We start from the raw sequence: 144,179 nt of genomic DNA on the forward strand, positions 1-144,179 counted from the left end.
AGCAAAAACAAAAGAAGCAGAAACTGTGCAAGAAATCTTTCAAAATATGCAATGAAGTGCCATATTCTTTTATGAGATAATGCATGAGAAATTAGGAGGACTTTTCCCATAAAAAGAGAAATTGGTCCATAACTTCAAATCACTGCACACATCACCTTTGTTTGCTGCCCAGCCATCATAAAGCAGCAGCACATAAAAAGCACGCAAGCAAGGAGGAATACAAGCACAATCAAAGCCAACGTGGATCTCCACAAACGGAAGGGTGATCACACACAACTGGCAGAGTTCTGCCTAAGATTTTATCATGCACCTCATCAAAGAATAAACTGGCATATGGTATCACATAGGAATTATTCTGATATCCACCCTCATCAATAGAGTATGGCTCATACAATCACATTTCATTATTCCTCATGAAATAAAACAAGACCCTTACTAACAGTTACAGATTTTGGCATTCATAAATCTAGACTCGTGTCATTAACAAGAGGGTGTTTACAAAGTGTCTGTACCCGCAGACGAACACTACCCACACTTGTATCTTATTTCAAATAAACTTTTCTTGATGTCTTTATATCCCTCAGCTCTTGTAAGAGAAAACAAATGAAAATCTGAATAGCCTCATTCGAAATGACCCCACAGATAAAACAAAATTCAATTTTTTCTTTTCAAGGTAATAAAGAAGCCTGCATATAACTCATTCTTCTGGGCCTAGACACGGGGGTTATGTGGGTTATTGAGTGGGAGTCTATACCAAAGTTATCCCCAATGTTTTACAAACAGCATCAGTTGCAAAAAGACCATATATTTAATTAATTTACAGTATCGCCATGTAACAGACTTTTGAACTTTTCTTCTTCTTCTTCTTTTGTTAAATGCTTTGATGAGTGAACGCAGCATAAGCAGTGAATTCAAACACCTGCATTCTCTGCACTGAAACTTCACAAGGGTTTAGAGATATTTGTTCCAAAACTCCACCATCGCGTTTTGGAAATTACCACCAGCATAAATTTTTGCAAAGTTTTCTACTGCGTTCCAAGTGGGCTCGTCTTGATACAAAACGTCACGTGAAACATAAAGTTATGAGGTAGGGGTGAAGCAACCACATCCTTTAAAAAAAAAAAAAAAAAAAAAAAAAAAATCAGTAACAATATTTTTCAGTACAACAAAAATGTAATTCATTAACATATGATGACATTACTTGTATGTGAGTTAGACACCTGGTTTTAAATTTCTGAAGCCTATTTTACTGATGGCTTCTCACCAACTCTGATACTTCATGAGATTTTGACTGTAAACTAATTTGTTTAGAATCTGGAATAGTTTCCCCAAGAGTATGTTTTCTTACCCAAAACAGCACTGAAGATGTGAAAGGTAACTCAAGTGCAAGCAATACTAGCATCCTGGTTATTGAAAAAAAAAACACACACCCTAAAACATGTGTTTTTAACATCATAGTTCCTACATGGGCTTAAAAAGAAAAGAAGAAGAAAAATAACTACTAAACTGTACCAGATTGTAGCTGTAATATACGGTGACTGTAAATATCTTTACAAGACTGGGCCCTGGCCTGTTTCAACTATTCCCCCCCCCCCCCCCCCCAAAAAAAAAAAAAAAAAAAAAAAAAAAAAAAAAAATGAATGGATATACCAGTCAATGTCAACCCACACATCAGTAACTGGAATATAGAATATGTCATCTCAGGCTTGTACCAGCATAATGTTCTACGGCAATAAAATAAGCCAGCACTTTGGGCACATCATCAAGGTACACATGTAGTTAAAGTCCTGACAATACCATAGTTTTAAATCACTGCATGGCCACAGAGTACAGAGAGATGATGAAGATTATACTCGGAAAAAACAAACAAACAAACAAACTACTTAAATAAGTTGCACATGAATATCGTAATATATTGATTAAATAATTGCAAATGAACTATAGATAGTAAATAAGAAGAACCTCCAATGTCCCTTCTTGAGAAAGTTTAATATGCATCCTCACAGTAAATATTTGACTGTTGTCAGTAATGGAGCTTCACATAGCCCCATTGCCCACTGTGTCTCTCAGACAGCTAAGCTTCATAACATGACTCTAATTCTGGGGAATGATGATAACCAATAGGTATAAAGTTTGAAAAAGAGGCACAATTCATCCCTTCAGATTTCAAAGAATGTACAATAGAAGAGGGAATGTACTCAAGATGGATAATGGACTCAAACAGGTTTGCTGATAGGCGAAGGGGTAGTTGCATGATACCGAATAAATAGACATACATGTACAGCGGGCTCAAAATCACGGTCCACTCACATGATTTATACAGAAGCATAAACATTAAAAACAGAATACCTCGCCTGAGTGTTATAAGATGTGGATCTAAGACAGATTGCTGTCATTATCCTTTATAAACCAACTTCAAAATGATTTTTCCAATATGTTGATGTTCCAATACAAAATTGAGAGATTAAATGTCACATGAGATTTTATATTCACCACTGCAAACAAATACTTCAGGCTGCAAAAATAAAAACAAGGTGCATGCTAGATACATCAATGCTACCATTTTTACATACTGCGATACCTAGCAGAAGTTTGGTAGGCCTGTCCCATATTTCCCTGTTTGTTTCTTGTTTCATGACATGAACATTAAATAGATGTACGAAGTTAATATATTATGTACACATGCATAGTTCAGATCTGTAACCCATAACAAGTTTGGCATTAAGTACAGTTTATAGAGTGAAGTTTGTGATAAAGCAAACAAAACAAAAGTGTGATTATGCCACTGATGCTATGAAGAATTGTTCTGTTTGTGAAGAAAAAAAAAATTACAAAGAGGATTCATCCTGAATGTCAATATTCCAATTTTCTTCAAAGCATGACATTGCTTTTCATGTGATACAATGTAACATGCAGGATGCTATGGCAGACCTACAACAAAATTACTGAGGAATTTATTCTTCCATGATCAAACACATCATAAAAAAGAGAGGCATCAAAAAGATTGAAAGTGGGTGGATTTGTGACAGCCAAAATACACAAAAAGATTAAAGGTTTAAACAGCACATGAATTTCTGTGATGCGCTACAGCCTTAACCTGCACAGAGCTACAAAACGTAGCTGTTATTGAAAATTTGGGGGCTTGTCCGGAACCAAGACAAAGCACTGATTATTTCAGCCATGGTTTAAAATCTATCACTCAAATGTGGTGAGAACGATTCAAGTTCATATGTATGATCTACAGAGGCATGCTGGCTCAAAACTGCGAGTTCATTACGATGGAAGACACAAATTTGACATCACATACTGGTACATTTTCAACTCTTGAAAACAGAACACACAGCCATTTTGCTTACTTTTCCCTGTCTCCATTAGCAAAAGAAAAAAAAAAGACTTCTTTGACATTTGAATGTTCCACATAGATGCAACACTTTTCTGTATCTTTTTCCATATTTGGTGCACTTCTACTTCACAGGAATGAATAATTTTGTGCCTTGGCAGTTTTGGGAATGATTTGAATCCTGTAGCACATATGTATTGCATTCTGATAAAAAAAAAAAATCGAATTGCCAAATTCATAAATGATACAATGCAGCCAGATTTCTACAATCCATATTCCACAGTCATTTTCAAATTATTCTTTCCTACTCTGCTGTATCCATATACATACTAATTTGCAAACTTTCAGAGTATATCTCTTCATATTGTGGTGCAAAGTTCTGCAAAAGCTTTTGAATCTTTGGTGAAAAAGCACAGCAATATGCAATAGGAGACGAGGTGTGGAAAACATAACTAAGTAGCACAGACAAAACAAGATACAAGCCATGCAATTGACAAAATTCACAACGCAGCGGCAACACTCCAATCGCTTGTGCAGAAAATTCAGGAAGGTACCATTGGTCAAAATAGGGAAGACAGTTTGAGTAACTTTCCACAAGTGACAGGGAAACAAGACGGACATGCAGAGAGAATAGGAGAAGAGGAGAGGGAGAGATAGAAAGAGAGAAAGGGAGGGAGAGAGATTCAAACAACCCCTACAGCAAAATGGCCATTTCCACTTGCAACTATGACTGTGGCTCAGTATCTGATGCACTAAAATGAAATATGCCATGGTGATTTGAGTTTTAAATCTGAATTTAAAAAAGAAAAGAAAATCCTTCTATTTTGCAACACCATACAAATGTCATATAAAATGAGTTCAATGCAGCCCTGGTAATGATTGAATATGTGGCATAAAGTGATAGTGCTTAATCCATAGTCTAAATGCAATATTCATCAGGCATAAAATACACCTTTCTTCCATATTGAGATGTGTGGGGTATACTGTAATTTCTGTTTTCCGTTGAAATTGAAAGAAATTCCTTTAAAAAGTTCCATTTTCACTGCCAGTTATAGGAGCAAGGATAGATATAATTTGACACAATGTATTCTCATAGAAAATGCAATATCCAAACAAAAACCTGATAGATGTGAGTGTCTTATTCTGTGTGTGTGTGTGGGGGGGGGGGGGGGGGGGGGGAGAAGGCAGCACAGAAATTCAGTACCCACAAAATACTTCTGGCAGAGTATTTTTCTTAGAATACCTGTATCAGCAGCAAACAAGCTGTTTCTTTTTATCTCTCTATCAGTGGAATTAACATTTTTATTCTGTCTGTTAACATAACCCCCCTGCCTTTTTGTGCCATTCCTAAGATGAGTGTATTGGTCATTTCTTGTAGACAACAATTATAATTTTGTTGTTGTTGCAGATGAAGACATCATACAGATACAGACAGTGTAGGTTCTTACGTTTCATTTGATTTCTCCATTCTCAGCGATGCTAAACTGAGTAGTAGGCTGATACAGGCAAGATAATTTGAATTTTGTTGAGAATCTCAATACCTTTATGAAGTGAAATACTCGTGACAAACAGGCTCCTGTTAAAAAAGTAATGTGTGATTCATTATAGCCTTGGCATGCTTTTGCCAACAGAGACTGTAAATCAAATTAGACAGCAATGACCTACAATCTGGATATTACCTGTTAATATCTTTTGTAAACTCTAACATATCTGGGAATATGCCTTGCTATTAATAGTGAAATAATTGGCTCTTTGTTTGGGAGGGTTTCTTGAACTGTCTCTTGCTAAATGAAGCTAAATGAACCTACGGAGATTCTCTCTTGTCTTCACCCTTCATAACAAAACTATCAGCTCAGATTTTCTGCACAAATGGGCTATATTTAAACCATCCAGTAAAAATATGTTAATTTATTGCATGCAACAAACATATATCCAAATACAACATCTGTACACACATTATTTGGTCTCGGCTTATTGTTGACACTTTATCTTTCATACACTTCCAATTGTGTGCGCACTATCGGCCTCTATGCATGCACACACGTATACACATAGATGAAAAAGAAAATTGACATTAACTACAAAGTTGTAAGTTGGCAAGGGATACGTCCATATAGGCGCTGAATATTGGACCCTTGCAAAAAAAAAAAAATAATGATAAGAAAAAATTGTAGAACAAATACACCACATCAAGGTACAGTCAAGTTGATGATCCTCGCTTGGTTATAATCAAGATGCCACACATCCCATAGCGAAGTGTTCTTGATATGCAAACAGACCCCCACAGATGGATGGAAATTCTTTATGAGGCGTATCACTGTACGTAGGAAGAGATCCACGCCTCTCCCACACAGCATCTTACTTCCGAAGGCCAAAATAAAAGAAAAGAGAGAAACAGATGTCCCTCATTTCTGAAGCTTTTGCAGTGCCTTGATGATTGTTAACCTGTGGCCCAGCCGCCTGACCCCCAGCTCAGAGAGGTCGTCCTTCCCCAGGGAGGTCAGGTGGTCACCAGAGATGGCGTTCTCCACAAAGTTCTCCCGGTACTCGCCGAGCTGCAGCCCCTCTAGCCAGTTGCCTACCTCCTCCACCGACCACTCGCTCACCGACTTCTCTGTTAGGGTGCGAAAGATGGACATGGGGGATGTGAGAGGGTGTGGTCTGCCACAAGTGATTTCACTCTACACGTAATTGTGGTTTGTTCCATGCACGCTTGAGTAGTGCTCTCATTTCCAGTTGGCTGAGATGTCTAGAATCTCTAATACTGTCAATAAATAGAATTTACCTACCCAGTAAGCAAAGACTCCACACTAACTTTAATCCCTAGTGGCCTACTTGGGCCACTAATATCTTGTATTTTCAAATTTTGATTGTCCTAAAAAGAAATGTGTTGGCTCAAAAAGAAAGGAAAGGTAACAATACATTTTGAATTGCGGGAGCTCAATCAGGCCATCAAAAGATACACTTTGGGGAAATTCGTTTGCCCAACATCAATTATTAGTGGCCCTGGGCCACTGGGCCTCCAGTACTGTCAAGCCTTGCTCAATCCCCCTGATCCCTACCCCATCACTAGGTCAGGAGTTCCTGCTGGATGGAGGCACGTTGCTACACCTGACAGGGCTTGCTAACTTTACAATTGGGTGAAGTTTGGGTGCATACTGAAATGCTGATGAAAAAACTTGTTACAAGTTAAGCAAAGAGCCACGGCACATTTAGGGTTAAAGGTTGCCCTTTTATGAATTGACTATGTCAAAATGAAGGTTTCTGCCAGCAATATCATAGAATTTATTCACAATAGGTATCTGTCTTGTTTTATCCTATGTCAAGTGAACAAATAGGGGGAAACAAACCAAACTTCCTGATAAAGAATGGCATTAATGATGAGCACACTGAATGAAAACATAAATATATGCAAATACCATGGCGATATAATCAAAGAATTTAGCCTTAAATCAGAATTACACAAAATCAAGGTGATGGGCCTCACTATTTCCGTAAAGGAATGTATAAAAAAAAATATTCATGGTGAGATATTGAAACAAGATTTTGAGTAAATTTAAGGTGAAAAATTATGCTCTCACCTTTGACAACTGAGTTATTGTTGACTCCATTGGACATGTTGTTGGCAACCTCGTTGTCATTCCCCACACTCTTTCTGCCGGGCTTGGCAGCAACAGGTGGAGGGGGAGCCCTGGGCCAGTTGTCATTGGTGTCTCCTGTCGACATGGTGGTAAGAGTGGAAGATGAGGACCCAGATGAAGACACATCAGACTTGATGGTGTTGCTGTTGCTCAGGGACTCCTCCCCAATGGGCTCGAAGCCGTCGTTGCTGCTGGGGTCGGTCGACATCGTGCTGTAGCTGGACATTGTGGATATCGAGGAGACGGACGACACCACGCTGGCGGTGTCGAAGGGCTGTTCGCGCCGGAACCGGGCGTGGTCGGGATCCTCCATAAAGCTGGGAGGGGGTGGCACGATCTCGATGTCTGCCACTGCAGGCTCTGACTTCTGGAACTTTTCTATCAGGGATCCCAGTTTTGGCCGCGATTCTTCTGAATCTACTTCCTCTTTCGGCGCTGGGACGGGAGGGTCTGTCTCCACAAATGCAGGAGGCGGTGGAATAGGAGCTTCTGGCATTGCGTCATCCTCTTTCACCGGAGAGAGCGGCGAGATCTTGGAATCTCGCGGTGAAAGTTTCTTGGGCTTCTCAAAACTCTGCTTGATATTTTTGACAGACACTGGAGGGGTGTCGCTGTCTGAACTGTCCGTTGACACATCCTCGTTGCGTCCGCGCGGTGAAATTCTGATCACATTTTTGTGTCGATTGAGACTGGAATCCTCCTTAATGGGAGGCCTGCTAGCTATTTTGTCCTGCATGGCACTGGCAGCCTTGGCAATGTCGCCATCTGTTGGCTTGACATTGCCCGTGTATTTGTTTGCCGTGTTGATTGATGCCGACTTTCCTACAGGAATACGATTCATTGGTGAGTTGGGTGAAGATTCACTCGATGATTCCTCTTCTGAACTTGGGCTCTGTGATTCCACAATGCTGCGTCGCTTGGCAATAGCATCAAGCAGGACAGCTTGGCCTGATTTAGGCCGTGATGCCTTGTCCTGTTTCTTATACTGCTTTATCCTCTCCTCAATATCGTCTGATTTATTCTCATCTGTCTTTTCCATCCTCATTTTGCGTTTGGCGATGGCTGCTTGTAGGAGAGCCTGCGTAGATGAAGGACTCTCCACGTTCTGGTTTTGATTTCGATTCAAATTCTGTCCCTCCTGCGAAGTCTGGGTATACTGCTGCTTGGCAGCCATGGCCATCTGGAACGCTGACATGGAAGCTGGTCTCTCCTCCACCACAGTCTCTTTCTTCTTTTTCTCCATCTTGGCAGCAGCCAGTGCGATGGCGCTGGAAAAGGACCCTGTGCTTGAGGTGTCATCGTCCGACTCATTGCTGTTTGCAGAATTGTGGACCTCAACTTCCACGGGTATCGCAGTAGTGTTCACGGGTGCATTTTCAATGCAATTTTGACTTGGCATCTTCTTCAGTGTGCCGTTGCCCATGGCGAGCAGTGAGGGATTGGTGGCAGAGAGATTCAGGAGCGACTGAGATCGTGTCGGCGGCAAGGGGCTGGGCTTTTTGGTTGTCCCCTGCAGAGTCTTGGGACTTGCACTCTTCATATCGCGTGCCAATGACGGGTCGGAGGACGTGCGATCTGCACGCAGGTGCACTGCACTGTCTGTGAAACTCACGGAGGAAGATGTTGTCAGGGAATGGGATGAAGCCGGTGATGACCTCATGGATGACACCGCGGAGTCAGATCCGCCGGAACTCCTGCGATCAACCGGACTGTGGACCTCCTCCAGACTTTGCTGCCGGGGAGCTCGGGCGTTGGACATCCTGGCCACGGTGTTGAATTTCTGGGAGGGAGGAGGTAGAGGCACGGAAGGTTTCACTGGAGCGTCGTCGGGCGAGGACTGTGTCGTCCCATCGCTCGATGTGCTGCCCTTTCGCTGCAGGAAGAGCCCGTCCAGCTGCGGTTGGCTGGTTTGGTGCCGGACGGGTCGCTTGCGGATTGACGCCACCTTCAGGTCCTCATCCGGTATGCTTGGAGTGCGAGATGACGACGGTGATGTGTATGAGGGCGTTGTGTTCCCACTCTCGATGGCTCTATCCAGCTCATCTACGGTGACATACACACATAATGAACATTGATATCAAAATGGCTTGAGAGATGTGCTGCAAATTTGTACATTTGTGAACATTCCAACTGTGAGAAAATGTTTTTTTCTTGTGTAATTCTTTCCAACAATCACATCTCTTCCCATTTGCATTTATGGTAATGAATCAAATCAGAGTGATTTGCTCACAAGTCTTGGCTAATATGTAGTACCTGCTGAATGAACTTAATCACCGAGGACTTACTATATGAGGAATTTGCTTGCTACAGATTAATTCTTCAATAGTTACATCTTCTACAAGTATCTTTTTACTCTTAAACTAGATCCTGTCTAGGAAATATAAGACTGTCAAAAGATCAATCGCATTTCTCACTGCTGAACCAGAGTGAAATCTGACATCACGGTCAAAACAGATGAAAGTTTGTTAAAACTGGCTTTGTAAAAGAGGGCTACTACTGCTCTATGCTATGTAGTGTGAAGTAAACCCATTCAATGATTTTATACCACCAAATCAAATTTGATAAATCAAAGATTTTTTGTTAATAAACAATCAATATGAGATTTGAGATTTGACAGGGTTTTTTTTGGTATTGAAATCCTTGATATGCATATGGATATGCATAATCATAACATACACATATGCACATACTCATACGCAGAGGAATTACACCAAAAGATGTTTAGACCATTGAACAGCATGATATGCAAGCGATTAATTCAGCTATGATTTCAGCCACATACTCACCTACTGCGTTCTGCTCCTGACTGGAAATGGAAAGTGACCGGGTGGTCGGGGTGTTAACTGGAAGGCTAGGGGCTGAGAGGGCGTAAGAGAGCGAAAGAGTGAGAATGAGAGTGAGAGAGAGAGAGAGGGGACAGGAAGCCGGAGAAAGACAGAGAGAGAGAGAGAGAGATATTCAGATATTAGCCATTGGCAACTACTCAACCCATGCTAGGAGAGAAAACAGCCATATTAGCTAGTACATTGTACATAGAGGCTTAATCTAGTAGCATGGGAAACAGGCTCTTCCAAAATGCATGAAGGCCCCCTGTAGATGCTCCATTCTGTTTTTTGCTAGATATTGCTTCTTGCTCTATTTTTACATGCATTGTACATATTTTATTGCATTTTGAAAAAGCCTTTGCATCATTGGGGATCATCATACTGTCAAAGTGGAAATTTTTGCGGTATGAAAATTATCGCACATTTCTTGCAACTGGAAGCCAGCGTGAAAATAAAAGCATGCAAATATTTTTTCATGTCATGTACTCCAGTCATTCAAAATTGATGTCCTGATTCTGCAGAATTGAAAACATGTGAAATTCATCTCACCCAGCCGAGCATGTACAATTACTCGTGAAAATATCCACTTATACAGTATATGATGTCCCATATTGGTCCAATCCCACACACACACACAAAGCAACATCAGGACTTTCTCATATGAAAAAGTCAAAATTAGTCTCTCTCTGCATCCATCAGTTCTACTATATCCATACATGAAGCATTTTAGAGAAAAATGGGATGACAGCTTGTGCCTACACCATAGTAGAGGGATCAACAGATTTTAATATCTACATTTTTTTTTGCAGTTCCTCTTCTAATTGTAAAAGAGGGATATCAATATATACGTAGGGCAGAGACTCCAACTCTCCAGTTTTCGACGGGAGATCTCCCGCCGAAAACCCAGTTTTGCAAAACCTCCCGTTCTCCCGCCCTGGCTCTGTGTCTCCCGGTGGAGAGGATTTCTTACTTATTGCTATCGTATGTGGAAAAAAAATAGCCTTAGATAGCATCACAGAACATCTAGAACCCTAGGAACTTCACGCTTCGCACACATCAACTCGGAGTCTCCCGTTTGCTAGGGGTTTTGGGCGGGAGAATCTCCAGATCAGAAGGTGCTTTGGGTTGGAGTCTCTGCGTAGGGTGCTAATCTCTCCTGGTAGCAAATGTAAACACACAACTATTTGCTGATTTTACAACACCATGTGTATGTGCAACTTTGAAAGCAATACAATACACAGAAATGCTCAAAAGTGAAAAGTAGCGAGGAAATTTGTCATCGAGAAAAGCAAGGAGGTATTCACCACAAATCATCCAAAAAAGAACATGGTTTCCACAAAATCAAGCATTTGCTTTTTCTTTTCTGCTGGGTGCATTCAAAAGTGAACCCCCTCCAAAAAGAAAGAAAAAAAGAAAGAAAGAAAACAAATATCAAAGGGATCCTAAAGTTTTTGTTGACACCTTACTTTCAGGGGGGCATTTCATGAAGCAATTTGTCAGATATTTCGTCTGACAAACTGTTAGAAGCTACTGAAATCCTTGCTTCTGATTGGCTGAAAGCAAATTTTGTCCGACAAGTTGTCGGACAAAATGCTTCATGAAATGCCCCCCAGGTTTCCAACACTTTTTCGTTGAGATAATGAGAAACTGCTTATGAAATATGAAAGAGCATGTAACTCTAAGAGGGATTCAACGTTTATTTGATAAAAACTGGTTTTGAAATGGATGAAATATCCAAAACAGAGCAATCTTAATAAAATGTGGGGCCCACCTTTTATACCTTTTATTAGGATTGCTTTGTTTTACTTTGTTTTTCGGATGTCTCAGCCATTCCAAAACAGATTTTCATCTTATAAACTATGAATATCTCTTATAATGGCATGCTCTAGCTGTAACATTTCATGTAGTTTCTTAGTATCTCACAAAATGTCAAAAGCCCAATCCTCATCTCCACCAATACTATATCATCCCTTTAAGGCAGATGCTGCTACAAATGGCCCAAGCCATCACATTCAAGAGCACAAGAGCAGTGGATCAACTGCCCTGTGCTCAGAATGTTGCTACAACTGTTCAGGTTTGGTCTTTGGAGACTGACAACTCACTGCTAACAAGCTTGCAAAAGTCACGCTATCACCTTACGGTGTGTCAGTGAACATCTCAAAAATAGATAGCCGTGACTGGTTTGGCACAAAAGCTGAAAAATTAGTCCCTGGCATCTGTCCCCAGAGTCTATGCACAATGGCTACAAGAGTTTACTTGAAGGATTCCCCATGGAGACTGCAGGCATAATGGCACAAAAAAAAAACTTTTGGTGCCCTAGAAAGACAAAGATTATAACTTTATGCGTTTAGATGGCTTGCTGGTGTAACTGTATTGTTAGAATGAGTGACTACACTGTTCTTAACCAAAAGTGATTGAAAAAAATGCAAAACAAGGAAAAGTTAAAAAAAAAGGACAGCAGCTTTTCCCATTTGCGCAATTTATGCACAGTATCTACAACTACAGAAGAAGGTCTGCATTTAGCCAAGTTCTTCTCACTTGACTTCAAGTTAATAGCAGATAGAGCTCTTTGCTATGAGGGCTGAATGCTCATCTTACCTTGTCTCTTCATGGTCTTTCCCTCCTTCAGCCACGAGTAGGCCTTGGAGCCCGGCACCGTGATGACCTTCATCACGATGGTGTCCGGCGAACTGACCACTAGGTTGACCACATACTGGTGAGGGGCCGCTACCACGTCTTCGCCGTTAATCTGAAATGACAATGAAAGGGAAAGTGGAGGAGGATCAGTGTAGGTAAGTTGAAGGAGAACTAAATAACTGAACACAAAAATGAGCCAGGGTATATTAGGCTTGTGAGCAGTCTCTTCAATTTCAATACTGAATTTCTGTCAGAGTTCACCAGGGAAATTATCATTCAAGTCACCATAAGTGAGCGAGCTGGTTAAGTATTTGCTACTTTGCATGTGAGATTAAAGAGAAAAAAATACAGAAAAAAGAAGTACTGTAGACAGTCCAGCCATTCCTCGTTTGCAGTAAAGCAGCGAATCAAAAGTTCTAGTCACCATTTGGTAGGCTGTATTAGACTGCACGAAGATAAGACTTTGTGGTTAAAATTTACCCAAAAGATACGAACAAATTTATGCTATTGGAACTTGACAAAAAAAAATATAGGAAGGGATGAATTGAAGAAAAGTCCTGTATTATTCTATTAATCATCAGAAGTGCTATTAGTTTTTAGTCCTTACTGTTTATCCCCCCCCCCCCCCCCATGACTATGATACGATCAGTTTTCAGGGAAATAGTATATGTGTGTACAAAGGTTAGTAACATTCCGGATATGAGGAAGAAGTGTGATCATCAAAGCTTGGAGCATGTTATTGAAACCGGACTCTGCTTTCACCTTCTTTGTTTGTGTGTTTTTTGTTTTTCATGAAACACCATCCTCTGGTTACTTCCTTGACCTTCAGTAGCTAACACAAGGCAGGAAAGTCTCAAAGTCACTCACATTTCAATTCACTCGGGGTTAAACACCGTATCAAATGAACCAGGCACTGCTGAACAATGATAAAAATCATCACCCGCCGTAGTCTTCGGGGAAGGTCATAAATAACAAGCACATTTGAAGACCCATATGCATAACCAAACATTTCTGGCAAAATCATGGTTATTTTCTTGTAACGTCTCAATTTCCCACTTCTCTGCTCGGCGACTGTTTGTTATCAGCAACCATGCACCGTGTGACCTGACCTCTCTAGCGGTAGCTGCATGTGGTGATGCGGGGTAATTTGAGAAACTCTGGAGAGCGAAATAGGAAATCGGCTCTGTGCTCTAGTTAGGATCCGTCGAGCAAATGATGACTTATTGGGAATAGATAGAAGAGCAGGTATGAGCAACTAAGGGATCCTCATTACCGCTGGAAACACCCCAGGGAGCTTTGTAGACTCACAGGGGGTCAAAGAAATTATTGAATAAGTAGATCACTCAGTATATTTTGTTGCTTTTTAATTGCACAAAGAAAAATTAAATAAACTGAGCAGGTTAAAAGTCACAGAAGGATAAAGACAAACATCCTGTGCTTGAACTATATTCTGGATTATTAATTTGTAACCTTTATCTCTATCTTTGCTTTTTCTTTAACCCGTTGAGGACGAGTCCCGAGTATACTCGGGCAGGTGTCTATGGGAAATGCGTGCTGTAGCGAAATCAGTCCGTCCTCATCGGGTTAATGGGTGAACACTCACTTGTTAGTTGTAACGTTAGGTTAACATTTAAGAAACTAAGGAGATTTACGTTACATATCTATTTTGTGTGTGCACACACACACAACAAAAAAAAATATCAAGAGCTCTGGAAATCAAGCAGAATAAAACTATTTACCCACTAACAGTCCTTCCTATTTTCTGTGACCTGCCTAGTGTAAATAAACAGCCCATGATGGCCGAGGCTATTCAAAGATGCCAGTTTTATCTTCTAAGCCAGAGCTCAACATCAGCAGTGGCCAAGTGGCCCTGGGCCACTGAAAATTGATGTCGGACCACCAAATTTCAAAAAGGCTCTCTTTTAATGGCCTAATCAGTCAGTTAAAATTTGAAATGAATTTTTACATCTCCTCTCATTTCAGGCAACTATATTTCTTTGTTGGGCCACCAACATTTCAAAGTCAAAGACTTCACTGGCCCACAGGACCACCAGATCAAGAAAGTTATTGTCAAGCCCTGTCTAAGAAATTAATAAAAGTTTACAACACAAAATATCGGGGAACAAATCAGTTCCTTCTCTTACAGACAGACAGAAAGACAAAGGGAGAGAGACAACTTTTCCTTTTCATTTAGGGCATACAGAAAGCCAACTGTTTCACTGGCGACACTATGAGCTTAGGAGAGAATGCCATGCAGTATATTTTAAGATTTCGAGTTAGGAGGAAAGCGCCTTTTTTTTCCTTTTCCTTAATCCTAGTACACCTGACGGCAGACATTTGCGCAACAAAATTTATGAATTACATCCTGGAAACGAAAGACATTTTCCGAAGTCTGAAACATGCCCTGAGAATGACATTTGGCTGCAAATTAGTGAGTTAGATATGCCCCCCCCTCCCCCCTCCCCCCTCCCCCCTCCAGCCCGATTCCTCCTACGGGTCTGCACCCTTGCCCAACATGCTCATATGAAAAACTGACAATGCAATGACAAACCTACCGGTATATGAAACGACCCATTCCACAGAACTCATTGGTATTCATACCAGAGTCGAAGTGACTCATTAACTGGAGATGAATTTGTATAAAATAATAAACACAGACATCTATATGAAGAGTAGATTCGAAATCCATTTCTTCTTCTCTTCTCTTATGGTGTTGACTGAAGTATGCTTGTTCCTTAAGGATAATCAAAGAATGTATGATTGTTAAGAACTTTGTTCATTCCATGTTGCACTTTGCACACAGATAACAATGCTGCTGGGATAAAAAAAAAAAACACCATCATTGATCATCCTAACAGAAGCATATTTTCTTCAACATTCTTTTGACAATGACACATAAGATGAAAAGCAGTTCCCCTTCAGGGAATTTGAAAGACAGGAATTAAAGCAGCTATTGCCTGTTGAGGTCATCCGGGAGTTCAAGTCGAGAGTTCCAGAAAGGACGAAAGAGTCAGGGCTAAGTTCAGCAACAAGTGGCCAATGATTCACACTCATGCATCGCTTACTGGGTACGAATTTAGCTCTATGAAATATGGTGGCAAAAAAGAAAAAAAAAAGAGTAAAGGAGCTTGGAGTCACTTCCTCTTCATTCACAGGTTGTCTGAAGGCAATGTCTGCAGAATGCACAAATATTAGAATCATCTTGGATTTCCTTTCTTACAGCAACTCTTATTAATTTTTCACTGTCTTATTATTGAAGGCTGAAAAGTTGGTAATTTCTGGCTTCTTCGGATTATCATTTTAATCTGCTCAGTTAGTCCCACAGATGCTCTTTGGCCATCTTATTAATAGCAATGAACTACAAATCGTATTACTCTGTAATATTTCAATACACTGTGACAAGAGCCTTCACCTCCTGCCTCCTAACCAATGCCAAGAATAAAAGGAGTGCAAGTCAAATACACACACGAAATCTCACATAAGTATACTTTTTAAGGCTTACACCATGTGAGCATTACTTGACATTGTTCTGATAAACACATTTACATTTCAATTTTCAGTCTTTCAACACGATTTGAGCAAAACACTGGACGGGCATGATCAGCGGCTTTGTAAACCAGCTAGCCCCTCATTTGATCAGTGCGATGCATTTGCCAGGTTGTGAAATCAAATGGCATTTTGCACTTAACCCTTTTGGAACCACCATCACAGGATGCCACTGACACTGTATGCAAGCAGGTCATTGATGGTAAGGAAAGAGTTTGCATCCCAGTGTGTGTGGCATGAGGCCTCTACCCACCTCCAGAATGAAGTCTCCCATCTTGAGCCCTGCCTTGTCGGCTGGACTGCCCTTGTCCACATGTTCCAGGTACTGCAGGGCAGGGAAATCCTTGGTGGGAGTGAAGGCAACAGCCCCACCCTGTGGACCTGTAGGATGGGTAGGGGGGGGGGGGGTAGAGGAGAGGGAATAAGATTCATGTTTATTAGCTCTTTGTTCAGATAAAAAGGCATATTAGGGCATGATACAAGTTTAATGTCAACATTGTTTGAACAGCTAAAAAGATTTATTGAATTTCTATCTCTTGATGAATTACTTTTGACAAGTTGCAAAAATGTATAGGATATTGGAGCAATTCTTGCCTTTTGCACAATGGAATACTACATTGCAAAGGGTGTGCAATTTTCAGAGCCAACATTTTTGATAGTGAAATATCATGACATTTGATAAGATCTATTCGATTTCATCATCATCCATTTGAGGGACAGTCTGAGAATCTTTTTCTGACTTCACAATACACAAAGTGAACAGTTTGGGAATGAAAATAAAGCAGTTACTTAATATTGTATAACTCAGAAATGCAATAAACTCTTGAGTTGTCACCTTTGATTAATGTGAATAACAGACTTAAAAGACCGGTGTTAAAACTTTGTGAAAATTAGCTTCTTCAATCATGAGGAAAAGGATTGGTTTTGATGACTGGTCCATTACTGTTAGCAAACTTATCAAAATTAGGATCATTCCTGTTACACCGCTGCAAACACCATTAAGCTTGATGCTCACATGAAAATTTATGTCTCTGTACCTCTTTTCATCTCAAAGGACTTATTTTTGTGCTTCCACTGAAAGCTGCCATGGTTCAATGACATTTCTTTGGCCTCAGCAGTGTAGTTACAATTTTCTGAGTTTGCAGTAATTGCGACAAGCAGTTTGGGAAAAGGCAAACCTGGCCACATTACATTCATTGTTTATGAACTAGCAACAAGAGAATGCGCACAATGAGCGTGTCTGACGAATGAGGCACGGCTATTAAGTTGCGCTGACGGCAGAATGGCTCCTGTGTCAATAAACTGGAAAAGATCATTAAAGGACCGTACGCCAGGATGGCGCGGTTGAATGCACTTTGCTTCAAGATATTAAGAGTTTCGCTTCTCCCATCAACAATAAAATGACCCCCCCCAAAAAAAAAATGCAACTTGGCATCAATGGAAGACAAATGGTAAAGGAGTAGAAGAAAAGAGGGACTTTATGAATACAGTCTTTGTTGTAATCACATTCACAAACTTTTCAAAGTTCTAAGGGATGGGGGGAGTAATATGACAAGAGACATGGAAACTGACCCACGAGATCAGTAGCTTGCTGGTCGGTGAATCACAGATTATACCAATCAATTCAAAATTAAGTAATACAATGGGCAATACGTGAAGGGAGCAGACCGGAACTTACTTTTGGCCCCGCGCAGGACGAAACCGAAGCCTTTCTTTCCCCTCTGCACACAGCTGATCCTTGGTTCATTGGTCTGGTGCTGCTCCCTGCCATCAAATGAGGGTACGCTGGATGAGAGGGTGGGGTGGGGGGAAAGAAGAAGAACAAAACAAAATCATATAATTATCAAATCCCAGCTGGTTTGCAGCAAGAAGGCTGAATCTCTTCACAGTTGGGCAACCCAATTGACACACAAACAAATAAGCAAAAAAAAAAAAAGGACATTAAAAAATGCAGATTATCTTACAAGAAGAAATAATCCTTTCATGCTTTGTGACCAAAGATATCTGTAAAGCAATTGTCTTCTGACAGTTTAATGCTTGCTTCTCTTTTCTCCTGGTGTTTTTTTTTTTCTCATTTTCCTTGAAGGAAGCAGCAACTATCATGCCTAAATCACAAGATGATGAATACCTCCTCATATCATATATCTTATCAAAACATAGCAATAGGGTCAATCTTATACCAGCCTAAATATCTCTTTCACTGTCTACTACAATCCAATCTACACTGGTATCAAATATTCAAGAAAGCACTTTCCCATTTTTACAATTAGATGTCATATGTTTCAAATGGCTACTACATATTAAAACTCATCCACAAGCGCACAGGGAAATGCCACTTTAACAAATAGATGGGCGAGTTTTAAAAACACCTTCAAAAATCTGTTAAGCCAAGGAAACTGAAACTTGTAACTCAAAAAAAGGGTTGTTACACAATATTGCTAATATAATGCAAATGTTGGATATGCCAGAGAATGATGGCAAGGTTAAAGGTAAAATGTGCTCACTTATCGAAACTTGTACAGCTTCTCACTATTTCAATACATAGCACCTGTTGCACTGAACGCCAGATTGATAGAAACAGATGCCTTTGTTCTCTTTTATCAGTTTTAGATTCACTTTGCAGTGCAAACTTAACGAGAGACAGGAGTCAATGAGCATAAAAAAACTATTGTACGATGTACTCGTAAATCCTGAAGCCTGCCAGGTCCATAAATTCGAGAAGCAGGGGGAAATACTAGGTGGTAAACAGGTGGAATATGATATGATGCATTAGAGACAAACATTGAACATTGAGGAAGTTGAACAACATGCGGAAAACAAGATATACTGGCTGAATCACACCCTAACACGCACACATAAAAAAAAATAAACATCAGGTCCTTTTCAGCATTTTACATCATCAAGAAAGACAAGGAAATATAAATAGGAAGCAAATACTGCATTATGTCATACAATACTCTCCACAGCAATAATCCTGGCACTACAACAATCACCTTCCACTACTCGGTATTCAAAAACAGTTACACAAACGTAACAAAACAAAACAAAACAGAATACAGAATACACCCCCCCCCCAAAAAAAAAAAAGAATATATATATATATATATATATATATATATATATATATATATATATATATATATGCAATATTGATTCGAACAAAAAAAAAAAAAAAATTGAAGAAATCTGTTTATCACTTTGAATTCAGGGCCAAAAAGACAACTAAAGCTTTAATCAGATTATCTCAGCTTTCAGTTTTGTTTTGCCAGTTTTGTGCTTTCTTCTCTCTTTTTTTTTGTGATCCATGTTTTGCCTAGTTTACATGTTTATTGATACATGCAGAAAGGAAAAACTGTGGTGGTAGAACAAAATGTTATCTCTGCTAGACTTATAACCATACTGCTTTTGGAAATCCCCTCCTTTTTATAATTTTCATTGCTACTTGGAACTGCTCCAATATGATGTTTAAATTTGTGTGTGCAAAATTAAAGACAAAATCTGATTTTGTGTGCACTGATCGAGTTGCTGCTGATGAGGGAAAAAAAAGAGAGGATGTTCTGGGCTTGTAGAACCTGGCAACACTTAAAATCTATGATGACATATTCCACTTTCAGTAAGAAACTCAAATTCCCAGCGAGTATTTTTACATGTGAAAATGATCGAAAAACAGAGAAAACAATTCCAAACAAACTCTTCACCCTTCCAAAGCCTGAAAAACTTTTTTTTTTTCTTTTTTTCTTTTTTTCCAGGGCTGGAGTAAGCTTTGAATAGTGAATATGGTACTTCTACGCCTTCATTATTTCACTTTCAACACATCAATCAATTAAGAACTCTGGGGAATTATGAATTCACAATCTGAGTGACAGGTTTCTGTGTGTGAACTTCTTCTCAAATGAGCAGTGGGTCTTTCTTGCAATTCTACAATCAGAGAAAAATAGTTTAAAGCAAGATGTCAGTACAAAAAAAGTCAACTGTCCAAAAAAAATGACTTACCTATTCGTGATGGGCTCCTCCTCTGTTAGATCCAGTTTACTTGAACCTGAAGAATACGAAGATAATTTCATTAAGTTCACAGATCGCCGTTTCTTCAAAAACTTCTTCATGTTGGCGAGAATCCAAGAGCTCTTTAAGTGTTTAACAAAAACTGCAGACTGGCAAATGAGTCTACTTGAAGAGAGTGTATTCCTTCACCAAACATATAAGTGGTGATAGATACTTGTCACCAACGATTCAAATTACAGTGGCTCCCGGCAAAAAGAAGGTACGGTGGTCTCAGCTAAAATCAAACTAACAGAGTTTCTTCCAAGGCATTCAGATTTTTCTTCACTAGGTCTCTCTGCTCCCGATGACAGCAACACATGTTCATCTGCCAGGTTCAATCAGCTCCCATTGTTAATGTGAAGACGCTATGTTTCTGCTGGCTCTGCCGCTGTGCACAAGAGAGAGGGGGTAGGAAGTGACGCTAAAATAAGATCCACACAGGTGGCATCAGTATAGATGACACCAACAAAGCAGCAGCATGGTTTGGCAGCAGGGGGAAAAATTTGCCCAACAGTGGGATATGAAGAGGAAAAAACTAATCGCGGTGAGGTTGCACCCTTGAGGGCAAGCTTTCTGTTGGAAACACTTCCACCAAGAATGAAGCTGTATGGAATGCTCAAGAGCAGTGCCAACTTCAGAATGTTTCAGAGAGCGCACTCTACCTATCAAGTCAGAACAGAACCGAACAGACCAAGAATAAGTAGCTACTACAACCCAACCATAGAATGAGCAACTTGAGAGCAAATTAAAGGCAAGCGTGTCATCCTCAACACTGCTATATGATTGCAGAACAAAATGACGGGTTGTTATGATTGACTGCATGACACTCCACTTATGTAGCCCATGCAAGGTTGTTTGCAGAATACCAGACTGTCTACGTGATTTGTACAGCACCTCTTCACGCCTTATGTCCCTCTGCAGGACCATAAATTTATGACGAAATCACCATACCAGAGTGACCTCACATCACAAGATTCCTGAATACATAGCTTGTTTTCTTCAATGTATTCACGCTAGGAGTGTCTCACAAAATCTGTAGTGTACCACACACTTACAGAGAAAGATAAGAAAATGACACAGTGAATGAACAAATATAATTAAGAATAGACAACAGAGAGTGAGGAATACCCACAATGAATTGCTCCGTTCACCTCAAGTGTCTAGACGTTTCTGATGAAGGCAATTTTGTAGAAAACCTTCACGGCACATATTATCGTCAAGATGGCTTTGTGCAAAAAAACAAAAACAAAAACAAAAACCCACCAAAAGAATCTGCTCAATCTGAAATGTCTGGACCCCTACTGCTTAGATATCTGATAGAACTGATTTGCCATAGCTATAGATCAGATATGAATTATGTAATAGTATTTACCATTGCTTCTGCCACCAACTTCATATCACAAACCTAACCACTTAATCATACACCTCACTGAAAGTTGCTAACAGAGGTTTTAAACCTTTCTGTGTCAGCAACTCCTAACAATGAGCAATTCCACAGGATTTTCTTTCATAACCGCCACTGAAAGAACCCAAAAAGGTTAATGACCAAATACACTATCACTGTTCTGTTCATTTAAAGGGGTTTTGAGCTTTAATATCTGGTATTTGAAACATGAAGAAATCAATTTTGTGAAAAATCACGGAGCTCTGAAATTCCCCTGCAGTGCTCGCCTCTCAACTATGGCAGACTTTTTGTAAAGTCGAAAAATGGAAAAGGATGGAAGTGTCACATAGGCCCTCAAACTACGTAGCTCAGCAAAGAGTGAACAGGTACATGTCCTGTGTAAATTAGGTTACATAAGGAGGGGAACAGACTTAACATGCTTTCATTATCAATTACCGCATCCAAAGGCAAGAGGACTTTTTTTTCCTGCCTTGGCCCAAGGGACGATGACGTATGTACAACATGGCTATCAGTACTGAAAGGGTAACAGCAGACTAGGACCACAAATGAGAGATTAAAAAAAAGTGATTCTATCCTCTTCCTGCTCACCTACACTGCATCAAGCCAAGAAAAATACTCATCTTGAGTCAAATTTATTCTTGCTGCAAACTGATATTCTTCACATCTGGCATAGTGTGCATTACATGATCAACATCTTTATCTATCATAGTATCACTTCTTTAGGTGGAAGAAGGCTTAAAGGGACTGTACAGTACTGGTTGAGTTGGGGATTCATGTTTTGAACATTCCTAAATGAGATAATGAGAAATCTCTTATGAAATATGAAAGAGCATGTAATTTTGAGAAGGATTCAACATTCATTCGATGAAAATTGGTTTTCATATGGCTGAGATATCCAAAAAAGTGAAAATAATAAAAGGCGACAAGCCACGCCTTTTATTAGGATCTCTTTGTTTCACCTTGTTTTTTGGATATTTCAGCCATTTCAAAACCAATTTTCATCAAATGAACTTTTGATACCCCTTAGAATTGCATGCTCTTTGACATCTCATAGAGTGGTTTCTGAATATCTTGCAAAACGTTAGATGCTAAATCCTCACCTCGACCAGAACTGTACACACCCTTTAACAGTGCACCACATACTTTTCTTGGGTATGTACGGTGTATGTGGCCCTGAAAAGATTTCATCACTTCTTTAGTAGCCATTTTAAAATACAAAATGCAAACTCTAATATCATTAGGAATGTACTGATAGCACTGTAATATTATCACAGTGTATGCTGTATTCTTTCAATTTCAGTTTCAATTGCTGATTTGATTTTTATTTTTTAAGTACTGCACACTACAGAAACCAGTTCCCCTTCTGCTGATTGAGAAGTTTTCTGATAAACATATATCTTGTTTTTAACCAGGAAGGTAATTGTAAGCCTGATTGGCATTATGTTGGTATGACAGGGGAAGAGTTGTGCACATAAATGTCGGCAGAATGCAGTTTGATACATCCCAGGTCGAGTAACAAAAGAACCCCCATCTACTGAAGACTGAGTGTGACATCACTGTTACCGTTTTTTGTTTTGTTTTATATTGCCGCTAGTCCATGCAATGCTCAATCAACTTGTCCCCCCTCACTGAATGACAATAACATACACCTCATTAGATTACCACATCCTAGATCAAACAGGATATTCCTTGGCTACAAAACAGACTGCAAATCCCATATCAGGAAATACTTGCACATGAAAAGCCCTATTATTTCATTCATCTTTCTTTTAAAATAAAATGCTACAAACTTGACAGTAAACACATATGTGATGCCGTCTTGACTATTTCACAGTGTTATTTCCCCTAAAAAGTACTTCAAAAGGAGCACATGTAAACTTAGACTTAAAGGGCCAACCTCTCTTTAAAGTGATACAGCCTCTAAAATCATGCTTGCACATTCTTTTCTTCTGTGGGTGTAGATTTATCATTTTTGTGGAAAAACAGAGCAAAGGGCAAAAGAGTTGCCAAATCCAGTCCCAATAAAACACAAGATGACAAAACAACCCCAAACAAACATAAAACAAAACAAGTTCAACCATGAGTCACAGTGGAAGAATGTACAATGTAGGTAATCTCCCCACTGAATCAACATCTACCCTTTCTCACATCTTGGAGGGAAAACCTCATGCAATTCAGCAGCTAGTTGTGATTGCAGGTAACGTGGACTACACTTTTAGTAAGGTTTGTTTTATGAAACATGCACGAAAACCTAGTTGCACTCTTTTTTGAAGAAGTAAACCATGGACAGAAAACCTAATGAATGATGACAGTAAGCTCAAGTCTGGGTTGCTACAATTGGTATATATGAAATACGGAAGATGAACTTTATTCAATAAAGAGGAACATCATTCAATATTTATTTCACTAGAGATATCTGATGAATGTTATCACGTATGAAAATCACCTTTGTTATTTGAACAAATGCAGTCTATGATTATATGTGAATGGACATATCGCAATTGATTTGCAATAAATATATTGTCTCTTGATCAAAGTGTTCTAGGAATTCTGTAACAGGAAGTATATGAAAAAATATATTTTATGTACATGTATATAAGTATATGAAAGAATTTACTACAAAAAATGTCATTCTGAAGAGAATATTTCTAAATGATATTGATAATGTCAAAGCCTTTGGGTAAAATAAAGACACATATAAAGTGTCACTTGGGGAATGAATTGAGATATACAAGAAAGAGAGAAAAGAACAGAAAAGAATACAAACAGAAGAATGGATAGATAAACTAAAAAAAAAAGATATGATGAGAAAGAAATCTTGACATTGCATATATTAAAAAAGAAAAGAACACATAAAAATTGATTAAACTGCAAGTAATGGGATGAAAAGTGAGACGTCATTCTTCATCATCAACCCCCTTGAATGATTCTAATGGTATATAATGGACATGATATTGCACCAGTCACACTGCTACAAATTCTGCCATAGATAAATCTTGATAATGAAAAAAAAAAATGGAATGAAAATATCACGTAAAAGCTACCAAAGTATGGAAGCAAATAATGTAAATCATGTCTGAATCTCCTCACATGAACACACCGAATACAGTAATTAAAATGGTATTCCTGCCTTAATAATCCAACCAAGGATCAAATCTGGGCAAGCTTTTCCCCTGCGTCAATTTCCATCAAATCCATGCGCCACACAAAAGCCCAGTCCTCCACTCAAATCCAAAGCTCCAAATGCACATCACATCCAGTGATAACAGAAAGATGGATATTTTTTTTTTAAGTAAAAACAACAACCCTCCAATGAAACATGGAATGACAAGACCAAAAATGAATGCATGGGTGTAATAGAATCCAGCTATGATGGCTCAGGCATCTTACTGATACACACTATTAGAGATCATCTCCGCTTAATATCCTTCGACTTCCTTGCAGAACTGTGATTGGGAACGAGGTTAAAAATGGGAAGTTGCCCTCTTTATATACCACACGGATTCAACCGCCAGTGCATCCCCCGGCAACCACGAAAGCAATGCAAATACCTCCTCCTCTCCCTGATGATCTTTGCCGCTTTTATGACGAGTCATTACGTTATCGGAACAAGCCCAGCTGACTTTATGTTGTTGTTCTTGCTGTGTGTGTGTGTGTGTGTGTGTGTGTGTGTGTGTGTGTCTAGGACTCTGCCATAGTTTTGTTCTCCACTCAATCTCATTTTATGGTGCATTAGGAGACGCAGTGGCATAGGAGTGGCCCGTCGGCTGCGTCATTCAGTGAGCAAAGTGCACTGCCCTCTTCAGAGCAGCAACGGGCAGGAAAGAGGAACCCACTAAAAACAAATGTGACTGTGAAACTTAGGAGATGGCCTGCCTATCTCCAATCCTAAAGAGCAATCAATGAATGAGAGAGGTCTACAAAAAGAAAAGGGACAGTAAACACCATTTCCTGGAATTCCTCCTCCTCCCACCCCCCCCCCCCATTACTCAGACTTTTACCCATGATGCACTAGTTAATAATACAAACAATATACACTAGACAACACAGAGTGTTAATCAAGAGGATGAAAATATCAAAGGTGCCACAATTACAAATGTACGACCATATTAAAGCACAGTGGAAATGCAGTCTTGTACTCGCCTTGTATAGATTGTGTACGATGCAAAAAAACAAAACAAAACAAAGAAATGAGTCTTTTCTTGAAATGATTTCCTGTTTAGGTCTGAATTGTGTTTCTGGTTGGATGGCTGTCTGTATGTCTTGGGTTTTCTCCAACTGTGAGTCTGCGTGGCTATCAATGTCACTTGCGTCACTCCCGTTAGCTATTTTTGTCAGCTTCTTTAAACCAATCAATAGCTTAAAATAGCCACACTTACGCCAGGTTCTATGAAAATCAGGAATTTTCTGTTTCACCTTGCAGAAATAGAAAGAGGGCTCATGTTACTTTCATACTTTATGAATTAGATTCTTTTTTTTTTTAACTTATTCTCTCTGGACAATTCAAAACTGTACCTAATCACTGCTGCTATTTTCCCCCCAGTTGTATTGAGATATTTAGCATTTAGATATGTTTTCCAATCAAAACCACAACTCTTTATCCACAGGTCTAGCCTCCATACAAGTCTTTCAATTTTGTTGATTAATCTGAATGACCAAATTTTTGCTTCCAAGATGTTTTTTAACATTTATATGGCCACCTTGATTTCAGTTCTTGAGCTAAATTCAATGCTACCAGTACTGCTCCATCCCTTCTCTTAATCACATAGGGGCAATTAAGATATGATTAATCAGCCCCAATCCATTAAGCCCTGGTCATTTAAGGTTGTCTTACTAGTCTTTCATCAAAGCCCAGGTCTAAATCTTTTTATCTAAATATATCGTGAAGGCATTAAGCCCATATGAAATGCCACAACCATTGATAATAGGAGACACTAATTCTCTCAATTCAATAGACAGTCAGTCTCAAGGAGGGTAGGCAAACAGTCTACAGATTTTAAATTAAGGTACTGCTGAAGAGGAGATTGTAAAATATGACACCATCTTGATACTGACTAACCTTTACACATAAAATCATAGAAGAGTAAAAATTTCAGATTACTACAAGTTCAAGATTCACTTCCTAAGTTTCTCTGAGCTGCAAATAAAATCAACCGAACTGGATAAACTTCTTCAACATGTTCATACACTCATTTATGTGATGCACATACTACTGCTATATTTTGCTTTTATCTACTTGCGCTACACTGAAAATCAAAACCACATTCCAAAACTAACCTTGCTAGCAGAGGTGTGATAAAATGTCAGGCGGAAGTATAATTCTTACCACATGCTCTACTATCCAAACAGAATATTTTCAAAGTCGGTCTAAATTCTTAATCCCTCTTGTGATTTGACTGCTTGCAGACACACCCAAAACTGTGACAGATGTCATAACTTAAAGTGTTTGTCCTATCATACGTAAAAAGAAAAAATAATCCCATAATCAAGTTCAAAGTGCTCATGAATTTCCTCTCAGGGTATTATGAAAAGTAGCATTAAAAAGGTGTACACACTTCCTTTAATATCTATCTAGTTCATCTAGCTAACAATACTTTGCTATGCCAGATCCTCAGACAGACTTTAATGCTACACTCTTGCAGAAAAAGCAGGCCTTTTTCCATGATAGATTATTTCAGTTTCCACACCAGGACCACACCCTTCAGAGTAACTGCAAGTTTATATGTTCTACTTTCTTAATAAAAATACATATGTCATTATACTTTACAAAATGAAACAAAACAAACAAACAAACAAGTAGAATAAAATAAAATAACCAAATAGAAAAAGAAAACACAAGAAAAGAAGGGAAGCCCATAGGAGGAAGACAGTAGTGGTCTGAACACGCTGGGAAAACATGAATGATGTGTACATACCAAACAACTCCTATCCTTCAAGCAATGTTGTTTACAATGCTTGCCTCATGCAAATACACAGTCACACATTATGACACCCAGGTCGTGCCACTAAGATACTGGCAGAAGTGGTGGGGGGGGGGGGGGGGGGGAATGCTACTAGGAAATGCTAAGCAGGTATTTCTGCCTTTCTTACACTTCACTAAACAAAAAGAATACATTTTGCAATAATGCCTCCCGCACCCTCCGGGTGGAGGCATAAAAACTGTAGATGTTGTCAATGTCAGAAAAAATATCAATGCTGTAAAGGGAAATAATGGAATAGGAAATATGTGATGACTTTTCCCAGAGAAGTTTTACAATTTTGAACGGAGCTACTGCACATGTCACAATGACTGTACTGCATAAAACAATGATTGATGGAAATCACACCCATCAGTTAATCATGATGAACTTGTCAACTGGAAATGGGGCCTTCAAAGCTGGACAGATCAGACTGGATATTCTGATCTCCAAATTATTTCTTTCAACAATGTATTCCTAGCACATTTTGGCCCTGCCATACACACACACACCCATTAAAAACAAACATAATAGGACAGAATCATGGATCATGCTGCCATGTCATGCAGTTCTCTCATAAAAAAAGTTTGTCACAGAAACAGAACTCTTCAGTGCAAAAATATGAATCTACGCAAGTACAGGTGTATATGAAACTCAAACTTAAACCTCTCCCCAAGTTCCTCACATTCTTTGTTCTTGTTTTTCTTTTGTTTGTTTTTTTGTCCAAGAGAAATTACAATTATGCTCTGGGCAAATCATATCCACCCAAATCTCAAATGTCAGTTGATTGATCTGACTTTTACAATCTCCGACGAGAATTACCCACAACATCGGTCCCACCCTGTTTCATGAGCTAACACGACCCAGAAAGAGAGAAAGAATCCACCTCCCCTTCCTTCCTACCCCTTGCTCTCTCTTTTTTTTAATTATTTTATTTTTTTGGTCCACTGCTGGAATGTTTGGCAATGATCTTGAATTTGAGTGGCAAATTTTTGAACACTGAGTCATCAAGGGAGGCCCCAAAATCTGTCACCGAAAAAACAGAGCAAGAGAAAAAAAAAGAAGGATTACTTCCAAAACATGGAACACCCCTTATCGGTATGGCAATCATGAAATCAACAGCAGACTGTTATATTAAAAAAAAAGAGAGGAAAAAAGCAAATACAAACGCAAACATAAAAAGCCCTACTGCAAGCTTGATTATCCACTAAGAACACTGCCGAAGGCTAGAGTCTGGCCAAATAGTTACCTGCTGGACCTGTGTTGATAAGCAAGACAGTTGACGGCATAGGCCGACAAAAAAATCAAGCAGCCAACTTGGCCGTCTTTTCATGCCACATGTTGTGTGAATATATGAATATCATCTATTAGTAAGATATTGAGCAAAGAAAATGAAATTCCATTGAAGCTTGAACCTGAGACCTCCTAAACAGTTACTGTATCTATTTCATTTCACCTTAACATAGCATAGAGTGAAGTCTTTTCATTAATTTACCAAAATAAACTGCTCAACTTTTCATATATAAATGAAATATTTTGTTGAGCAAATGAGAGTTATGATTGGGTTACACTTCTTGAATGGATACTACATAAAATCCATATATTTAACATCCAAATGTGTTTATGATAAATGCTGATTTCATGCTAACAACACATATCTAATCAATTTCTGGTACTTTCAGAGAAAAGTTTTGAGATTTGGTGTAAAAAACAAATGCTGCATTTTTGTGGTTCTCTGATAGACAGGGCATACAGTGGCATCATGCCCAAGAAAGCCAGAATATAAAATGTAGAATTAGATTTACCTAGATTTCATGAACTCAATATCCACTAGCAAACACAAATTCACAATCAGAAAAAAAAAGGCACTGAAGTAGTATCACATCACACAAACCTTCCATTGATTTCTCCTTGAAATTTGAGGCAGCGGCGTCGAAAAGCAACAAACCACCACCACCAAAAAAAAAAAAAACCAATGAAAAAATACAAGAAATGGCCATGAGGTGAGACAAGGACATTCAAAGAAAAAGAAAAAGAAGAAGAAAGAGCTGTTAGATTGCAAACAATAGAGAAAGAAAAACTCTTCAAGGAATTAGGCGGTCATCTGAGGCACATTCATCGCTCGAAATCCATTGTCCGCTGAAATTCTTACTGCTCAATTACTGATGATGGCACCAATGACAAAACCAGCCTGTGTGAGTGCTTCAATGTAAAGCCCATAAAGTAGATTAGCTTACACCAACACATTCTGCAGGCCAACAAACATAATATAAAAGGTGCTACAGGGACACACAGACACAATAGTTTTAACTACAGTAACTGGATATGGCTACACATGTATCTCTAGACTCTATCATTACTATATGTATTATCATTACTACTAATTTTACTATCATTATCTTTTTATCACTGTCATTATCATTATCATTATTAGCTTTATGATAATCATCAAAATTGATATTATTTTAATTATTATTATTATCATTCTATTACTATATACTACCACCACAACTATCTTCGTCATGTCAACACCAGTGTCACAATTCCACATCTAATTATTCACAACTGTAAGCTACAATTGTGATAATTACTGCTATTTTGTTAACAATACTACTCTGAAGACGGCTTTTAGCTTTGTCTTAACACATTGCACTTGTGATTTTACACTGCTTAAAAATTTAAATTTTAAGAGTGAAACTCTTTATCTCAGTGATCTTTTTGTGTGCTAAGACATCTTTATCTTGCCATATAAAGCAAGTAATTTTGACCTTTTTTTTTTCATGAATGCCATCTCATGAGCATATCCTATCATGCCAAATACGTTGACAACTCACAAATCACTGATTCAATGACTTCACAGTGTCGACGCAAAAGTTGTGCGACATGCCTCTTTATATGGCAAGTCCAGGGTTGTCTTATTTCATAAAAGATGTTATAATAGGAAGCACAGTTTGTAGCTGGAATGGCAACTTCTTATAGTGAGCAAATCAGGAAGCAGGATTTTTGTCATTACCATGTCACTTTTCATTGCCACCGGAGTTCCCATCATAGCAACTTTTTATGCAATAGAATCCAGACCAGGTGTAAAAACTTTTCACATATCATGTGCATGTTCAGCTCATATTCAAACTATGAGTATAACTGCTGAAAATAGTGAGTGTGCAGCAAAAAAGAAAATAGTAAAATGAAAATATTTCTTTCATATGATATGACAGACAAACTATGATGAAAGACAAACTCCCTCCTCACACAGATTTTTTTTTCTTTTCTCAACTTTGTTGCCATGGGTGATGGTGCTAATACTACCAGATCTGCATCGTCTGCTCGACGCCGGCGAGTTCATCCCGCTAAAATCGGCGCTTACTGAACGCTTTGCGGTCTCTGACTAGAGGTACGGTAAATCTTTCCTGATCCCCACAGGCATTTCAGGGACAAGCTTTTTCCCCTCGGAACACAGCCAGCCATTTCTCACGGTGAGTATGATTCAATATGAGGGTGCAGCTGAGATATGTGGCCAGAAGCTTATGTGTGAAAGGAAATTGTGCATCCTGTCAACAGGCCATTGACACTTCTCAAGTCAATATATAGCAAATTTACACTTTTTACAGAGCTGTCTCAACAAGGTAGTTGTTGCATTTTACATCTTATTTGCATGACAGGAATTAGATTTTGTACCTTACAAATTACATTCCCATCTATCGTTTGTACTTGGATACAGTTTTCTGTTCTAATCTGCATACACATAGCATGAGTGTGCAGCACACTTTCAATCTTTGATAGAAGTATTCAATATCGCACATACCTGGAACAAAAGAAATGCAAGACTCCCTCTCCTAATAGCAAGAGTTCATCGATTTGAAATAAACACCATCACAAGCTTATCAAAAAATTTTATACAAATACTGGTTAATTCAATGTAATATACCGGTATATAAAAAAAGTGTCTACTGACATATATGTGGGCAAAACCATCCAAGCTGCTAAATGATCGGAGAACATCCAATAAATGTTCTTTCTTGGTATTTCAATGTGGAATGACCTATATCTGTACAAAGATAGCAGCTCAGGCAAATTTATTTCAACCAGCAATTACAAACATTTGCACAAATCCTTCACATCAGTAATAGGCCAGCTTACCACAATGTGTGCAATCAAGCACAAAAGTCCAAGTATTTTGCAACATACGTGATGTGCACTCAGATATTTAGCGAACAGTGACAACACTGTTCATGTTGTAACCTTTGAGAATGGTCAATCGCAGCCTACTGGGCATGGGATGTATATTACACGACGAATCATCACATTTTACTATTTACATTACATGAAGTTTTCATCTGCATGGAAAAATGTGCTACCCATGACGATCATCTAGCAATTACTCATTAACATACTGTCTGTCTACGATAAACCAAACAAAAAAATGCTCAACAGAATTGACATTGTTTCAAACTGTTCACATGGCATACTGGCATTTGGGTCACAGACCACAAAAATTGCATAAAAATCAGCATTTTTAGCATCGTCATCACCATCAATCATCATTGTCATTACTTTCACCAGCATCAAATTCATTCCGATCACCATGTGATGCGACAAGACATAGATATGGGTGAGATGCACTGGGCAGATTGCTGTGACATGATACATCATTGTTTCTACAAATATCTGCACCGAACACTAACAAACGATGTCGTATGTACTTCAAACATAATCAAACGAATCACGTTTCTAATGCATGATGAGTGGTAATGAAAGTGAATGAATCTGACTGGACGTATCCATTGCTGTGGTCGGTAGAGATTGCGTGAAACCACTGTCACAGATAGTCCTTAGAGTGACAGCGAGACAAACACAATTACAACTTTCTTGAAGAAACTAATTATAACTTTCTTGAAGGAACTTTCAGAATTCGAAAGATTAGCTCTCCATTTCTTTAGCACGTGATAAACGGCCAAAGAACTGACATGTCCACAGCCAAATTGTCCGAATGAAGTATTCCAACAGACTAGGAGGAATATCGAACTTACTTTTCCGGTATTTTGTCGAGATTTCAGTCACGCAGTATGAAGGGAACCAGCCCATACTGTGGGCAACTCTGCCCTGCCAGAAATTGTATTCTCCGATAGCGATAACTGCAAGGGAGAAAAGTTTATCACTCATTCTCTCGCATGGTACTACCAGACGGAAACAAGTACAGAGGGAAGCTTTGAGTGTGAGTACACAGTATGTGACACATTTATCTTTTAATTCATTCTATAGTTGGTGCAACAAACGTCTCTTTTCAAGAAAATTGGCTCAACTTTTTGTTTTCAATTTCTGTTTAACCCTCTCCGTGTCAGGAATCGTGGACAGTGAGTACAACGCTATGGGGTTTTCTGTGCCAATGAGCATCAAAAGTGGACAAAGGGTTAACAGCTCACAGACACTCTACGTGGTAGAGTGCTATCAAAACAATGATTATGTGCACCTCACATCTGATCGTCACGAGGAAAACCAGGAAAACCAGAAGTAATTCTTTTCTCTTTTTTTTTTTTTTTTGGGGGGGGGGGAGGGTGGTGGTATGGATGGGTAATCACCCAACGTTACGCAATTGTTGGGACTTCAATGTTAAAGCGTACACAATAAAGGGTTCAATTAAGATTCCTTTTGGCTATAAATGGCTTGTAAATCGGGCAGCCATCCTTATCTTGCAACAGACACAAAATACAATGCCATTTTCGAGCGAACAATGATGGCAAAGTCATCAAAAGTACCTCAGTCTGCAGCCCGCTTATCACTAGTATATCATTTGCCAACATGATCCTCCTCAGAGGACATGAAACGACTTGCTTCCTTTGCAGGATTACGTGAACTCTTCAAGTCGACTCTTTCCATGAACGGAGTGACAAAGCGGCAAACTAATGTGCAGCGGAGGTCAGAGTCACAAACGTTTATGACGGGCATACAACAATTACGGGCTGCATTTACGTCTGTCGTCCCTTGATGTGTCAATCAAGCAACCTCTTTCATGCTCACATACAATGTACATGATCTCAAGTATGGCTTGGAGACAAGCATTGAATAATTGTAAACATGATGCATTACAAAGGGGGGGGGGGGAGAAACATTCTGACTGAATTTGTATGTCTCTGAGCATAAGATGGAACATTCCATGCGATCAATTTCAACTGAATCAAAAATAATATTCAATCTTACAAATTGTTGAATTTATTCAAACAAGCTCTTTACAAATAACAAACAATCCCCCTAAAAAGATAATTTCTGCTGAAAAGATTTTTCACCGGGACTCTGCAGGTTAAGTCAAAGAATGCAACACATGCCACGTACCTTCCACATGGTCCCCCTTGTGCAGCGACAGTTCCCCCACTTCCTGGGCGGAGTAGTTCTGCTTGGCCATGTAGTACCGCCCCTTGGGGGCTTCCTTGATCTTCCGATGGACCATCGGGTCTTGCCCAGGATGAACTCCCACTAATCGACGGCGATGCAGGGAAAGAGAAAAGGTGAATGACATATGCATCATTGATACATTCAGAATGACTCTGAAAAATGTAATGTCAAATGCAATGAAAAAGTTTGCGCGTGTCTCTCAACAATGACAAAAAGGTGAGAAAAGAATGAACATCCAGCACAATAGTTTCAACAAATAAGGAAATAGTTACACTACACACGGAGTGAGAGACAGAAGGTCTAACCAAAGGGATAAATACAAACTGGATGAACTAGAGCACAAATTACATGATGCAACAACCCTGGAAAAACAAAAACAAAAATAAACACCGGTACAAAGTGAGACCTTGTCCATGAAAAACCAAAATCATGACTAACAAATTAGTAGTAACCTTGAAGAATGAGTGCTATATCCACAAGATTTATTTAACAGGTCACAGCTGTCAAATAAAAGACTTGCACTCTCCCCCTTTGCTCCCTCAACCACCCCCCCCCCCCCCCCCCCCCGTGCAGGCGTACACACACACACACACACACACACACACACCAACAAGAACTCAAATGAATCTTACTGATGGAATCTGAATAGAGGGAGAGAGAACAGTTTAAAGATATGGCAGCTACCTCTGTCCCAACAGCTTGCAAAAAGAAAAGAAGAAAAAAAAATCACCTCCCTCTCTACACAAGACAGCCCAGCCACACGAGAGAGACACTCCAACATGTGATGCGATACGGGAACGGGGGATGGCATACGTAGCTGTTTTGACACTGGAGGGGGTTTATGAGGCGACGAGAATAGCTCTTGACTAATGTCTCCTTTGAGGTCGAGACCTCTTCTATTTCGGGGAACGCAAATCTGAACGTCTGCTACATACTCCCATCTCCACCTCGCCACATGGTGCTCTAAACCTCAAGTGATTTTCGTTACTCACCGCAAACTGACGGAGGGGTGGGGACGGAGCAGTTTTCCTCACTAAAACCCACACATACGGGCAAGGAAAGAGGTACTTATAAGCAAACACCAATGGACTTTCAGTTTATCTACAGTGCATAAACTGGGGGGGGGGGGTGGAGTGAGGAATGGAGCACTTTTCCTCACTAAAACCCACATATACGGGCAAGGGAGTGGTAATTGTAATTCAACACCAACTGACTTTTACTTCATCAAGAGTGCGCAGCACCTATTTCATGGATTTAGTATTAGCTGTGACAGATCATCTGGAAGCTGCCAGAACCCCTGGAAAATTCATCTTGTTTTAGAAGAAGACTGACGAATATCTAACAAATTTGACAAAACTTACAGATTAAAACATAAAACATAACATATTACTACATCTTGTAAAAACCAAACCAAACAAGTACATGTGTACATATGGACGTGTGTATGTCAGTCATAAATTTTAATTGTTACTTGATATACCAGTCATCTCAGATTCATTATTTCATCCATATCACATCCCATCATCCATCCATTCATCTTTGCATCATCTCCTTCAGCTGTCATTTGTGATATGTTTTCCCATTTATCTGTTCCTATAGTTATCATGCTATGAATTGATCTACTGTATATCCTAAATGATTCAAGTGAGAGAAAAAAAAAAGGAGATATACAAAGAGACTGACAAACATACTGAGACAAACAACCAACCGCCAAGCACACACTAGGTACAATGTATTAGTATGGGTCCTTGTCGCTGCATAACCATAATAGTTCAAGTATATTACATTCAAGTATGTTTGCCACAAACCATTCCACACCACCTGTGTGCAAACTGTAACTTGATCTTTTTTTTTTTCTTTCTTTTGACAATCATGTTTATATCTGATCTTTATAGAACAGGTGTAGCGGCAGAAAATAGACTATCCTTTTGTATTTTTGTCACATTACCAGGATCGAAACAAGAAGTAATCAGAGCAACCACTTGCAGAGCTTGCTTTTATTTTTAGTTCATGAGAGCCTTTTTTTTAAGCATCTCAAGGGCAAGGTATGAAATGAATCACATCAAACCAGAAGCTTCTAATATGCCTCATTAAACAACAAAGAGTAACAAAAAACAAAATGCATAGTAAAGACATTACACAAATTTTGCATCTAGTTCAGAAAAATCTCATGTCTAAAAAGTTTAATACTTTTTTTCTTCCATGACATTTTTGGAGGAAAACCCGCCAAGCCAAACTATGTCTAAGACAATTTAAGTTAGCAACAGGTAATAATCACAGAGCTAATAATTTGAAAAACGTCAAAGCAAAGCCTGCAGTTGCACAAGATTGCAAAGTCTTGAGATGAAATGAGTTCATTCTGGATGAAATACCAAAGATTTAATACTTGAGGCATCAGAACCATAAATGAACAATCTACCACTGAGATGATATTTTCACACAGCAGTCCAAATCTTGTCCTGAATTCAAAGAGTACTCTGATTTCAAATTGGTTTAAAAGTTTCCTGCAATCAACTCTGTGGGATGATGTCTACAATAGTTCCATGTCAACAAGAAGCACAATGTATCAAAGAATACTGTAGAAGCTGTTATTTTCGCGAGGGTTTAATTTTCACGAATTTCGCAAGTCACAGTTGGATCGCGAATTTAACTACACGCGAAAATGTTTCCATGCGCTTTGGTAATAGTACATTAATGTTAGCGTCGGTTTCGCGAAAAACATCTCGCAAAAATGTCTATGATCTCCTCATTCGCGAAAATATCGGTACGTGAAAATAACAGCGTATACAGTACACAGTTGGCTGAATACAGCCACTTCGCCCTTCCCTTTCACCTAGTATGATGCCTTGAAGTCCATGTCAACCAGGAGAAAGTTTAGTCACTGAGTAGATATTTGCTCAGTTCTTGTCACTTTCAAAACATGAGATATGCAGCTGCTACATGATACATTGCACCAAACAGAAGAATCACTGTATTTTGTCATTCTCCACTTTCCTCACATCCACCCTCAACTCCCCCCTCCATAAAAACAAACAAACAAACAAATAAACAAACAAAAAAAAATGCCAAAAACAAAACAAAACAAAATACAACAACAAACAAACAAAAGAAACAAACAAAGAAACAAAAGAAACAAACAAACAAACAAGAAAACAAAGGAGAATCCATCTTCCTCCTCTTTCCTCCCCCACCTCAGGACAGTTTCTGCTATGGTCAAAGGTGAAAGGGAAATATTTTATGTTTCTGATTTGATTTGAGTTTGCTGTGAATGCTATGGCAGAGATGAATGCCTAGAATCAAGCAACCACAGGATGTGAAAACTGACAGCTTCCATGCTCCCTCCAACCCTCCAAAGAACTGGGTAATGAGGATGAAGTTCCTTGTGTAGGGGCACAGCCATTGCGACTAGGGGATTTGAACCAGGGACCTTGTGATTGATACTCCAGTCTATCCACAGAGCCACAAAAACTCCTCCCTCCTTTTCCACATCCCTCCCCACCACTCTCCACCAGTCCCCAGTTCCCAGATCTCACGCCCACCACCCATCCCCCGATCTCCTCCCTCCATCCCCCCATCTATTCCCCCCCCCCCCCCCCCATGAAAGTCTCCACCACTCTCACCTGCCGATCCATTGCCAATGCTCCTCTCCGGTGATCCTGGGATGGTGGCGAGGGACATGCGGGACCGGGGGCCGTACCGGTCCTGACTCTGGTCCAGAAAGGCCTGGCCCGACACCTGACTCAGCGACTGGCTCTGGCTGATGTAGTTTGCCCAGCGCCGCCGCTTGCTGTACGTGGGTGTGTCTTGTGAAGCATCTGTTGTTGGGAGAAAAAAAAAAGAAAGAGGATGTTCTTAATTCCTGCTCTATTAATATTACTACTACTGACACAAAGGCCCTAATTGCATACAAACTTATGAATAAACATATGAAATGAATCCAAAATTGATTTTTAAAATAGGCAATACAATATGAATAAATGCAATTTCACACTATTCTGCATTAAACCAGGGATTTGAAACTTCTCCTGAGTGCAACTTTTCCATTTAACAGTGCCCTTGATGAGCTGTAGTTGGCTATGGGCAACCTCTGACAGTGCTCTGAGGCCCAACTCCAGGACTGAATCTTGCTATTTTTGCACCACTTCTTTGCAAGGAATTACCAAGGATATGAGCATAGATACATCCATGCAAGCTAAACACTCAAGACACAAGAACTTGAATGCTTTTTAATATCTCAAGTGGCTCATTGCTGTGAGGAAAAAAACATGCAGACGAGAGCATTTGATATGAAGCTAAACATTTTCTAGATTGATAGAAAAAGGTTTCACTATCTTTGTGACTAGCTAGACCTCCTTGCTCTAATAACGAAAGAGTGCCTAATGTATCGGGTAAATAGAGTTACGTAGTATTGGGCATACTGGTTTCTGAATGATGCAATCACATGCATACAAAAAGAACTGGAATTGGAATTGAATGTGCAATATGATCACAAAAGTCTGGTAAACATTAACCTAAAACTAAAGTGCTAATCGCAGGAATATACACATTCATCTCTCAAATGGAGGAAGAGAGGTTTGATGATGATATCTTGCAATGCTGAAAAATTCAGTTGGTGCAAAAAGGTGAAGACGTGCAGCGCAATGCAATCGGTGCCATGCCAGCACAGTGCAATAATGTGCACACATTGAGGGTCATGCATTAATGGTATACCCAGCTGTAGAGTATGCAACATTACAAAATTAGTCCAGGCAAAGCAAGCTATAATCAAAATGAAGACTGGCATTTCAGGCTTTTTCTAAAACTTTCTTGCGTTACGATTTGCTTGGCCACCGTACCTAAGTCATTACATTAATATTCATTATGTACCTGGTTATAAAAAATTATCAAAATTCACTGCTTTTATAAAAATTCATAAACATTCACTGTGTTTATAGAATGCAATCAACTGCACCAAATTTCTAGGATTCAAGAAAGAAAATTGGACTGAATAAATTTCTTCTCTTAAATTTATATTTCAAACAGGCATATGTGACACTTTTATTGATGACCTTCATGGGTACTTTGCTGATTGTCAAACAATCATTTCACTATATTACACATACAGCTGGAACCCTTTGGCAGTGTTTGTTGTTTGTGGCAAGTGGTGGCACTAACTCATCACAAACATGCATTTTCAAGCTGTGGCACACTTTAATATACATTTCTCAGAAACTATTGAACTATGCTCCTAAGTTCTAAACTGCAGTTTAATTAATACACAATATCACTCGTAAGTTCTATGGTGCAGTTTGACATATACTTTTGCTCTAAAGTTCTAAAGTGCAAACTGACAGCTGATTTTGCTCTAAAGTTCTAAAGGGAAGTTTCACACATAATTTTGTTCAAAGTTCTACGGTGAAGTCAGACATACAGTTTTATTTTTGAAGTTCTGAAGTGCAGTTTCATTAAATTACACAAAACACATCTACAGCAGGCTTGCTTTGGTTGTTTGCAATCACAGCTTGATTATTTTAGCAACTTAATAAACAAAAAACATTTACTGCAAGTAGATGTCCACACATTGTATTTCTACATTTTGGGATCTCAAGTATGAGGAAACTGATTTTAAGATGAAGAGGATCAACTTGAACAAAAGCTTTCACAGCAGCAGCTAATGAATAAATTCCTTTAATGTCCTTTTGACAGTCACAAAGTCTTTTCATCTTCCATTCCTATACTATACTATACTATACTATACTATACTATACTATACTATACTATACTATACTATACTATAGTGTCCTATTTCTTCTGCTATTCCATCTTTAAATGTAAGCACAGCTGCATTATCATGAATGCAGTGGTTATATGATGCAAAAGCCATTAAAAAAATAAATCTTTGCATCACAATATAAGGTAAAAAGACCCATCCAGGTTGTTCCTAATCTTTAGATTACCAAGCATGTTGGTTTTTTAAATCAAGTTAAATATTGATATACCCTGTGATTGCATGTTGCTTTCTACTATACAGGCAATACTTCTGTTTCGGTAATAATGTTTTGTTCTTTTCTCCACAGGTGGGGTGCTACCTTGCACACACTTCACCCCCGAAGACTTCAGACAAACTGCAAAGATGCTGCAAACTTAAACAAGCTCGAGGCATGACAAGAGCTGTCACACACACGCAACTGCAAATAAAACGAACAAAAAATGCGGAGGAGAGGATGACGTCACGCTTACGAGACAGTGTCGGACAAACAGAAAGGGGAACAGCATGCTCACGTTTTGAATACGCACCAAGGGTCTGCCCAGAATGTTTTCGAATCAACTCCGCCAAATCAAAATTATTGGCAAGGATTGCAACCTGAATGACGAGAAGTAAAAAAAAAAAATGATGGCATTACAACATCACAAACATCAATGAATTGGCTTAATAGTTCTCTTTCCTCGGAAAAAAAAACACAAAAGAGAAAAACCCATGCAAAAACAAATACAAAAATTTTTCAAAGTAAAGACAATTATACTCAGAAACATAAGCAAACATCAATACAACAGACATACCTTTGAAATGAGATTATCTATAGTGCTAGTTCAGTTATCTTTTTTTTAGTATGGTAGAAATGGGAATATGTTTATTTAGGAAACATAAAGGGAAATGCTTGAGCATCAACATCAGAGAGAGAAATACAGACAGACAGACACTGACAGACAGGTAGACAGAAAAGGCATAAAACTTGAGAAGACCTGAGAAGAATAAGAAACCATTCAATTCTACAACTATCCATACTCATCTGATCAGACTAGCTTGATAAGAACAAAATAACCCTGCTCATGTCTGTTTGTTTGTTTGTTTTTATCAGCTCACTCAAAATGTGGATGATGTGACCATGGAAAAGAGTATTAAAGACTATCGGTGTGTCAGCACAGGATGTACCATGTCAGTCAGTTACTTGACTCTTCAGACATGACTAATAGTGGTCTCAGCTATGCGATTATGTAGTCACACATTTAAGTGCCTTGGGCTTTTTGTACACAGAAAACAGAAAGGTTGAATACTATGTTACAGGATATCCTTGAATATATTAGAGGCCAAATGGCTTAATCTACAATATATGTCTCTGAAGATTTCTTCACACATAATGCTTTTGATTTATATTTGGGAGAGTTGTGAAGATTCTGAAACGTAATCATTTGATATGAAATATGTACAATGAAATGAAATGTAATATAATGAAATCACCAAAATACCAAACAATATTGTTAACAAACATATCACAAAATACACAAAAGTAAAAAGAATCAGTACTAGCGAGCAGGCTCATCGAGGCTAGTCCTTTAACAAAATAATTATAATACAGATTTATTAAGTTTCCATTTTGAAGCATATTTGCAATACTTACATAAGTAATATTTCACATACATTTTTACAAGTTTTTATGTGGAATCACTCAAACGTAATTTGCTAAAAGATATTTTCACAACGATTTGCAAGAAGTGTTATGAGAGTTTGTATCTCTAAGATTATTACAGAAACCTCTCCAAATTATACTACCTGCTTATGACATTGATTGTTTACCAACATCAACACAAAAAATCAGGTGGAAGGGGTTTAGAGGATTGGGATACCTGGAATGGCGTCTGATTGGCCTTATTTTTGGCGCCCCTGTCGGCCCCTCTGTCCAGCAGCATCAGGGCACAGGCTTCCTGATTGTACAGGGCACTGACGTGGAGGGGCGTGTTTCCTGCCTCGTTGACCAATGAGATGTTGGAGCCATAGAGGAGGAGAAGCTTTAGAGCACGGACCCGCCCATAGCGACATGCCTGAAACAAAAAACAAAAAAAAAAATACAGACACTGCTACAACCCTCTTGTGCACAAAAGGGGTGATATCTCTTTAGAATGTATCATTCTCATATTTATTTTATGTATTTATTTATTTATTCATTCATTCCGTTTCATTTTTACAGGGCAGTCCTTTCAGTTAAAAAACTGATTTACAAAGGGGCCCTGCTTTGCATGGTAGAAGACAGAAAAAAACATTCCTTTGCAAAATTCTGAAAGAAGGATAAATATTTGAGGTCAACAAAAGATAAGCAGACAATCAATCAGAATATTCCAAAACCAAACAATTTACGGTTGCACCTTACATTTTGTGACTAGAGCAATGCAGCCTTCTTAATTGTGAACAATACAGGGTTAGAACACTGATCTACTGTTATCAAAGAGTAGTACAAGTAGCTGCCTGGTACAAGTCTAGACCAGCTCTGTTATCACTCATGAGATGTGAGCCAAGAACACTTGAACCTGCATCCAAGAAAGAGCAGGAGTCAATGACCTCCAATCCATGGCCACTTTCAAACAACAGAGGGCGGGCAATCGAAGAGAGGTACACCATAGATGGAATACCGTCCCCACCTGTGAATACAGGGGGAAACAAAGCTGCTCCCTGGCAAAACTGGAGCGAAGTGAATGACTGAGGTAACAGGTGTCCCCCTCACTTAGTCCCTGGAACAATTATAGATTGTAATTCCTTATAATCTTGTGGATTACAATTATTCTTTGGTGGGGATTATAGGATTATGACTTCTGCCGACCACTGGATTGTAAAGCTCATGGTTATTGTCGTAGCAAGTACACTGTATTTAGTAAAGGCATCTGTAAAGAATTATTATGAGTGAAGTGGCTAATGATACATGTATTTATTGTTTCAGTTTTGGCCTCCAATGTGATATTTAGAAAAAAAAAAAAAAAGAAGAAAAAAGGTTGAAATTTTGCAAAGAGTTATCCCAGAAGATTTAACAGGTTTCACACAAGATATTAACACTTTGTAGTCCCCTATCCATCCTAACATGAAGAGCTAATTCCAAGCTACTTCCTAAGCTACTCACATAGTGAATAATGCTCCAGCCCTGACTGTCCACCTGCGTGACCTCAGCACAGTCCTTCAGCAGCAGCTCTGTGATGTGCGGCTCCGAGTCCTGGATGATGCTGTAGTAGAGGGGCGAGTGACCTCGGTCATCCTTGGAGTTGGGCGACGCCCCCAGGTCCAGGAGAATCTAGTCATAATAACGAAAGAGAAATGATGGTGAAGGTGTCAAGAGAGGGCGCTAAACCACCAAGTTATCGCATTTCACCGCTCCAGTTTCCTACCGACTTATTCTCACCTGCCCACTCCTACACACACAACATGTCTGTGAATTCTTGTTTCAGGAGAATCTACTAACATACAAATAAAAGAAAGAGATTATAGGGAGGAAAACTATGAAGAAAGACCACCAGGACCTGACTGCATATTGACTGAGTACCCTTCCTACAGTCTTAAATTTACAAAAATTAGTCTACCACACTGCATTTGCATGGCAATCAATGACATTTCAGGATAAACTGTATCCAGAGTATTACAAACAAAATCACAATTTGATTTTCAGAAAGCACATTAAAAAGCAACCTCATTTGACACCACCAATAAAAAAGATTCAAAATGTACAGCAACATTCATAAAACCTATGGCAAAGGGCAACAAATGATGTGTTTCTAATCATCAAGCCTCTTCAGACCTCAAATTTGTCTTTTCAGTCCACTGAAAAAAAAAAATTGAACATGACATCTACACATGTTGCATATGATGTATGTAATGAACACAAAAACTGTCTAGTGTAATGAACTTGGTGAATCCGTGGCAGATTCTAAATATAGATCACAGACTTTAAATGATGAATCCACAAATGAGTTCTCTGTGGCTATTGCATTTGAAAGGTACAATGTACTCTCCATAGCTCATCAAGAGCACACAATACAACCTATTCCCTTTTGTTACTTTCAATGGCACATCTGGCATGTTCAAAATAATACAATGGAAACGAGCATGAAAGTAATAGCACAAAGAGGGGATAACATAAATTGAATATTAGTTGCCACCACTGACATAACATGTAGTCTTCTACCACTGACTGAAGGCATTGTCTCATACAATGGAGCTTTTTTTTTTTTTGGGGGGGGGGCACATTTGCTCAGTGGTTCTGCTCTCCTCTGTATATTTTTTTTCTTTGTATAATTGTTCTTTTTTTCATGAGGGGAACAACAAAAACAGCTAGTTTTTATACAGTGCATTTTACAGTAGTTACAGCAAGTATCTTAATATGCCCTTTACAGACTATTATTATGAAGGAGTACCCTTCTACAACTATATGTATCTGATCACATATTGATATCTATGCGCTCATACACAAATTTCTGTTTTAAGTGTATCAGAATGAGCAATATCTATTAGCACACCTGCAAACAACAGCCACAACTGAAAACTTTTGGCCCTTGCTCAGTCCCTTCACAATATCCTTTTTCATCTATTTGTCTATCTCTCCATCTCCCATTCTCTACCACTCTGATCTATCCATCTCTATCTCTCACCTTCTCTGTCTCTACACCACAATTATATGTTTCTTTCTCTCACATCCTAATTATTCTTCCATGAGCTCTTGGATGTATTGTACTTCGCACTAATCACGAAGGCTGATGCTTTCAGGGTTACGGTGTAATAAGCTTTTAACATGAATCAGTGATGAACCTGATCCTCAAGGTTATCACAAAAATGGGCCACTCAGAAACTCTTCCTTTGCAGGCTATTAAAGTCAGTGAGGCTGCTTTGATTCATCAACACAGATTTATATGAAAGCGGATAAAGCTGTAAAGTCCCATTCAAACTGTACGCCTGCATCTTATCACGTCACTGGAGGTCTACTTTGATAGGATATAAAAACACGGAAACAATCAATAAAAGAAAAATGTTGGCTGTAAATCTGAAATCTAAACTGTGTATAAGACGTTTTAAAACAAGGGCAAACGTCCATTTCCAAAACAAAAGTGTTTTTTTTTCTCCTTTTTCACAAACTCCTTACATGTAGTGATATCTCTTCAAGACAGATGTGAAGTTTACACATTCTATTGTCATGTCATCTGTGGAAACTGTCAACTATTCGGCCTTGTTTTTTTTTTTTTTTTTTTTTGACAAAAGGCACTCAAGAACACCACAGGAGACACTAAAGATCCTGCACAGACAAATGAACAAGCCGGATTTCTTTTCTTGTCACTTTTAAAGGAGACCTCCGGATGATTTTCAGATTTTTACATTTAAACAATTATAAATTAGTTATACTGAGTACAGAGTTTCAGAATTTGTGATAATTGGGATGAAGAATTACAATATTTTCAAAATTTAGAACAAATTGCAATGAACAAGGATGATGACATGGCAGAGTCACCATAAGAATGCATGAGTTGGGGCTCAAGGAAGCAGAACTAAAGAAGAAGGCATGCATAGATTATACACAGGTGAACTCGCAAGCAAGCAGTATTGTAATAGAATTGCACTGCTACATTTCTGAAATATGTGAACCTCCTATGTCATCATCCTTGTTCAGTGTAATTTGTTTAAAGTTTTTCAAAGTATTGTTTCTCTGCTCAAGAACCACAATAAATTCCACAAATCTGTACATGGAGTTGTCGATTTATGTACTATATGATGTGAAAGTATGAAAATCGTCTGGAATGTCCCTTTAAGTACCCTGTATTTATAAACAATCACCAGAAGCTTGGACAAGAAATTGAGAGCAAGCTAGACAGCAGGAAAGTTGCACATTCTACCGTAAACAAACCACTTTCCTGCTGAACATCAATCAATTATGTGAGATTTGGTTTCTCTGATTCCAGCATGTGTGTGTATGTGATGAGTGAAGAATTTGTTCAGAGTCGAGGGGGGGGGGGGGGGGAAAAACCCAAACCTCTGAAACAGTCTGGCAGCTAAAGATCAGATCTGAAACTGCTTTAGTGTTTTGGAGACCAGCACCCACACAGATCTCCATGGTCATGGTAAAATACTTTTCAGTGATGAAATATAGTGACAAACACTACTTTTTCATATTGGTAGACTTGGAAACCCATTTACAGCAAGTTACCTGAAGCACACAAATTTGATTTCATATGACATGGTGTAACTGCAAATGTTTAACACTATCCATAAATTTTCCCAAAATCAGCAGTTGTAATAAAGACAGCTTCTTCATTTTTGCACATATTTGTGCTGGACAATTCTTGCTTGAAATTTGTTTCTTTTAATAGCTGCAGTACTACCCATTGCACCTCTTGTTCTACAAGTGTGTCTTATTCAAGGGTAGTCTCATTTTCACTGAAAAAAAAAAAAAAAATTGCCAACTCCATCAAACTGTTTTGAATGAGGCAGGGGCTATCCTCAGGCACAGACTTACATCTAGTGCTTGGATGTTCCCCTTCTGGACGGTACGGTGGACCGGCGTGAAACCCTGTCGATTTCTGAAGTCCAGGTGGGCGCCACCATTGACTAACGTCTTGATAACATCCTCTGATCGATCCATGGTGACGGCGACTGTCAGCGGGGTCTCTGAAAAGGATACCACGGGGGAAAATGCAAAACATACCCTTGAGCATTCAAAGAATTCTAAGAATGTCCACAACAGGACACAAATGCAATCAGCAAGGAGTTGAATTATACAATATCCAGGGCTCGACACTATTTTTTTCTCTGTTGGCCCGAAAAATAAATGTAGTTGCCCAAAATAAAAGGAAACTTAACAACCCATTTAGAATTTTAAAGGCCCTATTAGGCCACCAAAAGATAGCCTTTTTGGAAATTTGGTGGTCCAACTGACAAATTTTTAGTGACCCCGGGCCTCCATTATTGCCAAGCCCTGCAATATCACTCATGATAATTCATAATTACAATAATTTCTGATTTTTTTTCACATAAAAATCTGGTAAAAGCTGCTTTTAGGGCAGATTACATGTTTTTGTCTCACTTATACCATTTTTTTCTGAGATGACTGTGAAAATTGTACATCAACAGTTGCAATCTTCAAAAGTACAAAGGGTGACAACTGATAACAATCTGCATTAATAATCTCTTTCTTTTATTTAATACGACCAAACTAACTTTCAGAAGAGCCAACAGCAAAAGTGAACAGAGTATCAAACAGTATTCATATCATTTCTTCAGTACCTATCAAGGTCAAAAAACTGCATTTTTTTTTTTCACACTGTGACATCTGGGTAAACCATTGCAGGTCTGCCAACATTCCCACATCCAAGTCAGGGAGATTCCACACAGCAATCAGGGAGATATCTGTATATTACATGCATTTCAATGGGCAAAATAATTTCCAAATAAGGGAGATTTTAATATTCTCTTATTTAGACATGAACAGATTTTGACATTTTCAGAGAGACTTGAATCAGGGAGACTTGGCAGCTCTACCATTGGGTAAAACATTTTAATTCCTGACACAGATTGACAAAACCCCTGAGGCACAACAAGAGTGAAACATAACAAAATATAGCCCTGAATCATTAAAATATTGCACAGTAAGTTAAGGAAGATGTCTGAAAGTGAAGTGCCAATCACCGTCAATTCAGGAAGCTTCCTGACCCAAAAGATAACAGGAAATGGTGAAGAGTCACGATTATTTGATATCTCCGCATCCATTTGCTTACGCAAAGTCAGTTCCTGTGAAAGTCACAAACATGGCACTTATCTGTGCCATTCATGAGGAAAGCCCCAGGACAGAATTTAGTGCCTGTAACTTCCTTTTAGTATCTATATAGACACATTTTGTTTTTCTTAGAAACCTGCTGGCTTTGTTTTTGTTTTACTGCATGCTTATCAATAAGACTGTATTCATGCAAGAGCTAAAGAGGAGTCATCAGTGAATTAAATGAACTGGATGCTATAAGCACTTGGGTTGATCTGAATGCTGTGCAGCTTTGCTTTCTAAAGCACCAATATTACACTTCTCAAATTATCAAATATTCTTTTTCAAAAATAGATTTATAAACTACATGTACATTGATTTTGGCCATAGATCCATATAAATTTTGATGCTCTTCGTTCATTTTATGAAATTTGCAGTTTAGACATGTTAACTACTGACAAGAAGGTCACATGCACAAATTTGGTTCATCAAGAAATGCTTCTGAGTGCACAGATTGCCTCAGAAGCAAGAAGAGGTTTAGTCTGCCATAATTTGTTTCATTGCCATGGTAACAACATATCCTCCTCCTCTCTTCCTTTTCGCAAAACTTTCTCGGGCAGCATTTTTTTTTCTTCTGCATGTGATCATGACGTGCGCCAGTTCCTGGGAGTGGTCCAAAGTATGACGTTACACCGTGAATTATCAAAGAGAACCTATCACTCTTCAATCTTCTAAAATTCTTTCTTTAATTTTGCTTCATGATGATGAGGACATAAATTGAGGTAAAGTTCGTCTCAACTAATGTTCATATCCCCAGCAGCACTGCTTCCCTCCCCCACCCCCAACCTCATTTCCCTCATTCTATGGAATATAGCAGGAGAATAGAGAGAGAGAGAGAGAGAGAGAGGGAGCAAGCAAAAAGAAAAAAAAAATGAAATAGCCCCGACGCGAGTCATGAGATCGCACCACAGGATCAAAGCCCCTAAAGAAAAGCCACCATGACTGGCAGGCGTGTCGGCTGCGTCATAGGGCACACGCGAGAGATGACGGTACGGCAGCTCCATCGCCACGGTTCTAAACGGGGACTTTCTCTCTGAGGAGTGCCAAGTATCAGTTGACCATATAAGATTCAAACTTTTCATGAGTTTGCAGTATTGCAAAGAGTCATGCTTCTGGGAGTAGTGAACATTTCATGAACTGCAAAGCTGACAACATTATTTGACTTAAAGCGGTACGGAATCCCACTTGGCTTATCCAGTATGAAATGCATTTTACATTTCATAATTTAAAAGTGAAATGTCACTTCATTTTTATAATTAACTCATAATAAAAAGGAAAGAATGAAACAGAAATATATTATAAGTTTGGAATGCTATCATGCACTATCATGAAATGTTTCCAGCAGTGTGACCATGACTTTGTGAAGACAAACTCACATATTATGTCAACTCCTTTCATGCAAAAATGGCAGATTTGTGATTCTTCTTTGATTTGTACAGACATTTGCTTTGTGCATTAAGACTCGATTTCCTTGACAATTTATGACTGAAAAATTTGTCACAAAAATTTACAACTCTCCCCCCTCCCCCCCCCAAAAAAAAAAATAAAAATAAATAAATAAATACTGGGAAAAAGAACAGACTCAGAGAAAATATTAGATAAGAGAAGATCATCCTTACAGTGACACATTGGTTTTAACTCATGACAACTTTTCCAGTGTCGGCTGCATGTCATCCAAAATGCCTACACCAAATCTCATGTGGTAAAACTTTAAAAGGAAAATTGTCCACTTTCCCTCACTTTTCCTTCAATTGCTTTGTGCTCTTGCTATAATGGCTTTGGGTTAGACATTCTGTTTTTTTTTTTTTCTCAAGATACAGTGTACACTTTCCCTTACATGTACACTTGTAGTTAGCTTTAAAGACGTTATCAGGAGAGTTTTGTTTCAAAGTCTGGTCCAATGTCTGTAACATGACCTCTCTCCTTGATTACAAGAATGACAGACATCAAGAAATGGAGGAGTGAAAGGGGGGGGGGGGGCGGAGTATGAAGAAGAATTTGAGGGGTAAGGAGACCAGAGGGAAGGGAGCAGGATCTGATGTATTAGTCTTAAACCTCCATGGCAGATACAAATGAGAGAAGATACAGGGGAAAGATTGTCTCTGAATCAGAGATAAGGACTCTTCAGAATGCACAAGATATGGTTACAGGTGAACTAAGCACTTTTCATTATCGTATGCTGGCTAATACTCATGGGCATTCGAGAATGATTACTAAAGAAAAAAAAAAGAGACTCACAACATACTGTTTCCACAAATATTCAGGGGAGAGGCATATATTAATAAGCATTGAAAGAGCTGATGTAATGTAAGATAAACAGCAGAGATAACAGAACAGAGAAACAGAAGCAAGATTGCATCATGTTTTGAATGGGAAGAAATGGAAAACATAAAGCAAGTATTGTTGGAGATGTTTTCAGAGGGTTTGGGAAGTACTTAGTATCTGAATGCACTATGAAAAGAGGGGGGGGGGATTACTTAAACTACAGGAAAGACTTTAGAGAGGTACAAACTCCAGCAGAAATAAAAATGGATGGGACAAACAGCAAACTAATTTTGCAGTCACCTTCAACCTGATCGGGATCAGACTCAAAATGAGCGGACGGAACAAGTTGGCTAGTGACGACTACCCGTCCACCCAAAGCTCACCTCCCGTTGTCTCTTCGTGGAAGTTTGGGTCCAGGCCCTTGTCCACCATCTTGTTGATCTTCTCTATGTGCCTGTTCCTCACGTGGTCCATGAACTGCTTAAGGTTGGACTTGGTGTGGTACTTCTTCAGCTGATGCACATCAATGTTCAGCTGCCGGTAAACTCTTTTCTTGTAGCGGAACTTGATATGGAGAAAAAAGAGAGGAAAATGTCAAGGCCGCAATTCACAAAGGTGGTCTAAATCTAGGTCATGGATTATGTAAATTTTGACTGCACTAATGCCTACTACACACAGTATCCACGTACAGACGCCTGATAATGAACTTGGGCTAGTACGCACATGTGAAAAGTACGCCTACAATGTATTTTGTGCTTGTTTCAGACAAAGGACTTAATTTGAACCACAGATCTAATTTGAACTATTGGTGAATGTGGGAACCACAGATCTAATTTGAACTATTGGTGAATGTGGGTCTCTGAGTTTGCTCTGTGCCCAAAGAGGCCCAAAGAGGCCCATAGAGGCCCATAGAGACCCATCCGACTTGTGTTGTACCCAAGTTTCTGAGAGAGTAAATGACTTAATGACTCCTAATGGATGGCTAAACCACTCCTTTTGGGGTCTGCTTCATACAGCAGTTTAAAACTTTGCTTCACAAATGAGAGCTCTGTGTGCAATCCCTAACACTCTAGAATTTCCATTCCCTAGAAGTAGCAAATGGGGGTGGGGGTAGGGGAGGGGAGACATAGTTGAGATGTCCTTGGTTCATGAAGAAAAATGGGATTGAATCTAATTGGCTGTAGCCTATATCAATCATTTATCTGTGTCTCATCTAAATTTAATACCCAATACCAAATCAACAAACAACTTTCAGAAACTTTGCTGCAATGGCTAAGGATTCCGTTTGGACTGCATGAACTCTGGACAAAATTTTGTAAAGTCTAGTCATCATTGTTTAATCCAGACCCTTAAAACTGTTGAATTATTTTCCATTGACTGCAACTGACTAGTCTGATAGCTCAGCCGCCCTTAAATTTTCAGTCTCCACGATTACAAACAGATCTTGAACCTTTAAGCCTTCAAGTCTACAATTGCAATATTTCTCAATCACTCTGAAAAACGAAAAAGGTATAGACCACGAAAAAAAAAGTCTAAGGTTCTGTGCATTACACAAATAATTTCTTCATGTATATATTTTCCCTGCCATTGCTCTGTTGATACTTACCTCTAGATAAGCTCTTTTTGGATCTAATGGATAGTCACTTAATAGTCTCTCCTCGTCCAAGAATTTTCCTGCCTTGTTGTTCTGGGGTAGTAGGTAGAAACCGTAGTTCCTGTTGTCACTGAGCTCCTGTTGATCAAAGTGTTAAAAAACAATATGAGGCAGATAGAAAAATTATCTAGCATCCCTTTTGTACCAGTATCAGTCAACACCATTCATATACAATGTGTCATTAAGTCATTTGTGGATGATTTAACCACAGTAATGGCTGAAGCAGATCAAACTGTTCAAAAATAATGTGGTTAAATGAGTAGTGAATTAAACATTTTGTGACTCACTACAAACTCGTATTTCTGTCATAATTCTTGTCAAACTGCTAAATTCATACTGAACTGGGACAGATTATCTCTGGCAAGTTGGAATAATTCAGCTACACAAGAAAATGATATCAATAGAAAAATTGCAATATTTACATATTTCAAGAAACTTCTGTTTTGATGTGACAAGGTTTGGTGTCTTGCACTGAACAATGCTTAATAATTCATTGTTAATTTATTACCTGATTTCCAAAGATGAATCACCAGTGAAAAATGAGGCAACATACAGAAGAAGGCACTGTTTATTGCCAATTGTGTGGATGTGGAGGTGTTAGGCATAAAAGGAATGAAAATCTACAATGAGTCAACAGATTTTTTTTTTTTTTTTTTTTTTGGGGGGGGGGGGGGCAAAAATATCAAAATTTATATATGCCAAAGTACACAAAACACAGAAAAGTAATCCTGTTGCAAGACTGCTTCTTTTAAAATTCTTAAGCAGAAATATAATGGTCATATCACCTTTACTATCAATTACTGATTCTTACCACATCAGGGCACTGTATGATGTGCTGTTTCATATTCCAGATCTTTTCATCTTTCCTGAAGCACACCGATTTCTGTAGATGAAATGTGAGCAAAGTACACCAAGATAACTATATACACCATGATATGCTTGTAAATGAAGACAGATTTCTATTATTCTTTGAATTATCAAGTTACAATAGTCCTACATTGTACAATTGTACATCTTGTTACATCTCCGATGATGAACATAATCTATAAGAAACTAGTGACACTTTGTAGTTATAGATATGGAAATAATTCACAAATTGAAAAATAAACCAACAGGAATATGTAGCTGCAAACCACTAGCTCCTTCTGAACAGCCAACAGACATGTACATGATGCAGCTGTCAGTGACCTACTTGTTTTGAACCTGTAACTATGGTAGCTATCAAGTGACGCTCTTCCCTTCATACTCACAACCTCGTAAATTGGAAGGTGATGCTATTTTGATGTGGGCTTAGATATACATAAGAACAGGGTATTGCAAATTTCTTCAACCAAATGAGACAGACATCAATTGTTAAATGGTGACAGATGCTTTGTATTTTGGGAATCTACAACATTTCTTTCATGTACATTAGATACTCAAAGATGCACACTGCATGCTCTGTGTCAAACAGGCCAACCTGGAAAACATTGTTGAGTGCAGGGTTAACATTGTATCATCTTTCGTCACCCCACAAGAGCCTGTCCTATCACAAATCATATCTTCTTGCTCTACAACGCCCACACCAACATCATGATCATCACAGACAGGTCGGGGTTTGTCTTATAACCACGGATACCGAAACCCCAGTCTCTGGGGATAAGGCAATGAGCCCCGCCTTGTTTATCGATAGTGGACATATTTCATTTGCTATTCCCCTTTATATTTCAGTTCTTTCTGTCTGACGCAGACAAACCATTGCAGACAGCTAGAAATTCTGCACCATCATAAATGTACACCAACTCCCCTGCAAAAAGTCTTCCATCATTACACACCACAGGTCACTTGAGGGCCATCTATTGGTCACACTAGGGGGTCATATGACTCATACTTTGTCCCTTTGAGGTTAGGGGACTGTGCATTCCTATATAATTGGGCAAATTTGGCATGGGACTTTTGTTTTTCCTAAAACATAAAGAGGGGTGGGTTTTGTTTTATTTTTGTGGTGGTGGTTTGTGTCAAGTTTTGATATGAAATATGCAGTGAGTTGGCACATGTACACATGTTGTGATGGCTCGGCTTGACGTCATTGCTGGCATGCATCACTGTTGTGTATTTATAGGCATTTCGATAACAATGAGAATGCATGTGCTGGAATAATGCTCCTTTAACACTGTGTGGGTGAAGGCACGTAAAATGAGATATCATTTGAGCATCATTATCCCCGTAACTGTCTGGCGATGGATACCACAAAGACAAAACAGAATGGGACAATAGTAACATGCCAGAAGATCGAATGACGTTCAGAAAAAAAGTGATAATTGGGGAAAAGACATGGGTGCAAACCAGCCTACTTTCTCTATCAATGCGACATAGCACCGATACAGTCGAAAAGTAATGGATATGAGATGAGAATATTCAGATCTCAAATCTGATTGGTCAAGTCTAACCCACAGACAAAGGAAGCAGAATTCAATGAATCAAGTTCAAGGACTCTATTGTTTCAACTGGAAGTGTCAAGCTATTTGTAAACCTGTCTGTTACCTTTTTTTGACTGGCAGTAGATTCTGAGGCTGGTTTTCCCCATCGCCTCAAAAGTTCGAAGTTTTAACCCAGATTAGAAAGGTTTGAATAAAAGAGGTGGGTCAGTGAAAAGGAAAGTAACATGAGACCAAAAACTTCAGAAACTTGGAATGTTGGCATTGTAACTTGGCTTGGAAGTATGCCACAAGAATCCAAGGACAGTCACAATAGTCATGTCTAAAAAATGAAACACTGCTTGTATAAAACTCTACATCCTGTATATAACCCAACATCCTTTGCACTTTCCTAGGCATATATCCTTTGTGACTCTCATCTTGTCTTATTGTAATATTAGTGATGCCATGTTTTCACATGGGGTCTACATGTAGCTTCCTTGCCAGAGAGGAAGTCAGTCAGTATTTGTCTGCAAACTCAAGTGATTTTGATTTTTTTTTTGGTTATTTTGCATACAAAGGAAAAGCTAGAAAATGCTGCTGAAACATCTGAGTCACATGACCATGATACTCTTCTGTAAAGCCCTTTGGATCCCACCAAAATGTTTTTACAGATGCAGATGTTTGCTGACATGCTACTTTAATCATACCTGCCAACCCCAAAATTCATTGCATAGGAATCACCATGAGAAAATACTGGAGAAATAAGAATTTTCACCCATCTCCAACACATCAGTGTTGAGCAAGTGTCGACAATAGGAACACATGGTTGAGCGAAGCTCCTGTTTTTTCCAATCAAAGGAATAGGAATGTTTCTATTTAATGGAAACAGTCTGCAGATATGAAATTGTCATTCAAATTATACTTCCTCTTGTAAGTACATGTAAATCTAAGTTTCACTTGAAATTTCAGTCTTAAGAAAAGACTATCTCCTGTAGTGTGATATCACAACAAGCCCCTTCCCATATGTCCAATCTTCACAATGATGTACTGATGTACCTTCATGAAATAGCCTTAGAATCAGACTCTCATGTGGATATACTATTTAAGAGGAATAGTCTACTTTTGAGTTCCACTGTCTGCTGAGGAAAACAAAAAGTGTATCTAACAGGTGAGATGCATTCCAGAGCTTTGTGTGGACAAGCAAGATATCCCCCAGATGACCTGAGATGACCTTTGCAGGCATAGAGATAAGAACTGGTGGAATTAGGGGTTGTCAGTCACTCTGTCAAGAGTTTGTTGACCTCTGTCAGGTCAGCTGATAAGAGAGATATCAACAAACCAATGATAGCAGTAGGAAGGTCAAGGGGGGAAGGGCAGATGGATGGAACAGCTTTTCTGACTGGCATATGTCGAGCTTGTTCAGCCTGCAAAATACTCTTGCCAAGTCACATGCATGGAGCCCAACCTGTCAATACCATCTGCAAAATCTCTGTATCCAATGTTTGTGGCATTATGAGTTTGTAGGTTTGAAAGGGTTACACAGCTGTTACATGTATTACTTGCACACACAGCCAGTGCTGTGCAGAGTCAGAAAGTTACAAATCCATATATAGCCTCCGAATAATTGCAACATCTCAAACAGATGGACATAACTCTACAGAATCACTGTGAACAGATTTCGATGAAACTTCCAGGAAAAGTTGAAAATGACACAAGGAGCAGATTATCAAATTTTGGTAGAGATCTGGGATTTTTAATGGATTTTATGAAGAATTTTTGATATTTTGGCAGGTAAGGTTAATTAATTTGGGATTTCAAGCTGCACACGCAATTAAGCGCGCAATAAAGTGCGCGCTATGCTCTGGCGGGGTGTCGCGCAGCTGGAAGCTGATGACGTAACATAAGGCTTCTATTTTGGGAAATTGGGCGATTTTCATCATGCACACGTACGAGAGGAAATCACTGATCTCATTTGAAGAACAAGATCAGTGGTAGAAATAAGGTGCTGCTTGGCAGAGGTCTGCGCTCTCAGAGTGCTTCTCTGAAGGATTGCAGCTGACAGCAACCTTATCAGCTGCAAGTATTTCAGATGTTACCAGGGTAACTGAATACTGTTAAGTTCCCATGACTACAAGTATTGAATGAAACAAGTCCCTGGCAATGAAAAACAAGTAGGCCCCACAGAATTGTTTCAGAACTGACATGACTGAAAGTAGTATTCAAGGGCAAAAAGGGTATACTCAATCAGTATTCCCCTCTTTTATTCTGAGGGCCCTGGAAGAATTTTAGAGTCAGAAATATCACATACTGTATATGCCGAATATTTTACAAGGTTTTTATATTCGCGAATTTTGCGAGTCAGCTGCTATTCGCGAAATTAAAAACACACGAAAATATTGACTCTAATGCCAATATGAATGTGACATACGCATATAAGCCCTATACATTTCTCCGTTCAGTACAGGACTCCATGATCACGAATTTAACCACTCGCGAAATTGTCGGGAAGTCCCGATTCGCGAAAATTTAGACTCGCAAAATATATGGCACATACAGTACACTCCAGCAATGCCCTAGAATTTGACAGTGCAAATGTCTGAAGATGCAGACCCCCACCCCCCTTCCCTATTAAAAGAAAAAAAAAAGCTGGAATAATTGGAAGAGTGCTCAGTGATCATTTACCCCTTAACATGAGTCTCTCTTAGCAAGTCTTAAGTCGGAGCGTTCAAAACAAGAATAACATTTGGCACAAATCCAATACAACTAGCCTGCCTTTCGCCAAGACAGACTTGATATGTTGTTTTTACCCAAAAGGTTCTATTTCGTCCATCTAATCTGACGCAAATGTGACACTTTTGCAAACGAGAAGAGGGTATTATCTGGACTCCAAAACGGATTGGTTTTTGTCTACAAGTCGACCCACACCAACCCAAGTAAATTAGTTGTCGGCATCAAACTGGCATTACTCACTTAATCTAGTCATTGGCAACATACTTAACAAATAGTTATCTTTCAATGAAGACAAACTTTGTGCCATCCAAGGTTAGCATCCATAAATGTCTGTTGCTTCAGGAGGAGTGAAACCTAAAAAGTCCAGAAGGAGCCTCAAAAAGTTCCTATTTGCTCTGACACAAGTGGATTCTGCATGTAACATGCTCTGCAATTAGTCTTCATATGCAGACCCAAGTCTGGGGCGGGAGGAACAAGTAGTGGTCAATGGATTGTCTGTTGATTTGCACTATTACTGTAAGTGAAGACAAAATGTTGCGTGCTAACGCAAAGTTTTATGATCTGTTTGTCACCTGTGGTGTTAATTTATGAAAGGAGGGGACCAAAAGGGCATCAGGGGATGATTTTAGGAACCGTCACCTTCTCACAGTGTGGTATGTGGGATCATTGGCATCAGGTCGTCAGAGCCCCAAACAGGAGAAAACAGCCAGCTAGCTGGTATACGCCCCCAAGTAAAATAAATGGATCAGCAGTATGGGGGTGAAAAAAAAAAAAACGGGGGAGAGAGACAAATCAAAACAAGAAAAAATGAAATGTATATGTTGCGAGTTGCCATGACAACATGTGGGTTTACTGAGTGTCAAGAAACAGGTGTGGTATCCTGGAAGGAGATTAATTTGTTGTTTTGTTTTGTTTTGTTGATACCCTTGTTAAACTCTGTCCTTGCAATCACTGATGCATATTTTCCTATCTCTTGTGAAACAATGAGCAAAACAATGATAGTGCTTGGCACTCTAGTGCCTGCATATAATGCACCTCTTGGGTACATGTATGTGACATTTTGATAACATCACGAGTATATAGGAGTCTCAGCCAAATGGTGAGTAATATATGCAAACAGTATAACACAGTTACTGTTACCTCCCTCAAGCAGTAACAGTGACTATTTCATTTCACTACATTTCCACAAATTTGCGCTAAATGCACAGGTTGGGATAACTACAAATATGTATTACTACAAGAATAGAGAGGAGCAATCACTAATTATGCATTCGGTTTTGTTCCATATACCCCCTCCCTACACCTTCTTTCTACGCTGCTCCATGACCGATTAACACAACATTCAATTGCATAGCATACACTGAAGATTCCTCTGAAACACTGAACAGAACATGTCACCCTATCGAACTTGCACTGACTTTGCGCAAACTTCAAGTTCAGAGGTTCTGGAAAGAGTCTTAAGATGTAGAAGGAAAGGGAAAACCCCTTAAAAAATCTTGCGGCCTGACTTCTGAGTGTGGTGCATGCCTGAACAGGTCATGTTCCCCACTGTGCAGAAGTATGCAGTCATCCACTGACCTGACCCTACCCTTTTACTGGGTAAGGGGGTGGAACAGGTGTGAATGGAGTTCACTTGTGCATAGTACTGCATTGCAGTTTACATCATGGTTAGCCACAAACATAACAATGTACAATTATGAATAATCAGATTGTGAAGAGGCCTTCTTCTGCACAAGGGCATATATTCAATCCTGCATCATACTACACTGTACATGTACATCAACATTATTTGCAAACAAATGCATGAGAATAAAATCAATAGATTGGTCGTGGTTTGCATGTGATCACTGGAGTCCTGAACTGCTAAATTCACAACAAATGTGCATAAAATATGCTTCTAAAAGTTTTGTAACAATGTGCTGCCAATGGAAAATTCTCAAACTTGAGTCCTTTATCAGAGGTTTTGAAGGCAGCTTTGAACATTTTAATCTCATTCATAACTCCTCCCTCTCCCCCCTCCCCCTCCCTTATTTGCCAAGCCTACCCCCTGCTTAGTTTCTTTGTTAATCACTGAGTCTATTGTCAAGGCATTATCCCATTGTCACCTTGACTTGGGTTTTGTTTGAGGGGCTGAATTAATCACACATGCCAATGTAATTAGGCACTCTGTCTATTTAGCCGAGATAGATTTATATACCAAACCAACTGACCTTGCCAAAGATAATCCAAAGTTTCACATCGTCTGCTTGTAATTAGGGTCAAGACCCTCATGCAATAACAATTCAATTCAGAACCAGGCATTGTTACCCTCCACCCTCCACACAGGTGGAACATTATGCTATTCTATTGTCATGAATGAGGTAGAAGCACTTTTAATGTATACCAAATTATATCTACGGCAAGCAAATGATGATTACAGTTACTGGAGTAGATTTTGATCACGCAATCTTCTCTTTGGTGTGGGTATGAGAAGGAACGATTATATACTGTTGATGATTCTCTATTTTCTTCTTTGTATCCAGTGTGCCTTTTCCTCCAATAATTCTACTGTTGAATATTCCCCTTGGGAACATTTACTTTGAATACAGGCAAAGTGACAAATTGGTTGGATGACTGGCCTGATAATAAACGGAGTATTGCACTAAGCGGCGAATGTTTGCAAACGTAGCAAATCTTAGTGAATTCAAGTTTTTGGTCAGGGTTCATAAATAGTTGTGATGAAATTCACAAACACTTTTCATTGTCGCAAACAGTTTCTCTTGCCGTAAAAATTCCTCAAAGATATTTTGTACATGCCGGGGTTCAATATTTCTTTGCAACAAGAAAAACTGTTTGTGACAGTGAAATCTGTTTGCAGAGTGGTCCACAACTGGAAATTTGAGCATATCGCAAGCTCTGAATATGAGAGTATTATGGACATTTTATGTGTGCAGAGCACACATCACATGCACGCAGCACGCAATATTTTGTTACTCATTTCCCATTGTGCTACTTTATCTTATACACGTCTTGACAGAATACTGGTCTGAAAGGGTTTTTTTTGAGGGTGTATCCAAGTCACCTGAAGACAGACAGTAAAACGTTATCATTATCATCATCACTATCATTGTTGTAGTCATCATTGTTGTTGTTATTGTTATAATTATGGCACATATTTCCTGTAGATATTCATTTGGCCACATACATGATGTTGGGGATATTATACATCAAACACAACTCAACATGCATTTGATTTGCTTAGGTCCTTTAACCATGGAAACATCCTGCCAAACAACAACACATTCGATTTAGATGCTTTGACTCATAATCATAATGACTCTGATACTTTGTAATCTATTTTTAGATAATTCTGGAACCAGTCAATGCCATTCTAGCCATTTCCCTAGAAATCTGACATCTAAGGGTACTTCCACTATGACTTAAAACAATTTTTGAGTGATTCTGCGGTGACAAAGTCACACGCTTTGCACTAATTAAAGAGGTCCGGACGCTGTCAGCTCGCTTCAGAAAAACTACAATGACGAGAAAAGGAAGCAATGTGAACGGTGCCGTCCTGAGTCATTGTCTACCAGGCGGTAGTAGTATGATGGAGAACTAGAACGCAAAGCTCGACCGGACTTATTAATTGGTTCTAATTAGGAGCACCAGAAGTAACCACTTCCTGCATAATCACAGAGGGATATCAGAGGGCCCGTTGCAAGTTGGAATATGTGAATACATCCCCCCCCCCCCCCCACAAACAGTCATAATTTTTTTTTTAATGGCAGCATTGCTGTTAGTGTAGAACATATTTTTACATATCACAGGTATTGTGGAACAGCACAGAGCAATTTCAATAATTTGCATAATTTCGTCGACAAAATGACCTTTTCGTTAACGAAATGTTCATTTAGTTACAAAATGTTGCCATCCTGTCACAAAATAATCATTCATCGACGAAATGACAGATTTTGTAACGAAATATTCCATGCAACACGTGGCGCTCCATGGTTTTTGTCCATGGTTTAAACCATGGTTTCAAGTACCACCTTCGTGAATTCGGGCCAAGATGTGGGTAAATAGGATGTGATATCATAACAAGGCCATTTCTCTTCTGTTCAAGAAAGCTGTCTGAAACATAATACTAGTGTGATATTCAAGATTCATACTGTACTTTGCAACAAGGAATCCTCTAGTTCAAGATATGCACATATGGAATATAATACTGACCAGGAGTTCTTTTGTTTAAGAAATTTCTACAAAAGTAATGGATGAAATTCATTGATACAATGTGCTGTTTTATGAATAACAAATTGACTGGTCTGCAGAGTAAGTATGGTAAAAAATTCATGCCAAAGTCGCTGTATCCTGAAACCATCTGGTACATGTACACACTGCCAGAGCCTGCTGTAAAAGTCTTTCTTTCTTGAAACTTTCACCCAACTTCCATGCTAACTTTCTCTACAGTTTTTACAGCTCCTGTCGGCAAGGGTAAAGCAGCCCCTTTGGTTTTGCCAGGCTAGATGTTCAGAAGTCCAATGACTTTGAATTCAAAACATTTCCATATTGAAATCTCCATATCAAACTGCCAATTTGTAAACTTAATGGAAAACTAAGATACAAACAAAATTGTAGGTAGTGGAGAGCTGTGTATGGCATTGAAATTATGATGATAAACTAATCGACTGCTGGCGCATGATTTTTTCGCTGAAACTACTAAATTGTTTAAACTATGACAATGAAGAAAGAGGGATATGAAATCAAGGGAAAGGGGTTTCTCAAGAACAGTATATCATATAAATGTTGTGAAACATTGTGGGGCTAAATTCTAGAAACCACTACATTATGCTGACTGGGCTGTATGATGTTGTCCAAATAACTATGATGGAAAAAAAAAAATAAAAGAAGGGCCCCCGCATGTGCCAGGTGAGAATATTTGCGCAAAACTCTGTCCAAAAAATATCATCTTTCAGAATGAACATAGAAAAGAATTGTTGTAGGCTGGGGAAGGATGCGGGGAAGGGCTCAATAACTAGCATGAATTTTGTTCTGTATGATTATCATCATACGACAGAATGGAAGTAACACCTTGACATTTCACTCATATCAGCTTGTACTGAATACTACAGCAGCCAGAGCAGACAACTAGAGCAGCATCACCATAATCACACTAGCCACAGTATTCACAACATCACCGAGGTCTACACAGGCCAGCCAGTTGGCAGCTCATCCAAATGGCAATTGCTTCCTGTATTGGACAAACCCAGATTAGCCTGGCAGACAATCAGATAATGATTCTGCCTGCCCTTCTGAGCACAAGGATTTCTGTATCTAGTTTTCTTCTTTTCTTCGGTTCTCTTCTTTTTCTTCGCCTTTTTGTCCACAGATCTTTTTCCCCTCACTGAGCAAATCCTGTAGCGCTTCATCAAGTTGTTTGATCTCATTTTTCTCAGCCTTTTTCCCTGTATCAATTTGCCTAGGGAATCTTGTTGGGCATGACTAAAAAATCTAGAGCTTGAATACAATGCATGATCCTTCTCTTGCTGTTCACACTTCATTCGTTGTATAGCATTGGGCAGTGGTGCCCAGCCAGTAACCCAAATTCCGCTGCACTTTCACTGACTGTAAATTGGCACACAACAAGCCCTAATCTATGCGAGTCTGGAGGGAGAAATCAGGTGGTTTTTTTTTTTTCAATTTTAAATGTAAATTACTCAGACCAAATACATCACAACTGCGTCAAAGAAAGGTTTATTGCATACACGTAGTTATCAATTTTACCCTGAAAATGATAAAAACAGCAACAAAGAAAAATAACAGAAAAAATTGCTAAAAATACAAATCATATACCGTAAAGTTCCGTGTATAAGACGCACCCGTGTATAAGACGCACCCCTACTTTCGGACCTAAAATTAAAAAAAAAAAAAAAAACACGAAAATTTCCTCGCAAATATTGCGTGTGTCATACATATTATTTCAGCTCAAAATTTCCCTAGAATGCAACATGTATTTGCTCTATTTTTCGTTTCCTTTTATATTTTCTTTTAACGGTATTCATCGGACATCAGCAAACTATGGAAGACGCAAAATGCGAGACTTGTCTCGGTACTCACTTGCTATTGTTTCGCCTTTCAATCGTGGTACATGTGTCATGCATATCATACTCATGAGTGTACAGTACGATCTTTGCTGTCATACATAGCAGAGGGTGTCTCGCATATTGACGCATGTCAGACTGGAAGGTTCATTACGAAAAATAAGAAAAACATCAACAAGTGTAGCAGAGGGATCATACGGCAAGACGTACAGTGCGTACGGTAATTACACTCATGCACTGATGTTTCGCCCGGAGGGATTACCAGTAACATGTGTGTCTCTTGTATATGTACCATGCTTGTATGCACAGTGCTAGCCTTTTGCATAAGGCAGCTCGCTATAATTTCAGCACACGCACACAGAGAGCAATGGACTTGCACACACAGCGTGCAACGGACAAGCGCGCTTCGATCCGATCGCTGTGTGCACGCGAGTCCATTGCAAAAGCCTCTCTGCTGCTGCTGCCTTTGCCGAAAGGCTTGCTAGCTAGCTAGCTAGCTAGCTAGAGTGTAGCTATGCTATCCTGGCTGGCCTCGTGAAATGAAGAGCAAACGAACGACATGGATATGCATGCATGCTTCACACATCGTTCATATTTACGGTGACATAGTGTCGATCCTACTCCGTATTTTACAGCTTTTGTCTATGGCCATATTGATACTAGTACATTGATAAGTTTTACGGTATCAGTAATTTAGTAATGATACCTGTACATCGCGTATTCCAGCTACTCGGTTGGCTGTTGGTAGCTTGGTAGACTGACATCGGTAGCTTACATCAGTGCTGTTACAGCTGTTGTCTATGGCCAGATTGATACATCGTTACTGCACAAGGCCGATGTAAGTTTATCTCGTATTTGCAGCTTTTGTGTGTGTCCAGATTGCAAGATCGCTCATTTATCCGTAAGTTTTAGTGATTGCTTACCTTCCAAACGTCGATGGGCATACATGGCCCCAAGTTGGCCTTATAAAATTGGTTGTACATGACAGATTTTTTTCCGTGATTCGACTGTACCCGTGTATACAACGCACCCCCGATTTTCAACGTTTTCCGACGAAAAAATAGTGCGTCTTATACACGGAACTTTACGGTAATCCCTAATATGATCCCCAAGGATTCTTTGTGGAGTGCATTCACAGAATGGGATAGATAGGGAGGGATAGAGAGACAGAAAGAAATTAGTGAAACTAATGATGAATAAACAGATGAATAAACTAGAAAAGCACTTGGAGAGTGCAGACCTGCGCAAAGCAGCATATTTCCATCTATACATGCATGCTGCAAAATTGCCCTATTTTTCAATACATTTATGTAGAATAATTTTTGTATATGTCATCAGCTTCCAGCTGCACAGCACTTTGCCACAGCAGAGCACACACTTTGGTGCGCATATATGCAAACCTAAAGTTCATTGACCTTATATGCCAAAAGATCAAATCTGTCAAAAAATCCATAAAAATTCCCGGATCACTACCAAAATTAAATTTTCTGTTCTATATATCATCATTAACTTTTCCTGCAAGTTTCAGTAAAATCTGTTAACATCTTCTTTTGCACACAGAAAAACAAACAAACACACAAACCAATGCCAATGAAAATGTAACCTCCTCCCTAGATGAAAGTAATAAAAGCCAATGTGAAGAAAGGAGGAGGGCAGCAAGACAGTTAGTCTCCATACCTGCATGTCTGTGTCCGCGATTCGGACACGAATGTTGAGGTAGTCTCCCACTTCTGCTGCCTCCTGGGGTGGGGTGGAGGGGGATGCATCCATGGTGCCATTGGGGGTGGGCTCGGCAGTGGGCGTGGCAGTGGGAGTGGTCCCATTTGGCTTCCCAAATGGTAGCTCCATAGCTGCTGTCTTGGCCTTCTTGGTCCTATTCACATAGTCCTCCTGCAAGGTGTTGGAAATGGCAGAAACATTGCTTACTTTGCGTGTTACAAGAAATATGCACATACACGTGTAGGTACATGGATGAAACACAATATGGGTAATACACACTGATGTAACATTATATTAGGTAATATACTGACGTAAGACAATATGGGTAATATACTGATGTGCCATTACAGTTTATGGACACAGTTCTTCTGGCACATAATCCTATCATTTTAAACTATGGGTAAGTAGGAAATATCCATGGAGAAGTTTGTGCTGGGTCTTTGCAGTCAATCAAGACAGCAATGTGAGTGAAAATCTGCACACTACACAGATTATAGACAATTATGATCATATGTAACTGTGCTCAGTTACATGGCATGGCATTTAATCAGCACAACTAGGACAAAGTGGTCATGGTCATTTTTTTTTTTTTTTTTTTTAGTCATAAATGTCAGGAATTTGGCATTTTTTCTTTTTTTTTAGTCGTAAATGTCAGGAATTTGGCATCGTGTCTAAAGAGGTAATTTCAAATGGCTCAGAAAAAGATATCCATATTTCGTTATTATACATTTTCCAGGGCATAGGAAATTTTGAGGCAAATTCCACTAGAGAGCCACACTAGTCAACTGCCTCTCCCCCTGTTTCAGTGGCTTCTACTAAAGTTGCAGGTACAAGTAGTCAAACCACTGATTTAATTCATGATCAGTTGACTGCCATAAACCTGTCAAGCATGTCATTGCTGGGGGCCTCAGAGTTCAGAATAATTAATACACTGACCGAAATCTTAAATAAAAAGAGAAAACAACAATGAAAAAACAGAACAAAACAAACATCGCAAAATCCAGCATTAAAGACATATTATGTAATCCTTCCTATCTGGTCTTTCTCAGTAGAACCAGTCATAGTCTGAAAATAAAAAGTGGTTTGGCATTCTTTCTTATTGTATGTAGTAAAATCAGCAAATGAAATACTGAAGAGTGACATGTGGTAGACCTATCAACGTATTAAGCAAAAACAAACTGCTATTCACACTCACTAAAATCATAATCATGGTAATGATGATAATAATAACATCAACAATGAAATAACGATGATTATAATAATAATAGTAGTAGTAATAATAATAATAATAATAATAATAATAATAATAATGATAATAACATGTGTTGCCAATACAAGGATCAGATGATTTGGAGGCCTTTGACATTTCCGCACCTAGAATTTGCAAGTTGGTTTGTGGCCATAGCAGAGTTCAAATGAGAGATAAGTATTTACTCAACATCTGAAATACTAGCAATGAATGCCAAAAATTATTATAAAACAGATACAGCACAATTAATACAGATACAGCATCTACTCATAAAAATGAGGTTTCTAGGACCTGATGGGCACGAATTGGACTTGGTAATCAGTGCCATGCTGCAGAGCAACATATATTACGCGACACTTGCATGACATTTAATGGCCCCATCCTTTCATAACAGGGGAGTGTGGATCTGATTAAGGAAGGTTGGGAAGGGCAAAATATAGTCCCTGCTTCCTCTCGGCTCCATTAAGAGCTAATTAATCGGGACAACAGGGCTGGGAAGTTTTGAAGCAGACACAATCTTCTCAGGTGTAGTCTTCACGGACAGACTCCACATCAATAAGACACTCTCCAAATGCGAAAAAGATTGGTACTATTATACCTTTGCCATGTTCTTTGTTGTTGTTGTTGTGGGATGATTTGTCATATTTCCACCATTAAGCGATGAGATCTGTGAGTAAATCCCACAGTAATAGCTGCACACACAACTCAAAATATGTCCTTTGACCATAATGGTACAACTGCATGTGTGCACATACAAGGGGATCACATGAGATACATGGCTTGCGAGACAGCCATACTTCAGTTGGAGAAAAAAAAATCCCAATTTAAGCTAACTTGCACAACTGACTGTCATTTATACATTAAAAAGAAGATGAGTGTAAGGAGCCATATTTTAAAATGAAAGTCTGGTAATCCATAACAGACAACAACAAGAAGGATATCATGTGTCAACAATACATTGTAGCTTGGAAACATGTACGATATTCATGTGCTTGATATAGGCCCTACTATCAATGCACTAAGAAGTCTGTGAGGCTCAAAGAAGGGAAGAAACGTACAATAAGCAATCCAAGCTGAACATAATGCATTGCCTTTCTAAAAAATACTAAACAGTAGAATATGTATTATTGTTTTACTACGTTTTAGAGGAATGCACCCTACAAGCATTTTTTTAAAGCATTCCTCCCATCTCCTGCATTTTCAAAATTTCACAGAATTTTTTTCTTGTTTTTCGATTTACCTTATCCATACATTTTATCTATAATATTTTGGAATGTTGATAGATTATATGCACATATCTTATGTTTAAAAAAATTCATTTACATGTTTTTGTTGGAGATGGGAAAAACAAATGAACGAATGAATGAATGAATGAATGAATAAATACACCCTTTGTTGACATTCGGTTCAAGAGCTTGCATCTGCTTTTTTTTCATATTCTTTTTAATCCCCTATAGCTTGAACAAAACATTCATGGCACACTTTTTGAAAGTAAAAAATTGGGTCTTTCTCAGTTGACGCTATGAAAGAAAGAAACGTAAGAAAGAAAGAAATGTATAGCATTCTTGAGATATGTTATGCCCCTTTGTTGCACAGAGTAACTGTAAGCTTTTCACGCACCAACAACTTCACGAAAAGACTTCAGTTCTTGCAATCTGTTAGAGCTTCAGTCAAGTGTAAAGAAATGTTGTTGAATGTTTCCGATCTGCCAGTTTTTTTCCCACGTACTGCAAACAAGTAAAGGCATGTACCCAAAATGTGAGCAATTTCCCAACATATTACAAGTTTTGATGAAACGGTGATGAAGTCAGTATCGATATTCTTAAACACTTAACAGAAAATGGTTCACATCAGTCACTTGACTGGACTGGAATTTTTTGAGAATGAAAAGCTCTTCCGCAAAAAAAGGAAAAATAATAATATTATTGAGAATAATCACATGCTGTAAGTACTTCTGCTTCCCATTAATATGCCGCTCATGCTACATACATTTCGTAGATGCTTAGGGAGAGAAAATAATGATGTCGTGTGAGGGAAATGACAGATTTATTCCAAACCTTCACTAAAAAGCTTCATATTTCTAATCGCTTTGTAAAAACAATTAGACTATAATACATTGATCTTGTGTTGGTTTGTCTGTACTCTTCCCAACATGATATCACATAGGTAAGCATAATTTGAATTAAAGTCCCACATGGGGATTACTTGAATGCCCATCCTGATAATAAAGATGTATGCATCATCTAGGAAATTTTGAATAAATTCCATTTCTAAATGACAATAAAATGTAACTTGACTTGTGGAATATTAGCTTTAGCTGACATCCTCCTACAAGCACCCAACGGAAAAACAAAAACGAATTTTTATTCATTTTCAGAGAGGCCAACATGTGTTAGCTTTGATGGAAGATTCTCAAATCTCATTAGAATTATCTATTTAGGGAGAGAGAACATCGTTCATCAGCCTTACACCTAACTCCCAGCTGCTTCAACACGATTTTAACATCCTGTCAGAGTTATAAACAAGACATACTCTCTAAATAAAAAGGAACAGGGATTGGCATCCTTAAATCATTTTCTTCACATGTCTGGTCCAGTGTTACTGGGTGGACTAATGCGATTGAACCAAATTACCTCAAATTAACTACAAATGCCATGATTGCGGCTTTCTCACCAGAATGCCAATTAGGGGAAAATTTTATTTCAAATGTGAAGCCGTGGCCACACACTGTGCATTTCTTTCCCACTCTGCTATGCAGTCTCTTCTAATTCAAATACATCATTTGTGTCAGACGACAGGAAAGCTGGTAACAACCTGGTCAGACGCAGGTTCGACACGATCGACCCTATATCAACAAAGCTGATCAGCGTGGCCAGAAGCTAGGCCAGAAGCTAGTTCTATTGATTCTTGCTCTGAAGTCATGCACATGGTCAGGGATATCAGACAAAGCTCTTATCTGATTACATCTTTTATCATTAAATTTAGGTGAGTGATGGGCTAGGTCAGTAGTGCCAAAAACTGATAGCCAGTTAGCACTGATGAATAGAACCAGACTGGACATAGATGAATTTTGAATAATGTTTGCCTGCGGGAAAACCATTATCTGCTTCACATCAGTGAACAAACATTCTTGTTCCAGAAACAATTTGTTATTCATATCCAATTTCCTACAAAATGCAACCCTAACTTATTTGTTGTTGTTCAATCACAAGAAAACAGACATAAAACATGATGTACCGTGTTCAACATTAACATACAGAGGAAACCATAATGCTCAAAATCAAACTATCACAAGAGTTTATTTTCTTATGATTTTCCCAAACTTCATTAGGTCTCCAGGCTAAAATATCTCACTTTCCTCTCACAGAATATTCAAAATCAAGGAAATAAAAAATGCCCACTGAATGCAATTTATACATTATCTCACTCTTGTGAAAGAAAGACAACATCTGATTGGTAAGTGAAGACAAAAGACACGGGATACATTGATGCACTGAGGCATCACTGATGTAGTAATGATAGTTACTTCAAGAAAATGGCACCATGGTCAAATTATGTCATCTGCAAGATGTCAAGACAGGGAAGGCAGATAGAACATGATGTACTAATACTTACGATGAGTCCTACAAACAGCACTGATTCTTCCCATCCCTCAAAGCACCATGTTAAGTGGCGGGGCGGGGCAGTGTCAGCCCCCAGGGAGCCCCGCCGCCGCTGTTTGGTGCTTGGGCTGGGCCCCAGGTTCAGCAGCGAAGTGTAAGACCTTGATAGGTCAGACTTGGCCAAGACGCGGTCAGTATCATCAACCTCAGTGCTTGTGCCCCCATACCAGGATTTGGGCCTCTCTCGTTGTTTTTGCATGCGCCTCTGCATCTTGATTTTGAGTTACTTGTGTCACGCCACAGACAAAATGATGAAATTCAAACAATTTTCAAATTCCAAGTTATAGTTTCGATTTTGAGCCTGCTACAGATATATGTTACACATGAAAGGGGATTGGTGAGACACGAATGAGCAATCAAAGTTTGATGCAACATGAGCACTGCCCATTCACTCCTCAGATATTTTAGATTTTTGTTCTCTTTGTTCGATGATTTTGTGTCACATGACCTTAAGAGAAATTTCAGCTGTCCGTCCACTAAAGTCCAGTCACTGCGAGGCACATAAACAAGTGTGATCTATCTTACAGCGATCTGAGTCCTAACTTGCGTGGGAGAGAGTGCAAAGAACGCGGCTGCATGTCGTTGCCACGGTGACCACTGCAGCAGCAGCACGGAATTGGAGCAGACAGCCCACAGTGGGGTCGGAGTCTCAGTATGGAACCCCCCTGGTCACTATCTGTCCTCTGCAGGAGAGCCAGCTCTATGGTGTCCCACAGTGGGAAAAAAGAGGAGAGAGTTCCTGCAGGTTTTTATCACTCAAAGGCCTTTGTGCATCAGAAATCCCAAAGTGGTTCCATGTGTTCCCCCCTATCACACAAATGAAGACGTGAAGTTTCTAATTAGCTTATGACGTCACAGCCAATGTAAAATTCGAGGAAAAGACTCCACTTTCCTGCATGAAATACAAATTGCTGTAAACCAAGGAAGATTGAATGAAGCAATTGGGACTGCAGTAATTTGTGTCTTTCTTTTTGTGTTTTTAAAGGGGAAGGGGAGAAACTTCACCACTCTTCTTGGCAAGAAAAAGTTTGAAATACTGGTTTCCAAAATTGCAAGATAATTCCGACTGGGCACGTTTGCAGAAGAACATATGGGTCACTTCTCACTTGTCCAGCTGAGTTTCAGGGTCTTCCGAAGACCCTCTGAGACCAGAGTGTTGGCGTACCGGCCGATTTCTCTGTGCGCTCTGACACAGTTGTTATGGCATCTGCTGTGCTGCTTAACTCACTGGCTCCTTTAAAATTTGATTTTGTCACTTGACAGCAAAAACAGACACCACTTAAGTCCATCAATCATACACCTTGGTGGAGATGCAGCAGTCACAGACACAACGGTAACATGAAAGCAATCTTCAAATCACAGAATATATATATTCCATGGAAACAATGCTGTAGACTATATGGCCAGCCTAGATTCCATACACTGTTAAACTTTTAGGATAATATTCAAGTCTGTCCACTTCAATGAATATCCAGTATAAGTCCCTTGTTGGTTTAAAAAATCAGTAACCTTGATTGCTACATCCAATATATTCACTCCTTTTTACTGTTCTCTGTTTTAAAATCACAAGGGCACTCAATGAAATAATTCATGTGACTCCAAAGATGTACAATGTAAGCACAGGACGTCCGTGGGTTCAGCGCTGCGAAAAGAGGAGATCAGTCAAGTTCAATGCTAAGTCTTTGTTACAAACATCCGTGAATCCTGGTGCTGAGTAATGGTGGCAAGGTTGGCGGGGAAATTTTCACTCAAGTCCTCAAATGAGACACTTGCCATGAACATGTCGCATTGTCGAGTGATCAGCTTTATCCTCCATAACATGGCTCCTGGCGGCTTTACATCGAGACGAAGCTGAGCACTCTGGGAACACATCCAAGGAAGAAATGTCATCCTACGAAATCAGCTGGGATTAACATCGGTGGATCACTTTCCACTGACAATGTTCATGTTTGATTATGCAGGTAAATGCCCAAAGCCACCCCAAAGTTTGCAGGCTTTACTGTGTTTGTGAGACCCAAGGTTGGGGCCCTAAAATATGATCTGCCTGAGCTAGATTGTGTACTTTGTGACAAGCACATAGAATGTTGACTTGATAAGCACTGGAAGTATGGGATCATCAAGTCTGCCTGGATGTCAGGAAGGAAAAGTGGAAAAGGTTGGAAGGGAAATGCATTATTTAGCGGATAATCGCACTAAACTCTGCCCCGAATGTGTCGGCACTGGGCCTCAAACAAGGAGAGGGAAGTGCCGTCAGAACCAACGTCAATGTCACAATTTGCATCTGGCTCCCGCAGCAGCCAGACATTCTCCCAAGCGGGTCCGTTCAGCAGGCAAGAGTTTGGCGCGGGGGAGGAAGTCTCACGTGTAGCACGCAAAGCCACCACTAATCTCCGCTCCGGTCATTCGTCACTATAGTGGCAAGATTAGAGGGCACCAAATCCCAACTACCACAGAGAAAAAAAAGCTGGCGTCATGACAGATTTCCATTTATCATCCTGAATTATCTGGCCGTCGGCTGGATGATGTTACGAGTCAAGATAATGTTTGAACATGAGAACAATCCCACCACACAAGTTTGAAGATGTTCCTCAAGCTATTCCTCTTAAATCCGTTGAAGAAACTCTCATCTCTGATGAAAGCAGATCTCAAGAATCTGAATGTGCAAAGCTTGGCAACTGTTACTAATCCAATGAAAACACAGCAAACTCCATGGTAACTCCCAAGGAACAAAACAGCGAGGAGAGGCAAAAGGTGTATTGCCCGTGCTGAAAAGAAAATTGCTTTGATTTACAGAAAATGTTAGTATAAAGTCTGAAAGAAGTTTGATACAGAGAAATCAGAGCTGTGGAACACACAGCTGCACCAACCTATGCTCTCTGCACAATGCATCATCAAAAAAATGATGATCTCACCGTAAGCATCGAGAGCCAGGTCTAAAGTTCAAGCCGCATCATCGGTCTCTACTGAGTGCATCATAAAGGGATCCTTTATTGTTACATGTATTACTTTGCAGTAAACTCCCTTCATTAAGCGGGAACACATCAGCCAGTGTAATTCCTTACTCTGGCTCTCATTTCATTTAACAAGGGTGTAACTCGGCACATTGTCTAAAAGGGTGAGCAATCACACACACACACACACACACACACACACACACACACACACACACACACACACACACACACATGGAGGGAAACACCTTGTCTACACAGGGCAGCCTAATGAGTCACCAACTAGACCGCCGCCACACCACCGCCACCGGCATCAGCGGCACAGGCGGATGCTATTGTGGAGAAGCCGAAGAGCTAAGCAAACAAAATGGGAGTAACCAACTCTTGCTGACTCAAAGCTTCTGGTGGTCATGATGAGAATTCAAAAACTAACAATCACAAATATCAAAGCCATGTGGGTTCCACAAAGTGTGCAAACAAAATAACACCTGAACCAATACCTTGGCTTGGACTTGACCATTAGCACAAAAAGCCTTGAGATAATACAGGTGCAGAATGCCATGATGACCACCTGTAGATTGCACTTTAATGGAAGTGTGTGATGTTTGCCAATGGTTTGTTTCATGGTGTTTTTCATGGGGTACAAGAAATGTGCTTGTGCTTGTCATAGAAGTAACTGTTTAAGACTCATTTTGGTAAAAGGATGCTGGCTGGTCTTTGATTTGATGGTAACATCAGAAATGGCAGAGGTAAGATCAGGTCAAACTCAAAGCCACAGGAACTGACAGACAACAGCCAGCAGGTAATAAGTGACTGGAGCAGCTGCCTTCCACTTGCCAAAAACTACGCACAAAACATCAAAATACGCTCAATAAACCCAAGGAGCTTCGAAGCTCCTTGATAAACCTAAACATTTGGAATGTAGTGAAGTTGTGAGATTGGACATCATGAATAAGATTATTATATGCACCATAATTTCTTCTATTTTACTGAAACAATGCTGAATGTACATGTTTGTTTGTTTGTCCTCCACGTGCTGCAAGGACCCCGTTGAAAATCAGTCCAACTATGCCTGAAAGGACAATCCTTCCCATGAGTGGAGAATGAATAAATAAATTTAAAAAATAGAGTATTGTGTTGTTTTACAAGGAAACAGAAAAAGCAAAGTAAATCCATGACAATCTGGAACCACAAACAAAAATAATAATTCTTAAAATGTAGGCCTACAACAAAATAAAGAAAATAATGTGCCTTGAACGGAGACAATACAGGCATGTAATAGCCATTTTCAGTAAAAGCAAATCATCTAGAAAATCACATATGTTGCATTTTATTGAGAGAGAGCACACAGATTACTATGGTTCTGCAATTGAATCAATCTTCATTTGCTGCCCACAATGGTACGTATGATGTAATTATGATTGGAAAACCAAGTCTTGCACAGGCCTTGCTAGAATAGAATTACTTATCGGCAAATGTGTGCATCAAAGTGTATCAAATAAGAATCCTACACAAAGACTATTAGAACATGTAGCTTGAAAGAAGTCAGTGACCACTAAATAGTCCTTTCCAAGTTGGGTCACTTGAGAGTGCCTGTTGTGTGAGCATTTTCTGAAGCGTTTCAGGAATTTCCAATTTATATATTCCAAGTCGGGCCAACCATAGCAATACACAACACAGTCTCCCCACAATACAGTTCTCTTATGTTTGTTATAAGCTGAAGCTCGCTAAAAAACCTGCATTTCGCTTTGTTTTCAATGCACAGAGAAATATATTGTATTTAACATAGGTCAGAAATGGGCGTAGGCTGGAGCAAACTTTTTCTAAAAAGCGAAAAACACTTCAAATGAAATTGCTGGAATCCAAGGAAACAAACAGGTCAGTGATATTGAGTCAAGAATCCAGTTGGATTGCAGGTTAAACCAGTTGAGGACGGACTGATTTTGCTACAACACATATTTCCCATAGCCACTTGACCGAGTATACTCGGGACTCATCCTCAACGGGTTAAGCATTGTGTCTCACAAAATGACATCCCAGAGATAACTGTCTGGGTCACGGAACAGTGATACAAGGACCTATCATTGCTCAAACATGTTTACATCTCAATTACAATTATAAATTATATTGTACCGCTACATGTATGTACTCTACAGACTTTATGCTGGTAATTAAAAGCAGCATGATAATCCACCATATGCAACATGTATGATTATCAGTCTGGGCTTTTCTGCAGATCTAGTCACAAGGAAAATTCTGCTTAATGAAACAAACATTGTACTTCAAGCATAGTAGGTAACAGAGAGTACAATCACACTTACAAAAAAAAAACAACAACCCAAAACCAAAGCATTGATCTTGACACAAGAATGAAGTACAATATGTTCTGTATATCATGGGGAGATGCTAGTATAAGAATGGGAAAAACATCACCTAAAACGATGTCAAAGCTTGGGGAGCAGTCAGTGTGCATCACTTTCTTAAATCTTGCTACAATGTAGGTAAAGTCAGTGCTATTCAAAAATTGTGTCTCTAACTATACAAGAAAGTTTTCAATCTTCTTAAGACTAGCTTTTAAGAAACAAATATGGTTATGAAAATATGGAAGTCATTTTTATAAAGGTGTTTGGCTGCATCATATTCCAGGCTTACCACAGTTGTTTCATGTGAACAGACTCTGTTGTTCAGTTCTGCCATATATTGCATACGACGCATGCTTTGACTAAAATTGAAAACCAGAATTGCTCGCTGTTGTGGACACAATAAATTTGCCAGATGACAAGATTCGATCAAGCAAACAACATGAAAATGTGAACGAGTGTGTTCATTCCAGCTCAAATAGAAACTTCACACAGATATATGACAATTTGAGTGCCAGCATAAATACTGAACATTATTGACATTTCATGCTTTTTTTTTATTGTTCCATATGTGATATGTGCTTGTTAATAAGAGACTTGTGAAGAGCATGCATTGCATATGATGATGAACACACAAAAAGGGGAGTATAACATGCAAGTCATGTATCTCGTAATGCATTTCATTGCAATGTACATCGGTGTCACGTTGGTGATATATCAATGACATGATTATGTTTCCCTTACACATAGTACTGTATGCATGCATGCATGTATTAAGGCATGACAAAGCAGCCATTGAATGCCTTTCTGCCCGCTCTTATCCATCATTTTTGTTGTCTGCCCTAATCTATGGTAGGAAAAAAAAATGGGTGTGGCCACTACTGTCTGCATCTCATAAATTAACCTCCATCTGCTTTGGCCTCACAGAAAGCTAGCACCTGCCACTGGCAAGTGTACATCTCCCACTGCAAACAATTTTTAGTACTATGCATTTCATTCCATTCCTCTCTGTCTGAGGTTTTCTGTATATCTGTCTGTCTGTCTGTCTGTGTGTCACAGCAGACCTCACAACTGCACTCCCTGTTGTCTTTCATTTTTATGCTCTTCCACAAACCTTTTCATCTTCTCCTCTTCATAAAATGGAGACAAATGAAGTTAAAAGTATGACCTCAGCAAAGAACAAAGTCATACTGTCGACAAGATGTGCTAAAATACAGGAAATGATTGAATTCAAAGAGATACCATCACTATCAATCTATTTTATCTACATCATATCCTATCATATCATATACATGGACACATTTTATGCACAAAACCTTGGGAAAATTTGTCTTATCCTCACTATAGAACCAGATGGGCACTGATAAGTTCATTGTTCAAACTCAGTGATGTCAAGATCATTTTGACCCTTCGCAAATATTTTCATATACCACAACTCACCCTAAAACACACACATACACAGAAAAACATGCAAAATTCAATAATAAACAAACTAAGAAAAAAAAAACAATAAAATCTACTGGTACTACTGGTTATATAGTGCCGCATTAGATACAGGGAAGTCACACTTGAAAACACCTGTATGCCAAGACTAGACAGTCTAGAAATCAATAATATACTACTGTATTGATTCCTTTTAGAAGGAACAGTGCTAAATACAGTTGGCAGTCCAAGGTTGGTCGGATGACCTCCAATTCATTCATAACATCAAGTTTACATCTAGCACACAAATATTGTTTTCTTCTATATACAGGCCTACACTGTACACTGACACTTCTCTACCAGTGCATGGTTGACGCTACCCAACCTTTAACAAACTACGTTTACTGCATGCAAGCACAAGATGTGCACATGGTTATTACTCAAACATAATTTGTTATCCTTTCCAATCCTTTTGTCTGAAGGTCGCAAAATTTTATTCTGGTCACAGGAATGAAAATATGACGGCATTGCTGCAGTTGCACAGCTTTCACATGGCTGGAAGCAAATGTCACAAGTTCATTTTATGTGGGATCATGTTTTCTATTTATGTGCAACATTTACAAAATATCAACATCCCCCACTTGAACAACACAGGCACATCTAAGACTGGTAATTGTCAATTCATAACCTTTGTACAACTGGAATGAAATTGATATTACACGCTATCCAATACATATTAATAGATATAGGATATACCTGCATGCTTTAATACATTTAATAGGGAGGTGGAGATATGACATAAGACAAAGCATGTAAATATAATCATAAAGAATAATCACAAAGCATGAGAACAAGGCTATAAAACATTTTTCTCTTCCTGCCATGTGTGGTTTTTTTTTTAACTTGAATCTTTTTGGAGCAACTTTTCTTGTCATCTCTTTCTCTATAATTATATCTATTTATCTACTAACCTGAATATTCATCGATCTATTGATCTATATCTATATCTATTTTTAAATAGAATCCTGCTGTCGTTGATTTTCCAGTGTGTTTTCTTATCTTACTTAACACACAATATTGATCACATATTCCAATATCATAGAGTTTAGCATGGCGGAATATAACTCAGTAAGAAACAAACGCCTGGACATGGGATAGGCAGCCTATTATATGTAAACCATGAACCAGAATAACACACACTGATGAAGAGACTAGATAATCCTGCAGAGAAACAAGACTCATTAATAGCACCTTGACGACCCCCTAATAAGATGCATCCTTTTTGGCGGCATGGTGTAGTCTACAAGCTAATTTAGCGCTGTGGGAGAATGTTCACAGGTCTTTGTGTGATGCGGGAGAGATAATAGAATACCCATCACCCCATCACGGTAAGTGAAAACAATTCAATATTTCAAGCAGCAATAAAAGCATCCTCACTGTGGGTGTGAGCTCATAACGTAGTCTTCGAATTTCAATCTCCAACCGACTGCTATAAACTGTAGGCCTACATACATGTACATGAGACACCTCAATATTTCAACCACTAAGCCTCCCTCATCAGAAGCACTTTAAAAAAGAACAGTCCAAGGATCTACACTGACAAGCAGAAGACACATTTCCAGATAAAAAGAAGAGAACACAAAGACTAAAACCTCAATGAACTCACCAAAGACACTTGTCCATTGCTTATCTGACAATGAATGGAACCTACAGTCGTGCCGATAGAGCAGGGGGGTGACCTCCTATATAAGGTCTCACATGATAAGATAGTCTGGAGTAAACCTGCTTCCTTCTTGCGATAAAAGAGTGGTATCCGATGACAGTATCAAAGGATGTTGTCTACTTGACGACACATGCAGGTAGCCTACCATTCCGAGCTGAAAGATATGCCAACACCACCCTACCCACCCTCCCGTCTCTGGTTACCACGGAAACAAACATCAAGCCCAACGGAAGCAAGAGCCAGGCATTTCACCCTTGTTTGTGACACGCGATCCTATCTCCTAAGATTCTTCAGGTAACAAATATGTGGCATTTCCTGACCTGGAAAAACCATCTGTTTCATTGTCAGTGGCAAAACTTTGTCTAAACCAATAAAATGAACCATGCGATTTTATGAGGACGACAGATGCCTCATTTCGACAATCGAGCCAGAGGCAATGTTGATATGCTAGCACATAGATATTGTGCATGATGCGAACACTACCATTGAGAAGACCAGAAAACAATCCTTGAGACTGAATCATGCTCAATAAAGTTTATCCTTGTAGATGCAATATCAAATCAATATCCTCTCATCAGGAAGATAGCTACATCTCCTTCAGCCCAAATTGCTTTAAATGCTCTGTGAGCCCAGCAAATCTTCAGAGCTATGATGCAGAAGTTTGATATCAATTAGGATGACAGAGAGATGCCCTGCAAACTAATGTTTGGCCACAGAGATGTCACGGGAAATATAGGTCCATCATGAAAAGCACACTCATTTCCAGTAAACATCCACAAATATATTGCCTTGCACAGGAGAGCACATGTCAACATTCACTTGAGCCTGGTTAGGCAATGAGATATGGCAGCACTTACTTAAATGTCGATTTTTCCATATTCAAGTCGAATAGGTGGACCCCATTCAAATGACATTGTAGAACAAAATATGTATTTTTCTCTTTTTTTAAGTTTATATTGCTCCACTTTACTTGACAATGAATTACATCTTACATCCATGTGAACATGTTTGGTCCTGCAGACTTGACACTGTAATGATTATAATCATGTTCTCTTTGGGACAAATTGCTCTTTAAAAAAATAAATCAATATGTAAAAACAAAGAGGTATATAATATTTGATCATGTAAAAGTGACCAGGAAGATTACAAAGAATGCCAAGTTCTGGTCACATGAGGCTCCACAAATGCACCCATGTGTCCTCCTTACCTCTGCGTGAAAAGCTCTTCACTGCTCTTGACATTTTGAAGCTCACGACATCATGCCTACATCACAGGAGCGTGCATGGAAATTCATTTCTATTTGGATGCGCACACTAAATTCTGACCCCCCCCCCCAAAAAAAAAAAGAGAAAAAAAAAGAAGAGAGAATAGGGCAGCTCAAAAAAGACACCAGTAAATCAAATAATGTATGTTCCTTTTGCATGTTCCTTTGCAAGCTGTATCATGACAATATGACATTACGACATAATAAAACAGATCCCTTTAAATGTCTTTTATAAAAGAGTCATGGCATGCCTTTATTTGCTCAAAATGTTGTCTGCCGATGAAAAAACAAAAACAAAACAAAACCAAGGCATTGATTGGAGCAGGTGGTGTGGTTTGTGTGAATGCATAATTATCCCACATCTGTACAGTCTGACTGTAAAGCACTCTAATATTAAATGAACGAAGAGATGGTATGTCAACTGCAGAATTTTACCAGCTTTTACAATGGTTGAGCAATGCAACATAAGAACAACACCATTCACAGGGGAAGTTTCTCCAAGCATATGTGAGGATGCAGCTCAAGCAGAGAGTTTAGTGAAATGTTTGTGCAAACATCGAGAATAATTCAGAGAATCTATTTGAAAATACTGAAATTTTATAATTTTTGGATAATTCCAAATGCTGCCCTCTCTAGATGGAAACTGTACATAAAAATAGAATAATGAAGAAAGGACTATATTACGGAATTTCATAAAATTTCATAATCTTTAAGAAAGGTACACATTTCCTTGATTTATCATTGAGATATAAGGAAAACTATCCCCATCCATTCCTTCGTGATGAAATAGGCAAGCGCTCTTTCTGAGTTGTAGAAAATTGAACTTTTGTTAATTTCCTCTGCTATTTTTTTTTTCTATGATATCATGCTGCTACAGTGAAGTTATGATTAATTGTATGGAAACTGTCAAGAGAGGGCGGCACATGGTTTTAAGCAAATCTTTAAAAAATTCTGAACTCTTGATTGGATTGCCTGAGTTTCTTCATACTTTTGCCAAGTTCACTACTTTTTCTGGATGCAAATGTTTTTCTTCTCCTTTAAATGGAAAGACTGTCAAGAACTGGACACTTGGATTTATCTCAATTCAGCACATGTGGCCGATAGCAGAAGAAAAAAAAATGCAAACTTATTCATGCCAGTAGTATTTGCAATTCCTTTTATTCAAAAATTTATTCACAGAAATTGCGATGAAGAATGGACTCACAAGTTCCAAGGTCAGTTCTGCGTAGACCACTATCAAAATCAAAATACAGTTGGAATAATTCAACAGAGACTTTTGTGCTATGAAAATAGTTTCCTAAGAGTGTTGTTCCAGTAGATGACATACCATCATTGTAACTTCTATGTCAGAGACACAGAGGTATACAAACACGACAAAGAAGGCTATTGATATAATAGAAGTACAGTGTAATTGTTCTCTCCACGAATGCATTTTGAAACTGTCCAATATTTGTGCACATACTCAATTCATCTATGTACACAGTACTTGTTTCTTCTCTTTTAAAGATAACTAGAACACTGAGAACTAAGATAACTTGAATCATGCTTAATATCATATCTGAATATAAATGGGATTGTGTGGCATCACTGTACATAATTTTTTTTTTCTTTTGGCAGACTATGTCTAAAGAATTACCAGAGGCTTCAGGACACTAATAACACATGCTCAAGTTCATGTAATACATACTTTCTGCAAATAGTAATAGATATCCTGTAAAATGTCAGTTGAACACTGGATACCAGTGCAGCAAAGAGTCAACAGAATTCTAAATGCACTCCAAGCTATCCTAAAACAAACAAACAAAAAGATCCCACATATTTCAACATTCTTGTTTCATCATTATTTTTATTTCTTATTTTTGATTTATTGATTATCATTATTATTATCATTTTTTTTTTTCCAGGGAGGGGGGGGGGGGGGGTTATTTTCACATTATCATACCTGCCAACCCTAAGACTTAATAAATCTGAACAAACAAAGAAAAATAATTTAAAAATCTGAACTTTCATAAATTTCATATACTTTACTATTAACAGATACTGTATTTCCAAAAAAATCAGAACACACTAAAAATTAATGCATTTTCTTTCAGTGAAAAATCTGAATATTCAAATTAAAACTGAATAGTTGGCAGGTATGCATTATGCATCCCACAAGATGTAAAGAAATCACACACACACACAAAAAAAAAAACATGCTTGCCCAAATCACAGTTATCACAGATATCTTGAGGATGGCTTGCACCAATGACTGTCACATCCCCCCCCCCCCCCCCCAGGCCGAATTGGCAAGAGCTCAGGTGAACATCTCCCTCCGTGGGTGGATTTATGACCTATATTTGGTACATGATGCACACACACACACACACACATGATATATCCTGCACTGATTTCTAATCATCAGTGCACCTCCACAAAAATGAGATGCTCAGATGAGATGGTTGCATCCTCCTAGCGGGCAAACTCTGGTATCGAGATTCCAGGAGCAACATCCTCCCCCCCCCCCCCCCATCCCTACTCTTTCACATCATCCTCTAGCATCTGTTAAAGTCACAATTTTGGGAAAAATCAATGACTCAACATGCTCATTACCTAATTCCCTGTCAATGTGATGTGTTTATCATCTGCAGTTTCGGTGTGATCGTGTGTACTCCACATCAATGGATGCAAGGCAGAGTGAGGGAGTACAAGCCTAATGCATATTTATTTTCAAAAGTTCTAACTTTCCACATTTATAATACACTATGGGGCAGAAAAAACAGAAAGATAGAGTCAGGATGTATTGTTTACAAGCTATCCATTCATCAGGCGAGTGTCCACTACATTTAATAGACAGGAAAGTAATCCATTGTATATTTTACTTGCCCAGCAGTTAAGTTTGGGATGCCCTGGGCAAGTAAGCAGGTGGTTTTGGAGCACCCTGGGGATATCAGTACAGTGACATTTATAATGCAGCTCAAACCTTGTCCATGGTGAAAAGAAACACAGCCAGTATGAGGTAAGAAAGTCATTTGGACAAAACAACTAGAGTGAGAAACCTTTCTGGCATAAGTTACAAAGAGAAAAAACATCATGATGCTTCATCTGGTAATATAATACAAATCAAGCTTTAAAAACATTTTTCTTCTGCAAATAACAAGCCCTGAAAATAACAAAGATATGGAAATATTTTTTCTGACTGTTGATATGGAGGATTCAACACTCGGTGACAATACCATTAAGGGCATCACAGACAGAATTTCTGCACGTGCAACATGCAAGACAAAAGACCTCAGGATTTTCAACGCACCATCAAATTTCAATCTGTGCATGCTATTGTCATCAAACCCCAAATACGAACGAAGTACCTTCACCTTGCATTGAGCTTCTTTTTTTTTAATAATCTCAGAAACCTCTTCCCACAGTGTCTATGTATGCATGTGTGTGTGTGTGGGTGTGTGATGACTCCTGTGTTTTACATGTAGAGTGATCCAGTATCAACATTGTGACTGTAGGCAACTAATAATACTAATTCAGCCCCTCCACCTTCCAATATCCCCCCCCCCTTTCATGCAGGGGATGAAGAGGTAAAGAAGGCTGCCTGCTTTTCAAATCTTCCAATTTGGGGTTCACCTCAAATGCGACACCACGAGCAGCGCCAAGAGAGGAGAGAGAGAGAGGGCAAGACGGAAGAGCACAAGATCACGTCAGGAACACAGAGATATAACGAGAGACTGGCCTCCGTAGCATCCAGCCACAAGCTGGATCGATACAGCACACATCGGCTGGAATACAGGTATCAACTGAAACTGGGGGACGATGGCCAGCCGCAGGCTCATTACACCATCCAGAGAAAAAAGTTTTCAAGGGAAGCAAAGTTTGCTTGGAGATAAGGATTGACCTCAATATTTTTATCAGAGCAAGGAAGTTTCAAAAAGACCAAATCTGTCTTAAGATTGCAAATTTCCTCCTTTATGGCATCTTTTTTTGATTGACACATTTATGAGAAACAAAAACCAGAAATAAAATCAATATGACCTTTTTATGTTCCTGTGTCCCTTTTGTGTCAATGAAAATTAGATTTCTATCATAAGCTAGTATATTGTAGAGGTAAGTTATTCAGGCCTTTCCTCTGAATAATAAAAGTTTAAAACTGGATACTCTTTTATGGTGGAGGGCCAAACAATACTACAGATTTCTAGTGAATTTATTTGGACCCCCCCCCCCCACACACACATACACACACACAAAGAAAAAATATGTTATCCTTGGTACAAAAGGGGAGCATTATCATTAAGTGATACAGCGTTTATTTTCATTTTAACTCTGAGGTGTATAACCATCAGAATTCATACACAATGTTGGCAGACAGCATTCTTCAACCATGCAAAATTTTGTGACTTTTGCAAAAAGGCACATACAAACTTTTACAGAGAATGATCTGAAAACTTCCTGTTATCAATCGAACCTTGCACTTACATCCCTCTTGCTGTGTATTCACTTGTTTTTCTCAATAACACAGTAGTTTTAAACCTTAAAACTATTATGACAAACATCACTATCAATTTTTTCCCCCCTAGAACATTCCTACTCTATGTTACATCAGTCACATAGGCAGTGGCAAAGAATATTCCATGATAAATAAATGCATGGTGTATGCCTCCCAGGGGCACGAGAAATGAAGCATGTCATTAACTACCCAAGTTAGTGCTCATTCCCTTTTGAATAATCTAACTTTGTAATGAGAAGACAGAGAGAGAGAGAGAGAAAGAAGGGGGTGTTTACATGGATAGCACCCCCCCCCCCCCTCCAACACACACACACTTCTGTTAATGTTTTTAAAACAATGTTTGATTTGGCTGACAGATGCCAGGCAACTATCCATACACTCCTCTGAAAGTCAAAGCATAAAACACTTTTGCAGCATGAAGGTTCCTGAAACTTTGCCAGTATTTTACACAATTCTGCCAGACTAAACAGTCGATTTCCACAGCACCAGCCAAAAATTTTCTGCTTCTTGGGCACAGCACTCACCATACTGAACACTAGCTGGGAAAAGAATAACAACAACTTCCAAGTTATGACAGCATGCAAACTTCCTAGGTTTATTATGTTTCTGCCCATGTAGAGTATAATTAGAAAACAAAGCTTATTCAAATTCATTGTATGCCATGCCATTGCAAATGGACCTACAGTTAGCACTGGCTGTAAACATTACTATGCCTTACTTGAAAGGGGTATGGGTGTCTTCCAAGGAACCAAGATTTGCTACAGATGTCCTACAAGTTTGCACCATTGATTAATCAATATCAAATCAAAGATAAAACAGTTTTCAGAAGGCATCAAAATTCATCTTCTACCATACATAATTCACTTGCAACATATCAAAAGGGTCTACCAAGAAACGTGTCTTGTCTGTCTCATGTTATTTGCCACGATAATTAATTGTATTAGAGTATTTTGAGATTGAAAGTGTTTAAGTTTGATCATAGTGCATGACTTTTACTCCTGCAGAGCCCTCCCCATTCAGAAGTGGATAGGTAGAATGTTACAGTGTATGTGATGATCAATCATTCTCAAGCAAATTGTATTTTCCAACAACTGATTGCGATTCACTCTCACTCGCAAGATTGATGGATACTGCTATGGCCCGATTTGCTGATAATCTTTAATCAATAAAAAACATAATGTAGCAACCATGACTTGATATACATGTATTCTCAAAATACAATGTAAGTATACCATTTTGGCTAGCATTTTGCATTTTCATTGTTACCCAACTGAAGTACCAGTGTTCTAACATCATTAATTACACACATTTTGTATGCATCAATGTCCATTTTGAGCAAAAAGTAGACAGTTTCTGCAGGCATATTTAAACCATGCTTTACTAATAAACCTAAAATGCTTCTCAGGTAAGAATCACTACAAATAGATTTGCTTGGGCTTTGTAAGTATTCCATACTTCTACCTATATTTATTTACCTTTTTATTTTTACCTGTGCAACCACAACTTAATACTTATTGTCTTAATTAGTGACATGCACCTGCCACACATGACCTATGAACCCCACTGTCACATTCCAATGAGGATAGGGTGACATGAAAACAACAGAAATCAACAAACAACTCCTTTGTTTAAGATGAATGCCACACCTGCTCACAACAATCACTTCTACTGCACAGGTGCATGAAAGCATACATAACAATAATGTTGCACAGGTGCATGAAAACATACATAACAATAATGTTGCACAGGTGCATGAAAACATACACAATAATGTCACAAAAACATTTTCATTTGCAGCACTGTGGATCCCACTGGGAATTTGCTTTGTTCTTTCCTTAATGCAACAAAACAGAACAATACAACACAAAACAAAAGACAAGACTGGCACTACCTATTGTGTGACAGAGAAGCCATCCCTGGATAACTGTACAAACCACATACAGTGTAGCAGCCTGTCTGCCTACTCTCTTCTTGCATGGGGGGAAAGTTGTCATACTCATAGTTGTTATAAGCTGCTGAAATCCTTGCATCTGATTGGCTACGAGCAAATTTGTCACAGAAATGAGGCAGTTGTCACTTATAACAAGTTTTATGAAATGGGACCCAGATTGCACACCTGATTTGACTCAGACCATTCAAAAACCAAATGAAAGGCACTCTAAATGTAACTTATCTGTTGCATCATCATACAAACTTCTTGAAATAAACAGAAAAGACTGACCCCCCCTCAAAAAAAAAGAGACAAAAATTAAAAAATATATTGAAAAAATTATACAAATACAAATCACATTTTGTAGAGTAGTAATGACAAAATGCATAGCAGATTGCTATGCAATGCCAGAAGAATTATTCCCGAGATATCAGTGTTAAAAAAAAAAAATGCATGACGAGAACACAAACATAAAGCATACCAATCAGGCAGCATAATGCGCGAGGTTTAACAAGCTGACACCTTGTTGCTATTTTTGGTCAAATGCTGCAGACATACAACTTAAAAGGCTCCAGAGAAGTCATCTGTCTTTACCAACCTGTTACAAAAATGATGGTAATGTACTCCACCGCTTCACCTTGAATTCCACGATAGCTGCTGTCACGCATATGCCTCGTCAGTGCAAGTCCAAAACACGCATTCATCAAATGCTATCCCTTCCTCCGAGAAACCCCATGTGTGCGGATGAGCGGAGTGATGTCACAGGTGATGGTCAACATCAAAACAAAAACAAGTGCAGGAACACACACATACACACAAAAAAATAACACACCCACAAGTAAAAACGAAGAGAGCGAGGGAGAGGGGGAGATAGCAAGCTATAGAGAGAAGAGAGAGTGATTGAGGGGGAGCGACAGACACTGTTGGAATATTCCTCAATATTGTCTAAAATGTTCCAAAGCTCCTCTCCGCCGAGGTATGGAATGTTCTCCAGCCATGACTGATAACAAATCTGCAATGGCAAGTGCAGCCATCAGCGTAGACCAGGATGCAGGGTCGCAACAAAGGTCAAGTTTGCATGGGTGGAGCAGCATTTTTTGCAAATCAGCCGACTGCCATAAATCTCCTCACACGCAGAGATAGACTTTTCCTTCTCTCCCTCTCTCTCTCTCTCTCTTCTTCTCGCTCTTTACGTCAATTTTGCGCAGCTTGTCACTCGGGCGAATATCATTGGAAAAATAAACTTGATGTCCTGCAATCCAGGAAATGCCTTGATTTATGGGACGACCTCTCACAACATTACCTGTTGCCATGGTGACTAATGCTGCCAAGATGTCACAGTACATCCTAATGTCATGCAGAGGTGGTTGATTGTGACAGACATGAAAGGGGGGGGGGGATGGTTGATGTGTCGAATACTTTCTACCACACTGCATTCAGTGCTCTACAAACCTTTGCATCAAAACACCGTGAAATGTAGTACGCAAAACGTATACCACTAAAGCCTGAATCTCAATGCAAGAGCCCCTGGGAAGCACCATCGTCCACAAAAGCACAGTCTGACTCCGCACCTATTCACATATCAAGTTTTCAACAGGTAGTAAACATACACAGTGAAGTCTTCACTTCTGGCAAGGATACCAATCCCTTTTGTGTCACTTGTACTTGTTAACCATACTCATGAAGTAAAAACCACCTGCTGCTTTTTTTTTTTAATCTGTCAATTCCAAACAAAAAGACAAAGCCTAAGGTACATGTACATCTAAGAGCTATGTCAACCCACTGAGGACTAGCTGATCTCTGCCGCAACACACATTTCCCATGAACACCTGCTAGATTATTGTCAGCGCTGGTCTTCAATGCGTTAAGCTATCATGACTGCCATGCTTCAAACAGATACAAATACACTATATGTTTGGCTATGCAATTGTTCGCTGCCATTTGTATTTTAATGTTCTCACAAATGATATGGAAGCCCTCAAAACACAAATGTATTAATCAGTTAACTGTATATTTCATATGCCTTGAGACAATCTTTCATAAGCAAATTATCATTCTGCATTATGATGCTACAGATGTAAAAGCAAACCAGGTTGTTGTGATGGCAACCATTCTTAAAATACTAAAGAGTACACACAGTTAAAAAGAAAGTCGGAGTTCAAAGACCACCTGCCTGTATGATAACAACTGTTTATATGATTGCCCTTGAAGCAGTGAGCATCCTATACACCAATGTCCTAAGGGTAAGTATTATGTCTCCTTTATGTGGTTAACATGAAAAGATTTTGGTATGATGGAGAAAGTTGACGTGACCCCAAAACTTTTGTTAACAATAGTAGTAAATGATAACTTTGAATGAAGATGACAATAAGAATAGAAAGTGTGCTGGATATTACCTTGTTTGTTTTTTGGTTTGATTCCTGGCTTGTTAGCTTTGTTCCATCACTTTTATGTGCTGCATCACCACCAGCACTTTCGTCAGCATCATGTTCGTCATCATTATTGTCAAGCTCATCAGCACTTAGGTCATCCGTTGTCGATTCACCAGGAGGAAGCAGTATGAGGCAATCAGACTGCCTTGATAACACTGACATGCCGTCGTCAAACTGGTCTGTGGTCTGGTTCACTTTGTTTGATTCCGGCTCTTTGAGCAAATTGGCACGATCTTCCCCATTCCTGCTAGTGGAGCTTTTCTCTACCCTCATTTGAATATCAATACTGGGTTGACTGTACTTCCTTTGAACTGTGTCTTTACTTTCCGCTGAAACTTCCTCAGCAATCACTCTGTGGACAGGCAGCGATGCTCTTCTTGCATTTGAGACTTCCCTACCTACTTGTATGTGATTACTATACGAGTTGTCACTGACTACCTCCGGAGATGGTTCAATGGCAGATCTGTCAATTTTTTGAAACCTGCTGCTCGACTGTTTGCTGATCCAGTCAGCGTGTCGTGATTTTCGGGATGCCAGCCCGCCCTCTGGAAGAGTACTACTTTCGCAGAAACTGACTCTCCTATCTGCACTGCCACTGCGTCTCGTCGTTCCTGCTCTCACTGTTGGCACACTCTGCTTGTTGAAGACTTCATCTTCTGTGGGGTCATCAGTTGATGACTCTCCACCAATGTCTAGTAACACCTTGAAATCCTCAGTGTCAAGTTCTCCTGCTAGTCTCCGTTCAAGAACCTCCACCCTATGTCTTAACAGCTGCAGTTCATCATCCACAACTGCTGAGCTTCCATTCAGCTCACTCAAGGAGTGGAAGGAAAAAGCTGAATCGGAGAGAGGGCGCCCCGACGGCATGGTTGGCATCTCGCTGTAGCGTCTTGGAGGCAATGCCGGCTGCTGTGTGTAGCGACCAGGTAGTGATGCTGCTGCATGAGAGCCCACACTAGGGATGCGGTTCAGGGGTGACGATGGTGGGTCCCTCCACTGACCATCACTGAGCACAGAATGCCGGGGACTGTCCTGGCTCACTGGGGAGGGCAGTGGGCTGGACATCTTCCTCTGGCGGTAACTCCATTCTTGCCTATCCTTTGCATCTAAGGGTTCGGACCCAACAATCACAATATCCTTCACTTTGTGCTTCATTGTCTGTGATCTGAGCACGCTACTGTGCTTCTCAAAGTCCAGTTCACTGGTCATCACTGTCCTTCGCATCATCCTCCCAACAGATGGCCCCAAGGAGCGGGATCGTCGCTTGGCACTGCTGAAGATGTTCCATGGCCGCCCCTTTTTCTTCTTGGACTTTGAAGGATCTAGGTGTTCGTAATGGTGGTCAAGTGGCTCATGGGGTGAGCTGATGGAGAGTATATGAGCATTGCTATTTAGGACTGACCGCTCACTGTGTCCATTGAACACTTGGTCCCCATTTGGGATCAAGTACCCATCAGCTGTGCACTCCATTGCACTATTTTTTGTTTCACCTATGAGTAGAGGTAGATTCCTATTCTGAGCTTGTTCTCAGTCATTGTTACTTCTAAATCTGTTATGTCTTTGTCATCTCACAAGATGATTTACATATTTTTCTATCCAATGAACTTCAAACGACATCTGGAATTTATTTCTTTGTGGAGAAAACTCTGCTAAAAAGAAAGAAATAAAGAATTGCTAATGTCAAAGACCTCCTCCAAAAAGAAACCCTTTACTTAACAATACATGTGTTGAATCAACTTCAGTGCTGTATTGTAATGGGCTAATCCCCTCATATCAAGATGACTTTGGCAAGCTTACTCTATGAGGTCTGACAAAATGGCACAGAGTGTCTATGATGAATCTGGCACATGGAGTGCCGTAAAACAGGGACCTTCACTGTTTACTAATCCATTTCCACCGTACTGGGTTTCCCTGGGCAAACATGCCGTGGGACATATATATAGCAAGGGGGTGTTCAGAACTCTTCCGGTGCCCTGTTTGTTCTGGCAGCCTACGAGAATGAAAGGATGTGGGCTGGTTACCATCAAATCTGAATAGAAAGACCCAAATGGATGTGACCCTTTTACTATCACTTTGTGGGACTAAAAGGAGAAATAAATTTCCTTGCACTATGCAAGATAAATTCAAGTAATTAACAAATCACAGTGTGATTTCCTCTTGCATTTTTAACATAAACCCCGGTAATTTTCTGTCATCACAAAGATGGTACAATAGATTGGCATACCTGCTAAGTATGAAGTGAGGCCAATTTTTATGTACGGAACTTTAGTCTTGTCATATGTCAATGCACCTTTTTAAACAGTAAAGGGCCATGGACCCACAAGCCTTTAATTTTGCAGAATCTGCAAGAAAAAAATACCAATATATCTTCACAGGAGATGCAAATGATTTCTATGTGTATATGGTTTTTGCTATTTAAGGAGTTCCTTTCAACAGCTAGTCGCACTCGCACTATTGATGTACGAGGAAGGATATCTCCAACGGCAAACACAGTCTCAGTTGTGATGGAACATGATGCTAAATCCACAGATACTGTGGCGAAATAATGTCCGAATCAGGGCCGACTCTTCATTTGCTCATTGCAGCGATAAGTAATGGTGCTTTCGCATCAAACACAAGCTGCCAGCAAAGGAAAGGCAAGCTTGCTCAAAGAGGTAGATCGTCTATCTCTTGTCCGTTCTTCCTCAACGATTTCAAAAACAAAAATCAGTAGAGTGGAGACTGATGATTGTGTGCCCGTGTGAGAGCAGGCTCAAGTCCAGTGATGCGGATGAGACAATGCAGCAGGAGGGGTTGTCATGGCAACACCAGGCTCGGTCACCTCTGAATGCATTCAAGGCAGGTCACGCGGGTTTTTGACCTTTTGTGGGGTCTATATCCATTGATATTCTGATGAACTTTTCCAGAGACAGTCCATGTCAGACACCTGCAGCAGAAAGTGAAAGAAAGAAAAATTCTTTTTAGTATCCATCATTTGGCAGATGCTAGTAGAGCATATGATGAGAGAGGTTAAAAGGATGGTATGGTTTTGGCCAAGGTGGGGGAATCAGATTTTCACCCCTTTTTTTTTTTAGATAATCATAAACCACTTATGAAATGTTAAAGAGCATAAAGTTTTATCAAGAGAAATCTTATTTGATGGACAGTTTATTTCATGAAACTCGGGTTTTGAAATGGCTGAGATATCCAAACACAAAGAAAAACAAAGTGGTCTGAAGAAATAGTGGGTCTAACCTTTTAAAAGGAACTTTTTCTTTTGATAAACAATCTCAGCCATTTCAAAACTGATTTTCATCAGATTAACTTTGAATTCTTCTCAGAATTGTATGCTCTTTCATATTTCATAAGAGGTTTCTCATTATCCCACAAAAAAAAAAGTTGCAAACCTAAGTCTCCATCTCAACTAAAACTATACCACCCCTTTAATTATGATTTGCCTTCACTACAAGCCAGGAATTAGATAGTCAATCATCACTGGTTCATTTCCTCTTTGGTGGTGATGGCTCTTTTGGGTCTGTGCCCATTCCTTTTGACTATCTCCAGATTTACTACTTCAGAATACCACTGCCATCCAATACATGAACAGTGCCAGTGAGACTGAAGGAGTCAAGCTAGCAAGCAAATAGTATCTGGCACCTAAAAGCCATCCTTGAGCCTCTGTGAGAAGCTACTTCAGTACAGATTCCTCTCTGCATTTTAGCAGCGACAAAATTTAACAGGACTTCACTCTGTTGTAACAGGTTTAAGTGAACTTGTATACAAGTGTATGTATTATTTCACTACTTTATTGACATTCAAAGAAAAAAAAAAGGTTACATTCAGCACAGTATTCTTCGGTCATGTAAAGACATTTTATATTGATATCATTTTGTTGTTGCTGTTGTTGTTGAAGTGGAGCTGTCATGAACAGCTGCAGATATGTATGACAGACTGCGTAGCTATGTAAAAGCATTTAGAGATACATTGTAGCATCTTGAAAGTGGTGACGACAGGTTACAGAAATGAGGTTATGCAGGATGGTTCCGTCTGTACGCCCACACGCGATATCTGAAATCCACAATTCCCCACCCCCCCCCCTTTGAAAATCCAGGACATACATGTACGTCATGTATGAAGTCAACCTACCACTTTTGAATGTATTCAACCTATCAGAGGTTCCATAGGTAATTTTGCTGCAAAACCATAATCTTTTTTTTCCCATGAAAATGGCAACGCGGAAGGGAATTTCACTGTGTATCTTACACTCAGAGAAAGACAAGATGGAAAGGACTAAATTCCTGACATCTGCATGCACTCAGCAACTAGAAGAAATACAAAAATCGCCAATTTGAGTTAAGTAGTAGGCATCATCCATGTTTCAATATGATTCAAAGTACTCACAATTTTAGACAAATGTGCAATATCCATAACTTTCTCTTGTTATTGAGAGTAGTGCATGTTACATACCAGCTTTTAGTCTTTAGCGAGTTTGGCATGGATAAGTTGAATGTCAATATCTTATGAGGTCATGGTACTATCCAAAGCAATGCAGTTCCTTAAAAATTGTCACAACCCAACCTCCCTACATGCTTCTACTGTAAGTTTACCTCCATAAGCCACTTTGCATTCTCTACTTTGTAAAATTATGATAACAACTAATCTAAAAACTGAAAAAGCAATGCAAAATACCTTTAAAAGAAAGAAGTAAAACAGTGATTACAATAAAGTAAAACAGATTAATATTTTGTCTTTTTATTCTCAGTTCCTGCAACACATGTAGTTGTACTTTCTCGGTGGCATATTCTCCCAAAACCCACTCCCATGCCACAGGCATGGCAAGTGTCAAATTTACCCAACCTCCTAATTCAATTAATCTGCTATTCAAAGATGCATCAGCCATGCCCAGCTTCATCCTATACTGCAGGACATCTTCTTCGCAGCCAAGCGTGTTGGAACGGGAGATGTCATTACAGGAATCAAGGTTAAAAACCCAGTTACAAAACCAAGCCCTTCTCAATAACGATACTGGATTACATTACTACGGTTACAGAGATTAGCATTTGGAAACTTACAATTTATAAAACAGAAACATAAATACAAATTAGACTACTATTCATCTGCAGTCTGTATTTGTTTTCTGTTCATTCAATGTGAAAATATTGAGAAATGTTCTTCAGTTTTATAAATTTCTATCATACTCAATAATAGGTGGAATTCAAAGTGATGTTCAAATTGTTTTAATCATACACATCCCATGATAGCTTACTAGAAGGAATACATGTTAGAGGAAATAGATTTTCATGTTTACCTACATAAAAAGAAAATAATCAATGACAACTGATTTTAAGTGATTTCTCGATACTGTGAAAATGGATATTTGCTTCTTAGCAAAATTCCAAGCTAGAAATATGAAGATATAAATTCAAAATAGCTATCCTGCTCTAAAATGGAGAAAAAATATTCCAGAAACAAAATTGAAAGATGAAACATTGTGCCTAGACAGGTATGCACTTCAACATACATAGAACAGGCTAATTGGCAACTCGCAGCCTCATATCTTGAACTAATTACGTTATCCTCACTGTCATTTTGCACACATACGACCAGTCAAACTGACCTTTCAAGACTCCGCATTGTGGTAAGGGGGTGGGCAGGGGACAAGTGACAGATAGCATTTGTGAAGTAGGAAATATGCCTTGACCTCATATGATTGGGCTACACAGTATTAACTTAACTTCTCTCTACTCTAGATGAAAAACATGTCCAGAGATCTAGGCAGAGTTTATCAAAATATCATTGGTGGACAAACTGTCATATGCAGACGTGGATGGTGGATGAAGGTTGGCAAATCACTAAATTGGGAACCACAAACACTGGCAATTTCTTCCCCCCCCCCCTTTTTTTCCTTCTTTTTGCCCTGCGGTCACATCAAATTAATATCTCCGGGTGAGAGGTGGGGACAAGCCAACCCAATTTGTGTTCATAGGAAAGGTACAAAACCATATTATGGATATATGGGCTTTGTCTTGTTGTTGTTGTTGTTGTTGTTAATCTAGAATCATTTCAAGAGAATATCCATTTTCACCTCTACACTCTCAATGTCTTAAAATTATCTGGCATCATCGTGGGTGGGAAATGGCAATAAAAAGCTTCCTACTGTCATAATACCTGACACAAGGCTCATGGCAGAGGTGGAACAAACGAGGCAAAAGGTGAGGGTATTGCTGATACCATTAAATTATTGATTGAAGTGCTGTATGTCACAGCCATTATTTGAGAAAACTGTTCCTCAAAGTACAGGAAATTTGTCTTGAATTCTGCAAGAACATCATACCCTGCATTTAGAAAGTAAGTTTTAGACTGTCTAAAAAGAGACCAAGATAATATAGAATGAATACCCAATACGCAGCACATTTTGCAGTAAGTCTATTTTTGTGAATGTTGTGAGTCTACTGATATTTCCAAAATCAGCAACTCATTTAAAATATTGACTGCCATAGCACTAATGTGCTACATATCTTCATGGCAGAAATTTGAAAACTTTTCTCTCAAAAAATGATATTTTTTACCCATTTGTTTCTCAATTGTGTGTTCAACCACTCAAAAAGTGAATCTTACAAGTCCCAGTTCATGAAATATACAGTCTACAGGCATAAATGTTGAATGCATAAGTCATCAACAACATACATTCTTATTCACTTGACTTTATCCTGGAAACCCATATTATATGTAGGCCCTATACTGCATACTTATCTGAGTTTGATTACCTTTTTGGGCCATTTTAGGCTTTGGTTGTCTTTTTGTAATTATGGCTATTGTTCTTTGGTGCATTGAATGATATACTTTGTAATGAGTGCTCTTTTCTCCCAGCAGAATATATAAAATGTATCCTCTTTCTTATGGCACTGCTCAAAACCTTCACAGATATAATTTTATAGAAGAAAATAGGTCACTTTAGCTATGAAAATCTACTTCGACCTCAATCTTAACACTACCGTACTTTTAAGAATATCATCCTACGATAACATTAGTGAAACCGTGAAGAAACCAAAATTGAAAACATTCATACGACAGAGTGACATAATGCCTCAACAGGTGGACACACTCCATATTCTTGCTGGCACTATTCAGTTTCATGTAGTCCCACATGATAGGGAGTGTTATACCACTGTCATGTGAGAAATTCAATACTACCCCCATGCAACTGCAAGGCCTTTTTGCCTGATCAGAGAAATATAAGATGTGACATGACGCAAACCAAATAGAATTTATGTCACTGGAACTTTTGACTTGATAGAATTTTACGAACCATTAAGTTTTCTGAAATTACTATTACATAAGAATCACGACTGCAGGAAGTCTTTTCTAGTTTGTAACCGGCAAATGAATACATTGTACTTACACAAGTCTGTAAAATCAAAGAAAATGCCCACTTTATTTTCAGCTTCTACTTTCTGGTGCATGATGTCAAAGTGGAGATTTACAGGGGAATCTACGCCAAATAGGCAGGTTTAGTGAATGATGCACTATAAGTAGAACACCTCAGTCAGATTATATATATTCATATCAGAATATGAGCATAAGAAGATATAGGCCTAATAACTCTATCTAAATAAACATATAGTATTTCCATATACCAGGTATGTAGCTATTGTATTATAAGTGTGTGTGTGTGTGTGTGTGTGTGTGTGTGTGTGTGTGTGTGTGTGTGTGTACGTGAATGTGGTGAAAGAGAAAGAGAGAGACAAACAAAGAAAGAAAGACAAAGTACTGCTACCTGCAATATATATTCCCAGGTGATGATATTATTGTCATAACTGTTCCTTTGCCAAGAATTATCTACGGTTTACTTAAAGATCAAGAAGAGATGCAAAGATGAATGCTTTCAAACTTGTTGCTCCAACACCAACCCAAAATAAATAAATGGACATGCCTCAGAACAAAGCCCTGAATAATGTATTTACATGGTCACGAAGCCTTCATGCTACCTAGAAATCAGCGAGCAACCAGTTAACTCAGGTAGTGACGTCAGTGGTCGCGATGCACATGCCAAGCTAGCAAATAAAAGAGAGCTATGCCACGTTATGACATTTTTTTTTTAAATTGACAAAAAAATGTTAATAACAAAGAATTGCCAAGTGTGTCATTTCCGTGTTGGTTTGCTGAGATGGTGGCCATACCAAAAGGTATTTGATGACTATAATTACATTCTAACTGCAGCAAGCTAGTACATTGTTTGATTTATTCCATTATGACAAACATTCCATGTACAATTGTATTTCTATCCGAGCATGAAATGGCTAATGCATCCATTCGATATACTGGGTGTATGAAAAATTTCAACAAAGCTCACATTCAGAAGAGATCAACTCCCCTAACATCCATGTGTGCTGGTAATTGATTCTGACAAACCTTATAATTAACTGGAGATCAGCCACTGTTTTGAGGATCAATTTTTATTTTCTATCAACTCTGCCAGAAAGTGGGCGCCTGCTTAGTTACTTGCATTATTAAGCGCTTCGGTTTCCTCTACTACAAATGTAGTATGATACCAAAATTATTCTCTGCAGTTACGGAAAACATATTATAAATGTTTCGGGTTTGGAGACACTCTTTTTTTTTATTCTAAAGGCTTTGAGAACCCTTTCACAAAATGGCCACTCATGTATCTGTTTTGTTCAGTGACAGCAAATTACAAGACACAGGGTTTATTAAAAGAATATGAACAGGAAATTCTGTACAATGTCTCCCTGCATTTCTATTTTAAATTACACCACACCCAAAGAGATATGTATACCGCTGCTCATATTAAGTCAGCCTACTGCTACAGTCTCATTTTATTCTTTCAACATATCTGTCAGGAGGTACTGGGGATCTGTTGTCATAATTCTTCTCCTGCTCCCGTCTCTCGGTGAATTCAGCATCTTGATTAAAATATCAGGGTGACGCCGCAGTTGTGGCTCCGGAGAAGGGGGGAAAAAATATGATCAAACATGATTTTTGCATCCAATCAATTACCGGGCTGGAAACACAATTAGGAAGTTGTTCAATTTGGGCTTGCAAATGATTGTGATCTGGCAGGATTGCATGGGGTAAGTTGTTCTTTGCCTGGGATGCGAGGGGGTTGTTTCGAGGTCATGGATCCGCCCAAACTCTGCTAAGGTCATTGCAGCACTCTTACAGCTCACTGAGAGACGATTCGGAAGCCTGATTTTCAGTTGCCTTCTTTGGCAATTTTTATGAAGCTTTATAAAATATGATACCTTTGATTTTTTTTTAGCATGAGTTACAGTCTTGACAATTTTTCCTTTCATTTGCAGATTAATACAATTATTATTTTTATTTCATCTTTTATTTTTTGCAATGGCACAGATCTCCACAGTCCCCTCAAAATGAAGATGATCGTAACATATAAGACTACAAATTCACAGGTCATCTCCACAGATTTTTTTAAAAACAATGTTAGCTACTCTGCATTTTCTTTTGACAGATCAATGATTACATTGAACAGAGATCAGGTTATTAAATTTCATAGGTTACATGTCAGGAAATATGAATGTGAAATCATGAATCAGGCTATGTGCACAAAAATGAATATTTGATTTGCTGCATCAGCTGGAAGCTGCCTGCTGAAAACATTGATTTACAGCTTATCCCCTGTATTTATGTAGGCCTACTTCCCAGCCCCTGATTCACTGCAGTAGCTTGCGAGGAAAGAGTCAGCATTACAAGGAACAGATCAATATCACAGTTCGCTTCATTTGACCCCAAACTTTTGCTTCCTGTTATAGATTATTTCGAGATTATTTGTCGCCGCCCAGTCATCAAACATCTCCTCTTCACATGCAGATTCCCTGTCTATTCTAAAGAGCATGCTTGAATAATTTTCAAGACTTGAGTTTCCTCTCAATGCACTGCTTCACTTTGATCATTTATCAAACAAGCCCCATCCGGTTTCTGCAAAATTAAAGGCATTGTTTACCATTTGCAGATGGAACAAAAACCCAGCTTTAGTTCTTCAAAATAGTTCTAAAATATGAATTAGGGATAGCAACAGACAATGTAAAAATTTGAAGCAGTATGATCAATGTTAAGCATAGTTGAATATTAAAAATGTGAATAATCATAATAAAAATGTTTCTAGACTAAACCATCTACAGTTATGGTTTATCATTGAGAAAAAACAGTGATATCACCTGTAATAGACTTTATTGTGGAGTTTTTGTATGGTAGGATATTTGCAACACAACTGACCTGCACAGATGCATAAAGGTGATATCTCACTCATTTTTTTAAAATCACTTCTCCTAAAGGTATACGATACCTTTAAGTCTTCCATTGAGTCTGTATCATGAACATGCTCCTGAAATGTTGTTAGCAGAAATGAAGGCAATATATAAAGTACAATATAACCCTACAGGTACAATAAAACCTAACAATACAACACATGATTTAGATTCAATATGAAATCATATCAAGCAGTTTGTTTTACATGGTGCCAATAGGTGCTGTTTATAAACCCAATACCCTGAATATGAAAAGCAGACAAAATAAAGAGAAAAAAGGACAAGCCCTGCACAAAGGCTATCAATTTTGACTGGGTAAAATAACATGTCTTGTTCTTTTTGAAAGTCCTATCAGAGTTTGCCCAAAGAGTGCATTCGTTACCCTATTTGCAATAATTGCCTTATTCACAACCATAACTTGTCAAATATAAAATACGCTTATTGGAATGTTATTCTTTGTGCAGCAGTACACACACATAATATTTTATCTCACAGTATCTCTCTCTTTTTTTTTTGTTGTTGGTCTAAATCTTCTAAAAGACACTTTTATATAGGCTATGACCCTCTTTCTTTCTTTCTTTTTCATTACAAACACTGTCTATCTGTCTCTGCTCGTACATACACCTAGTATTCATGTTTGATAGTTTCTTTGCTAGCAGACTGTGCCTAACACATGTAGTTTTCCTGATCTCACAAGGTTGAATATGATTGAATCTGAAGTTGCTGCTAATTCCAATGATGGCTGAAATCACATGTGGCACATAGAATCAATATCTTTAATTTCTTTAATTAGTTTTAGACGGTATGCTGAAAATTAAGCATGTCTCTAGGGGGATAATTGTAGGTAGCAGTGTAGACCGAGTGGAAGTGTTGAAAATTACCTCAATCTTTGAAGATACTTAATTTGTCAAATGCATATACTGGAGAAAAGAGTAAAACAATTTCAGAAGATCTTCTTTTTTGAGGACTTGATTAGGTAGGCTTAGTTAAAGTCACTGTGGACTGCTTTCCAGCAATACAGGGATTGTACCAAATGGAAGGTTTGTTAGTTTGTTTTTACAATTGAATCAGTGAAACAGAAAGAGCAGATAACTTTAAAGTTTGCTGAAAATTAAATGAACAAAAAGAAAACTATGGTATAAATGTGATTGCCGGTGAGTACATTTATATTTTGAAACCCTTTGAAGATTGTGTAAGAGCTGTCTAAGACAGTTTATATTGCTTTTGTCTCTATTTAAGAGCTTTTCACTGTCAGCAAATCATTTTTTTTAACACAGATTTTTGAGCTTTCACAAAGAAATGATTTTCTGTATTCTACAAGTATGTATCTCTATATATAGGAAATACTATACATGGCGTTAATCCTCAGTATTACAAAGAAGCAGTCAACTTCTTTATAAAAAACCAAAATTTTGGATAAAGTTTTGTTTGTAAAAAAAAATGAAAATAATTCAAAAAAGATGTTAGTGACAAGACCCTTAAAATGACTGTGAAGCATTTGTAGAATCTAGTTTTTTTTTGTGAATGACATAAAACATGAAATATCTGAATTGGTATGATTTTCCTGCCATTTGTACAATGTGAACAACTGTCATTCAAAAGTTTAACGTAGAGTATCTCTTAAATAACTAAAATGACCCAAAATAGGACAAAAAAAATTTGTCATAACTACTCCTTTAAATTGGATCAATGACTGTTATTTTTCCATTCCCATAGCAACAGCATCAGCTTACATGCATGTGCGTCAGCAATTATCAGGCATTAAAACACTGCACGCCATGAATATGTGTCGTGAGTATCATATATCCCTGGAACTGAACTCCTCATCAACGGGACATAAATTTTTATCTTCTAATCCTTGACGGCGAACGACTGATGACTCCATCTCACATAATAACATACCCCCCCCCCCCCCCCGCCCTGACTTCACTTACTCTGATATATACACAAGTACGACATAAGCACCACTCAAACAATATCAACAAAAAAGAAATTCTAGGAATACTCCTTCAGTACTGCCATAAATCATTCACGCTAATTACACAGGATCTCTTTCATTTTCAACAAGACGGACAGGTTTTTGCCTGAATTTCAAATCGCGTTTCTGGAGTTGTTGCATTTATCAACTCCATCATGAATCGACTGAGAGGCCCTGTCACTTATTTCTGCCTCAAATGGCGTTTGCGCTCGCAATTCTTTTCAGCATTTCAGAAACATGTTTCTAATCCTATAATCAAAACAGCTTTGCATCTTAATTCTGCACCAGAAATGAGTTGATAAACACACCCTAGGATGCGTGATTTGGCAATTCATGGCATTCCACAACATTATATTGTGATATCAGAGCATTGTATGAAACAACTAAAAACCTATTTGGTATTGCATTTACAAAGTGCTTTTTCAGGTTTTTTTTTTTGGACACTCGTTGTGAAGAACTTACAACAGGATGATCAAACCAAAATTTGAGAGAAAACTACAGATAGAATAGGTTTGAAGGCAAATATGCACATTCTACAAATAAATGAATACTGATTATGCAACAGATATCTGACACTTTGCTGCATATGTTTGTTTTTACACTTCCCATCTTGCAATGTTGGATAACATTTCACTACAAATGCAACAAAAAGATTCAGTCAACATACACTGCATCTCCAAGAAAGTAAAAGTTCACTCACCTGCATCATCAATCACCGCTTCCAATCAGCAGCAGCCTGGAGTGAAAGTCTGCAAGCAGGGGACAGTGCACCCTGGGTCTGTGCGTCGTTACCATGGAGGTGACAGATGGTTCGACTGGTGTGTGTCCAACGATGCCGTTTGTCAGATGATCCTAGTATCCGACTCCACGTGGGAAATGCTGCTAATCCGTCATATATTTGATCCGGTGGTGCGGTCGGGAAATGGCAGGAGCTCCATCATATACCTGATCCTCACGCTGCAACAGTGACTTGTACCAGGTATCCAACACTGTTCACTATACAAGAAATCATCTACTGTAGAAATGAACAAGCTTACTACATGTACAAAAAGGAGAAAATTTCGAAAATCATCAATGGTCTATGTGAAGAATAAAGTTGCCATGTTTGCATCAGAGCAAACTTTCACATCTCTGCTTACAACAATGATTAGGTTGAGATCATTGAGATCACTGCTAGTGCTTCCCCATTGGCAAAGGAAGAAAGTCTCTGATCACGATGTTACATTTCGTACGCTACAGGTGAACTACTCCGGCACCACAAGCTGCTACGGAAAGTTCATTCACTCCATCATCCATACGAAAGTCCCACGCTATTCTTGAAAACTGGCGTGTTAGGATCTTGAAAATATCTACAAAATCGTTTGATGTCCTGTTGACTGGTGACTAAGGTAAATGAAAGTAGGTCCACATGTAGTTCCTGGTCTTCAACCTGCAGACTGACCCTTGTACAGTTGCCTCGGTGGTCAAACTCTATGTCACAATGCATGCGTAAGAATGCTGTGGGCACTCAAAACTACCGAAGCCAACCCTTCGCTTCGGCGCACAGTCTTTTGTGACGAGCACTGATTATGGGGGGGGGGGGGGGTGCTACCCCAACTTTGCTGAAAAAAACTTGACTAATCCTCATTGAACCAAGAGAATGTAAATCCTCTCCTGCCTTTGATGCTGCGGTCCTAGTTCCACCCTGCTTCATCACTAGGATGGTCTTCAAAGAAATTTATGGTGGGCGAAAGCGGCTAAATCCCTAAGACAAAGGATCACACCGAGACCATCAAAAAGGGTAGCACCCACCCAATGGATGCACCATTGACTACTGCACACCGTTAGGTAGTGAACTCCAGATAAGTTTCTCACAATCATCGTACACCCCTGAAGTTCCTATCTGCCTTCTCGTAGCTGCACCTTTTGTGTAGGTATCACTCGATTCTATTATTCTCTGTCTTACCACCTAGGACCAAAGAATGCTGTTTCTGGGCCCTCTTTCTTTCCCTCTCTTTCTCGCCCCTCATGGTTGGCTCTCTCAAAACATCATATGTTGTTCACCCCTGTGAGAATGCACAATGGATACAACTGGATACGCCTGATTGAGAATTGAAAGAAGCGAGGTAGTGCTTGTGGGACGTTGGATGGCAGACAGTCCTATTCACTTTCGGTCTAGGCATGCATCGATGGGCTTCAACTGTTTGTTGAGTTTTTATAGCCAATGTTTAGACTAACTATCAAAGACACAAGGCCCTGCAAATAGGTACCATTTGGTAGTCTACACGACATATTTTCAGACCCCATTTGCAACATACAGGGCACAGGTACACTGGCTGAACCCATACCAACTGAGATTTGGGACTTTAAAATCTCAAAAGAGTGTTTCCTACGTGGTGCATTCTTCTGTTCTTCTGTTCCTTGTCCTATGAGTGGATAGGGAAGTTGTGGAAACAATCACTTTCATTTTCACTTCCAAACAGAGCTCTCTAGATTGTAACAACAATCGGAAAAACTCACCTGCAAAACAGTCACAGCCGACGGGTGCAATTAACTCACCGTTTTCATTTTGACCCGACCTCGCTTTCCTCTTGAATGAACACGTTTCGCACGAAAACCGCTAGGAAAGTGTCACAGCAAAACTGCCGTAATTTTACTATTTATTCATATTTTTTGATAATTCAAACGGTTATGAAAAGTAAAAACCTCATTTTAACCTGCCATTATGTTAACTTTTTTAAATAACGACAAGAAAATATTCCAAAATGGAGCATAACTTCACTCTCAAAACGGAAAATAATTGTCAGAAATCGTTGCTAAAATTTCACATTTTGACTTCGTGAACAACAAAAAACTTTCAAGTATGTTACTAAGTATGTATTTCTTTCCGGAACTCTAAAATACCACATTCGAGAAGTCATGCGTCCGGATATGTCTGGAAATAATCGAAAGTGGTGCACTTTCTACCTTCGTTCCGAGCATGAAATTTCATAGTCATTCGCATACGGGAAGACAGGGTACAGTCCCACGTACCCACATCTTTGTCGCTCTAACGTCACCTGTACTTCAGTGCCGTACGGCACTGCTGTATCTACTCTGATCGTAACTCGTACCGGGAATTCGTAGTTGTAATGTTACTTACTATAGTGCAGTAAAATCTGCGTCAAGTCCGAATAATCCAGTGTCAAGAATTTGCAACTGCATAAATGGTATCACAGCCGAATATATATTCAAATTTTTGCTACATTCTTTTTAATAGGACAGTTCTGATAACGTAAAAGTGCTTGTCTTTGAGGTATAGCGAGGTCCCCAGCACACTGCTGTACATTGTATTCATCGACACCCCGCGTCCCACTTGCACTCTCATAGCATGCATGTGCAGTTTACTAGAAATCCGCAGCAGCCACCTCGCATCGCACAGGAACAGTACGCTGCAATGCATCGACCAATCAGCTCGCTGGATCGAAGCAGCATGGGAAAGTTCATTCATTGCGCAAGCGCAAATCAGTTTTTCTTAGAATATGACGTCATTATTCTGGTTTGCTGCTCCAAGATTTCTGACAACATACCTCATTTATTTTCACTTGTAACTTCAAAAATAGGTCTTCGGCAAAGCGAACAGGGCTACATTTACGTCCGCACATGTCTTATGAATATGTATATCAAGTTTCATGAATATTAAGTGGTGCGTCCAGATGTGTCTGGAAATAATCGGACGGTAGTTTTCCGAGACAGAGAAACATGAAATATTGAATAACTTTAAAAATCCTTGATTGTTTCTCGTGATTTTTCGTATGTAGATAGAAATCATGATTTTGCATTGATACTGAAAGTTTGAGCGAATTTGGTCGATGTATGGCGGAGATATGAGAAGGTGAAATTTTGGTGAAAATGAGAACGCCCGATTCGCACTGCCTCGGTGACGGTTGAAAATTCAAAACGTTTCGTGGGTTTCGGGGGAGTTAATTATAGTCGTCCGCTGCGACTGAAAATGAGCGTATTTCCAACTAAAAGCCATGGGTTCACACTGCACACACTTCTGCACTCTTCATAAACTGAACATACTGAGTATCCATGAAACATGTTATGTGCTCTTATACCCCTTTCAGTAACTCTCTGGCGCGGGCTAAGTCGTAAAATTTTTAGTTTATGAATGGGTCGCGCCAAAGTGGCCCGCGCCAGGAGCGGGCCAGGAGCGGGCCAGGAGCGGGCTATTTTGGCGCTGCTGCAGCTAGCACCAGGTACGGACCAGGCACGGGCCTGGCGCTGATCGAAGAGTTTATGAACGATAGCAGCGCCAGGCGCGGGCCAAAATTCCTTTCACGGTCAAAGGTCACAGCTTACACTGCTCAGCTCATAAGCACGCAGCATGCACATCAAATATCGCGCAAAAATGCACTTCCGCTCTGTCCATGACGTGTTCAGTTACCATTGTAGTTATCCCTTACGTGGCCGAGTTCGTGAATGGGTCATCGTAAAAGTAGCGCGGCTCTGCTGTAGTTACTGAACGCAATTTTTGCTGCTTGGCACGGGCCAAATTAGCTCGGGCCAGGAGCTGGCCAGAAATGCATGAGTTACTGAAAGGGGTATGAGTGTCAAGCTAGCTTAAAATCCCCATAGTGGTACACACACTGTCCAAAGTCTGTGGCACAGAAAGGGTTAAAAACTATATAATCATCATATCTATGCAGAAGTATGGAAAGCGTTTATACAATGACTAGTGAACAACAACAAACAAATCAAACAAACAGAACAAACCAAACACTCTGAAAAAAAAGGACTGGATATGTTGATGGATATGACTCTGGTTTAATTAGAATGAACTGCCAAGCACCATAATTTCAAGGATAAGATTGAAATAGGATATAAAGCTACAAGTACATACAGTGTGTAGGCCAAAAATGGGAGTGGGCAATACATTTTCTTGGGCAGCAAAGAGGCTAGAACTTAATGCGGCTTGGCCATTTCCACTGTCACAGCGAAAAGGGCAACAAATAAAGTATGAGCTTTACAGATCTAAAGCTAGAGAGGCTTGGTATATACTGCTTTCTGCACAGGCCCTCCTTACCAGTGTTCGATGAAGAAATACAACAGATCTGTGAGATCAAACGAAAAGGGCCAAACCTTCTGAAGTAATCAATTACATACCCTACAAAATAGAGCTGTAGTCACACAGTGTACATAACATTGAGAGTACGATGGGGGCACAATTAACTTTTCCATGTAAAATTGTCACATAAGACTTTTGACAAAACATTTGTAAAGAAACTGAAAAACAAAGACCAAAAACTGTCCAAAGTGATTGAACAATTGATGTTGTCCAGTCCAAGAAAAAGCATTGCAATGATATTCACTGATTTTAATATCTGAGACAAGTAGGCCTATGAGAAAGTTTGACACAATGTTATTTCAGTTTTCTGTCATACAAGATTAAAGGCACATCCCTGATAATACTTGCCATGCTGACAAGAAAGAACAGACACAAATATGAATCAAAACATTCAAGAGCCATTGAGAGTGCAGGACAGCTTTTCCTGTGATAAATGTAAATTCACTAATGTGCATCATGGTAAGTAAGCAGAACAGCAGCACTGAATCATTACAACATTAATCTGCAGAGACCTGGGCCCCGTTTCATAAGACTTGTGTTTGTCATAGATGTGACAAGCTACTGAAATCCTTGCATCTGATTGGCTGAGAGCAAATTTGTCATAGAAAGGTGGCAGTTGTCACTAGTGATAGCAAGTTCCATGAAACGAGCCCCTGGACTTAACATTACTCCCTATGACCACTCCTTCTCTACACTCATCATCCCCCTTCCCCCACCCCAGCTGTTGCCCTTGGTAACAGCAGAGCATGCTACATCCCTGCCTTTTTCAGCAATAATAGACCAAGGCCTACGTTATTCGCTTTGAAATTGATTTAGTAGTAAGAGGCCTACATTGTAGTCATTCTTGTTTTTGTTTTTTAAATAAGAAAACTGAAAAGACACAGAAAATGTTTGATTGAATGAATGGCAACATTTGCGCACCATGTGAATATATCCCAGCTCTCATTTGTAATCCTTGCAGCACAGTCTTCACATGAGGTGACTGTCCATTCAAACCATATCATGCCACTGATGCCATTACATAATATGAAGTCAACCGATAAATTAGAATTCAGCCACATGGTGAAGACACTTGAAATTACAAAGAAAAGTAAATTTTTTCCCCCCTTACCATCATACTGTAGATGAAATATATATTCATGCATCATATACTCCTGAAATAATATCATACCATTCTGAGCTAGACAACCTGGATAGGATAACTATAAAATGAGATTAACTGGAGACTACAAATACATTGTACAAAGGCCATATTTTGCCCAAATTATATCTCACTTTTGATTGGTAATGAAGCTCATACATGTAAATATAACTGAAATAATCAATATGCATTCAACTGTTAGACTTTTGCATGAGGACACATTACTATTTATCATTATTAAAGGGACACAGTCCTCACGAAATTTAAAAAAATATGTTGTTGTTGGTACCTCCAATGAACTACTTTCACCAAAAACAAACTTTAAAATCACCAAATAAGCTCGTACATTTTGGTTGAAAAAGTGTGACTCTGCATGGTGAATATGCTAATGAGCAAGTCTTGGCGGAGAGTCATACGTCGTCGATGCACAACTCTTCCCAGCCGTGTTCTGCTCTTTATCCGTACACTCCCTAGTTTTAGATACCCGGATGCATGAAGACGTCGGTGGCTACTCCGACTCGTATTTGACATTGTTCTACGTTGTGTGTGTGTGTGTGTGTGTGTGTTTGTGTGTGTGTGTATGTATTGTGTATTATATTCGCACGTGTGGACGGTACAACTAGATGATAGATCTACGGTAGATACGCGTACGCACCCCGTACACGGTTTGCCCTTCGCACTTTTCCAGTCTCAAGCGCAGCTGCAGCCCTACCTGTCGCCGCTCATGCATGTTCTATAGTACATACAGAGTGTACATATTTGTAGGTAGAAACGATTCTACACAGGCCTGCTAGTACACTACAGGGGCGACCGCATTCAGCGTCGTCTGGTCAGGCTATCTTACATCAGTAGTTTTGCTCGAATCGTGCAGAAAATTTCCCAGGAAAATCCTTTTTTCCGTCCCAGACCAACAAAAGTATCGTGAAAGGTGAGCTGTATGGCTAGGAAATATCGGTACAACGATGCCGAACATAAGAAACTTAGGGCCTACAAAATCTCGAAATCGTGTTGTGACCTACCTGTGCTGGACAATTTGTGAAGCGATGTTTTTACGTGGACCGGCAGGCTGTGGCCCTCGGTTATAAACCGAGAAAACTCCTGAAACCAGATGCAATCCTGACCATTTGCTCACATGAGTTATAAAACAGAAACACCTCGAGCATCGACTTCGAAGAGAACCGAGGGAAAAAAGCGTAGAGAGGTAAGGAAAGTGGCTAGCTATGTTTAATTTACCGTGGGCCTGCAGCCGGGGTTGGACTGCAGTACAGTGCCACTGAGCTAGCTGCTGCCAGTGCCGACTGGACATGCACGGCAAAGTGGAGCGAAATCATATCCCTACGACCCCCTGTGTTTACCCTTCCTGGCTCACGTCATTTTTTTTTTTTTCGAGGAAAGGCGATTATCTGACTACTTACAGAAATATTGAGATACAAACAATATTTTCTTTGAAGAATTCGACTCTCTCATGCACAGGTTATCTTCGGTTTGAATGCCAAAATCGACTGGACGGAGTCGAGGGTACTGTGTATGTGATGGTAAGGATTTGCGCGCGAGTGGTTTCTACGCTAAGAAGTATGCAACACGGACGGAAGCTAGAAAACGACCATGCCTATTTGATGTCAAGTTCATGGTATATTTGGTTTAAGAATACATATAAATTCATGTTTACAATATTAATTTTTCGTAAATTATATATATCTAAGCTTGAAATATTTTGTTTGAAATTATAAAACCACAAACTTTCACATTATATGATAAAATTGCAACTAATCATTTGAACACTTAAATTGGTTTTTAGAGGCACGGCTGTCAACTTGGTGAGTAGGGCATGCACTACGTAGCATCTTTTTGCCGGCTCTTTCACGATCGCTTGCAGGAATTATTTTTCAAAAATCGTGTACGGAGACAATTTTTGATGTCCAAGCGTATAAATTGGTGAAAGTTTATATTTTTTACTCTTCTTAATTATCAGTACAGTGAAAATCTCAGGACTGCTTCTCTTTAATAGAGGAGCATGTACAATGTACCTTAGTTTCTAAAAGATGTCAACTTGTAATTTTTAAAACTGCTACTATTCACTATTTTAAAAATGGATTTTCTTGCCTGCTGTATGACACATCTTCATACAGTGAAGTCCAAAGAATGCTACTGGTATTATAGATGAGCTCTCAATAAGCACAGATATTGCCAAGATGTCTGGATTGCTGTCTTCAATGACGCTTTCCCCTTCAATGACACACCTAAAATACTATCTTTATCACATGCTGTGGAAGATAGAAGGCTAGTGTGCATCAATTATGTATAAATCTGCCTGTAACCAGGGCATGCTGAGTTCACAGCAAATCATTGCATCACAGCTGTGCAAATATTGAATGTATGCAAAATGCTCCAGAGTCAAGTAAAAATCACGCTTGCCAAGGATCCTGAGGTAAACTACTTGTACAGTATACAAGAGAACACAGCCTAAAAAGTGTCAAGTACCAGTACTTGTTTCATGCATTCCAAGTGTTTGCATTGTCTTCAGATCTGTAGTCTGTCTTTCACGGTTGGCAGTTATTATCTAATTGATTCTAATACTAGCAATTTCTGATGTAAACTTCAGAAACATCTGAAGAGTATGTTGTTAGTGCTATTTTAAATGAAAAGTACAGCTCTCAAGAAACAGCTGTACATATCACAAGACATTTGTAACAATTCAATTCCATTGTTGTTTGTTTCAGAAATGTTTCATAATTTTCAATTTGTTCTGTTTTTGTTATGTTCAAAAATAAATGCATGATCTTAGATAGAGAGCCAATAGTCAAATCACTGAAGGCTATCTTCGCTTCACACAGACAAAGCACTGAACAAATCATGCAGAAAACAACACTGATTCTCAAAAGAGTCTGCCAATATAGACTAGATACCATTGAACGCTAGAAAGAAATCAACAAAAGTTGTTACCATGCATCTAAAAAACAGAGTTGGGCTTCACTGAATTTCAACTGTACTTTATGTATAATGTCTTTCATTTCACTTGTCAAAATGTAAAATAGTCTTTTTTTTTTTCTTTCGAGTGACACTCCATTGTTTACAATACTGAGCTGACAACATTATTTGCAAAGTACAACTTTAATTGCATTTATAAGAGCAGGATTGTGACGTCAAATGTGCCAACGTAATGAGTGCCAGTACAATGTACCTATACCTGTATAATTGGATGTTCCTTTTAATACCATCAAATCGTTCAGAGTTGTTTTAAATACTGTTCTGAGGCCTGGAAGAGGAGAATAGTGCCGAGAAAAGCTCAATGCATCCCACGTGAATGTACACTACTCTGTTCTCACCCCGCATAGTGACAACGGTAGAAACAATGTTATCCACCTTCTGCATGACAATGCAAAGCGTATTCCCTGTAAACATACAGTACTGTGTAAACACAGTCAGCAATCACAGTAGTGCTCAAGCCATGGGCACAATGCTCAGGGTGGGGTCCCCTGGTTCTCCTATCATACACACACACACCTTACTGCTGGTGTCTGGCAGCACAATTTCTGCCAATTTTTCCTAGAAATGATAGTCTTTCACACTCCTATCTAGTTGAAACTGGAAATGCATATTTGTACAGTGTACATGTATGCATACATGTAGTATTGACATTTGTTATTCTAGTAGCATGTATCAAGTTTTTTGTAGATCTACAAGTACTGTAAAACAAAATATTTTTGTGGCATGAAATTTTCGCAAATTGGAGCCAGTGGCCTTTTTCACGGAATGATATTTTCTCAAGAGTTGCTTCAAACATTCAATACATATAGTGTAAACAAGAACTTTCGTGTGCATTTTAATTTCGGCATGAAATTTTCGTGAATTGGAGCCAGTGGCCTTTTTCACGGCATGAAATTTTCATGAGTTGCTTCAAACATTCAATACATATAGTGTAAACAAGAACTTTCACGTGCATTTAATTTCGTGAATCTTGGCTCTCGCGAAATTAAAATGCATGTGAACATTCCTTGTTTTACAGTTACAAAGAATGGAAATATGGCAGGAAGTATTCAGCGTTAAATTTCCGGTCACACTCTCTTGAAATACTATTTTAGTAAGTCTTAACTGCCCTTGTTCTATACTATAGCCACATTCACAAACAGGATTTGTCAATTTCTGCATCTATTTTGTTTGATACTGTTCAAACATGCTGTTTAGGACAAGTTATCATGTCAGTTTGAAACAAAAATGACAGTGACCAGAACATGACCATAAGCATCCAAGGGTGCAGATCTACTGAGATTAGTTGCATTATGGGATTTAAAAAAAAACATCTCTGCATGCCATTCACACATACCATGTATGGCAAATTATCGTGAGAATTAAAAAAACAAAAATCGAAGCATGACTAATTGTTGGATTGCGATGCCTACTCATATCATCATCACAGAGCATAGTTTATATCATATTTTGGATCAAAAATTTGTCTTCCATTGATTGGTTAAAAGAGCTTCATGTGATTATAGGTATTTTGAACTATTTTAGAGTGTTGGTGTGTTTGACACTCCATGAAGTACTATTTGCAAAATGACGTCACTTTTATGACGACATTTTGCAAATAGTATACTATTTGCAAAATGATGTCACAATCACCCTTCTTTACAATCAAGTGTACCCGTCCACATCCGGTCCCGAATTCTAGCATTCAGGTTTGCAGCGGCCATACGAGCGCTTGGATACATGCAACGGGCAACTCTGGCGGTGCCACGGCTACTACGTTTTCCAATTTCCGATATCTCGCACTGTTGCGTATTGCAGGCGCTGCGCTGCCGCCGCAGTGCGGCTAAGCCTAGGGCCTATATAAAATGATTTTCACTTTTTATTCAAATTTTTGATCCAAAATATAAAACAAATATACTTTGCCTAGTTTCGAGTTTCTTGTTAAAACTATGGGCCTCGGTGACTCCAAACTAGTACTATTCACTTCGGGGCTGTGCCCCTCAGTGAATAGTACTAGTTTGGAGTCACCTCTGCCCATAGTTTTAACAAGAAACTCTCAAGGCCAAGTATATTTGTATACTATGCTGTTAAAGAGGCAATATGTGCATGTACGTACTTTCCAAAAATATTTTTGATATTCACTTTTCTCTCTTAGAGGAAAATTTCATCCCACATTTCAATACATATTGCACTTTTTATGGTAAGTTTCAACCTAATCGATAACAGGGTCAAGAAATTTCCAGTGTATTACGGCTGTATAAGTGTAAGACGTGACACCATTTGTGCATGACAGTGAACACTTGCTGGTACAGCATGCGCCACCTGCAAAGCGCCATTGTCAACTTTAAACTGTTGAAGAAGTCATCTTTATAGACATCTCTATCAGTTTGTGCTATTAACTGGGTCAATGAAAAGTGCATCTCTGATCATAAGCTAGCTAATTCTCAAGAGAACAGAGAATGATACAAAAGAACATCATCAGTTAAAAATGGCAGAAATTGTTTCAAACATTTCCTAAACATTTGAATACCAGTACCCTTCTTTTCCGACAAAACACACACACACACACACACACACACACACACATAACACATTGGTTTCAGATAGCCTTGATAGTACAAGAACATGTTGGACAACACGCAAGCATCTGTATTCTTTGAATCACTGTTTACGGACAAAGCAGTCTCTGCAGTAAGCAACCACAGGTATCCATATTAAATGAAGACTACAGGCGAACTCTCCCGGACCTATCATATCTTGGTGAGGTCACGCCAAAGCATCGCTTTAAAGCCGTGCGTAATTCTCCAATTGATTACATCTCCATCACGCACTCAGGTATTGATTTTGTAAGACATGGAATTTTTGCCGGCAGGGGGTGTGTGTGAGTGCGTGTGTGGGAATACTAGTATCTGACGACATGGGGGAGAATAGTGTACAGTACTGTGAACATCCATCTTTTATTCCGGACAAGTGTGGCAAGTTTCGATCAAAATCAATGAAAACACAATTAGCCACGCTTTTACACAGTGACACAGGATTAAGCTGTATGCATTTGCATAGTGTACATGTGGGCCAACTAAGCATGAATGCTTTCTACGCTCCATAATTTACACTTGTATCAAGGTGGTAGAAACCATCACAATATCTGTATGTACATGGCTACCAATGTTAGGCAACAAGGGTCAATCAGGCAACGACAGTATTAAATGAGAAAACTACTACCTGTACCACAGACCTCCATGCTTGTACATTTTCACTGTGTGAATCTCAAACTTAAAAGAACTGAATGTTCAATTTATTCCCCCCCCCCATCAAATTGTTTATTTCATTTGATGCCTTAAAAAACCGCCAAAAAACACTGCAATGCCGTATCAAATGTATATACGCAAAGTTGTATGGTATCCTTTACACAAAATAACAGCCATGATGCTCTATGGCATGGCAAACTTTTGTAACACTTTTGTAACATTTGTAATAAACATTTACAGTGTATAATGAAACAGCCTCAACAGAAAAGGAGGCCATATAACCACACAACAGTCTACTCTTCAGACAAGGAGAAGCTACATGAAATGTTTATGGGTAAGATATCTCTTTTGAACTTTTCAAGATTCCCACAATATCTTGCGAGAAGATAAGGTAATGAGGCCTACAGCATACAATGTATCCTCTCTCGATGGTGGTTAAGCAAACTATAACCTTTTCTGACCTGTGTCACAGCCAGAAGACAAGCTACAATTTGTAATGCACGAAGCAAAGTTACCACCAGTGGTCACCTGTACAATACTGGTACCATCTCATCCTCAGCCATCCAACAACAAAACTTGAACACTGATGGGCCAGTTTACAACTTCACATTCAAAGTGTACATGCATTCCAATCTAACAACAGCTCTTAAAAAACACAAGACAGTTCAAGAAATGTAACAGAACTACTACATGCATACTGAATCAGGCAATTCAAATGTTTTCAAAAACAGCAGGATGAATGAACCAGATCCTCCAGGAGAAATTATACATAAAACATTAAACCAGCCTCTTCAATTATTTCAAATTCATCTACAAAATTGAGTAGACATCAAACTCTTAAAAGCGTCTCCATTTTCAAATTATTCTCTCTGTGAAACTTGGCATGCCTCCTAAGATGCCACCAAACTTTGTCATTACAAAGTCGCATTATATTTTTCACTAGGATGAAGTTCACATGTGGCACAAACCTCTGTAATCTCATCCAAACCTAGTGAATATTCATGTGTCAAACAACACCAACAACCAAAATAATTCATCTCATAAGATCTTTTACCATCTATGGGTTCAAATTCAGAGATTTGGTGTTCAAATCATATGGAAATTTTGAGGTTCCATTCATCTTCATTATAATTGCTTTAACTCAATCCATGTGAAATCCATATGAAAAAGTATAGCAGTAGCTGAAAACTTAATGCAGTGGAAATGTTCTCACATCATTACTACTGCGACAATACACCCTTGTCTCTCATGGAAAAAATAAATATATTAATCACGATGCAGAGCAGAAGTTGGAGAAGCAAGTCACAACCTAACAACAACACAAAAAACTTGTATAATTGCATTAACATCCTTCTGCCTCTAAAGCAACAATCTAAGGTGTTATCATGGACTGATACAACTTCATACACTCATAAGTATAACAAATTATATAAATACAAACACACACTAGCAGCCAGCATGCAGCAGATTTTACACATTCACACTTTATACCAAGGGGAGTAGCTCCAGAGTTCCAAACTGGTTGCAATTTGTCTGTGCCATCTATACCTTGCTGCTGGTGAAAGATTATGCTGGTAGGAGCAATTCACACATTATGTATACACCTGTATGCTGAGAGTAGTTGAACTGGGGATGGGGGAGGGGAGGCTAGGACAAACACACCTAGTAGCAGGCCCTCCATATGCTATATCCTGAAAATTGATTCCAACAGGTGTTTTATGGCAGCAAAGTAAATCTGATGAAATCGTACAAACTGTGTATAACGTTGCCTCCTAATACCTAGTTTGTCTAAACCATTGCACAGTCCATGTTTATACTTTTAATTTACTGTATGACATACACAGGAAAATTCAATTTACAGCAAATCATATTGAATTATACTGTCCATACCTACAAATCAAGTATCAAAGAATAAGAAAATGCATGCAAATTGAATTGCAATACATTAATTTTTCTTTGTACCTTCTTTGTACGACAGTGCACCTTCACTTTGGAAAAGATATGGTATGCAAGCAAATGAGGAGTAAAACTATCACATTACATAAAGTTTTCATAGTGACTTGAAAAGCCATCAAAATAAAAATGTGTTAATATGCAGTATCTTTACTATGCCAAATGGCCATAATTCAAAGGGTCAATACTCACCAAGTCTCTTTACTGAAAGAATAGTACCTTGTTTATATCATACTGACACCAGTGCGAGAAATCTCCACTCCACACCACAGGTCTCTGTGAATTGTAAAAAATAAAAAATAAAGCAGTCACTACTTTTAAGCAATCCTATTTTGTATCATATGGCTCATCTGATGAATCCTTGATTCTGATTGGTCCAAGGTACAATCAATAGTTTTCACTATACTGCCCAGAAGTCATCTAGTAGCTTTTCAAGATGGGCATACGCATATCTTGCATGTGTACCTATATTTGCACATTGTGAAATGCTATATCATATAATTTTGTTGTTTTTTTTTTAACTGGTAGCACAACAATTTCATTCCAGTGCCTTAATTCAGCATAAATACCTTTAAAAAATGAAGCGGAATGCGGCATCTTTAAGGTCATCATTAAACTATTCTGTGAAAATAGTTTCAACCATGCCCCTTGAAGCAGTTGATATGATTTGTATAATATTTACTTGTCAGATTTTTCATTTATTATAGCTGCACAATGATTTTCCAACCTTCCATAAAAACGTATCTTAGGAAAACAATTAGACATACAAGATGTGGCTTTCCTGGCAGAAAACAAATTATAATTACCTCCGCCAAGGGAGGAGGTTATGTTTTCGTTACCGTTGGTTTGTTCGTTAGTTCGTTAGTTCGTTAGTTCGTTAATTCGTTTGTCCGTGTGCCAAATAACTCAAAAAGTAGAGAACGGATTGGGATGAAACTTGCAGGAAAGGTTGAGAATGACACAACTAACAAACGATTAACTTTTGGTAGTGATCCGAGAATTTTGGGGGATTTATGAAGGATTTTGATATTTTGGCAAGTAGGGTCAATGAACTTGGGAGTTCAGGCTGCGCGTATTTGAGGTTTGCATGTGTGCACTAAAGTGCGTGCTCTAGTTTCTGCTAGGGCGAGGCGCGCAGTGCAGCTGAGGGTTTGTGACGTAACAAAGGCTTCTATATTAGGAAATCGGGCGGTACGTATCTATATGGGTGGAAATCACTGATATCTCTATGGAAGAACAAAATCAGTGGTGGAAATGAGCTGCATGCTTGGCGGAGGTCTGCGCTCTCAGAGTGCTTTTCTAGTTTTTAAAGTGATGTTCATTTTGTTGCTCCTACAGTGCTCACACTATTCTCCATCTGCCTTCAAAAAACAACAACAAACCAAGATCCAATAAAACTTCTTACTACAGTGTTTAACCTACATATGAGCATCAGCTCAGTATTTTGTGGTAGATGTGGTCACATCACATTCCATCAGAACCTTTACTTCTCTGATGAAACATTTCTACCACACTCTACCACACGCTATCCCTAATGCACGAAAGATTTTCACACTGAAATGATTTCTGTCATAAAAGCAAAAAAACAAGAACAAAACAAAACAAAATCAACAACATAAAAATTAAGAGATCCCCTGACAGAAAAGACGGATGAAAGCATAAAATCAAGGAGCTGTTGAAGCCCCTTGATAAAGTCACCTGCAATGCATGCCCACAGGAATTTTATATTTGTCAGCAACACTATACCCCTTTAAAAAGGGCAAGGTTTACTGATGGTATACCCTGAAATTCACATGTGCACATTGCGAGGTACTTTAGATACTTCATCATATTATCACTCTATCATTTACAACACCGCATCACGTCACATAGGCTTTGATCATCATCCTGTACTAAGTGCTGATATTATCACCAGCTCATATCCGACCCCAACAGCACAGTGGCTGTAGTCTGCAAAACTAAACCCCATTGCATGTTGCAGCTACACGAGCAACGAATGGCGTCGATGCTCCAGGGGTCTGTGTCATGAAGTCATCACATAAAATGTCTTTGCATAAACCTAAGAACGGCCAAAGTCGCTCATGTATGTAGCTATGACAGACTTTCAAAGAGAAGCAAATCCATTTCATGAAGTCTCTCATAAGTGTGTCTAATACTAGTAAGTGAAAAGTCTCTCACAAGATTTTCATGGAACAGACTTTTAAAAGAGCCATCTTGCTCTCACCTGTATCAAACACTACTGCAAAAGTGGATATTTTTGCCTGAGTAATGTTTTGCTCTCGGCCTGGTACGATTAGTTTTATGTTTTTATTTCAGTGGAATCAAGACATGAAGTACTAGAACATGCAGCAAGCAAAAATATTTGCGCACTTTTATTTTTCCGTTAGTTTCTGATTGTGCAAAATGTGTGGGTTCACATGCCTACGGGCAATAGTAAATGTATTTACTTTTGTGTGCCCTGACCCTTACATAGTCTCCATATATTTCATTTTCAATTTGTGTAACGTGTACAGTACAACGTATCCTTTGTAATGTTCATTCTGGTTTTTGTTTCATGTTTGTAATGTTTATGATATGTATCCTATATTCTTTACCTGGTCAAATAAATAATAATAATAAAAATTTCAACATTGTACAGTGTGTCCCATTAAAAACAAAAGAAAAAAAGGTTAGATTAGAGAAGTGCCAGACAGAAGGTGGAGGGACATCAAATTTTTTCATATGGGATCGGCAGAAGAAGTATAAATTGAGTAAGCATAAAGGTAAGTAGAATGCTTCCTCTCTTCTAAGTATCTGCGTTGTCGCTGATGGGATATTTTGTGAGGAGGAGCACAAGCTACAAGCTTGACAACAACTGAGAATAAGTTCTGTGATGTAGGATGGAGAAAGGTTATCACCCCATTCAAGGACACACTGATTTTGCTACAACACGAGTTTCCTATGGACACTTTAAATACCCAAGTATACTTGGGACTAGTCTGTAACAGGTTAATTGCCCAGAAACACAGAGTATTTCGAAGATAATGCATTCTTCAACTGGTAACCAGTAAAATTTACAAGAGATAGAGAATTGCAATTCAATTTGCCACTGCTATTGCACAGTTGTAGCATTACATTTTTTTCTCTCTTTATGCACACATAACCTCTGAATCCTTGGACACCGGAAATGAAAATGTTCGAAAAATTTCCTCCCATTGAGGTCAAATTGCCTTGGAAGTAGAGTTCAATGGATTTCCTGAAGTAAGCAACCCACCAATATCATGCTGGGATAGGTCTACTACTTACTGAATGATTTGAAATCATTCACGTATATCAGGGCTTTACATTAATATTTTTTCCCGGTAGCCCATTTGGGCCAATAATATCTTTGGATATATGAAATTTTGGTGGCCCGAAAAAGAAATGCAGTGGCCAAACATAAAAAGATATATAAAATTTCTTTTTGAATTCTAACTGCCCAATTGGGCCACCAAAGGATAACCTTGATGGCCCAACATTAAATTTTAGTGGTTCCCAGCCACCGCAAATGTCGAGCCCGTCTTACTGAAAGGCTACGAATGGCCACCATGACAACAGCGCATAGAATGCATCTCAGCAGTACATTGTACATGTGTTACTGTATGCGCTTAATAGCAAGGGTTTCACATTACCCCATGCACTAATCTGTGGATGTATGAATCACATCGTAACCAAGGAATCACGAGAACCTGTTGGTCATGGATGCTACATCTATAGCACAGACACAGATTCAATCCTTGACGCATCCTACCAGCCTGTGGGGAAACTTCCAATGAGCTTCATCGTTGCCATAGGAATCACTGCTGTGATGCAGGCATGGGAGGTTTGAACAATTACGACAACGGCGTGTAATTACTCATCACTTTCTGTCCTTCCTTGAGACTAAACTGGATGATGTAGATGAGATTGGAGTGATTGACTGTGTTTAGTGTTTTTTCACACATTTGAAGTAGATCAACAACACTGTGATGCGACGCTGATACACTACAAGTAGGAAAGGTGCATTCAACTGGCACATGATACCGATTCACATAAATTGTATTTCCAGCATAAATGCAATGAAGCATTTCATCACTTACATTGTACTCCCACAATCAGGTGTGCACAACATAATGCAAGCTTTAAAGGAATGGAATATTCATTCTGGGGTGCGTTTATCAACTCTTTTTTTTTTCAGCAGAAACTGGTTTTCCAAACAGCTTTCAGGGATTTTTTTAGAGATGATAAACTCAAAGCTGTTTTGATTATGGGGTTCGGAAAGCCTTTTTGAAAACCGCAAATTTGTGCTTTCCAAAACAAGTCTTAGACAAAAACATGTTTCTAGAAGCAAGATAAACGCAAAGCTGTTTTGAAACGACTTTGTACTGTAGTTATGAAGTGCACGCCATACATGTATATGACCCCTTCTCCTCAGGTCAAACGGCGCAATGCAGCTGCGCAGTGACAAGGCCAGTTTTCATGTTGGCAATGAGTTGATGAATGCAACTTATTTTTAAAGGCGTTTGTAAAGGGCTTTGGAAACAACTTTTGATAGTGGGTATGGAAAGCCGTTTCAAACTGGGGAAAGATAATAAACGCAGCCCCGGACATTTGACTCATACAAGAGATGAAGAATTTAATTAATAAACAAATGAAAGAATAAAGAAAAGAAAAAAAAAGCAGTTGCAGATGAAATGAGAATTATATACCAAGTTGCCCACAATATGCTACAATACGGATATAATACTACAATATTTTCATGTGCATGAAACTTTCGCTAATTTTGCGAGGAACCAAGACTTGTGAAAGTAAAATGCTAACAGAGCTTTCATTTACATAATCCAGTACATACTTTATATTATGGTATACTCTTATTTGTTTTTTTTCATGCACAGCACTACACGAAAGTTCAATGTCATGAAAAAGGCCTATGTGAACGTTTCTGCTTTTGCAGTACTTGGCTTTCAGGCAAGTAGTTGTATTTCAAGTATTCAGAAAGGAAAATTACTGATGCCAAGACAGTCCTCCATAGACATTACGCATGGAAACATACCAGATCTCATCCCAGAACATCTGAAATATAGTATGCCTCACACATTAAAAAATGTAGTGGCTGGACTTGGGTAGGGTAAATACTGCACTACTTTGAGTTTAAACTTTGAACAAAATTATGCTCTTCAGCAAACTGTCATACTTACACAAAAATTGAAATCATGAATGAGTTTATATATTATATTCATGAAATAAAGAAGACACAGGAAGAAGTAGGATACAATGAAGTAGAGGAATGTCTCAATAAATTTAAATCATGCAGTTTATGTGTTGTGTGATTTTAAAATGTACAGGAAAAGGTTAGCAGAACTAGGAAATCAAGCATCTACACTGGGTCATTGACCTGAATGGCTTGTGTCAGTACTAAAAAAAATAAAAAATCATCCCAAAATCCCTAGCGAATATACTTGATCTGTATGAATGGTCATATATTTCTAATTTGAAATTTATTATAATCCATTTGTTTTGATGTCTTTCAGTATCCCCAGTAACTCCTCATTTTCATTACTTCACATTTGACTGAACACAAATAGCAGAGCCTGACTGATGGGGCTGGACCACATCGCTAACAATCATCTTGCCTTTGTGATGCAAATGATGTGAAACAAGATTGCAGGCTGAACAAGCGAGGGCAGCAGCCGGAGGAAGGAGATGAATATTTAATGTCGCCTTCAAATCCAACGCCAAGCTATCATACAGTTTCATTAGCTTCCCAATCACGCTACCTGTGACACTAGCCACAGAATATGTCATCCGCATTCAGCTGGAAAGCAATGTGTCGAGTAATGATGCATACATGTACACAAATTAACAAAAATGAAACACAAATGAAATAAAAAATTAATATCTCATAGCATTAGCAAAGAGTGAAATTTTCTCATATAACTACCTAGTGTACATGCTGTATACCTTTTATATTCTCTGGTACTTTCCAGCTATACAGCTATACAGTGCCATTTGACCTTTATGTGAACAAAATTAAATATACATGTAGACTGTTCTATGAGGAAACTAAGTTATGATTCCATGATGAAGATAAATTTGTTCGAGTCATTTCAATCATGGGTCCAGCAAAGCAGAATTCATACACTGAATAAAATGTCTTTCTGAAATCAATAATCATTTGATCATTTTGCAGAAACTGTGCATTCATAGACAAATCGCACAGAGGAAGAAGGCAGATCATGAATGCATTTTGTAATCCAGTTTTCATAAGCTGCAACTAATCACCTACGAGAGACCTTGTGCAAGGGGAAATAGAGTAAGATTTTTCAAGCATTCAGTCTCAATCACTTCCTACTTCACTACGGCCAGAATGAATTGTTGGTTATGATGGTTAGATTAGAAATGATCAAATAATGGATGGAAAAGTTGGTTCCCTTCAGCGGGGGGGGGGGGGGGGGGGGGGGGGGGGGGGGGGGGGGAGGGGGGGGGCGGTCATACACAGATCACAAAGTAAATTTAAAAAAAAAAATCTAAATGACCTCATGCAACAATGCAATGCCAAGGTTTGTGCACTCTGGCATTTAAAATAGGTGGTGTTTCCCATTTCTTTGAAATGCACAATAACAAGCAGGAAAGAGGTGGTTTGCATGAACTTGTCATAGTGAAGAGAAAGTAATTCATTAAATATAATCATAAGAATAATACTGAGGATGATTACGATCATCATCATTATTCCCATTCTTATAATGAAAGTAATAATGCTATTATGATCAATATCAAAAGTAGCATTAATAATAATAATGGTAATCATTAAAATAGGACAAACTTGATTCCAGTGTTACACTAAAAACATGAGTTTGGTACATACAAGTGTTTTACATATATTATGAGCTTATGACCTGAAGTACAAATGACCTAGAAAGAGGAGTTGCAATTTACAGATGCAAACAGTAATCAAATAAGATGGAGTTATCATCACTGCGAGATATAGTGAGATCTCCTCAACAAATCATTTACTATACGCCATATATTCAGTGAGTCTAAATTTTCGCGAATCGGGACTTCCCAGTGATTTTGCAAGTAGTTAAATATATAAAGTCAATATTTTATAGCACTTGACTTGTGAAATTCGCAAATATAAAAAAAACTCGCCAAATATTCAGCGTATATATGTCTACTGTATCCTTTATTAGCATTCATCCTGGCACTGTCTTCAAACATTTTTTTCTCCTTCCTTGTGGCTTGGCAATCAGGAATCACATAAAAATATCTCCAGTTATACAGGACAGGATGTTCACAATCACAGATTTCCATCCATGACCAGTCCAGTAACATGTTATGTGCATGCCTCATGCTTTTACTGATTTTCAACCATCTGACAACCTTCATATTGTGAGTGAGATATACAATGTGGCAATGTGACAAGGCTGCCAACATTCATACAGTTAGTATCCAAGGGTACATTTATGTAGCTCACTTCTGGCGCAGAATTAAAGTTCCCAAACATCTTTCAGGGAGTTTGGGGCAGTTGATAAAAGTAAAGCTGTTTGATCATGAGGTTAGAATATATATGCATTTCCGAAATGCGGAAAAAGCGTGATCGTAAACATGTTTTAGCCAGAAATGTGTTTCTGTAGAGTTGATACACGCAAAGTAATTTTAAAATGTGTTTACAGCTTGGACCTGTCCACACCAACCATTGCCAAACTACACATCTCTGCTCCTTGGGTCAAACTGCGCAATGGAGCTGCACAGCGACGAGGCCTCCTAATTATTAAACTCAGAACAAAGTTGATGTACTCTATACCAAGTAATTTAGCAACAGACACGATTGTATTAAATACAGAAATGAACAAAAGGCCCAAATCACCAAGCCTTTTATTTCACTCTACCGTACAAAACACTATCAATGAATAGTAAATAGAGGTTACTTCTATGTACATGATTTAATTCAAGATACTGACCTGACCACTAAAAAAAAAGTGGTTACATAGACTTCAAAATGGACTAAATTATATTTAAAAAAAAGCAGAAAGGCACATCTGTTATCTACACCAGCATATTGTACAAGACAAATAAGAATAAGAATTACCTTAGAAAGTGATGGTTGGTTTTAAACTGCCAAAAAATGATTTTTGGATATATTTGCTAGCATATTCCAGTTTATGAATGTTGTTTCTATGATCACAGTAAACTTGATCTTTTCAAAACATAGTTCACAAATCTTAAAAGCTGCTTCATATAACATTGCCATGTGGATATCAAATGGAATAATGTCAAACTTATACAGCTACTATGTGATCCTCCTCAAGGCAATACAGTTTATATGGCTGTGACTTCAAACATATTCAATTTAACACAGAAATGAAAAAAACCTATGATCTACCACTTGCATTGCAAAAACTGATGTAGACCACTCACACATGGCCACACACACACACAAAAGAGAAGAAAATCACTCAGCTAGAAGCAATTTCATCTCTAGATGCACATGCGGCATGCCTACATGTAACATTTGACCAAAGCATGTGAATGCAAAATGTCCATCATCACTAATTTTGATGTCACAATCTTTTTCGACTGAGAACAGGTCTTTAATTTCCACGATGAGAAATTGAGTTGAAACAATGATCATGATAAAGCAGAGGTTATCATTGTGCTAATCCTATGGTGATACCAAATTGTTGACACAGTTTCTCTTGTCGTTACAATCACTATCATATCAGATATGTACACATCTGTCAGTGTTTAATCTCTGTACAATGGCTAATTTGTAGTGATAAAGTGTTTACATTATAGCTCCCTGCACACTTGCCATTATATCTTTAGAATTAAACCTGAAAGTAGCCGAATACGGAAGTTGAAAGGGACTGTGTCTTTCGCAGTCATGCTGAAGAATGTTGACTACAGCAGATAACATTGTTTTAATGATGCCTTAAAATAATCTCTTTCCATAAATGTTTATACAAGTGGGGAAATTTCTATATCATTCATAAGTGATGGATTAAGAACAGGAATCACTCAACACTTAATTGACAATCTGCACTCAAAGTCACCTGGGTATCAACATGTCACCCATTTCGAAGAAAGACATCCTCTATACCTTCTGAGATAACAGTAGGGTGGGGTAAGTATCCATAGTAACATGAAAAGGGTCATGATATCCCTTGCATCACACACTGCTATATATCACAACTGCAACTAATCATAAAGATAGTGCTGCTCCCAATTTAGGTTTTGATTAACTTCATTTGGTTCCAGCTAACTTTTATCCTTCTTCCACTTCATTTGATCACAGAAAGGCCGATCTCAATATTGACATGAAAATTCAGAAATTACATAATTCACCCGTAACATTTCTCTCAAATTATGTTGAAAAGGGTTTCCTCATATGCTGCCCTGGTCTATTAATTACCAACACATGGCCATTACATCACCCCCCCCCCCCCCCCACACACACACACACACACACACACAACAATTTCTGACCCACATAATACAGGGCTGCCAACACCTGTCAATCAAAATTAGGGAGGTTCCAGAAAAGATTCAAGAAGATTCTAGTGTGGTATCTCCACAAGAGAACAAATGGGTTCAAAAACAGGAGACTTTCATAATTCCATTGTCAGAACATGAACAGCTTATTCATTTTCCAGGGAGACACCTGCAGAATCGGGGATGCCTAGAAGCTCTGCACATACAGTAACATTCTCTGGACTCCCAGATGCTTTGGTCATTAGTTGCATTATACTGTCTCATTCCATTATCCATCACATATGCTGGCAACTTGGACATGTGGCTGGTCAGTGCCATACACTGTAGCGAAGTGGCTGGGTTGTCATTTCACAGTTTAAAATAGTGGCAGCCACTAAATTCTTACAGCCTGTTAGCGTTGGCTTTCAAAACTAATTTTGTATGATAAGAACATACAGATATTTTTTTCCACTAGCCTGTCTCTGCTGATGCAGATTTGATTTGACACAAATCTCTCATGGCTTAGCTACAAAGAGATGTACATATACTGAGGGAAGATGCTATCATGGTTTTTTGGCTGGAGGTACATTGTATTAGTCTTCACACAACTATCACGTGGAATTGACAAATCTCTCATTCTCACTCTCTTCTTATACAAAAATTTGCTTGTAGCCTGGCAGTGTAGTCTATGGAATGACAAAAACAAATATACCAGGTATCTTCTCCACTTGCCTAGCTGCTGATGCATATTTGATTTGACATAAATCTCTCGTGGCAACAACAAGATGTGGGCAGTTACCATGGCTCTGCGGCTAGAGGTATAGGCCTTCACACGGTTATCGTGCTGTCATGGAAGTATGAGTGAAAGCGAGTGGAGACCATGTTATCAATACAGACAAAGGTATAAATGCACAAGGTGGTTAGAACGCTTCGTTTTCATTCCTCACTCTACCCCCTCCCCCCCCCCCCCAATCCAGCTGACATGGAAAAGAGCACTGGCGGTGGAATGAAATCCACAATGGACATATCCACAGATGTCTCCTTTGTCAGTATGTACCACAGTGATTTTTCATGCCAGCAGAATGCTTCTAAGCAAATACTTCTGCTGTAGTTAAATCTACAGGGTATCCAAGCTTTGCATCAATGTGTTTCAACCTGAATGCATTAAATCGGTCTGGTGATGCAATTTAAAGGGGATAGCTAGTAACCGATCACTGGGAATCAGTGGGAATGCTGGGGATGTTTGTTCCATTCCTTGTGGGATTCATTTAAGAGTACACTATATATCTATTGTTGTGTGAAAATTATTTGCTTCAGAATGGTCTCATATTCAAGTAACGTGCAGTTAAATGCCCCGTCACTGTGCAGGCATGCTAACCTGGAAACAGTAAACTACACATTACCTGAATATGAGAACATTCTGAAGCAAATAATTTTCACACAACAATAGATTTATAATGTACTCTTTAATGAATCCCACAAGGATTGGAACAATCATCCTCCAGCACTCCCACTGATTCCCACTGATCAGTTACTAGCCATCCCCTTTAACAGATCTATAGTCAACTGACTTCCATTATTAGGCTTGATGCTCTGAGCAAATAAGCCTGGCCACTGAGTATGCAGATCCACAATCTAGACTATGATAACAAATGCGATGCATACATATTATATACTACATAATACATCATCCAATCTGTACACACAAAAGCCTTTTGCTTTTTGGTCAGTTGAATTTGACCACAGTCAGTTAAGGTGGTTGAGCCCACTGATCCATTTGGGTTTACAGTATATCTTAAATAGGAAAAATAAAAATAAAAACCTAAATTTGCAGTAATCAAATCAAACAGCTCATAAAATGATATGATTGGCGAGTTACAGGCGCTAAATTTGACACTTAATATGAAGGAAGCAAATGATTTCTGCAAGCAATTTAATTGCAAGGTATAAGCTCACATTTAATCCACCTCACGACTGCCATCAATTCTGCTATTTCATATTATCAAATTGATAGCTTTTTACAAGACTATTTTATGCAGCCTAAATACCTTGTAATAGGAAAACATATCATATCAAAGGCGACCAAATTAACAGATTGCAGGCACTGTAATAAAAGAAGAATTCAAGAAATTAGCAAGGCAAGTGCAATAATGTGTCTCGCCCATTCGCGTACAAGAAATTGTACGCGAATGGGATATAACAGATAAAAAAAGAGATATAACAGATAAAAAGAGATATAAAAGGGGAAAAATTTATGGCAAAAGAAAAGTGCCATAAAAACTAATATTAGGCCCTTAAAGTTTGTTGACCCCTGCCTGTGACCTTTGACCTTGTGGTGACCATCCACTCCCCAAGGGACATCTACCATCCAAGTTTGGTCACAAACGGACCTATGGATCAAAAGTTATGACCCATAATAGAAACGCGCCATAACATTGGGCTCTAAAAGTTTGTTACCCATGCTTGTGACCACTGACCTTGTGGTGACCATCCACTCCCCAAGGCACATTTACCATTCAAGTTTAGTCACAAATGGAGTTATGGATCAAAAGTTATGACCCATAATAGAAACGCGCCATAAAAACTTAACATTGGGCTCTAAAAGTTCGTTGACCCCTGCTTGTGACCTTTGACCTTGTGGTGACCATCCACTCCCCAAAGGACATCTACCATCCAAGTTTAGTCACAAATGGAGTTATGGATCAAAAGTTATGACACATAATAGAAACGCGCCATAAAAACTTAACATTGGGCTCTAAAAGTTTGTTGACCCCTGCTTGCGACCTTTGCCCTTGTAGCACCATCCACTCCCCAAGGGACATCTACCATCCAAGTTTAGTCACAAATGGAGTTATGAATCAAAAGTTATGACCCATAATAGAAACGCACCGTAAAAACTTAACATTGGGCTCTAAAAGTTCATTGACCCTTGCCTGTGAGCTTTGACCTTGAGGTGACCTTCATATATTATAAAATGTGAAACTTTGTATGACCCCTCTTCCCTCGAAGTTTGATTGCGATTGAAGCCCAGAGTAAAGGGTTATTGAAGTTTTTGTAGCGTTACGGACAGACGACGGACGCCGCAGGCGATCCCTATAGTCTCCCCTCACTTCCGGTGGGCTTGACAATAAACTAGCTCTATGAATCATAGGGCATCATTTCACAGATTCTAATCTGAATACATTTCATGCATCAATGGTTCTCTGCCGTAACAAAGTGTAGAATACAGTACATAATTCCATGAAATGTAACGTGTGAAGCGTATAAACCACTGATGGGGCTACCCTGGGCAAAGAACACTGAATGAATGAATTTACAAGTTACAAGCATTCTCATTATAGCACAAATCACAGAAAACGGCCTTCCTTCCACTTCACGGTTGGTGTAATTGTGAAATGCACTAGAATTTTGCTGAGAAACAAACTTGAACAGATTTATAATCAACTTAACAAGAAGTCATCGTTCCCCAAAATCTCATTATTCAAATCAGGGCTCTATCAAGTATTGATGTATTGCCAAGGCAACCAGTAAACATTCTGCACTCTTGAATTTCATGACACTAGCTGTAGGCCTACTAGGTAGATTTTTTATGCTCAGCAAGTAAAGTGCAATTCAGTGCTATGTTCAAGTTGGCTTCTATTCATATAAATCAGATGACATTGTGATGGACCTTTTCATCAAAATCAGACCTGAAATTTGGGACAACCGTTGGCATCCAAGAAATATGTAGCAGCTTTCCTGCAATGAAGATATGCCTTTAGTAGGCCTACTGTATATCATACTTCCTCATCATTTTAGAGTAAAGTGCAGAAAGGTTGATGTGCTCTGTGTTGCATGATTACATTGTAGCTTGATTGCTCAATGTTTATTTGTTTTAGTTTATACATGTAGTTTTTGGCATGGTGTTCAAATGCACTTCTGTCGAGGGGAGGTATGATAAAGTTAGATATGACTGCACTATTGAAAACTTTATCACACGCTGTATACGTGAGCCAACAAAAAGCTGGAGTTTACTCTGTATTTGGTATTAATATGTACTGCATGTATGGCTTGCTTATGTAGTGTGGCCTATAAAAGGTCACTTGCAACGCTAAATTCAGCATGTATCACAAAATTTTCTCTGCTGCTGCTGCTGCTGCAGGTATTTAGACGGTTTCAGGCAGGAGATATTTGAATTTCAAATGACCTTTCCTGTCTGTGCATGGGGTAGACCACTCACTGGTGCTTGTTACAATTATGCCAGGGTGGTAGGGAAGAGGAAGAATGCCTAAAACTCAGGGAACATTAAGCCACATTACTGGGCTGCCTAATGCACAAAAATTTCACTGGAATTTCTGGCATGTGGCCCAACACAGTGGGGGAAAGCGGTGAGGAAAGCAGAAACAATGCCTACTTCTTGGAGCTACATCATGCCAACCTCTACAACTTTTTTTTTTTTTTGTTATCGAGGCATTTTGTTTCAGGTAAATATACATTCCTGCCAATTAAAATATATCAGCATATTTCATCAGCCACACACCTACTGGCATGAAATTCTTGTCTGTGCATGTTATTTCAGGGTGATACTCTGTCGTTTTAAACGCCTTTAGATATCTTGTTTAGTTTTACATACAAGCAGGAGCCCCTCTGTACCTACACTATGTTGACACAGAGAGATGAGATTAGAATAATCTTTGTAGTCGAACATACTTTGGAGTTACATTTTACAAAGCAAACTTCCCATTTTCTGGAGTGATAGCATGACACTATTGACAGTACATGATATTTATGAAGGTTCACTAAATCACACCACTGCAGTTTGTATCAAATTTGTGACATTACACTATGTATGCAACTGCATATAGCAGAACAGACAAAATGAAGAAACACTTCCCAAAATACTAAAAAGGGTTAGTAAAGACTCCACAAATGTATCCTGAGAAAAACAGAAACAATCAACTACTTTTTTTATTAGTACCTGGTATCAAAATAATCAAGCTCATTACATCAGGGTTGTCTGCTTCATTTTCTTGTAACTAAAAATTAACTAACTTTTGCCGCAGGTCTAGGGGTGTCAAATTTAAAATGTGATTTTAGTACTACATAGCTGAGATCATTATAGAAACAACTCTTCTGTTCACCTTTTTTCAGTTGATACTGCCCTCAAATTCATTCTGCAGTGTTGTATTCATACAAAAGGGCGTTGTTTCTGTTTCTCATTAATAGGGCATTATAATACATGTATGTGTAACATGCAATGTTATCTAGAATGCATCAAAGATACTTTTGAGTAAAGCATGGAGTCAACATTATCTTCCTTTTCAATGCAGCAAAGAAGGCTTACAATTACATAGAGTCATCATTGAATATGCAGATTTGTCACCACGGAGGTCGGACACCATCTCACTGGTTGGGACCTACAAATGTCCTCATTTGTTCTTCCAAAGCTGCTTAGGAGTGACAGATTTCCTACAAAACCTACGAGGGCGTAAAGGTATTACATTGGAACACCTTGAGCTAACCATAACATTACACAATACAAACATCAGGGAGCTACATAACTTTATTTTACCACTTGCGCATGGTCAGGCAAAGCAGATTTTCAAGTTTGCTACAAAACACTTGCCCGAACGTTAATTTTACTTGTCAGTGAAGAAAGTTAAAAATATTGGGAAATAATACAAAAAATGATGTGTTTAGTCAAGGGCATAATAAACACAATCATTGGAATAGAAAGCACACATTGATTTGCACGCTTAAACACAATGGAGTAACAAAAACTTAAATCAATCCAATCATGTCCAGTCCAATCCAAACGTCCAATCAAGTGTTGCTGAGGACTGCATTGTATCAATACTTAACAGGACTTCTTCACGAAAAAGTTAGAAATCATGCATTCAATGGTCGTGTCATATTTGATTTCACAGATCGATATCATGTGCCAAACCATTTAGGATCTAGATCCTGATCTACCCACAGATTGCCTGTTACTCTACACCTGTGTGGCTAGGGTTGATATCACAGATGATAAATGAAACCAATGGGCCCTACTTGTTGCATGCATAGTATTACACTCTAGTACGTCAACAGTTGGAGAGAAAATATGAAGTGTGACTTTGTATTCAACTTTATACGAGTCCTAGGACACATGTGTGTTGTTGTTGGTTTTTTCTTTTTGGCATCTGCTCTTTAATGTATAGAAAAGTGCATAGATACTTTGTCATATAGTCGTGGTGGAATATACATGATTTTTTGAGTCTGTTCAGTCAGTAACTGTTTCAAATCATTTCATACTTTGGAGATGCCGGTGGACGGATATTTACCCTAAAGAAATACGAATATAAATGAAACTGAACTGAATTATGATCTAGAGGACTCTATCTAGTAATTCCTGACATCTGGCATTCAAGGCCAGGTAGAGTCACACACAGTCAACACAGCACAGCATACTCAGAGAAATTCTGTCTGCCTGCATTTTGATTTATTAATACAACTGTATCATTATCATTGGCATTGCTTACACTGTGGAAAGTAGTTCGACTTACTGAGTGTAATGTCATGATACAACACTTTCAAAAACATATAGAATGCAACTGCCAGAGTTAGAATACGATGTGGTAGTACCACTACTGGTACTTTCATTTGAAGAGGAGGATCCCAGGTACCAAGACTATGACGGACACTCAGCGGCGCGCAAGCCCACGTTGAGCGGGAGCGGTGGCCGCAGTGACAGGTCAAGAAACACCACGAAAACTTGGTATCTGGGCTTTTACTCCACAGGTGACAAAGATACCTGCAAACAAATTCTAACTCGCAAAATGGATGGGAGTAGAAAGCATACCTACGTTTTTAGTAGCAAAATGAGATCCGTGTCCGCACGTTTTATCACAGAGGACAGTCTTCCGATAATGTCACGTTCCTCAGGCAATTTGAAAAACAAAGAGCTTGCCCGATTTCCGACAAAGACGTCGTTGGATCCAACCGGTAGTCCCGTTTCACCTCGCTGGTTTCTGTGTGAAAGCAAGACACGGTTGCCTCACACATCACACCGCAGCAGTCGGATGAAAGGGGCTTCGCTTGCGGTTGCTCCGTGAACCAAAGATTGTCTCTCCTCTTTTCAGGCTTCAGCTTTAGTGTGCGAATACAGCTCGCAGATGGCGCTGTTATCAGCTACTGAAATAAGGGAGTTCACCCGCACCCGACGCGAAACAGATAACATTAGGCGTTTTCACATCAGCCCGATAAAAATCCAAGCTCGAGATATTTTCCAATTTCCCAAGTCAGAAAATAGCGCGCTATTTCGAAACATCGGGCTGATGTGAAAACGCCTATTGACATGTACAAATAATTTAGTCTTTATTTCTGATTCAACGTAAATGAAATGAACACAGTCCACTTGAATGTGTAAACAAACTAAAACAGAACAATAAAGTGATTCTGACGGAACTTAGATCATCTAAAATACAGATTTAAGTGTTATCATTTGGATATGGCAGGCTGATGAAGAATGATTCAGAATATCAATTCACAGCGCTCCTTCTTCCATTGTTGGCCTCTGAATGTGGCTAGCTGGCTGGAAGTCGACTCCAGTTTATAATTAGGAGAAAGTTATAGGCTACTTCCGGAAGAGGAATACAGCGATATGAATAAAGAAATAGAAGGTGGCTTCATCATAGATCCTACTTCATCAGCAGTCAATACTTCCAGTATTTACTCTTGCTCTTCAGTGGCCGATCTATAAGCGGGGCGCACCGGGCGCGCGCCACTCCCCCACCCCCTTTATTTTTGTTAAAACAAAAGAAATAAAACGAAAATGGGGGGCGGGGGGAGGCGTGCGCCCCCTTTAAGAAATTCCTGGATCCGCCCCTGCTCTTAGACATTATGATTTTCTTCGCATACAATCGTTTGAATTGTATCTCTTTTGACGTTTCAAAAGAGATACAGTTGCAATTTTTGTGATGATATTCTCCGTTTTAATTCAATTTACATCTAATCTCCAATATCAACTATTATTATCCATACAGAGGATTTTTAGAGCCCAAATACAAGTGTTATTTTGTCGACGCACCTCATAACCTCCGACCCACTTAGAAAGTTTGTTGAACTCGACCAATATTTTTTGTCGAGGCGACCAATATTTAAAATATTGGACGGCAAGAGGGGGATTCCCCAAAGTTTTTATAAACTGCACCGTGATTGACTGAGGTATATACGAGATACCATGAAATATGAAGTAAAAACGTCTGTGATTGGTCAATCACGAATTAACTAAAATATCGTTTCTTCTAAATTTCTGTGTTTATACAAACAAATTTCAAATATCAATTAGTTGAAATTGTTTTTGCACACAATTTTTCAAAATATCACTTTCATACCAGGGAATTAGATTTAGGTTTGATGAAAACAAGTTTTTTTTTTGTGTGTGTGTGTGTGTGTGTGTGTGTGTGTGTGTGCATGCAGGCGACGATTGATCAGCTCTGCTCAGCGCTACTGCTACACAGCCCGCGCGCGATATACAAATACATGTAGCCGGCCGCCGCTTGCATTTGCATGCGCGACATGCATATTGCAGTTACTATACTAGTACTGTACATGTATTGTACGTTATGTAAGTACAGTAGGACTACAGTACTACGTTGTGGTAGTAGCCTAATTCGATCTTTCACGATCTACGGTATCATGTGACGTGAATTGTTTCTCAGATCTCGGATACAAATACATATAATTCTGGTCTAAATTAGCTAGATCTCGGTCTAACAGTAAAATGACGGCTACCTTGGATACGTAGATCACTGTTTTATTGAGACTGAAGTGGATTAACTTGCACTGAAGAGTGTGCATGTACGTGGTACCATACCCCATGTCAGGATCAAGTACAGTAGGAGACCATACAGCACTCGGAGACAGAAAGGGTAGGCCTAGGCCTAAGTGAAAAAATTATTTGCTGAAATCCTCTGTAGGATAATAATGATAATATTGAATGTCCTATTTTCGATTAATACAAGGAAATATTGGACTCGCTAAGCAAAATATTGGACTCGTCTTCGACTCGTCCAATATTTGTGTATAGCTCGTCCAATATTTCCTTGTATTAATCTCAAGGCCATCCAATATTATAGAATTATTAGTAGTAGATTTTTTCGAAAAAAAAGGAGAAGTTTATCCATTTTTAATGCTTCAACTATAGACCTCACGACTCCTGTGGAATGAAAACAAAAATACTCTCATTCACGCATATTTATGTTTAGGATTGATTTGGAAGTATACACAGTTAAATTAGATATTCCTGAAGCTCAGGAGGATTGTGCATTTTCAATTAAACATCTTATTGTACACTGATTCAAGATTTCACACATGAATATGAATTAATGTTAACCAGCGTTCAGTTTCAGAAGGTCATGAGAGACTTTTCGCTCAAATAGGACATTCAAGATCATGAGAGACTCCATGAAATGGATTTTACTTTTCTTTGAAAGTCTCTTATAGCCACTATGATCGACTTTGGTCATTCTGAGATTCATGTAAAGACTTTTATGTGATGTAATAACCCCGAATAATATTACCATAATTACCTGATCATGGAACGACGATGTTTGCGATTCAGGATGACGCCAGATGACCAAAATGAGGAAAACAATTATGATGATAATGATCATGAATGTTAATGACGACGACGATGGTTATGACAACGATAACATTGGTAATAACAATAGTGATGAAAATAATATTCATCATCTTCATTATCCTCATCGTCATCATTCCTGCTAGTCATGTTAACATCATCGCCCACCCTCATCATTAGTTACTCACTATACATAATGTGTAGATGTTGAGCTCATCCTAGACGTTGGAAGGTGCTCAAATCATTTTAAACGATGGATCTAAGATTTATCATCAGCCCGTGTATATCTTCTGTGGGTGGAATAATTGGTTCGCACCCATTTGTAAGTCACATTCCCAAGTGAGCACTTCAGGCGGCAGCCATTTTTTTTTTTTTTTGTTCGCACCTTGAAAGTTCTCCTTTTAGCTCCGCACTTACGAGAAGAGTGTCTCTTTGTTGTGCCATCAGAAGACAGTATAACGTCGCGTTGTCATCCAGAGGCTTTAAACTATACTCTATCGTTCAATGTCAAACGCTGTACCACATAAGTTGCCACTCGGCAGTGATATTCCCACGATATCCTCTAAGTGCAAGGACAAAAATGGGCTCCAATGAGATAATAATGAAAGTAATTGGAATCCTATAAATACATTCTCTCTTGCTCTGTTAACGATTTTATCATGCCTCTTCTTCTTCTTCTTCTTCTTCTTCTTCTTCTTCTTCTTCTTCTTCTAAGATTCAGGTATAGAATTGGACAGCCCGCTGACTTATCGTTGCCTTTAGGGTTTTGCCCATACGTATTATACAGAAATAAAATCGCCAGCATAGCAAAAGCGTCGCCATAATTTACTTATCATTTTTATTGTCATGGTCATCTGCTTCTCTGTTGAGGTTCCTCTATACATAATCTTAAATATTCAATATGAATAAAATAAACTCTTCATTGATTTAAATTCATTTTGTGTCATGAAATGTTATTCAACTTGATAATGAATTTATAAAATATATGTTACTTTTCATTGATATCTGGATGTATGTTACAAATACAACACTGTACACTTAGTGTGGAAACTTAATAAAATAGGATGAATTAAATGAAATAAAATAAAATGAAATATTGCCAGACTTGCCAGTTGAAGCAAAAATGACATTATTTCTTTTCGTCACTTGTATCCCTAGTCCTCTTCCACATCAAATGGTTTAGGTTACATGATGAAATCAATATTTTTTTCCATTAAAAACAGCAGCAGCAGCAGCAGCAACGAACGGCGACGACGCCACCGACGACGACGACAACAACAACAACAACAACAACAACAACAACAACAACAACACCAACAACTGCCTCAAGCTAAAAGTAAACCTGCATGCAACGAAACGGTAGAAAAACTACAGTGACATAATTATGAAAATCATGGTGCAGCTATCATAATTGTATTTCTTTCATTTTGCCGGTTCTGGTTCATTGAGACTTCATTGACTTGTGCAATACAAATCGCATCGCCCGCGAGCTGCAGTTTTTTTTTTTTTTTTTTTTTTGACTCTCTTCATAGCCTTTATTCAGACCAATCAAATGAAACTGTTACATTGTAATGACACAAAATATAACTATAATACACAGGTTGTGTGCAAAGTAGTATAGATAAAACATACATAAATTGTACACATTTGACATGATTCAGTCACCAGTCTGAATAAAGATTTTGTCTAAAACAAATACAAGTTACATGTACCTGTCAGCCTAGACTGTGGGACGCCCCCTCGTGTTGGTCACGCACTGATGCTGAGCTGCGGTACTTTACCATGACTTCGATCCCCGATGCAGGCTGCCTGCGCCTACACTGGCAGACGAAGTCTGACTATTTAATGTATCATCATGTTTTGTCTTGTCATTGTAGGCCTACTTTTCCTTTTCTTGAAATAATCATTACTTTTTTTCAACTGCGTTAATTTCCTTGTTATGAACAGCAGGGGCTGCCGAACATCTTTTAATTTGTCTATGTGTGTGCGTGTGTGTGTGTGTGTGTGTGTGGGGGGTGGGGTGGGGGTGGGGGGGGGGGTGGGGTGCCGAACCTTTGCAGATACTGGAGTACTTTGCAGACCCATGTATCTTACTTTGAACTCTTGCTGTCTTGCTTAATAAAACTGTATAATGTTTCTACCTCTCTGCGCGGTTTCATAATGATTCAAACTGGCAACCCGTTTCCAGTCTGAAAAATCTGAGCTGTACGGTACTATGATATGTCTCTAATGATCATAGTGTATATAAGAAATGATGTTATGCCACGCATATAACACACACACACACACACACACACACACACACACTACCACCACCACCACCACCAACAACAACAACAACAAACTTGTGGTTGATAACGAATAAACAAGTGACAATTTGTGACCACATTATTAGCTTATGGCAATGTTGATGAGGTCACGTTTGTCCATGGACATTTTCAAGTATAAAAAATGGGCTACTCACAAATTATGCTGCTACTAGTAGACAGCATAATTTGTGAGTAGGCCTATTTCTGCGTGCTTGAGTTATAGCCCCCCCCCCCCCATCCCCGACCTGATCCACTCGAACATCATTATGCAACTCTGTAGGCTGTATTAAGTTCTACAATATTTGAAGTGGACAACCAAACTGTGATAAGCAGTGCGTGTACATGTAATCGTTTTTGTTCCAAGTGGAATCTCTGGTTTGTACCAGCCGTTTGTTTTTGTTTGTTTTGTGTGTTTTAATAGGAAAGTCTGTTCCCCATATAGCTTGAACTGCTTTATCATTATCGTTAAGTTGACGACTGCGTAATTTCATGGGCCTGGATATCAAATATAATAGGTAATGTCGAGTATAATTATCGTAAGATGCAATCAAAATGATATTTGAAATGGGAACTGCACTTTTGAAAACGTAACTGCTAACTTAGTGCAATTATTGTCAATATTTATATACGGTATCGCATCATGATCTACATGATTATCACTATAACGATTGATCAGCGCTACAACCGTCGTCACTACCTGAACAGCTGACCGGCATATTTTTCTTGCTCTACATCACTCTACAGATTAATATGTTAACGATTTGAAAATTAGGCCATATACGTGTATTTCTATTTCTTTCTGAGGTGATGTCATATAAAATATTGCATTTTATAATACAACGTTGCATGGTTTCATAAATATTTTTCTTTTTCTTAGTTAAAGAAGTGCTTAAAAGATTGAAATGAATTGAATCACGATGCTGAAAACTATGTGAAATGTATGTTCTGTATTCTGTTTGACGCTTATTAGTTTGATGGAAATGCAGTACGACTGAATTAACTCAAATTGAATTGCAATGATCAAGTTTGTCATTATCATAATAAACATCGTAACCATTAACTCAATAATTGCCAGCTACAAAATGTCGTCACCATTTTCAGTATCATCTTTGCAATCCGACTGGCATCGCAATCGTCAATATAATCGTCATGAATTATTGCATTAGTCATCCAGTCTGTAGTCATCATCTTTATCATAATTGTCAGCATCACTATAGCGACTGTTGCCATCGTCAACACCAGTATCGATGATCTCGCCACTATCATCGTCATCGTCACCAACAACATCTGCAATTCAACTGCCGCTATCAACTTCTATCACCAACACGAACACCTTCAACGCCGACTCCTTGATTTCACATTAGTAATCTTCTTTAAAATAAAGGTGCACAAAATAACTTGAAAGAATCACACGTGGAGTAATTGCGTGTTGCGTTCGATTTGTTATATATTTACAAAGATCAAGAATTAGATTCCCATGTGTCCTTTATCACGATTTGCTCCGCCAGAGTACATCTTACATCGTTTAATGTCCCATGTCCGTGACGTGCGAAAAGCTGGTCAAAGCCAAGCACTTACAGTGCATCCTAAAGATTTATTTACAACATTATTTGCATTGTATGTACAGTGTTGTCTCGGCTTTCCTTCTTTGTTACTTGGTAAATTTTTCTTAAATCTACCAAGGTTGTCAAGTAATTAGTTGCATTGAATAAACGAATCGAATAGCTTGCATAAAAGGAGATAGATAGATAGATAGATAGAAGGACAGACAAATAGAAGGAGAGACAGAGGGAGAGACAGAAAGGGAGAGAGACACTTTGGCAAAATAGTGTATGTTTGCACGAGATAAAGTGATATCTCCCTGGTTTCGACCTGTTAAGACTATTACCTACTGTGGCAATCTTATGAAATATTTTATTTGTATTCATTACTCAAATGAACATTCGTTGTGATCTTGTATACAATATTCATTGAACTTTTGAAATTCATTTTGGAGATTCTATGACTGCCTTGATCTAGCATATGCATTACTAAAAAAAAGAAGAAATAGTTTTCATGACATCATGTGGCCGTTAACCTCTGAAGACTGACGAATGGTCACCGTCAAAGAAACATTTTCTGCCAGAATGGTTTGAGCTCCGCAGATCCGGTGTCTGCTCCGGGTATATCGCATGATATCTGTGAGACGTGAAGGTAACGAGAAATGAGATCGTAACAATTCCAATGTAAAGTTGTTGTTGTTGTTTTTTTTTTTCAAGCAGAAGATATCTTCGAAAGCAATGAAGATGCTGATATTTCAAAATGTAGACGTCGTCCTGTCTGGGAAAACATTAAAGGAGAATTGCCGACCAATTAATTTCTTTCTTTCTTTCTTTTCAGACTAACTTTTAACTGTTCCAGAAACTATCGTCAAATAAAGACACACACATGAAAGCTTCAGACTACTGCAACAAATTCAAAACAGTAAGTGCAGTGGACCCATGTTTCTTGTGAACCTTAAATTGGTGGGTCAGAGTGAGGATGTTGCGTTGTATAGGAGCTCACGGCACGTTTTCATGTTGTCGAATCATTACAGACCGTGATTAACACAGTGGAAGAATGAATACGAAACATTCATGAATAATCTATTTTCCGATTAAAAAACCCGTAAAAGTTGAAGATGAATGACCTGAAACCTCACCGTTTGTGTGCCTCAGTCTTGAAGCGGAGACCCAGGCGATGGGGCGTCTTACTCCCTGAAGGGGTGAGACAGTCTGAGAGGGGTGCGGGTGGGAGGACAAGAGGGGTACTTCCTGCCCCCTTCCGGATCATAATTCGCTTCGCCAGCTCGTCTTGCAGCTTGCGCACGGGGTGCGACGATGATCGGATGCCCGGAAGTGCCGCCGACGGTTTAACAGCTTGAGTCCGGTAACTAGAGGGAATCGTGAAGGGCTGGTTTTGTTGCCTGCTGTATAGCATACTCGTATTGAAAGGTTGTGAGAGACGTTCAACACATTCTGGTATATTCCTGGATTCGTCCACCTGTTCGCTGATATCGTTTGCCGATGCCGACTTCAGTGCGCCAGACTCCATCACCAGAGAAGACGGCAGTGGAACGGAGGGAAGCCTCGGTGAACGCAGTGCCGACGGGTGAGGTAAAGATCTGATGTGTTCTCCTATCTTTGAGGACGAGAGGAGTTTCCGACCTGTCGAATTTGGGCCAGGAGCAGCGAGAGGAACCGCGATGTCACGGCGCTCCAGGAGCTGGGATCCGCGGATGTTTTCAATGACGAGCGATGTGCTCGGTGGCCAGCAGGGTCCCGTGCCGGGAATGGTGTAGCCACTGTCCCTGGTGTTCTCACGACTCTCGAAGATCTCTGGTGTGTCGTTGAAGCTGACGCTCCGCTTCGTGCCGACGGAACCACTCTTGGAGGACTTTGGTAGTCCCTGCGAGTCACCGACTAGGATGCCGCGCTGCCCAGCGGAGTCGCTCTTCATCAAAGGTTCCTTGGTATCGTCACCAGCATCTTCACCCTCTCCTGTCTCCTCCTCCTCCTCCTCCTCCTCCTCTTCAACTCCTTTTTGCTCTTTGTCACAGTCATCGGTATTCTCTTCTCTAATCAGGTCACTCTCCAAGAATACTGGGTTCCCTCCCAGGAGCCGTCCTCTTGCTTCCAATCTGGCTGGCTCGACATCCCGTTGCCATGTCAACGGCACTGGATCGAGTCGTTCCGATTTTGAAGCTGCCGAAGTATGTTGGAAGTCGGTGTTCTTGGAGTCTCGGGCACGGCCTCGGTAAGAGTCTTGGTAGAGAGACGTGTGGTAGAGCTTGTCATGAAGCCGACGAAGGGCATCATCATACGAAGAGTTGGTGCTGGTCTATAACGAAAATAATTTCAAAATAACCGTCACTTTCTGTTTTGTTATTGTTACTATAAATCATCATTGTTCAACTCTTTCATTACGCTTGATGGTTACAATTACTCAGTACTACCTACAATCCATTAGTTCTCAAAAGGAAGGAGTGGGGAATTCACGCGAATGTTTGTCGCCATTCTCATGGTGATCAATATAACTGTAACGTTGCTCGTCCTCCGATATTACTAAATCTCTTCACACACCCAATTTTCTTGAATGATAACCATTCCCCTACATACCGACAGTATGATTCATTTAGCAATGACTTTCAACAAGCGCGAGCTCACAAACACACAAATTCAGCAAATTACATCGACAGAAGAAATCAGATATGTTATTTCTTGTATCTTACCGACTGAAATGACGCTCTGCCGTCTGTCGCATTTTCTGTAAGAACAAAGTAAGATTGGTGAAACAAACAGTACTCAATCTTCCGACATAGCAATAGAGGAACAGATGATAAACTGCAGAAAGATTGAATTCTCCCGTACTTCACCAAAATACAGAGGGAAGATTTAGGATAGCAACAAAGATCGCAATTTAGAGACCGCAAAAGAGTGCAAATGCTATGATAATTTATGACAATTTGTCACTTTTCCAAACCATCCCTACGATGCTGCTGCTTTGCTCAACGTGCACAAATCTGATATTGTTTACTTGCTACGACGATGGAGTATAAACACGGCAAAGTAAAATAGAGACTTTGCTGAAGGCTTGATGGTTTTGCTTTCATTTGTGATGTCGCACTTTTGAGTTTACGGAAGTGTGCAATGAAAACATCTGTCACCCATGATGGAATAATGTCTGCAAGTACAAATGTCGATATTTGAAACGATCACAGAAAGGTTCTCGGTAATCTTACTAATATATAAGAGATGCCTATCACACCTGTTTTTTAATTACACTTTTGTGTCGATTTGCATGTCTTTAAACTTGAGCGTGAGAATCACTTATTGTATCCATTATCACATATAGCTCTCATCTTTTCATTACTTGTTTTCCGTGTGGATTGACCTACCGCCCCATCCCCAAACGCACACATATAGGGAAACCCAGTTATCATCATCATAAAACATTCCCGAATAGGGTTATTGAACTTTGAATTCTTAGATTTCGAGAAGCTCAGGGTAGGTTTTCTGTAAGAATCTTGAACATGTAAATCATGTTTATATTCTTCTACTTGTATAAAATCCCAGTGCTTATTATTATCACATTTATGTCATACTTCTATCTTAATTACGAACGGCACTTATTACCTTTTGCGTCTGGTTTTGGCGTGCCATCCGGGAAGACTTCAAACATGGACTTATGGGAGTAGTACGGATGGTTGCCAGGCCAGCGGTCTCGTTGTCGGGGGAAGCTGCGGTTGTGTATAATCACGAGAGGAAAATCACCATTGATTTCTCCGCGCACTCTAACACCCTTTTACAAGACATTGCTCGGTCAAGGCATTAGCGAGCTTTAGATCGGCGACGCGAACGCTATAAGATGACGCTCATTAGGCCAAAAATGGCGTCATGCACATGCGCGAGAGAGCTGTTTTCATCGCTCGACACGGGAGGAGGCGTCGTCTATAGCGTTCGCGTTGGAGATCCAAAGCTCGTTATTGTTTGATCCAAACTAGAACTATCTGCTTTGTTTCCAGTGGTAACTATTCAAGAAAGTTCGTCACCATTATGTTATTATACAGTCTGCTGGCATACGAGATTATAGTAAGGAGTGTATGTGGTTACCATAATTGATGCACTATATCTGTGACCTCAATACCCCCAAGAAGAGTGTTTGCATCTACTTGATGTGAAGAAATTCATATTTAGGAATACCAGTTATCATGGTTGTCTTGTGCTGTTAACCATCACGATTTCAAGGCTCACGGGGAGCATCGTGCAGGAGTACCACTGATTTAAGTATAACGAGAATGCTCATATGTTATGGCAATAAACAGATTAGTATATCTAACATTGAAAATTAACAATATACAAGAAAAGAGTTGAACGCATGAATAGTAATGTAAAAAAAAGCCTAGTAAATTTGCATGTTTTTTGGGAGCGATGATGCAAAGTGTATTATTTAATCCCTTTTATGTCATGATAACGTCAGGAGTAAACTACATGTCAACGAACACGAAGTGGCGCCTCTCTGTATGCCCCTCAAACCTTTAAGCTACACCTTGGTACTCACCCTTCGAATGGAGTTTTCATCGGCGCCGATAAGCTGCAAGGAAGAAAGACGATAAGAGTCATTTGGCAAGATGACTTGGTTTTACATATTATGAACTGACGGAGGAGACTCATTCAAGCAATATCTTTACATATACAGTAAGGTAACATTCTGCACATCCTTGTCACACCAAACGATGGAAGCAATTCAATTTGAATTCACTTTTTCTGACGGAATTGTTATCTGCTAGATTCGGGTCTGTGAGAAGGTCGTGCCTCGTGGGATAAATACACTTAATTTTAAGTAGTTTCTTTGTTTTTGTTTCAGTTTATGTGTGTGTATAATTATGTTTTCGACAACCACACCCGAACAACGGTTTAGTGTATTGTCTGTAATATCGGACGAGTCACTGTATATTCAAGTTATATAACGGACATGAATCAATTATTGAATTTCAAGGCAAATACTGATAGATGACATTTTGTACGCTTAAAACGATATTTTGCTGTTCCGAATCTCGAGAATTCAACAGAAGCAAAAGCATAGAATTACCGTTCATCGTTTATTCGGCATCCGCTCTTCGCCAAATCAGTCAACCTATAGGGCTGGTCATACATCATCCTGTTCGACACGAAAGCAAAATCAAGGTTAATTGATTCTTCAAATTAGTGAAATGCTTCCGTCGAGATATTTTCATTGCAACCGATTGACGAATTGCCCTACATCGACGTAAATAAGCACTGAATAGATCAGTGCCTTAGTGTTTTTGAAAACATCTCGACAGAAGAATTTCACTAATTTGAATAATAAAAGCAGTACCCGCTGCATGCTGTTATAGGGATTGGAGCCAACACTTGCTGTCGGGCGGAGGCTCGGTGGTTTGGTGGAGATGACGCCTGTCCGGGGGTCGGGAGGTCGTGGGTTCGAATCCTGCTCGAGTATGTACGCCCATGATTTTTTATCATGGCTACTACTAAACACTGATCAATTCAGTGCTTATTTACGTCGATGTAGGGCAATTTGTCGATCAATCAAGGTTAATTGAATGCTTGAACGATCAATGCAGGCCTATACCTGCTACTTTGGAACACATGGAATGTAATGACATCCAATATGTACTCTTTTCGGATCATTATTTCTGTAAGCTACCGAGACATTTCTTTTGACAAGAATGTTGACGATAGTCATAGACTTTCATTTGTCATGAATTTTTAATTTGACTGAGTTTACAAGGCAGAAGGAAATGATGACGATTAAATTCATGCCGATTTGACTGAATAAAGGCTGGTAAAGTTCTGCCTCTTTGTTTACTAGGATGGCCAGTAATTAGTGATTGCCACTTTTTTGTTGTTTAAAGTCACAAATGATAAAATGGAAACAATAATGATTATGACATCGATGGATTCAGAAGTATGGCGTCACTTGCTTATTTTGAGTTCATTTTATTTCATTCCATTTTTTAATTACTTTTTCGTACAAGAACATAACGGAGAGTCAGTTGAACAAAGTTCATGAGTAATATTCAACACCTATTGATAGTTTCAAGACATTCTATACAAACTCTTGCAGATGCTTAAAGCGTTTGATCAAACGGTTGTTAATAATCATCATTTAAAACGAAACAAACTTCCCAAACTTGCCAAAGGTGGATGAAATAGTAAGTTGATAAAAGTTACAGACTCTTAGAGATGCCGACAGGCAGACATGAAACACACAAGCAAGCAAGCAAACAAACAGACAAACAGTGGGTGAAGTACAAACAAGCAAACACACAAATTTGTCTCACGGTTTGACAACGCCGCTGCCGAAATGACGATGGCTGCGACTGACGAAGAGATCCCGGACTCTTCGGCGACCCAAGAACGGGTGTCCTCCGATTCCTCCATACTCCGTCAACTTCTCGCCCCAGTATTTACCGCCAAGGGGTGGGACTGCTTGTTGATATTCCCTGTGGAAGAAAAATTGGAAGAATGCAGAGATGATCGTCTAACACTGCATGAAGTTGACTTCTGGAAAGAGGATGGCTCTAGAGATACGTAAAGCCCTTGATGGGACAAAAAGAGCGAGAAAGGAAAGAACAATATCATCAAAATGGAGTAATGGCTAACGAAGAAAAAAAAGATATAGTTACAATTACATACACAAACGGAGAACAAGCGAGAGATGAAACAGAAGAAGGAATCGAGCGCGTGATGATCGAGTCTTTGAGCCCGAAATAGGGTTTGGATTGCAAATTTACCGATTAATATTGTGCTTCTAACACAAAAAGACCGACTCAAAAGTTGTGACGAATAAACAATGAGGAATTCCGGGATGATATCATCGCGATTAAGAAAGTGTTGAAGAACGATTACAATCATCATTAATGGCCAGCAGTAGCGTTACATCTGCACTGCCCAGTTTGCCTCCTCATCATTCTCCTCTCTCATCTCCTCTCATTCTCTCTCCATCATCCTCTTCCTC

General features: G+C 39.0%; 3 protein-coding genes across 3 annotated transcripts in view; all 3 read right to left on the minus strand.

The window, feature by feature from the left end:
* Nucleotides 1-5,727: 5,727 nt before the first annotated feature.
* On the minus strand, nucleotides 5,728-77,480 carry LOC139715883 (uncharacterized). The gene is made up of 19 exons (XM_071627433.1): nucleotides 77,469-77,480; nucleotides 64,117-64,329; nucleotides 52,045-52,116; nucleotides 51,186-51,311; nucleotides 49,963-50,143; nucleotides 46,019-46,170; nucleotides 42,647-42,814; nucleotides 41,385-41,579; nucleotides 40,056-40,122; nucleotides 37,400-37,594; nucleotides 33,720-33,860; nucleotides 32,420-32,524; nucleotides 19,983-20,028; nucleotides 17,668-17,774; nucleotides 16,243-16,370; nucleotides 12,405-12,555; nucleotides 9,768-9,839; nucleotides 6,922-9,024; nucleotides 5,728-5,954 (listed from the first exon to the last, which is right to left on the minus strand). Exons 2-19 carry the CDS (start codon nucleotides 64,285-64,287, stop codon nucleotides 5,746-5,748), a joined length of 4,389 nt encoding a protein of 1,462 aa, XP_071483534.1. The 5' UTR covers nucleotides 64,288-64,329; nucleotides 77,469-77,480; the 3' UTR covers nucleotides 5,728-5,745.
* Nucleotides 77,481-86,720: 9,240 nt separating this feature from the next.
* Nucleotides 86,721-89,110, minus strand: LOC139715922 (uncharacterized). The gene is made up of 2 exons (XM_071627475.1): nucleotides 87,655-89,110; nucleotides 86,721-86,779 (listed from the first exon to the last, which is right to left on the minus strand). Exons 1-2 carry the CDS (start codon nucleotides 89,108-89,110, stop codon nucleotides 86,721-86,723), a joined length of 1,515 nt encoding a protein of 504 aa, XP_071483576.1.
* Nucleotides 89,111-137,731: 48,621 nt separating this feature from the next.
* Nucleotides 137,732-144,179, minus strand: part of LOC139715923 (uncharacterized) — a 6,819-nt gene continuing 371 nt past the window's right edge. Inside the window, exons 2-8 of the mRNA XM_071627476.1 lie at nucleotides 143,503-143,664; nucleotides 142,269-142,337; nucleotides 141,738-141,770; nucleotides 140,813-140,916; nucleotides 139,909-139,943; nucleotides 138,340-139,517; nucleotides 137,732-137,837 (exon numbers count right to left, since the gene is read on the minus strand). Of these exons, the coding sequence (XP_071483577.1) occupies nucleotides 137,732-137,837; nucleotides 138,340-139,517; nucleotides 139,909-139,943; nucleotides 140,813-140,916; nucleotides 141,738-141,770; nucleotides 142,269-142,337; nucleotides 143,503-143,664 (1,687 nt within the window). The remainder of the gene's footprint in view (nucleotides 137,838-138,339; nucleotides 139,518-139,908; nucleotides 139,944-140,812; nucleotides 140,917-141,737; nucleotides 141,771-142,268; nucleotides 142,338-143,502; nucleotides 143,665-144,179) is intronic.

The sequence above is a fragment of the Diadema antillarum genome, unplaced genomic scaffold (assembly GCF_040938485.1).
Source record: "Diadema antillarum isolate AM-2024a unplaced genomic scaffold, OU_Dant_1.0 scf00000057, whole genome shotgun sequence".
Lineage (NCBI taxonomy): Eukaryota > Metazoa > Echinodermata > Echinoidea > Diadematoida > Diadematidae > Diadema > Diadema antillarum.

What these genes read in the sequence shown, in the direction of transcription:
- LOC139715883 (XM_071627433.1), bottom strand. Translation starts at nt 64,287, where the DNA reads ATGGAGCTACCATTTGGGAAGCCAAATGGGACCACTCCCACTGCCACG. An exon ending in CCACGAAGAGACAACGGGAG is followed by an intron (nt 46,171 to 49,962) that starts GTGAGCTTTGGG and finishes TATCCTTTTCAG; the next exon opens with AGACCCCGCTGACAGTCGCC. An exon ending in GGAACATCCAAGCACTAGAT is followed by an intron (nt 42,815 to 46,018) that starts GTAAGTCTGTGC and finishes TATTATGACTAG; the next exon opens with ATTCTCCTGGACCTGGGGGC.
- LOC139715922 (XM_071627475.1), bottom strand. Translation starts at nt 89,110, where the DNA reads ATGGAGTGCACAGCTGATGGGTACTTGATCCCAAATGGGGACCAAGTG. An exon ending in TGGTGATGCAGCACATAAAA is followed by an intron (nt 86,780 to 87,654) that starts GTGATGGAACAA and finishes ATATGTGAATAG; the next exon opens with GTGCGGAGTCAGACTGTGCT.